Source organism: Ambystoma mexicanum, chromosome 2q, assembly GCF_040938575.1.
Source record: "Ambystoma mexicanum isolate Mex_15411 chromosome 2q, UKY_AmexF1_1, whole genome shotgun sequence".
Lineage (NCBI taxonomy): Eukaryota > Metazoa > Chordata > Amphibia > Caudata > Ambystomatidae > Ambystoma > Ambystoma mexicanum.
Window position 1 is genome coordinate 1465764520 of NC_090924.1, and position 144179 is coordinate 1465908698.

The following is a 144179-nucleotide window of genomic DNA, read 5'->3' on the forward strand; positions in this document are numbered from 1 at the left end:
ACTTTATTATTTGTTCCAGGTAAGTAGGTGATAAGAAAGTTGTATTGGGCAAAGAAATATGCCCATCGGGCTTGTTGTGAGTTAACATAGTCCATGTTCTGTAGGACTCATAAATTCTTATGATCTGTGCGAATGAGAAACTGATGACGTGCTCCCAAAAGTAGATGTCGCCATTCTTAACAAGCCTGTTTAATAGCAAGTAGCTCCTTCTCTAGTACTGAATAATTCAGTTGACTAGAGGACAGTGTTTTCGAGAGGTACACGACATGATGTTCCACTCTGTAGTGAGTTTGAAGCAGAACCGCTCCTATGGCAGAAGCCGAAGCATCAGTCTCGACTATAAATTGTAGTTCTTGATTAGGGTGTCGAAGAATGGGAGCTGAACAGAACATCTGTTTTAAATTAACAAAACTGTTTTCTGCTTCCGGTGACCATTTGAATGGGCCTGAACTCTTTTTAAGTAGTCTGGTGATGGGAAGAACAATCTCAGAAAAGTTTTGAATGAATCTCCTGTAAAAATTTGACAAACCCAGAAATCGTTGGACTTCCTTGATATTTGTGGGTGAAGGCCATTCAATAATAGCCGAAATCTTGCTAGGATCCGTAGAAATACCATCCTTTGAGAGAATGTAACCTAAATAAGGTACCGAGGATACCACAAACTTACATCTTTCTGGTTTGACAAGGAGCTGATATCTTTGGAGACGTTCCAGTACTTGCAGGACATGTCGAGTATGATCAGTTACATCGGATGAGAATATCAAGATGTCATCTAGATAGACAATGACTGAAACCAAAAGTAGATCTGAAAACACTCGGTCCATAAACCGCTGAAACACAGCCGGTGCATTAACGAGCCCAAACGGCATGACCCGGTACTCGTATAACCCGAATGGGGTACGGAAAGCCGTTTTCCACTCATCGCCTTCAGCAATGCGAATTAAGTGATAAGCATTACAAAGATTAAGTTTAGTGAATATGTTGGCTCCTTGCACAGCTTCTATGATTTCGGTTATCAGCGGCATAGGGTAATGGTCCCTGATTGTTACTTTATTTAGACCCCTATAGTCGATGCAGGGAAGGAGCTCTGAGGAATCTCTCTTTTTTATGAAGAATAATGAAGCCCCAGCAGGAGACCATGAGGGTTGGAGGAGACCGTTTTGCATGTTTTTCTCCAAATAGTCTTTGAGGACCTGTCTTTCCGCCTGAGTAAGAGAAAACATTCGACCGAATGGAACTAAAGCATTTGGCTCTAGGTCAATCTTGCAATCTTCCGGCCTATGTGGAGGCAAAGTAGCAGGCATTCTTTCCTTGAAGACTTCCTGGTAGGGTGTACAAAACTGAGGTAGAGCATGTATGCCCACAAGATTGCCTGAGTATTTTGTCATGGTATAAACTTTGTCTTTAGCTGTAACAGGAAAGCAATGAAGTTGGCAGTATGAAGAGCTAAAACTTAGCTGATTGTTGGTCCAGTTTATCTGAGGATTATGCTTCCGTAGCCGTAGCTTCCTACCCTCGCCCTTCTCTTCTCCCTCCCTCATCTCTGACTGTCTCTCTGCTATCCAGGAATGGTGTGCCGCCAACGACCTCTGCCTTAATGCCAGTAAGACTGAGATTCTACTCATCGGCACACCCACTCCCTCCTTCCCTGCAGCTCTCTGGCCGGCCTCTCTTGGCCCTCCTCCTGTTCCTACCTGCAAGGCAAAAAACCTCAGGGTCCTCTTTGACTCCACACTCTCCTTCTCTCCTCACATTTCTGACGTTTCTAAGAAGTCACACTACCAGCTGCACCTCCTCAGAGGTATCCTTCCTTTCCTCTCCTTCCCCCAGAAGCTCACTGTCTCCAGAGCCCTGGTTCTCTCGAAGCTGGACTACTGTAACAGCCTCTATCTAAATCTGCCTGCCTCTACTCTCCGCCCTCTGCAACTTATCCAGAACAGGACTGCGAGACTTGTCCTTGGCCTCAAGCCCAGGGACTGTATCACTCCCGGACTGAAAGCGCTACACTGGCTCCCTGTGGCTGCGAGGATTAAGTTCAAAACCCTCTGCATTGTCCACAAGGCCTTCTGGGCCTGGGGCCAAAATACCTTCAACTCTCCCTTCCTAAATATCTTCCTTCTCGAGCACTTCGCTCTTCCGCCTCCAACTCCCTCAGGGTCAGCCGCTTCTCCAAGCAACGAGTTGGGGGGAGATCTCTCTCCGCAGCAGGGGCCTCCCTCTGGAACAGCCTTCCTGCCTCCCTGAAACTTGAGGAGAACCATCTCCGGTTCCGGAAGCACCTCAAAACCTTCCTCTTTGCTTCTGCTTTCTCTCCCCCTCTCCCCTGCTAAACCACTGATACTGCACTGAATCAGCAACTGGGCCACTCACTAACCCTGGTCCTTGGCCCAGCCACTCTCCCCTGCACTGCCTTCCTGGCTACCCCTGCACTGCGGGACTGTCTCTGTATCCCTACAGCCCCCCCCAGCACTTGTTCTGCACTTATCTTGCCACTAGCTGGCCCTCTTTCATTACTAACCCTGTATTGCACTTTTCCCTCTCCCTTCCCCCTTGCACTTTTCCCGTCCCCCCCACCCATGCACTTGTGCGGTCTGAATGACACCTGGCCTAATAGGATCGCTGTCTGTCTCCCCTTGTTCCCCCCTCCCTTCCTCGTCGCGCCTTGAAACACTTGTGTATAGGCGCGTTACAAATGCCATATCATATCATATCAAGTAATACCGAGGATAATGGGAAAATGGGCAGCTCGTATTATGTCAAACTTGATGGACTCCGAGTGTTGAAAAATGGTGATTGTGAGTTCTTCAGTAGGATGTGTTATGAGTCCCGACGAAAGGGGGGAACCATCCACACCTTCCAACTTCTGGTTATGATTGCGGACTAATCGGCGAAGACCCACCTTTTCTGCCCACAGTGTGTCCACAAAATTTCCCGCTGCTCCGCAATCCAGGAGAGCTAAAGTTTCCACGGTCTTTGCGGGTAGATTGATAAGGACAGGAATGACCATAAGCCTGGAGTCTTCTAGCGTGTTGGGAGCTGAAATAGAAAGTGAAACATAGGGACTGTGTGAATCATCGTGTCCCTCGGAACCCAGTACCTACTGGTACCGAGGATTCTCATTTCCCTGCCGCCTAGTAGGAACTTCCGGACAGTCTTTAAGGAGATGTTGCTCCGAACCACAATATGCACAATGTCCGTTTTCCCTTCTTTGTCTCCTTTCTGCTGATGACAACGGGCCTCTGGTGGCTCCTATCTACATTGGTTCTTCGTGTGAGTGGGAGGAAGAGGGCAAAGACGTGGCAGCTGTACTGGAATCCGGAACTTGAGTCGTTGTACGGTGTCTGCGGCGTTCCGAGCGCCGCTCTTGTAATCGGTATTCTATTTGTAAGACAGAAGAGAGTAAATCAGAAAATGTTGGAGGTCTAATAGACCTAGCAAGCTCGTCTTTGATCTCCTCCTTTAAGCCTCTTCTGAATATGGCATACTGCGCTTGTTCTGGCCAACAGCACCGGCGGCCAGTGTCTTGAAACAGGATATATAAGTAAGGACGTCAGTAGCCTCTTGGCGTACGTCCAATAGATCTTCGCAGGCTGTAAACGTTAATTCTGGTCGCTCAAAAGTCTGTTTCAATAGTGTCTGAAACCCTGTGAAGTCACGCAAGATAGGGTTAGCACTGGTCACAAGAGAGGTAGCCCATGCCAGTGCATTGCCTGTCATATTTGAGATCAAGAAACCAACCTTAGCTTGGTCAGTTGCAAATCAACGGGGTCTAAAAGTGAAGTACACAATGCAAGCTTCCAAGAATTCCTTCACCTTTTTTGGGGATCCATCAAATTTTCCGGAGTAGAGAAACATAGCTGGCAATCCACTGGGGAGGCTTCCCGTGAGGTAGCCATCTGTTTAAGGGTGGCATTTTTGCCTTTAACAGTCTGTAGTTCTTGGGATAGGCCTTGAATGGCCTTCCATAGTTCCTGGATCTGTTCTTCCACCTACATCTTGTCTTGGCGTTACAATCTGTCCTGACTAGGACGTTCTCGCCCTCCTTCCTCTCGCCCTCCTTCCACTCTCCTCACCTGATGATAGGTTATCCAAATCTTCTGGGTTGAAGTTCCTTCGATGAACGTAATCCTTTTCCTTTTTATGTGGAGAGGGCCTGCCGTGAGAGGAAGCCACAGTGACCGCTAGCTATAACAGCAGTCCTGTGGCCTTGTTCCCGCGAGCAGCCAGGAAGTAAAGGGAAAAAGCCGAACAGCAGAAAAAACCCTTTTTGTCCGTAGTGTAGTTCCACTCGAAGTTGATCCAGAAATGGAAAGCGGTCCGGAGATGGTAGAAGTAACAGGTAGGTGGAAGATGGTGGAGAGGCTGGCAATCCTTGCGGAAGATGTAGGCTAACCACAAAGAAAGAGTGGGAAGGAAAGCCACTGAAGAGAGCGCCGGCCAAGTGGAAAGCGAAGTAAAAGTTGAAAGGCAGCGAGGAAGAGATAGGGGAGGAAAGGACGCCAGAAAAGCGTACGAGAGGAGTCGGCTAAAGAAAATCCGAAAGAGGAAAAACAGCGTCTGACCCAAAGAAGAGCGAAGCGCTAATCTAAGGGGGTTGCACGCAACGGTAACCCGGAAATAAACATAATTTATACTTCCTGGCGGCGGTCAGGACACAGCAACTAGACCTGCACAGAGAGGAAACTAACCCCGCACTCTACCGTGACGGAGCTGCCAACACGGAAGTAAACCTCATCCGGCACGGCGGATGACAGTAAACCATTAACTTAAATTCCTTGAGCAGATCTGTGTTGTCCCCAGAGGAGCCCTGATGTTTTTCACTGACCAAAGCCTCCTATGTAGGTATAAATATCTTAAATGCCATCAAAAGTGTGAGGGAGAAAAGTGGCAGCCTCAATCTTCTTCTCTCATAGCGGATAGGGCAGTGGTACTGGGAAGGCATATTGTATTAAATCCAATTCAAATTAATTCTACTATAGAAAATCACCCTATCCATTTAAATTGCATTGTGTTGGGAACAGCCTGCCTTAATCCTTTCCATTAAATTGTGGGGTAGGTGGAAACTGTGTACATCCTTAGCGCATTGAATTAAAATTAAATCAATTCATTCCCATATAGAAAATCAAGGGATGAGTGTTGTTAGAATTCGAAACTAACAAAGTGCACGCCCAGTGTCTAAGAACAGGTATAGACCATAAAGACTTGGATGACTGTCCTTCTGAAACCCCTGACTCCTGTCCCAAAGGGGGGGTGTCCATAATCCCAAAATAGGTAATCCTGAGCACTACCTTTCAAGTGAATGTAGAGGGTACAAAACAAAACCTCCCATGTATTCCTAGTGATTCCAAAGTCAAAATTACAAAGGCTTACATTTAATTTGTATGTGTGATGCAAAACGAAATTTCCCATTTATTTCCCTGTAGCTCAAACCAGAATTACCAAGCATTGCTTCTCATTTGAATGTGTGTTGAAAAACGATTTCCCGTTGAGTTTCTTTTCCCAAACCTGCGTTTTAAATAAAAGTTGAAAAATGATTTCCCCATTTGCGTTCCTTTTCCCAATGGTGCCTTTCAAATGATAGCCTAAAAACGATGTTTCACATTGATTCCCTCGCCTCCCAAACCAGAATCCCAAAGCACTTCTTGTCCTTTGAATATGTGTTGGGAAATTATTTTTCCATTGTATTGTGAATGTGTACTATTGGTTAAAATGAAATTAAATCTGTTGTAAGTTGTGACTGTATGTTTCAAAATTTTACCTGCGTTGTTTTAATAACGGATAGAAATTCGGAGCTGTAATATTGGGTGTTGTCAAAGCATTGGTGGTATATGCTAGTCTTCTTTTTCAAACCTTAAATAAATATATATTCCTACTATACACGGCCTGGTTCATAGTCCATTGGTGACACAGGGTTTTTGGTGGGGTGGGTGAGAGGAGAGTTGGAGGCCTCACCAAAGTGATTCTGTACTAGCGCTTTGGGTGTGCACAACGATGCTTTGTGGGGTAAGGAACTCCCTGAGTTGAATGTGACCACATAAAAAACTGTGACAAGAGGGATGGTGGCTGGGCGATCTAAGGACCCCTCAAATTGTCCATCTCCCCCACAGTGATGGTGGGTGGATGATCAAGAATCCCTCAGAGCTTGTATTCCAACCCCCCAGGAGAGATGGAACTGGGAGATATCTCTATCAGGGGTATGGCGGCTAGGTGTTCGAGAAACCTCAAGAGCATGCATCTCCCTCCTAGAGAGATGTTGTCTGGGAGATCTAGTACCTCTCAGAGTGTCTATCTCGCTCAGAGGTATTGTTCCTGGGTGATCGATCACCCCTAAGAGTGTCCCTTTCCAACCGGTGGCATGGTGGCCCTGGGATGGATAAGCCCTAAGAGCATCCATTTCCTCCTGACGGATGGTGGCTGGGGGATTGAGCCCCCTTAAGAGCATCCATTTCCTCCTGAGGGATGGTGGCTGGGGGATCGAGTGCCCTTAAGAGCATCCATTTCCTCCTGAGGGATGGTGGCTGGGGGATCGAGCGCCCAAAAGAGCATCAATTTTTACCTGAGGGATGGTGGCTGGGGGATTGAGCGCCCTTAAGAGCATCCATTTCCTCCTGAGGGATGGTGGCTGGGGGATCGAGCGCCCTTAAGAGCATCCATTTCCTCCTGAGGGATGGTGGCTGGGGGATCGAGCGCCCTTAAGAGCATCCATTTCCTCCTGAGGGATGGTGGCTGGGGGATCGAGCGCCCTTAAGAGCATCAATTTTCACCTGAGGGATGGTGGCTGGGGGATTGAGTGCCCTTAAGTGCATCCATTTCCACCTGACGGATGGTGGCTGGGGGATTGAGCGCCCTTAAGAGCATCCAATTCCTCCTGACGGATGGTGGCTGGGGGATCGAGTGCCCTTAAGAGCATCAATTTCCACCTGAGGGATGGTGGCTGGGGAATTGAGCCCCCTTAAGAGCATCCATTTCCTCCTGACGGATGGTGGATGGGGGATCGAGCACCCTTAAGAGCATCCATTTCCTCCTGAGGGATGGTGGCTGGGGGATCGAGCACCCTTAAAAGCATCCATTTCCTCCTGAGGGATGGTGGCTGGGGGATCGAGCGCCCTTAAGAGCATCCATTTCCTTCAGGGGGATGGTGGCTGGGGGATCAAGCACCCCTAAGAGGGTCCATTTCCTCCAGAGGCATGTTGGATGGGGGAACGAGCACCCCTGAGAGCATCCATTTCCTCCTGAGGCATGGTGGCTGGGGAATCGGGCAACCCTAAGAGCGTCCATTTCCTCCTGAGGCTTGGTGGATGGGGGAACAAGCACCCCTAAGAGTGTCTATTTCCTCCAGAGGCATGTTGGATGGGAGAACGAGCACCCCTGAGAGAGTCCATTTCTTCCTAAGACATGGTGGCTGGGGAATCGGGCAACCCTAAGAGGGTCCATTTCCTCCAGAGGCATGTTGGCTGGGGGAATGAGCACCCCTGAGAGTGTCTATTTCCTCCAGAGGCATGGTGGCTGGGGGAACAAGCACCCCTGAGAGCAGCCATTTCCTCCAGAGACATGGTGGCTGGGGGAACGAGCACCCCTAAGAGCTTCCATTTCCATGAGAGGCATGGTGGCTGGGGGATCGAGCACCCCCAAGAGGGCCCATTTCCTCCAGAGTCATGGTGGCAGGGGATCAAGCACCCCTAAGCGCGTCCAATTCCTCCAGAGGCATGGTGGCTGGGGATCGAGCACCCCTAAGAGGGTGCATTTCCTCCAGAGGCATGGGGGGTGGGGATCGAGTATCCCTAAGAGCATCCATTTCCTCCAGAGGCATGGTGGCTGGGGATTGAGCACCCCTAAGAGGGTCCATTTCCTCCAGAGGCATGGTTGCAGGGGATTGAGCACCCCCAAGAGTGTCCATTTTCTCCAGAGGCATGAAGGCTGGGGATTGAGCACCCCTAAGAGGGTCCATTTCCTCCAGAGGCATGATGGTTGGGGATTGAGCACCCCTAAGAGGGTCCATTTCCTCCAGAGGCATGGTGGCTGGGGATCGAGCACCCCTAAGAGCGTCCATTTCCTCAAGAAGTGTGGTGGCTTGAGGATCGAGCACCCCAGAGAGCGTCCATTTCCTCCAGAGGCATGGTGGCTCGGGGATCGAGCACCTCTGAGAGCGTCCATTTCCTCCAGAGGCATGGTGGCTGGGGATCGAGCACCCCTAAGAGCGTCCATTTCCTCCAGAGGCATGGTGGCTGGGGATCGAGCACCCCTAAGAGGGTGCATTTCTTCCAGAGGCATGGGGGCGGGGGATCGAGCACCGCTAAGAGCGTCCATTTCCTCCAGAGGCATGGTGGCTGGGGATCGAGCACCCCTAAGAGGATGCTTTTCCTCCAGAGGCATGGTGGCAGGAGATCGAACAACCCTAAAAGCGTCCATTTCCTCCAAAGACATAGTGGCTGGGGATCGAGAACCCCTAAGAGCATCCATTTCCTCCAGAGGCATGGTGGCTGGGGATCAAGCACCCCCAAGAGTGTCCATTTACTCCAGAGGCATGAAGGCTGGGGATTGAGCACCCCTAAGAGGGTTCATTTCCTCCAGAGGCATGAAGGCTGGGGATTGAGCACCCCTAAGAGGGTCCATTTCCTCCAGAGGCATGGTGGCTGGGGATCGAGCACCCCTAAGAGCGTCCATTTCCTCAAGAGGCGTGGTGGCTTGAGGATCGAGCACCCCAGAGAGCGTCCATTTCCTCCAGAGGCATGGTGGCTCGGGGATCGAGCACCTCTGAGAGCGTCCATTTCCTCCAGAGGCATGGTGGCTGGGGATCGAGCACCCCTAAGAGCGTCCATTTCCTCCAGAGGCATGGTGGCTGGGGATCGAGCACCCCTAAGAGGGTGCATTTCCTCCAGAGGCATGGGGGCGGGGGATCGAGCACCCCTAAGAGCGTCCATTTCCTCCAGAGGCATGGTGGCTGGGGATCGAGCACCCCTAAGAGGATGCTTTTCCTCCAGAGGCATGGTGGCAGGAGATCGAGCAACCCTAACAGCGTCCATTTCTTCCAGAGACATAGTGGCTGGGGATCGAGAACCCCTAAGAGCATCCATTTCCTCCAGAGGCATGGTGGCTGGGGTTCAAGCACCCCCAAGAGGGTCCATTTCCTCCAGAGGCGTGGTGGCTTGAGGATCGAGCACCCCCGAGAGCATCCATTTCCTCCAGAGGCATAGTGGCTGGGGATCGAGCACACCCGAGAGGGTGCATTTCCTCCAGAGGCATGGTGGTGGTGGATCGAGCACCCCTAAGAGTGTCCATTTCCTCCAGAGGCATGGTGGCTGGGGATCGAGTATCCCTAAGAGCATCCATTTCCTCCAGAGGCATGGTGGCTGGGGATCGAGCACCCCTAAGAGGGTCCATTTCCTCCAGAGGCATGGTTGCGGGGGATTGAGCACCCCCAAGAGTGTCCATTTCCTCCAGAGGCATGAAGGCTGGGGATCGAGCACCCCTAAGAGGGTCCATTTCCTCCAGAGGCGTGGTGGCTAGAGGATCGAGCACCCCAGAGAGCATCCATTTCCTCCAGAGGCATGGTGGCTCGGGGATCGAGCACCTCTGAGAGAGTCCATTTCCTCCAGAGGCATGGTGGTGGGGGATCGAGCACCCCTAAGAGCGTCCATTTCCTCCAAAGGCATGGTGGCTAGGGATCGAGCACTCCTATGAGGATTCTTTTCCTCCAGAGGCATGGTGGTTCCATTTCCTCCAGAGGCATGGTGGCAGGGGATCGAGCACCCCTAAGAGGATTATTTTCCTCCAGAGGCATGGTGGCAGGGGATCGAGCACCCCTAAGAGCATCCATTTCCTCCAGAGGCATAGTGGCTGGGGATCGAGCACCCCTAAGAGCGTTCATTTCCTCCAGAGGCATGGTGGCTGGGGATCGAGCACCCCCAAGAGGTTCCATTTCCTCCAGAGGCATGGTGGCTGGGGATGTAGCAACCCCAAGAGGGTCCATTTTCTCCAGAGGCATGGTGGCTGGGGATGGAGCACCCCCAAGAGGGCCCATTTCCTCCAGAGTCATGGTGGCGGGGGATCAAGCACCCCTAAGCGCGTCCAATTCCTCCAGAGGCATGGTGGCTGGGGATCGAGCACCCCTAAGAGGGTACATTTCCTCCAGAGGCATGGTGGTGGGGGATTGAGCACCCCTAAGAGTGTCCATTTCCTCCAGAGGCATGGGGGGTGGGGATCGAGTATCCCTAAGAGCATCCATTTCCTCCAGAGGCATGGTGGCTGGGGATTGAGCACCCCTAAGAGGGTCCATTTCCTCCAGAGGCATGGTTGCAGGGGATTGAGCAACCCCAAGAGTGTAAATTTCCTCCAGAGGCATGAAGGCTGTGGATTGAGCTGTTCTAAGAGGGTCCATTTCCTTCAGTGGCGTGGTGACTTGAGGATCGAGCACCCCAGAGAGCGTCCATTTCCTCCAGAGTCATGGTGGCTCAGGGATCGAGCACCTCTGAGAGCGTCCATTTCCTCCAGAGGCATGGTGGCTGGGGTTCGAGCACCCCTAAGAGCGTCCATTTCCTCCAGAGGCATGGTGGCTGGGGATCGAGCACCCCTAAGAGGGTGCATTTCCTCCAGAGGCATGGGGGCGGGGGATCGAGCACCCCTAAGAGCGTCCATTTCCTCCAGAGGCATGGTCGCTGGGGATCGAGCACCCCTAAGAGGATGCTTTTCCTCCAGAGGCATGGTGGCAGGGGATCGAGCAACCATAAGAGCGTCCATTTCCTCCAGAGGCATAGTGGCTGGGGATCGAGAACCCCTAAGAGCATCCATTTCCTCCAGAGGCATGGTGGCTGGGGATCGAGCACCCCCAAGAGGGTCCATTTCCTCCAGGGCATGGTGGTGGGGGATCAAGCACCCCTAAGCGTGTCCGATTCCTCCAGAGGCATGGTGGCTGGGGATCGAGCACCCCTAAGAGGGTGCATTTCCTCCAGAGGCATGGTGGTGGGGGATCGAGCACCCATAAGAGTGTCCATTTCCTCCAGAGGCATGGTGGCTGGGGATCGAGTATCCCTAAGAGCATCCATTACCTCCAGAGGCATGGTGGCTGGGGATCGAGCACCCCAAGAGGGTCCATTTCCTCCAGAGGCATGGTGGCGGGGGATCGAGCACCCCTAAGAGTGTCCATTTCCTCCAGAGGCATGAAGGCTGGGGATCGGCCACCCCTAAGAGGGTCCATTTCCTCCAGAGGCATGGTGGCTTGAGGATCGAGCACCCCAGAGCGCGTCCATTTCCTCCAGAGGCATGGTGGCTCGGGGATCGAGCACCTCTGAGAGCGTACATTTCCTCCCGAGGCATGGTGGCTGGGGATCGAGCACCCCTAAGAGGGTCCATTTCCTCCAGAGGCGTGGTGGCTTGAGGATCGAGCACCCCCGAGAGCATCCATTTCCTCCAGAGGCATGGTGGCTGGGGATCGAGCACACCCGAGAGGGTGCATTTCCTCCAGAGGCATGGTGGTGGGGGATCGAGCACCCCTAAGAGTGTCCATTTCCTCCAGAGGCATGGTGGCTGGGGATCGAGTATCCCTAAGAGCATCCATTTCCTCCAGAGGCATGGTGGCTGGGGATCGAGCACCCCTAAGAGGGTCCATTTCCTCCAGAGGCACGGTTGCGGGGGATTGAACACACCCAAGAGTGTCCATTTCCTCCAGAGGCATGAAGGCTGGGGATCGAGCAACCCTAAGAGGGTCCATTTCCTCCAGAGGCGTGGTGGCTTGAGGATCGAGCACCCCAGAGAGCATCCATTTCCTCCAGAGGCATGGTGGCTCGGGGATCGAGCACCTCTGAGAGAGTCCATTTCCTCCAGAGACATGGTGGCTGGGGATCGAGCACCCCTAAGAGGGTCCATTTCCTCCAGAGGCATGGTGGCTGGGGATCGAGCACCCCTAAGAGGGTGTATTTCCTCCAGAGGCATGGTGGTGGGGGATCGAGCACCCCTAAGAGCCTCCATTTCCTCCAGAGGCATGGTGACTGGGGATCGAGCACCACTATGAGGATTCTTTTCCTCCAGAGGCATGGTGGCTCCATTTCCTCCAGAGGCATGGTGGCGGGGGATCGAGCACCCCTAAGAGGATTCTTTTCCTCCAGAGGCATGGTGGCAGGGGATCGAGCACCCCTAAGAGCGTACATTTCCTCCAGAGGCATAGTGGCTGGGGATCGAGCACCCCTAAGAGCGTCCATTTCCTCCAGAGGCATGATGGCTGGGGATCGAGCACCCCCAAGAGGGTCCATTTCCTCCAGAGGCATGGTGGCAGGGGATCAACTACCCCTAAGCGTGTCCAATTCCTCCAGAGGCATGGTGGCTGGGGATCAAGCACCCCTAAGAGGGTGCATTTCCTCCAGAGGCATGGTGGTGGGGGATCGAGCGCCCATAAGAGTGTCCATTTCCTCCAGAGGCATGGTGGCTGGAGATCGAGTATCCCTAAGAGCATCCATTTCCTCCAGAGGCATGGTGGCTGGGGATCGAGCACCCCTACGAGGGTCCATTTCCTCCAGAGGCATGGTGGCGGGGGATCGAGCACCCCTAAGAGTGTCCATTTCCTCCAGAGGCATGAAGGCTGGAGATCGACCACCCCTAAGAGGGTCCATTTCCTCCAGAGGCGTGGTGGCTTGAGGATCGAGCACCCCAGAGCGCGTCCATTTCCTCCAGAGGCATGGTGACTCTGGATCGAGCACCTCTGAGAGCGTCCATTTCCTCCCGAGGCATGGTGGCTGGGGATCGAGCACCCCTAAGAGGGTCCATTTCCTCCAGAGGCGTGGTGGCCTGAGGATCGAGCACCCCCGAGAGCATCCATTTCCTCCAGAGACATGGTGGCTGGGAATCGAGCGCCCCTAAGAGGGTCCATTTCCTCCAGAGGCATGGTGGCGGGGATCGAGCACCCCTAAGAGCGTCCATTTCCTCCAGAGGCATGGTGGCGAGGGATCGAGCACCCCTAAGAGCGTCCATTTCCTCCAGAGGCATGGTGGCTGGGGATCGAGCACCCCTAAGAGGGTCCATTTCCTCCAGTGGCATGGTGGCTGGGGATCGAGCACCCCTAAGAGGGTGCATTTCCTCCAGAGGCATGGTGGCGGGGGTTGGAGCACCCCTAAGAGCGTCCATTTCCTCCAGAAGCATGGTGGCTGGGGATCGAGCACCCCTAAGAGCGTCCATTTCCTCCAGAGGCTTGGTGGCGGGGGATCGAGCACCCCTAAGAGGGTCTATTTCCTCCAGAGGCATGGTGGCGGGGCATCGAGCACCCCTAAGAGCGTCCATTTCCTCCAGAGGCATGGTGGCTGAGGATCGAGCACCCCTAAGAGTGTCCATTTCGTCCAGAGGCATGGTTGCAGGGGATCGAGCACCCCTAAGAGCATCCATTTCCTCCAGAGGCATGCTGGCGGCGGATCGAACACCCGTAAGAGGGTCCATTTCCTCCAGAGGCCTGGTGGCTGGGGATCGAGCACCCCTAAGAGCGTCCATTTCCTCCAGAGGCATGGTGGCTGGGGATCGAGCACCCCTAAGAGCGTCCATTTCCTCCAGAGGCATGGTGGCTGGGGATTGAGCACCCCTAAGAGGGTCCATTTCCTCCAGAGGCATGGTGGCTGTGGATCGAGCACCCCTAAGAAGGTGCATTTCCTCCAGAGGGATGGTGGCGGGAGATCGAGCACCCCTCAGAGTGTCCATCTCCCCAGAGGGATGGTGGCTGGGGGATTGTGTACCCCTCAGAGTGTCCATCTCCCCAGAGGGATGGTGGCTGGGGGATTGTGTACCCCTCAGAGTGTCCATCTCCCCAGACTGATTGTGGCTGGAGGATTGTGCACCCCTCAGAGTGTCCATCTCCCCAGAGGGATGGCGGCGGGGGGATTGTGCACCCCTCAGAGTGTTCATCTCTCCAGAGGGATGGTGGCCGAGTACCCCTCAGTGTTCATCTCCTCAGAGGGATGGTGGCTGGGGGATCGAGTACCCCTCAGATTTTTCATCTCACCAGAGGGATGATGGCTGGGGGATCGAGTACCCCTCTGAGTGTCCATCTCCCCAGAGGGATGGTGGCTGGGGGATCGAGCACCCCTCAGAGTGTCCATATCCCCAGAGGGATGGTGGCTGGGGGATCGTGCACCTCTCATAGTGTCCATCTCCCCAGAGGGATGGTGGCTGGGGGATCGAGCACCCCTCAGAGTGTCCATCTCCCCAGAGGGATGGTGGCTTGGGTATTGTGCACCCCTCAGAGTGTCCATCTCCCACAGGGATGTTGGCTGGGGCATTGTGCACCCCTCAGAGTGTTCATTTTGTGCACCCCTCAGAGTGTCCATCTCCCCAGAGGGATGGTGGCTGGGGTTTTGTGCACCCCTCAGAGTGTGCATCTCCCCAGAGAGATGGTGGCTGGGGGATTGTGCACCCCTTAGAGTGTCCATCTCCCCAGAGGCATGGTGGCTGGGGGATTGGGGGATCGAGCACCCCTCAGAGTGTCCATCTCCCCAGAGGGATATGATATGATATGATATGATATGATATGATATGATATGGCATTTGTAACGCGCCTATACACAAGTGTTTCAAGGCGCGACGAGGCGGGGGGGGGGAAACAAGGGGAGAACAGACAACGATCCTACTAGGCCAGGTGTCATTCAAATGGCGCAAGTGCAAGGGTAGGGAGACTGGGAAAAGTGCAAGGGGAAGGGGAGAGAGGAAGTGCAGTACATGGTTAGTAGAATACAAGATAAGTAATAGGGCCAGCTGGTGGCAAGTGCAAGGAGAGTGCAGTACATGGTTACTAGAATACAAGATAAATAATAGGGCCAGCTGGTGGCAAGTGCAAGGTATGTGTCGGGAGAAGGGGCTGTAGGATACAGAGACAGCTCCGTAGTGCAGGTAGGCAGTGCAGGGAAGAGTGGCAGGGCCAAGGACCGAGATCGGTGAGTGGCCAGTTGCAGATTCAGTGCAGGTTCAGTGATTTTAGCAGGGGAGAGAAAGCGGAGGCAAAGAGGAAGGTTTTGAGGTGCTTCCGGAACCGGAGATGGTTCTCCTCAAGTTTCAGGGAGGCAGGAAGGCTGTTCCAGAGGGAGGCCCCTGCTGCGGAGAGAGATCTACCCCCAGCTCGTTGCTTGGAGAAGCGGCTGACCCTGAGGTAGTTGGAGGTGGATGAGCGAAGAGCTCGAGAAGGAAGATATTTAGGAAGAGAGAGTTGAAGGTATTTTGGCCCAAGGCCCCAGAAGGCCTTGTGGACAATGCAGAGGATTTTGAACTTAATCCTCGCGGCCACTGGGTGCCAGTGTAGCGATTTCAGTCCTGGAGAGATACGATCCCTGGGCTTGAGGCCAAGGACAAGTCTCGCAGTCCTGTTCTGGATGAGTTGCAAAGGGCGGAGAGTAGAGGCAGGAAGATTTAGATAGAGGCTGTACAGTAGTCCAGCTTCGAGAGAACCAGGGCTCTGGAGACAGTGAGCTTCTGGGTGAAGGAGAGGAAAGGAAGGATACCTCTGAGGAGGTGTAGCTGGTAGTGTGACTTCTTAGAGACGTCAGATATGTGAGGAGAGAAAGAGAGTGTGGAGTCGAAGATGACCCCGAGGTTTTTTGCCTTGCAGGTAGGAGCAGGAAGAGGGCCAAGGAAGGCCGGCCAGAGAGCTGCAGGGAAGGAGGGAGTGGGTGTGCCGATAAGTAGAATCTCAGTCTTACTGGCATTAAGGAAGAGGTTGTTGGCGGCACACCATTCCTGGATAGCAGAAAGACAGTCGGAGATGAGGGAAGGGGAAGAGAAGGCCGAGGGTAGCCTGAAAATGAGCTGGGTATCATCCGCATAGCACTGAAAGTTGGGACAGAGAGCGGCGATGTGGTGAGCACGAAGTGCCAGGTACTGGTTGAACAGCCAGGGGGAGAGGTTAGATCCCTGTGGGACACTGTTAGGAAAGATTTCGTAATTGTAGGTAATTTTCCTTCCATGTGGCAACCCCTAAACTTTTTGCTGTTGTTTTTCACCTTGTTCTTGACTTTGCCAGAGAAGTGCAGCCTTCTGCCGCACTCCTCTGGGCTTTCGCTCCTTTCTTACGGGGAAACTGACATGCCCTTAAGACAGTCAGTACCGGGGAACGCTGTTTCCCGTAGTTTCTTTTATCATGTTGCGGCTTTAGTGCAACATGACACAAGAGGGCACTGTAAGCTAAGTTACAGCTCTCTTGGGTCTCTAGCCTTCTACAGGCCCTAGATACTCTTTTAGGATGGTATTTTGATCGGTGCAAGTCATTCAGGGACTGGAATGGTGGCAGCGATCGATTTGTGTATTTTGAGCTCCTTCTGGCGTTCTGAGCGCGTTTTTCGCACTGAACCCAAAATGGTGGCCTGGCTCCCAATATGGCCAGACCACGAGGCTCCTTTGTCCTGTCCACTGACCGTCTTGCTCCCTTCACCTTCCCCAGGTCGAGCGACCCGGGGCCTTCCTTATTTGGGCATGTACTTTCGAGCGAAACGTGGTTGCTTTCGCGGGCTTCTACATGTCGTTTGTGTGCCTCCAGGGTGTGGGCTGGGATGTCTGGTCCCAATACACATCCTGGGTGCCAGAGAGTCTAGGGTGGTGTGAATGCCTGGGACCACCGTGGTCCGTGATTGGTCCACGTATGGTATGTGTGTTGATGAGCGGATCTCCCATTGGCTCCCCTCCGTTTTGGCGCAAGGGAACCGTGGATAAGAGGGGGCTGGAAACACCACTACCATGTCGATCTCCTGAGTTCTCACGAACGAAGGAATACAGGAGCCAAGTATCCTGCAACCACGAGGCTGGACCGAGGAATCGCTGGTGACCCGCTGAAGGAATCCTCCTTTGCACTGCTGTCGTCCTGTGAAACCCTTTCCTCCTTTGATCGAACCAGAAGGCCTGTACTGGTGCTTCGACCTTTGGAATAGCAGGAACAGCTATTCCCGGCGACTTCATCATCTCCTGCCAAGTAAGCCTTCGGAAGTGTCTCTGGGCCATCCAGTTGACTGACCAGCTTACAAGGGAGTCCTGCTCTGTAACAGCCGCCAGGTTGTGTTGTATTTCGAGTCCTTGTCACTCTCTCACGCTTCGTACACTTGGCGTTCCCAAGTCTGAAGGGAGGAGTGTACATTTGGCTCGGATACACACGGCCGCTCCGTTGCCCTGCTGTGGTGACAAAACTGTGCAGGTTTCTTCAATTGGGACGTCTTTTTGCTCTACACGACGACGAGGCATTTCCCGACTCTTCTGAACCTGCCAGCTGCTGAAACTAACGTGGAGAAGCCTGGGTCTGCTTGCATCGGGGACCGGTGAGTAGTATAGCTAGGATCTGGTCGCCCTCCTGCAGTAGCCCATTGCTTTTCCCCGCTGTGTAAAAACAGCACCCTTTTGTCCGTACTCGCGCTCTGCTTCTGCTCGCTGTGGAGGCTGCGCTTGAGTCGCGGAACCTGTTCTTCTTCTGTTGTGCACTAACCCGAACTGCCTGACTTCCTCCGAAGAGCTTCTCCTTTTGCCCGTTGGCACCAGCGTGTGCAGGTACTTTGAGCACAAGGCTCCACTCTTCGCAGGGCTCGGACTTCCATCTAGTTAGGTGCCTCTGAAGGCGAACTGAGTCTAAAGCATTATCGCACTGCCTGTTTTCCTTCCCTTTCAGGTGGACTACACATTTCGTGCCTCTAATGCTTGAGACTGTCGTATTTGTATATATATTGTGTTGATATGGTATGTGTTGGTTTAATATTGTGATACTGTGATTTTCTCGCTACGGTCATTATTTTAAAGGCCTTAAAATAAATGTGTATATATGTTTGATATAACAACTGTTTGGAGTAGTTTGTAAGCGCTCTTGCTTTGTGTGCTCATTGTGGGCTTTCAGTCACCCTCACCCCTCTTGAGACCTAGTCTTGACCGCCGCGATCGCTACCTTGATTGGTCTGGCTCGTCCAGAGGTTACCCTGTTCCAAGTAATTAGGTTGGCCTTCTGAACTTCTGCGCCACCAGGACAGAGTTCAGAAATCCGTCTTAACAAATTGGTGTACAGCGGTGGGATACGACTGAAGGTATCCAGTGTTGCGCACGAACTAAGGCATTTCAGGTTATTCCCACCAGTACACGTAGTGAATTGTTGTAGTATAACTTTAAAAAGGCCATAGTCCTATCAAACAGTATGGAAACAAATACCTTGTTAACTTTAAATGCTTCCAAATCAGAAACATTGAAGAAGATGTGTGCGGAGAGAGGGGTTTCCTCTCAAGGCACTAAATTGGAAATGATCCAAAGAATCGTGGCGTGGCAAGAAGCGCAGCTTGACGCTATAACTTCCGAGGACAGTGCAGAAGGTGGTGGGGCTGCTCTCACTGGTAGAACCGACGGTTCTGCCGCTGCACTGATCCACCGCGACCACGAGGACAGGGAGGACGAGATGTCTAATGTTTCCTCTGCCAGTGTTGATGGGGATGCTATGCTTGAATTCAAGAAGCAAGAGCTGCGGTTTAGGCAGCAGGAGCTTGAATTCAGCATAGCCAAACTAAAAATCGAACAGGCAGAAAAACAGAAAGACAGGGATCACCAGTTGGAACTGGCCAAGCTTCAGGTTGCAAATGGGTCCAAGGGTCCTGGACATGGGTCTGGGGCCTCCTCTCATCCACGGTTTCCGAAAGATCTGCTCAGTGTGTATGAAGAAAGGAATGACATTATGGACTGGCTGAATGCGTTTGAGTATGCATGCGAAGTTCAAGAAGTTGACAATGCTGATAAGATTGCGTGGTTGCTCAGTAGACTGCCCCATTCTGGCTGTAGTGCCATCATGGAAATGTCGAAGGCTGAGCGAGCTGATTTCGCAATGTTAAAGCAAACTCTCATTTTAAAGTTTGGGAAGACTCCGACCCAATATTTAAAGCGTTTTCGAGAGTATAAGAAAAAGGAAGGTGGTACTTGGGTATCTTATGTCGCTGAATCTTTGAAAAATTTAACTGGCTGGGTCGAAGGTTATAAGGTTTCTACCTTCGAAGGCATGATTAATCTTGTCATGCTGGAACACATTTTTGCTTCTTCTTCCCCGGAGCTTAAGCAGCATTTGGCCGATTCAAAGGAGATAGATCCTAAGAAGCTGGCCATTGCAGCAGACTTATGGGTGTCACATCGAGTGTCCCATAAGGACAAAACTCATCCTGGTAAGCAGGAGGAAGGGAAAAAGTCCAAAGATATGGAGGGTGGGGAATCTGCTAAACCTTCTTCCCATAAGGGCCACAAAAAGAAAAACAAGGGTAAGACACAAGAGAACTCACAGGGTAATGGAGGTCAGCCTCCGAAACAGAACTCTGGTTACAATAAGCCTCCCTATGTAAACAGACCCAATGGGGCTTGTTTTTCTTGTGGAGCAACTGACCACGTGAAGGGGGATCCCCATTGTAAGGTTAGACCTTTGGGGGTCCACTCCGCTAATCTGGCCTTCTCCTCCTACAAGGAAGAAGAGTTTACAGGAGCATCCTTCTCCTCAGACTCATTTCCCAGCGGAATAGAGGCTGAGGTAGTTTTAGTGTCCCTGGGTTCCTGGGAGCCTAAATTCGCAGAGACTTATGCTAGGATTCCGGATAATACCAAGCACTACTTTAAAGACAGTGGGCCTCATTACGACCCTGGCGGAAAGTGACTGACCGGACCGCAACAGCGTAAATAGCGTTTCCGCCATTGCACGAAGGAACAAAGTGCAGCCCATTCCGACCCATCGGGCACGAGCACCACGGCATGGCGGAAGTGCAAAGTCCGCGATGGCGGAAATGACCCCAAAACGGCCCACACCGCCGCCGTACGTCGCCCTAGGTGCAATACCGCCACCCATCACAGCGGACACCGCAGAGTGCGCCTACCGGAAAGTACGGTGACCGGAAATATACGGAAACGGAAGTAAAAACATGGGCCCGGAACGGGAAACATTCCGCCGTACACCTATAAAACCACAAAAACCACACAACCACTAAGAACACTACCCCGAGACACACCCCAACCCGTCATCCACCCTAGCGAAACCAAGAAAATTGGGAAAAGTAGCGAAGAAAGCGTGCGACCGCAAGCGGCAGGTCCACTTCTCCCGTGAGGAACTCACCGTGCTAACAGAGACCCTCCAGGAGAATGCTGCCGTCGTCTTCTCCACGCAAATGACCAGGACGGCACTTGCGAACAAGAAGGCCATATGGGCTCTGGTGGCACAGCGGGTAAGTGCGGTGGGGACCGCACCCCGCACCCCACAGCAATGCCGAAAGCGATGGGACGACCTGCGGATACGCGTCCGCAGCATACTCTCTGCCAACCGCAACATTGCCACAGCCACCGGGGGAGGCCCAGAATCACCCATCAAGTTGACCCCCTGGGAAGAAATCTGTGCCTCCACCATCGGAATGGAGAGCATAGAGGGAGTCGGAGGGATGGAGAAAGGAGTGCCGACATCCGAAGATTCAGGTAGGTGGGCCAGATAAAACAATGCTAAATCCACAATGTCCAATCATGTGAACTACCATGTGTCCACATAGTGCAACAGAAACACATGTCCAGGAGAACGTCCACACACATCGCCCTGATAGTGCACTTTAAAACTCACAATAAATACATAAATAATTAAAAACCCCTAAAACACCCACTACACGTGCAGCAGGCACACCCTAACTGCAGGCTGCCAAACAACTGCACCCTCACTCCACACACAAATGAAAGCACCTCCAAGGCCCCGACCCAAATCACCCTCAGGTACCACCCCAATGCATGTGATACAATGCCATTCCAATACCCATAGACCCATTATTAACCCTCGCCCTCCTTTACTCCACCACAGGGTCTGATCCAAACGACGAGCATCAGGACACCCCTACCAGCGCACCTGCAAAGAGGGCCAAGACCAACGGCCAAAGACCCTCCACCTCAGCTGCACGCATCAAGACACGGCAGCAGCACACATCAGGTGGCAGCACAGAGGAGGGAACATCAACAGGCACCCCAGCAGCCAGCATGCCCACAACACCACCACCACAGGTCCCCCCAACGGATGCCACAGAAGGCACTGCCTCTGGTGGCAGCAGCACCATAGGTGACACCCCAATGATGGCAGCATGCTCCGACACAGAAGACGGGGATGTCAAAGTCAGATCCATCCATGACCTGTCCCATTCCCCCTGTCTGTCCCATCCCATACAACATGAGGATACCACGCAGGGGCACCCACAAGACGACGACTGGCCATCCCCCACAAGCCCTGTGGCAAGGCAACATGAGGTCAACAGCCCCTCTGTGACATTCCCGCAAATGGCCATGGCCCAGCAGAGGCAACAGTCCCTCGACCAGTTAATCGTGCAACAGCAGCAACTGGCCACTCTCCTCAAGGACCATGCCGATGAATGTGGGCGCACTAAGGCAGACATAGAAACATCAACTGAGACACTCAGGGCAGAAATGGAGAGAAGTACAGAGACACTAAGGGCACAAATGGAGAGTAGCACCGAGAGCCTGAGGGGGGAACTGCATGCGACGTCCAAAGACGTATGTGCCGAACTTGCCGCAGTGCGCCGTGTGCTCACTGAGCTCTCACAAACCCTTAGGGACATGCATGGACGTGAGCAGGCAGAGACATCATCCGTTGCAAGTTCCGTCCAGGGCAGCCCCCAACGTAGATCTGGGAGGAACCTGCGCTCCACAGGCAGGGGTGCCCCTGACACCCGCAGAGGGGGCTTGCAATAGCGACAGCCCACTGACAATGAGCATCTTTGGACACTGGTGTTCGGGGGGGAGGTAGGAGGGTGGAGGGGGTGTGTTGGGCTCACTAGGGTGGCGGGTCGATAGGGTGTTCAACATGATATCACATATGCCATAAACAGTGCACGATCAACCAATGAGATGTGTGGACAATGATCTTTGTGTATTAGGCCATCATAGGCGTACAGTCCATATTGTGCATGTACCAGACACACACAGTGCCACGAGTCCCGTGTCCATGTATCAGCCACCAGGCGTGAGTGCTAGAAGCATGCATCAATGAGATGCTGACGAATGTCACGGCCCTCCGGTGCCTCGCAGACTCCTTGGGGTGCTGCCACATCCCCACCCTCATCATGACCATCATCAGGTGCTTGCAGTTCTGCGTCAGGGGGCATGGGCACATTTCTACGTACGCACATGTTGTGGAGCATGACACATGCCATGACCATCTTAGCAACCTTCTCATGGCGGTACAGGAGTGCCCCGCCAGACCTGCTGAGGCAGCGGAAACGAGTCTTCAGTAGGCCGAATGCCTGTTCAATGACTACACGGGTACGTGAGTGGGCATGGTTGTAGTCCTCCTCTTGCTGGTCCCGTGGGTTCCGGACTGGTGTGAGGAGCCATCTCTTCAGTGGATACCCAGCATCACCTGTATGTGGACGATAAACGTATGATGTGGAATGCCATTGCTACGTACGCACACCCCCCCCCCTTCCTGCCAGGTCATTGCCGCATCACATACCCCACATCATCATGCATGAAAAGAGACTCACCGAGTAGCCAGGATCTGTTCCCTGCGTGTCGCTCCATGTAGCGTGGTATACTAGAGTTCCTCAAGACCATAGAATCATGGGTTGATCCAGGGAATCTGGCACAACAATGTGTAATGATCCTGTTGGAGTCACACACCATCTGTACATTAAGGGAATGAAATTGTTTTCGGTTGCGGTACTGGGCCTCCATGGCATGTGGGACGACCAATTCCACATGGGTGCAGTCGATGGCACCAATGCAACCCGGTATGCCGGCAAGTGCATGGAATCCCACTTTTGTGTTGGTAATTTCCTGCTCCGAGCGTGGTAGAGAGATGTAGTCGTCTGCGTGCTGCAGGAGGGCATCGAGCACTTGCAATAGTGTCCGTGAGAACAGTGGCTGAGAAATGCCATGCAACTGTCCGACTGTGTGCTGGTAGGTGCCTGTGGCCAGGAAGTGGAGTACAGACACCACCTTCAGTAGGGGTGGGATGGCGGTTGGGCTATCTATCATGCTGACAAGGTCAGCCTGTGTCATGTCCACTATTGTGGCTATGGTGTCCCGGTCCAAACGGTAGAGGGTGTGGATCTGCTCATCAGTGAGGTTGAACGGATGTGCTCGGAGGCGTGGGATTGCGGGCTGCCTGCGTGGTGGTAGTGGCTGTGCTGGCGGCCCTTGCTGGCCCTGCCTTGGCCTCCTCCTCCTCCTGCGTCTCCTCCGTGCGGCCGGTTGTAGTTGGTGTTCGTCTTCTTCTTGGAGTTGCAGTACTTGCAGTGCTATCAAGTCCCCCAGGGCCAACATCGCGAGTCCTGCCGGTAGCATTTCGGAGTGGGTGTGGTTGTGGGAGGAGACTGGGTGTGCATTTTATGTGTTTTCAGGCTGTATGGCCTCCACCTGTGGTGATTCATTCCACCTGTGCAAGCTGCTCTCCCCTTTGGGCGAGCACGTCCCGCACACAACGCTGCGAATCGAGGAATGGCATCTTGCTATTGCAATCATGTATTTGTACCCGATGGCCGTGTAACATTTGTTGATATGTACATTCGGCTATGGTCCCATTGTTTCACATACAATCTTTGCAGTCGCGACCAGACTTGTGATGGGTCAGTGGAACGTAGTACTCGAGTAACGGTGGGCCCTCATGCATCACTGTACCGAGTTGCAACGACGGGCGGGGCGTCCCATTAGTGGGTGATGGCAGTTGCCATTTTCACACACAGCCGCCCTAGCTGGATTAATTTGTGATTTCAAACGGCCACAGATGCCTTTTCGACGTGATGTTGCAAATGAGGAATTCGAAGGCCGGCGCTTTCGGTATTCAGCTAGCGGAGAGGAGATGCCCACAGGTCTGACTGCAAATATAACGTTCTATTGTTCAATGTCCTTGAGACAGAGGCCATGGGGAGGAGCAATGATTGATATGAATAGTTTGGGGTGCGCAATAGTGACGTGGCCGATGAGGCCGGACGTTCCCAAATACATGTAACTCCACAACACTGGAATTACGGGCTGGTGCACTGTGGATTTTGCAGGCTGCATAACGCACAGACTCAATGGAAATTTCGAATGTTTTGTGAGTAAATATTCTGGCGTTTTTATGACAGGATGAGGGAATGATGAATGGATGCTTGGGCAGGTGATTTGATACAGGGTTTGCCATGTACAGGGCTTCTTGGAATCTATCCGCCTCCCCTGCGCTATGTGATGCAGGGCTGCCATAGTGGGACCATCGTCTATCTGGCCTTGTTGAGCCCTCCCTGTCTCGACGCGCCTTCAGACACTTGTGTCCATGCACGTTAACATTCCCATCTGATGGAATCTGTTTTGACAGACGCATGCACAGGTACACTCGTTTGTGATGGTGTTTACACCTCGATATGGATAGTTATGAGTCGCAAGTGGTTTTGGGGTGGTGATGATCCTTTGGAGTGGGCTAGCATGCATATGGCTGTGGATTTAGTGTGATCATTGAAGTGATTTGTTCGAATGTAGTTCTGATGGCCATTCTGTTCTTTTTCTTTTCTTTTGGTTGACAGGTATCTCCTCCCCTTTTGCCACTGCCATCTGTATGCCACTCCTGCAGATGGCGTTTACTCCCGACACCTGCTGCTTCGTGTTAATCAGTGGAGCAGCATTACGATCTTATGGGACGATCGCCAATGGGCCACATGCCCTTACGCAGTACTAGTGGCTCGGAGCAACATTTCGGCCTTTCAGCTGGACTAGTGCCTCCCCATTGGGACGGGCCTGCGGTTCTGTGCGCTTCCATGTTGCCTTTTCGTACGTGAATGTGGCTCTGTGTGCCATGATGGAAGAGGGCGTCACACAAGTAGTAGCTGGTCATTCCTTGCGGATGCAGCCCACGATGGTGATATGTGTTTTGGAGTTCATGGACTAATGGCTGTATGAGCTTGGTGATTTAGTTGTGCATTAAATTTCTAATCTGATATGGGCCGTGTAGCGTTCTTCTTTGCGAGTGATGTGGCATATTCCTATTTGGGGAGCGATGTATTGTGAGGAGATCTGCATTGGGTTCCGGCTTCGGAGTATAGTCGCGTGGTACAGTGCTGGGCGCGTTTGCCTACGGAGCCCAGTGAGGTCAGGGATGGGGGCTGCCAATATGACTGTTTGAATGTTGTCATGCTCAGGGGCGGGGGATTGGGTTTTGTGTAACAGACGCCGGTCAGCCAGGTGGACTGGTGGAATGTTGTGATTTTCGGAATATTGCTGGTCACAGGTGCCTGTGTTTGCGTGCATTTCGGGGGGGGGGACTGTGGTCATGTCCATTGGAATGGCTTCTGTATTCGTGCCATCTGTGCCCTGCAGCTCCCATTGGCCCCTCTTGTGAATCTTTTGTTCGTTGGCATGCATGGGTGACTTGTACATTTCACTGATTGCATTGTGACTTCATTGCACCTACGGGGAGTTGTACTTTGTGGGCAGGGAGCGGTGTACAGGCACTCAGTGGGGCCGTTTACGGTTGAATCGCGATGCCGTACTTCTCACCATGGCGGAATGGTGCTTTCCGCCATGCTTGATGGCGTTAGGTACATGTCCGCTAGGGTCGGAATTCGCGTACCCTTGCGCCATGGTGGTATTTACGGTTTGGCATGGCGCGCGCGCGCGTACTTGGTGCAGTTAGCGTTGGCGTTCACTACGGTGTCGCTAATGGCTTCGTACTTTGCGGTGACGGGTCATAGTCGCACCGAGCGCTATTCGATGGCGGTATTGCATTTCCGCCATCGTTTTCCGATTTCCGCCAGGGTCGTAATGAGGGCCAGTGTGCTGATCAATGGAGTGGATACTCCAGCTCTTAGGGATAGTGGGTGCAGTCGCACTGTAGTGGATTCTACCTTGGTAGACTCAGAGGAAGTTGCCAGAGCTACTCTGATGCCCACTAAGTTGGCTGACGGCCCCCTCCGTATGTTTCCAGTAATACCTGTAAATCTTACTTTAAATGGCACAGCAGTCAGGATTCCAGTGAGCATTCAGAGAAACGTCCCGGGAAAGGTCTTGTTGGGTAATGATCTCAGAGCTTTAGGGCTCGTAGGAGACACTGCCGAAAGACCCTACACACGGTCTCAAACACAGGCAGCATTGGCCAAGTCCAATACGCCGCCCCAGCCGAAGGGGAAACCCAAGGCGAAAGGAGTCGACAAGTCAAGACGAGGGAAAGAGAATATTCCCCCGAGCTCGCCTACCACTGCGGTGGAGGAGTTGGTCAATCGTCCGGGCCTGACGAAGAGGTGGCGATGCCTGAAGTATTCGACCCCAACGATCATCCTGAACTAAAAGACTTGTTAGTTGAAGGAGGTCCTGATAGGGACGAATTCAGTAAAGGCCAACGTGAGTGCCCATCTCTGGAAGGCCTAAGGAGACAGGCCTGCTCCCAGCTTGAGGATGAACCTCCTGGGAAGCATAGGATTTATTGGGAAGGTGGACTCCTGTATAGTGAGCCCACAGAGTCTACAGAAGGAGACCATAGGAGGTTGGTGGTTCCCCTTGCTGTTAGGCCCTTCCTCCTGCAGTTGGCGCATGAAGTTCCCCTTGCTGGTCACCTTGGTATGAAGAGGACCAAGCAAAGGTTATCCATGCACTTCTACTGGCCCAAGATGGGGGTGCAAGTAGAAAGTCACTGCAGGAGTTGTGCCTCCTGCCAGTTGTCTGGTAAGGTTGGCGCGACAATCCAAGCTCCGTTGGTACCGCTTCCAGTTGTGGGGGTACCATTTGAAAGGGTAGGGATCGACATCGTTGGTCCCCTTGACCCGCAAACATCCTCAGGCAATAGGTTTATCCTGGTGCTGGTCGACCATGCAACCAGGTATCCTGAGGCCATCCCATTGAAGACTGTAACTGCCAAGTCAGTTGCAAAAGCTTTACTCGGCATATTTACTAGGGTTGGCTTCCCTAAAGAAGTTGTGTCAGATCGTGGCAGCAACTTTATGTCGAAGTATATGCAGGCTATTTGGAAAGAATGTGGGGTCACCTACAAGTTCTCTTCTGCATACCACCCCCAGACCAATGGTCTGGTGGAACGTTTCAACAGAACGTTAAAGAGCATGATTGGGGCTCTGGAGGAACCTCAGAGAAGAAAATGGGATCTTCTTTTACATGCTTACTATTTGCCTACCGAGAGGTACCACATGAGGGTGTTGGCTTCAGCCCCTTCGAACTTCTGTTCGGTCATCCCGTACGGGGACCCTTAGCCATCGTCAAAGAGGGATGGGAGATGCCCACTCCCCCTGTTACTACCAATGTAGTTGATTATGTGCTAGGGCTCAGAAAACGGATGGTACTTCTGATGGGCTTGGCTAGTGATAAATTGAAGGCAGGGCAAGCGCTGGTGAAACATTGGTACGACCAGAAAGCGTCCCTCATCAACTTTACACCTGGTCAGCAAGTGCTGATCATGAATCCCATAAGGCCTCGAGCTTTACAGGACAAATGGTCAGGCCCTTACACAGTGGTGGAGCCCCTGGGTGAGGTGAACTATTTAGTGGACCTTGGAAGGCCTGGACAGGCTCCAAAAGTGTTTCACGTGAATAGGCTGAAGGCTTTCGTCCCAAGAGTCGAAATCGCAGCACTGCTACTGGCTTCAGACGTTGAGGAAGAGGAGTCTGAACCTCTTCCCGACCTGTTCCAAAGCGGTCCTTCAGATAGCTCCTTTGAGGGTGTCCGAGTGGCCCCCTCACCTGACTTCTGATCAGCAGGCGGAGGTGAAAAGTTTGCTTAGGCGGTTTTCCCCCCTGTTTTCACAGTCCCCTGGTTTGACACCTTGGTGCAAACATAACATTGACACAGGAGACAGTGTACCTACCAAAAGTAGGGGATACAGGATGTCAGACAAAGTACGGTCTTATATTAAGACAGAGGTCAACAAAATGTTAGATCTTGGGGTGATTGAACCCTCTAGTAGTCCTTGGTCCAGCCCTGTGGTGTTGGTTCCAAAGGCAGGCACTTCTGAATTGAGGTTCTGCGTGGATTACAGGGCTCTGAATGCTGTCACCAAGACAGATGCACACCCCTTGCCTCGAACAGATGAGCTGGTGGATACTTTGGGTGCCTCCAAGTACCTCAGCACGTTTGACCTCACTGCTGGCTATTGGCAAATAGCTTTAGCAGAACATGCCAAGGAGAAGACAGCATTTTCTACTCCAGACAGCCTTTACCAATTCCGGGTAATGCCGTTCGGGTTGAAGACCACTTTCCAGAGGCTTGTGAATCATGTGTTGAATGGGTTGAACGAATTCTGTCTTGCATATTTGGACGATATAGCAGTTTTCAGTGCCACCTGGGAAGACCATGTGAAACACCTCGGGATTGTGCTCCAGGCTCTTCAGAAAGCCCACTTGACCATAAAGGCTAGTAAATGCCAGATTGGACAAGGCTCAGTGGTTTACCTTGGACATGAAGTAGGTGGAGGGAGGATACAGCCTCTACCCAGTAAAGTACAAGCAGTACAAGACTGGCCTACCCCCACTACGCAAACCCAAGTGAGAGCCTTCTTAGGACTCACGGGGTATTACCGCAATTTTGTGGCAGACTATGGCACCATAGCTGCTCCTCTGACTGCCCTCACAACTCCGAAGAAACCCAAGAAGGTAACTTGGACCGACGAGTGTGAGAAGGCCTTCAATGGCTTAAAAGACTCCTTGTGCCAGGCCACTGTCCTTAGGGCCCCGGATTATCAAAGACCTTTTATCGTGCAGACGGACGCCTCTGACACTGGGATAGGAGCTGTACTATCACAAGTAGATGAGAAGGGTAAGGAACACCCTATCGGTTTTATTAGTCGCCAGCTTAAGGACAGAGAGCTCAGATGGTCCACGGTAGAGAAAGAATGTTTCTCTGTTGTGTGGGCCCTAAGGAAGCTGAGGCCCTACGTCTATGGGACCCACTTCACTGTGCAAACTGACCATAAGCCGTTAAAAAGTGGCTAATGAACATGAAGGGGGAGAATCCAAAGTTGCTTAGGTGGTCCATAAGTCTACAAGGCTTCGACTTCACTATTGAGCATAGGCCAGGTGTCCCACATAGCAATGCTGATGGGTTGTCCAGAATGTTTAACCGACCTGAACAAGAGACTCATCCAGGGGTGGATTAGTTCCCCCTGTCCATAGTCTGGGAAGGGCGAGTGTTAGGAAAGATTTCGTAATTGTAGGTAATTTTCCTTCCATGTGGCAACCCCTAAACTTTTTGCTGTTGTTTTTCACCTTGTTCTTGACTTTGCCAGAGAAGTGCAGCCTTCTGCCGCACTCCTCTGGGCTTTCGCTCCTTTCTTACGGGGAAACTGACATGCCCTTAAAACAGTCAGTACCGGGGAACGCTGTTTCCCGTAGTTTCTTTTATCATGTTGCGGCTTTAGTGCAACATGACACAAGAGGGCACTGTAAGCTAAGTTACAGCTCCCTTGGGTCTCTAGCCTTCTACAGGCCCTAGATACTCTTTTAGGATGGTATTTTGATCGGTGCAAGTCATTCAGGGACTGGAATGGTGGCAGCGATCGATTTGTGTATTTTGAGCTCCTTTTGGCGTTCTGAGCGCGTTTTTCGCACTGAACCCAAAATGGTGGCCTGGCTCCCAATATGGCCAGACCACGAGGCTCCTTTGTCCTGTCCACTGACCGTCTTGCTCCCTTCACCATCCCCAGGTCGAGCGACCCGGGGCCTTCCTTATTTGGGCATGTACTTTCCCGCGTAACGTGGTTGCTTTTGCGGGCTTCTACATGTCGTTTGTGTGCCTCCAGGGTGTGGGCTGGGATGTCTGGTCCCAATACACATCCTGGGTGCCAGAGAGTCTAGGGTGGTGTGAATGCCTGGGACCACCGTGGTCCGTGATTGGTCCACGTATGGTATGTGTGTTGATGAGCGGATCTCCCATTGGCTCCCCTCCGTTTTGGCGCGAAGGGAACCATGGATAAGAGGGGGCTGGAAACACCACTACCATGTCGATCTCCTGAGTTCTCACGAACGAAGGAATACAGGAGCCAAGTATCCTGCAACCACGAGGCTGGACCGAGGAATCGCTGGTGACCCGCTGAAGGAATCCTCCTTTGCACTGCTGTCGTCCTGTGAAACCCTTTCCTCCTTTGATCGAACCAGAAGGCCTGTACTGGTGCTTCGACCTTTGGAATAGCAGGAACAGCTATTCCCGGCGACTTCATCATCTCCTGCCAAGTAAGCCTTCGGAAGTGTCTCTGGGCCATCCAGTTGACTGACCAGCTTACAAGGGAGCCCTGCTCTGTAACCGCCGCCAGGTTGTGTTGTATTTCGAGTCCTTGTCACTCTCCCACGCTTCGTACACTTGGCGTTCCCAAGTCTGAAGGGAGGAGTGTACATTTGGCTCGGATACACACGGCCGCTCCGTTGCCCTGCTGTGGTGACAAAACTGTGCAGGTTTCTTCGATTGGGACGTCTTTTTGCTCTACACGACGACGAGGCATTTCCCGACTCTTCTGAACCTGCCAGCTGCTGAAACTAACGTGGAGAAGCCTGGGTCTGCTTGCATCGGGGACCGTTGAGTAGTATAGCTAGGATCTGGTCGCCCTCCTGCAGTAGCCCATTGCTTTTCCCCGCTGTGTAAAAACAGCACCCTTTTGTCCGTACTCGCGCTCTGCTTCTGCTCGCTGTGGAGGCTGCGCTTGAGTAGCGGTACCTGTTCTTCTTCTGTTGTGCACTAACCCGAACTGCCTGACTTCCTCCGAAGAGCTTCTCCTTTTGCCCGTTGGCACCAGCGTGTGCAGGTACTTTGAGCACAAGGCTCCACTCTTCGCAGGGCTCGGACTTCCATCTAGTTAGGTGCCTCTGAAGGCGAACTGAGTCTAAAGCATTATCGCACTGCCTGTTTTCCTTCCCTTGCAGGTGGACTACACATTTCGTGCCTCTAATGCTTGAGACTGTCGTATTTGTATATATATTGTGTTGATATGGTATGTGTTGGTTTAATATTGTGATACTGTGATTTTCTCGCTACGGTCATTATTTTAAAGGCCTTAAAATAAATGTGTATATATTTTTGATATAACAACTGTTTGGAGTAGTTTGTAAGCGCTCTTGCTTTGTGTGCTCATTGTGGGCTTTCAGTCACCCTCACCCCTCTTGAGACCTAGTCTTGACCGCCGCGATCGCTACCTTGATTGGTCTGGCTCGTCCAGAGGTTACCCTGTTCCAAGTAATTAGGTTGGCCTTCTGAACTTCTGCGCCACCAGGACAGAGTTCAGAAATCCGTCTTAACAGACACCACAGGTAGAGAAAAAGATTTCAGAGTGTAAGGAACCCAGTTTGACCTGGGAGGGTCGATTAGAGAGGAATGGGGTCAGCCACGCCAGAGCCTGACCAGTGATACCCAGGTTATCACAGAGACGGTTGAGCAGGATGGTGTGGATGACAGTGTCAAAGGCAGAAGAGAGATCGAGCAAAATGAGAACACAAGGGGTGTTAGAGTCAAGGTTTGAGAGCAGGTCTTCACGGATGTTCAGGAGAGCAGTTTCTGTGCTTCTGGCAGCTCTGAAGCCAGACTGATGGTGGCTGGGGGATTGTGCACCCCTCAGAGTGTCCATCTCCCCAGAGGGATGGTGGCTGGGTGATTGTGCACCCCTCAGAGTGTCCATCTCCCCAGAGGGATGGTGGCTGGGGGATTGTGCACCCCTCAGAGTGTCCATCTCCCCAGAGGGATGGTGGCTGGGGGATTGTGCACCCCTCAGAGTGTTCATCTCCCCAGAGTGGTTGTGGTTGGGGGATCGCGTACCCCTGAGAGTGTTCATCTCCCCAGAGGGATGGTGGCTGGGGAATTGTGCACCCCTCAGAGTGTTCATCTCCCCAGAGGGGTTGTGGTTGGGGGATCGCGTACCCCTGAGAGTGTTCATCTCCCCAGAGGGATGGTGGCTGGGGTATTGAGCACCCCTCAGAGTGTGTCCATCTCCCCAGAGGGATGATGGCTGGGGGATTGTGCACCCCTCAGAGTGTCCATCTCCCCAGAGGGATGGTGGCTGGGGGATTGTGCACCCCTCAGAGTGTCCATCTCCCCAGAGGGATGGTGGCTGGGGGATTGTGCACCCCTCAGAGTGTTCATCTCCCCAGAGTGGTTGTGGTTGGGGGATCGCGTACCCCTGAGAGTGTTCATCTCCCCAGAGGGATGGTGGCTGGGGAATTGTGCACCCCTCAGAGTGTTCATCTCCCCAGAGGGGTTGTGGTTGGGGGATCGCGTACCCCTGAGAGTGTTCATCTCCCCAGAGGGATGGTGGCTGGGGGATTGTGCACCCCTCAGAGTGTTCATCTCCCCAGAGGGATGATGGCTGGGGTATTGAGAACCCCTCAGAGTGTCCATCTCCCCAGAGGGATGGTGGATGGGGGATTGAGCACTCCTCAGAGTGTCCATCTCCCCAGAGGGATGGTGGCTGGGGGATCGTGCACCCCTCATATTGTCCATCTCCACAGAGGGATGATGGCTGGGGGATTAAGCACCCCTCAGAGTGTCCATCTCCCCAGAGGGATGGTGGCTGTGGGATTGAGCACCCCTCAGAGTGTGTCCATCTCCCCAGATGGATGGTGGCTGGGGGATTGTGCACCCCTCAGAGTGTGTCCATCTCCCCAGAGGGATGGTGGCTGGGGGATTGAGTACCCCTCTGAGTGTCCATCTCCCCAGAGGAATGGTGGCTGGGGGATTGTGCACCCCTCAGAGTGTTCATCTCCCCAGAGGGGTTGTGGTTGGGGCATTGCGTACCCCTGAGAGTGTTCATCTCCCCAGAGGGATGGTGGCTGGGGGATTGAGCACCCCTCAGAGTGTCCATCTCCCCAGAGGGATGATGGCTGGGGGATTGAGCACCCCTCAGAGTGTGTCCATCTCCCCAGAGGGATGGTGGCTGGGGGATTGTGCACCCCTCAGAGTGTGTCCATCTCCCCAGAGGGATGGTGGCTGGGGGATTGAGTACCCCTCTGAGTGTCCATCTCCCCAGAGGGATGATGGCTGGGGGATTGAGCACCCCTCAGAGTGTGTCCATCTCCCCAGAGGGATGATGGCTGGGGTATTGAGCACCCCTCAGAGTGTCCATCTCCCCAGAGGGATGGTGGTTGGGGGATCGTGCACCCCTCAGAGTGTCCATCTCCCCAGAGGGATGGTGGCTGGGGGATTGTGCACCCCTCAGAGTGTTCATCTCCCCAGAGTGGTTGTGGTTGGGGGATCGCGTACCCCTGAGAGTGTTCATCTCCCCAGAGGGATGGTGGCTGGGGAATTGTGCACCCCTCAGAGTGTTCATCTCCCCAGAGGGGTTGTGGTTGGGGGGATCGCGTACCCCTGAGAGTGTTCATCTCCCCAGAGGGATGGTGGCTGGGGTATTGAGCACCCCTCAGAGTGTGTCCATCGCCCCAGAGGGATGATGGCTGGGGTATTGTGCACCCCTCAGAGTGTGTCCATCTCCCCAGAGGGATTGTGGCTGGGGGATTGAGCACCCCTCAGAGTGTGTCCATCTCCCCAGAGGGATGGTGGCTGGGGTATTGAGCACCCCTCAGAGTGTTCGTCTGCCCAGAGGGATGGTGGCTGGGGATCGAGCACCCCTCAGAGTGTCCATCTCCCCAGAGGGATGGTGGCTGGGGGATTGTGCACCCCTCAGAGTGTTCATCTCCCCAGAGGGATGATGGCTGGGGTATTGAGAACCCCTCAGAGTGTCCATCTCCCCAGAGGGATGGTGGATGGGGGATTGAGCACTCCTCAGAGTGTCCATCTCCCCAGAGGGATGGTGGCTGGGGGATCGTGCACCCCTCAGAGTGTTCATCTCCCCAGAGGGGTTGTGGTTGGGGCATTGCGTACCCCTGAGAGTGTTCATCTCCCCAGAGGGATGGTGGCTGGGGGATTGAGCACCCCTCAGAGTGTCCATCTCCCCAGACGGATGATGGCTGGGGGATTGAGCACCCCTCAGAGTGTGTCCATCTCCCCAGAGGGATGGTGGCTGGCGGATTGTGCACCCCTCAGAGTGTGTCCATCTCCCCAGAGGGATGGTGGCTGGGGGATTGAGTACCCCTCTGAGTGTCCATCTCCCCAGAGGGATGATGGCTGGGGGATTGAGCACCCCTCAGAGTGTTTCCATCTCCCCAGAGGGATGATGGCTGGTGTATTGAGCACCCCTCAGAGTGTCCATCTCCCCAGAGGGATGGTGGCTGGGGGATCGTGCACCCCTCATAGTGTCCATCTCCCCAGAGGGATGGTGGCTGGGGGATTGAGCACCCCTCAGAGTGTGTCCATCTCCCCAGAGGGATGGTGGCTGGGGGATTGTGCACCCCTCAGAGTGTGTCCATCTCCCCAGAGGGATGGTGGCTGGGGGATTGAGTTCCCCTCAGAGTGTCCATCTCCCCAGAGGGATGGTGGCTGGGGGATCGTGCACCCCTCAGAGTGTCCATCTCCCCAGAGGGATGGTGGCTGGGGGATCGAGCACCCCTCAGAGTGTCCATCTCCCCAGAGGGATTGTGGCTGGGGGATCGAGCACCCCTCAGAGTGTGTCCATCTCCCCAGAGGGATGGTGGCTGGGGGATTGTGCACCCCTCAGAGTGTGTCCATCTCCCCAGAGAGATGGTGGCTGGGGGATTGAGCACCCCTCAGAGTCTCCATCTCCCCAGAGGGATGGTGGCTGGGGTATTGAGCACCCCTCAGAGTGTGTCCATCTCCCCAGAGGGATGGTGGCTGGGGGATTGTGCACCCCTCAGAGTGTGTCCATCTCCCCAGAGGGATGGTGGCTGGGGGATTGAGCACCCCTCAGAGTGTGTCCATCTCCCCAGAGGGATGGTGGCTGGGGGGTTGTGCACCCCTCAGAGTGTGTCCATCTCCCCAGAGGGATGGTGGCAGGGGGATTGAGTACCCCTCAGAGTGTCCATCTCCCCAGAGGGATGGTGGCTGGGGGATCGAGCAACCCTCAGAGTGTCCATCTCCCCAGAGGGATGGTGGCTGGGGGATCATGCACCCCTCAGAGTGTCCATCTCCCCAGAGGGATGGTGGCTGGGGGATCGAGCACCCCTCAGAGTGTCCATCTCCCCAGAGGGATGATGGCTGGGGGATTGAGCACCCCTCAGAGTGTGTCCATCTCCCCAGAGGGATGATGGCTGGGGGATTGAGACCCCCTCTCAGAGAAGAGATGTATTTTTTTTGTTTTTTTTGTTTTTTGCATTTAATTGTTTTACAATTTTTACAAAAACTTTCTGTTGGCTAGTGTTTTTCGGACGTTTCCATTATGAGTCCATAATTTGGTGAAATTAAAGTTCTCCCCTTTTCTGTGTTTCTTTCTTTAAAATCCATGTTTTTTTTTTTTTCTTTGTTTACTCTCGGCTTAGTTTTTCTTCCAGTTTTAGACATTCAAAGAATTTGGCTGTTGCTACTGTCAATGTTGTGGATTCTCTGCTCATTAGCATGTTCCACCAATCTTCGTCACTGGTGGTAAGATGTTTAATTTTGTGTGATCGTAAGTAGGTCGTTCTGAGACTGTTTGTACCCAGACAGTGAAGAAGTAAGTGTCGCACTGTTTCGATTTCTAGGGTGTCACAGTACCGACAGTTTTTATCTTGAACCTGTTTTCTGAGGTATAAGATTTCTTTCGTCTTTAGAATGTTCAGACGTGCTCTCAGGAAGATTATACGCAGAGGTTTGTCTGGGAATTGTTTTAAGTAATTCCTTGTCTCGTCTATCCTTTGTATGTTGATTGTATGATGACTCTGTGATGTGTGCTTCTCTGCTTTTTCCAAGGTCTCGATCCAATCATGGATTTTTAATTTTTTCTTGATTTTCTCTGGGGTGCGTTCTATCTCCCATTCCGAAAATCTGATTTTTTCTGACTGATCTAGTAGGTTTTTGTACCATTTTGTCATCATGTTGTTTTTTTGGTTCGTCATTTCTTGGTAGATGATGTCCAGAGTAGTAGGCCGTGGAGTTCTTAGAATTTTTCCCAGGAACAGGAGACCGTTTCTGACTACTACTGATTCCAGTGATTGAAGACATAGTTCTCTTCGGATTACTGCTGTTGGGGTTGAATTGGGTAGTCGTAAGACTTTGCGCCAAAAAGCGCCTTCCAATTTTTTCCACAGTGTAGGAGGAAGATGAGGCATTGCTTCAGCCCCGTAAGTTAGTGCTGGAGTGACTTTTGCTTTGAAAAATTTTAGTACTGGGAGGATGGTGAATTTTCCAAATTTCCTTTCCAAGAGTGTTGCTTGTGCAGCCAATGTTTTCATCTTTAAGATAAGGTGTTCTTGCATCGATAGTTCTATTTGGCTGCGAGATATTTTCACTCTTAAGTATGTGAAGGTTTTCACTGTCTCCAGCTTCTCTGAGTTAGCAAACCATTGTGATCTTTTAGTTGGCCTAGATGATTTTTCCAAGATCATAATTTTAGTTTTTGCAGTGTTCAGATCTAAATCATTCTTCTTCAAATAGCTTACAAGACTGTCTAGTTGGCGCTGCAGTCCGATTGGTGTTTGATCCAGCAGAAGGATATCGTCCGCATAGAGCAGTCTTGTCACTTTCGACTCTCCTATTTTTGGCGGGAAGGAGCGTGTGTCGATTTCTGCATCCACTATGTCAGCCATGTACGCCTTATAGAGGGCCGGAGCTAGAGGGTGTATTTTAGTGCATGAATTGCAGACTGGTCTCAAATCTCAGCTTCTCCACGTAACCAAAGTGTGTGCTCCTGGGCAGATTCTTTTATCCCGCTGTGCTTGTCCTGGCAACATTAAAAGCCCATACAAGGTACTCAGCCTGCACTGCCTGACATCGCCACGTAGGTCAATATCACCAGTGACCATTCACATGCTGGACGTCACAGTGTGTTGGTCTCTTGCTTTTCTCCTGCTTCACTCTTGGCAACTTGCTTTTAATGCAACTTCCCATGGTACCTTTGCATAGTAAAGGCTCACTCGGTGATCTAATTTTCTGAAATTTCACTGATGTCACTGTGTATGCAAAGAAGGGGGCCCCACGCATCTTTTGCCCCTCAGGCCCCACAAATCCTAGCGCTGACCCTGCCTAGAGGCCATTTGTTTTTCAGAGGCGCTATAAAGTGTAACCAATCACCAACTCACTGCAGAGGCTGGTGGTTTGCCCCCCGCCCCTAGAAAATTAAACAGACAAAGAAAGGAGGGGTGGGTGAAACAACATGCACACATATAGAAGTGAGAGCGACACCCCGGAAAATAGTCCATTACCCTCCCACAGCCAATGAAACATTCCTGATCGGATGCAGGCGAGTCTGATGTCCGACTGTCGCAACCCCAGCCCTACCGGCCTCACAGAGAGTTCAGTCTGATGAAGGAGGCCGACTGTTCTGGGAGGCCTGTCAGCAGCCCGTGAAGAGACAGGCCTCACCCTTCTCTGCCGAGGCCGGGCTAGAGTGGGGGCCACACTGCTCCTGCAGGTCTCACCCTTCTCAGCCGAGGCCGGGCTAGAGTGGGGGCCACACTGCTCCTGCAGGCCTCACCCTTCTCAGCCGGGCTAGAGTGGGGGCCACACTGCTCCTGCAGGTCTCACCCTTCTCAGCCGAGGCCGGGCTAGAGTGGGGGCCACACTGCTCCTGCAGGTCTCACCCTTCTCAGCCGAGGCCGGGCTAGAGGGGGGGCCACACTGCTCCTGCAGGTCTCACCCTTCTCAGCCGAGGCCGGGCTAGAGTGGGGGCCACACTGCTCCTGCAGGTCTCACCCTTCTCTGCCGAGGCCGGGCTAGAGTGGGGGCCACACTGCTCCTGCAGGCCTCACCCTTCTCAGCCGGGCTAGAGTGGGGGCCACACTGCTCCTGCAGGCCTCACCCTTCTCAGCCGGGCTAGAGTTGGGGCCACACTGCTCCTGCAGGTCTCACCCTTCTCTGCCGAGGCCGGGCTAGAGTGGGGGCCACACTGCTCCTGCAGGTCTCACCCTTTTCAGCCGAGGCCGGGCTAGAGTGGGGGCCACACTGCTCCTGCAGGCCTCACCCTTCTCAGCCGGGCTAGAGTGGGGGCCACACTGCTCCTGTAGGTCTCACCCTTCTCAGCCGAGGCCGGGCTAGAGTGGGGGCCACACTGCTCCTGCAGGCCTCACCCTTCTCAGCCGGGCTAGAGTGGGGGCCACACTGCTCCTGTAGGTCTCACCCTTCTCAGCCGAGGCCGGGCTAGAGTGGGGGCCACACTGCTCCTGCAGGCCTCACCCTTCTCAGCCGGGCTAGAGTGGGGGCCACCCTGCTCCTGCAGGTCTCACCCTTCTCAGCCGAGGCCGGGCTAGAGTGGGGGCCACACTGCTCCTGCAGGTCTCACCCTTCTCAGCCGAGGCCGGGCTAGAGTGGGGGCCACACTGCTCCTGCAGGTCTCACCCTTCTCTGCCGAGGCCGGGCTAGAGTGGGGGCCACACTGCTCCTGCAGGCCTCACCCTTCTCAGCCGGGCTAGAGTGGGGGCCACACTGCTCCTGCAGGTCTCACCCTTCTCAGCCGAGGCTGGGCTAGAGTGGGGGCCACACTGCTCCTGCAGGCCTCACCCTTCTCAGCCGGGCTAGAGTGGGGGCCACACTGCTCCTGCAGGTCTCACCCTTCTCTGCCGAGGCCGGGCTAGAGTGGGGGCCACACTGCTCCTGCAGGTCTCACCCTTTTCAGCCGAGGCCGGGCTAGAGTGGGGGCCACACTGCTCCTGCAGGCCTCACCCTTCTCAGCCGGGCTAGAGTGGGGGCCACACTACTCCTGCAGGTCTCACCCTTCTCAGCCGAGGCCGGGCTAGAGTGGGGGCCACACTGCTCCTGCAGGTCTCACCCTTCTCAGCCGAGGCCGGGCTAGAGTGGGGACCACACTGCTCCTGCAGGTCTCACCCTTCTCAGCCGAGGCCGGGCTAGAGTGGGGGCCACACTGCTCCTGCAGGTCTCACCCTTCTCAGCCGAGGCCGGGCTAGAGTGGGGGCCACACTGCTCCTGCAGGTCTCACCCTTCTCAGCCGAGGCCGGGCTAGAGAGGGGAGCCACACTGCTCCTGCAGGCCTCACCCTTCTCAGCCGGGCTAGAGTGGGGGCCACACTGCTCCTGCAGGTCTCACCCTTCTCAGCCGAGGCCGGGCTAGAGTGGGGAGCCACACTGCTCCTGCAGGCCTCACCCTTCTCAGCCGGGCTAGAGTGGGGGCCACACTGCTCCTGCAGGTCTCACCCTTCTCAGCCGAGGCCGGGCTAGAGTAGGGGCCACACTGCTCCTGCAGGCCTCACCCTTCTCTGCCGAGGCCGGGCTAGAGTGGGGGCCACACTGCACCTGCAGGTCTCACCCTTCTCAGCCGAGGCCGGGCTAGAGTGGGGGCCACACTGCTCCTGCAGGCCTCACCCTTCTCAGCCGGGCTAGAGTGTGGGCCACACTGCTCCTGCAGGTCTCACCCTTCTCAGCCGAGGCCGGGCTAGAGTGGGGGCCACACTGCTCCTGCAGGTCTCACCCTTCTCAGCCGAGGCCGGGCTAGAGTGGGGGCCACACTGCTCCTGCAGGCCTCACCCTTCTCTGCCGAGGCCGGGCTAGAGTGGGGGCCACACTGCTCCTGCAGGTCTCACCCTTCTCAGCCGAGGCCGGGCTAGAGTGGGGGCCACACTGCTCCTGCAGGCCTTACCCTTCTCAGCCGGGCTAGAGTGGGGGCCACACTGCTCCTGCAGGCCTCACCCTTCTCAGCCGAGGCCGGGCTAGAGTGAGGGCCACACTGCTCCTGCAGGCCTCACCCTTCTCAGCCGAGGCCGGGCTAGAGTGAGGGCCACACTGCTCCTGCAGGCCTCACCCTTCTCTGCCGAGGCCGGGCTAGAGTGGGGGCCACACTGCTCCTGCAGGCCTCACCCTTCTCAGCCGGGCTAGTGTGGGGCCCACTGCTCCTGCAGGTCTCACCCTTCTCAGCCGAGGCCGGGCTAGAGTGGGGGCCACACTGCTGCTCCTGCAGGCCTCGCCCTTCTCAGCCGAGGCCGGGCTAGAGTGGGGGCCACACTGCTCCTGCAGGCCTCACCCTTCTCAGCCGAGGCCGGGCTAGAGTGGGGGCCACACTGCTCCTGCAGGTCTCACCCTTCTCTGCCGAGGCCGGGCTAGAGTGGGGGCCACACTGCTCCTGCAGGCCTCACCCTTCTCTGCCGAGGCCGGGCTAGAGTGGGGGCCACACTGCTCCTGCAGGTCTCACCCTTCTCAGCCGGGCTAGAGTGGGGGCCACACTGCTCCTGCAGGTCTCACCCTTCTCAGCCGAGGCCGGGCTAGAGTAGGGGCCACACTGCTCCTGCAGGCCTCACCCTTCTCAGCCGAGTCCGGGCTAGAGTGGGGGCCACACTGCTCCTGCAGGTCTCACCCTTCTCAGCCGGGCTAGAGTGGGGGCCACACTGCTCCTGCAGGTCTCACCCTTCTCAGCCGAGGCCGGGCTAGAGTAGGGGCCACACTGCTCCTGCAGGCCTCACCCTTCTCAGCCGAGGCCGGGCTAGTGTGGGGGCCACACTGCTCCTGCAGCCCTCACCCTTCTCTGCCGAGGCGGGGCTAGAGTGGGGGCCACACTGCTCCTGCAGGCCTCACCCTTCTCAGCCGAGGCCGGGCTAGAGTGGGGGCCACACTGCTCTTGCATGCCTCACCCTTCTCAGCCGAGGCCGGGCAAGACTGAGGGCCACACTGCTCCTGCAGGCCGTACCCTTCTCAGCCGAGGCCGGGCTAGAGTGGGGGCCACACTGCTCCTGCAGGTCTCACCCTTCTCAGCCGAGGCCGGGCTAGAGTGGGGGCCACACTGCTCCTGCAGGCCTCACCCCACTGCTCCTGCAGGCCTCACCCTTCTCAGTCGAGGCCGGGCTAGAGTGGGGGCCACACTGCCCCTGCAGGCCTCACCCTTCTCAGCCGAGGCCGGGCTAGAGTGGGGGCCACACTGCTCCTGCAGGCCTCACCCTTCTCTGCCGAGGCTGGGCTAGAGTGGGGGCCACACTGCTCCTGCAGGCCTCACCCTTCTCAGCCGAGGCTGGGCTAGAGTGGGGGGCCACACTGCTCCTGCAGGCCTCACCCTTCTCAGCCGAGACTCGGTGGCCTGGCGGTGCCCCCACCGGGCTAGGGTGGGGGCCACACTGCTCCTGTCACCAGGACAGATGGAGGCCTGAGAAGATATTACCGGCTGCTGATGGCTTATCGATCTTGCCAAGAAACCCATCTTGGGAGGATATAAAAGGGGCCCGGCCCCCGGGGGTGCGCGGGGTGCGGCGAGTGCAAGGCGGGAGCACCATGTACCTGCAGGCGCTGCTGGGCACCCTGGCCGTGCTGTCAGCCACCTGCCACCTCAACAGCTTCCCGGCCTTCCCCGAGCAGAGCGACGAAGTGCAAGGTAAGGGCGTGCCCGTCAGGGTAGCGAGCAATGTAGTGGGCTGCCAGCCTGGGCAAAGTGCAAGGCAATGGGCTGCCAGCCTGGGCAAAGTGCAAGGCAATGGGGTCCCAGCCTGGGAAAAGTGCACGCTAAGGGGGTCCCAGCCTGGGCAAAGTGCAAGGTAAGGGGGCTGCCTGCCTGGGCAAAGTGCCAGGTGAGTGGATGCCAGCGTGTAGAAAGGGCAGGGGAAGGGGATCGTAGCCTGGGGAAAGTGCCAGGTGAGTGGATGCCAGCGTATAGAAAGTGCAGGGGAAAGGGATCGTAGCCTGGGGAAAGTGCACGCTAAGGGGGCCCCAGCCTGGGCAAAGTGCACGCCAAGGGGGTCCCAGCCTGGGCAAAGTGCAAGGTAAGGGGATGCCAGCGTGTAGAAAGGGCAGGGGAAGGGGATCGTAGCCTGGGGAAAGTGCCAGGCAATGGGGCTGCCAGCCTGGGCAAAGTGCAAGGCAATGGGGCTGCCAGCCTGGGCAAAGTGCACGCTAAGGGGGTCCCAGCCTGGGCAAAGTGCAAGCTAAGGGCGTCCTAGCCTGGGCAAGTGCACGCTAAGAGGGTCCCAGCCTGGGCAAAGTGCAAGGCAATGGGGTCCCAGCCTGGGCAAAGTGCACGCTAAGGGGGCCCCAGCCTGGGCAAAGTGCAAGCTAAGGGCGTCCTAGCCTGGGCAAGTGCGCGCTAAGAGGGTCCCAGCCTGGGCAAAGTGCAAGGCAATGGGGTCCCAGCCTGGGCAAAGTGCACGCTAAGGGGGCCCCAGCCTGGGCAAAGTGCAAGCTAAGGGCGTCCTAGCCTGGGCAAGTGCACGCTAAGAGGGTCCCAGCCTGGGCAAAGTGCACGCCAAGGGGGTCCCAGCCTGGGCAAAGTGCAAGGTAAGGGGATGCCAGCGTGTAGAAAGGGCAGGGGAAGGGGGTCGTAGCCTGGGAAAGTGCCAGGTGAGTGGATGCCAGCCTGGCCGGATGACAATAGTCTAAATGAACTCTGTGCTAAGGGGACAAAAGTCCGGGTAACGTGCAAAGCCTGGTGCAAAGTGTACGGGCTTATCTCCATGGTAAAGTGAAAGGGACGGGGATGGGGCAGCATGGGTAGGGGGTAGGGTCAGAGCATGGGAGCAAGGAGGTGGGTGTCACTCTCGATGCAGGGCAGAGGTGTCAGGAAAGGTGATCCCAGGCACGACAATGGGCATGAAGAAGTGGGGGAGGGGGCGGTCTGGAGGTAAAATGATGCCCGTGTGAGAAGTTATGGGCATCGGGTCTGTGTCTCACTCTTTCCCTCGCTCCGTCCTAAGGCCATCAAGGGCCACCCTGCACCACCTGGGCACGGCCATACGCCATGGGGCGGTGTCAACAATGACGCGATCACTGCCCCCCTGTGCCCGCGTTCTCTCTGGCATGGCACCGTACCGTGGACAGGGCAGTGCCAGCTCTGATTAAATTCTCAGAGAATAAACAAACAATGACAAAGCCAAAGGGAAGCCACTGGCCGGCAGACCACCTCCCAGGCCGGGAGTCGACCCGTGTGACTGAGAGAGGACGTGTCTGGCCCACCGCCACTGCTTTTCAGTGTGCAATATCTAGGGCAGGCCTCGCCCCTATACCTCTAGCAATATCCCTGGCAGTGCCCACCCAGGAACTAAAATAAATGCTGAACCTGTGGCCCCAAAGCACCACGTCTGAGCTCTAAAGGCGGGGCTATCAGCCAAAACTAACGGTGGCACTAAAGTGTCGGGAGGATAGCTCAGCAGGAACGCGCTCGCCTTGGAAGCAAGACGAATCGGAGCAACACAGGTTGGATCCCCGGGTCTGCCCTTAGAAACCTCTGGGTAGAAAGCGCGTTATAAATAACCAATCATAATATATCATAACATATCATAACATATCATTGGCAAATCTAAGCCTCTTGACACCATCAGTACCAATGTCTTGGCAGCCAGGCCAGGCTCACCCTAACAGAACTCGTGGACTGAGTGGCCAACAGTAAAGCTGGCACCTGTGCACATGCAGTGCCCAGGGAGAAATTACATCCTGTACCCACCACCACTGAGAAGGCATAGCATGTGAAGAGTGAAGAGTGCCATCCTGGTAGCCTGCACCCACCACCAGCAGAGCATGTGTAGAGTGGGTCGTGGCATCCTGGTAGCTTGCACCCACCACCGCTGAGAAGGCAGAGCATGTGTAGAGTGAGTCCTGGCATCCTGGTAGCCTGCACCCACCACCACTGACAAGGCAGAGCATGCCAAGAGTGAAGAGTGCCATCCTGGTAGCCTGCACCCACCACCACTTAGAAGGCATAGCATGTGTAGAGTGAGTCCCGGCATCCTGGTAGCCTGCACCCACCACCGCTGAGAAGGCAGAGCATGTGTAGAGTGAAGAGTGCCATCCTGGTAGCCTGCACCCACCACCAGCAGAGCATGTGTAGAGTGGGTCGTGGCATCCTGGTAGCTTGCACCCACCACCGCTGAGAAGGCAGAGCATGTGTAGAGTGAGTCCTGGCATCCTGGTAGCCTGCACCCACCACCACTGACAAGGCAGAGCATGCCAAGAGTGAAGAGTGCCATCCTGGTAGCCTGCACCCACCACCACTTAGAAGGCATAGCATGTGTAGAGTGAGTCCCGGCATCCTGGTAGCCTGCACCCACCACCGCTGAGAAGGCAGAGCATGTGTAGAGTGGGTCGTGGCATCCTGGTAGCTTGCACCCACCACCGCTGAGAAGGCAGAGCATGTGTAGAGTGAATCCTGGCATCCTGGTAGCCTGCACCCACCACCACTTAGAAGGCATAGCATGTGTAGAGTGAGTCCTGGCATCCTGGTAGCCTGTACCCACCACCGCTGAGAAGGCAGAGCATGTGTAGAGTGGGTCCCGGCATCCTGGTAGCTTGCACCCACCACCGCTGAGAAGGCAGAGCATGTGAAGAGTGAGTCGTGGCATCCTGGTAGCCTGCACCCACCACCGCTGAGAAGGCAGAGCATGTGTAGAGTGAAGAGTGCCATCCTGGTAGCCTGCACCCACCACCAGCAGAGCATGTGTAGAGTGAGTCGTGGCATCCTGGTAGCCTGCACCCACCACCACTGACAAGGCAGAGCATGTGTAGAGTGAGTCCTGGCATCCTGGTAGCCTGCACCCACCACCACTGAGAAGGCAGAGCATGTGTAGAGTGAGTCCTGGCATCCTGGTAGCCTGCACCCACCACCACTGACAAGGCAGAGCATGCCAAGAGTGAAGAGTGCCATCCTGGTAGCCTGCACCCACCACCACTTAGAAGGCATAGCATGTGTAGAGTGAGTCCCGGCATCCTGGTAGCCTGCACCCACCACCGCTGAGAAGGCAGAGCATGTGTAGAGTGGGTCGTGGCATCCTGGTAGCTTGCACCCACCACCGCTGAGAAGGCAGAGCATGTGTAGAGTGAATCCTGGCATCCTGGTAGCCTGCACCCACCACCACTTAGAAGGCATAGCATGTGTAGAGTGAGTCCTGGCATCCTGGTAGCCTGCACCCACCACCGCTGAGAAGGCAGAGCATGTGTAGAGTGAGTCCTGGCATCCTGGTAGCCTGCACCCACCACCGCTGAGAAGGCAGAGCATGTGTAGAGTGGGTCCCGGCATCCTGGTAGCCTGCCCCCACCACCACTGAGAAGGCAGGGCATGTGTAGAGTGAGTCGTGGCATCCTGGTAGCCTGTACCCACCACCACTGACAAGGCATAGCATGTGTAGAGTGAGTCGTGGTTCCTGGTAGCTTGCACCCACCACTACTGAGAAGGCATAGCATGTGAAGAGTGAGTCCTGGCATCCTGGTAGCCTGCACCCACCACCACTGAGAATGCAGGGCATGCGTAGAGTGAGTCGTGGTTCCTAGTAGCCTACACCCACCACCACTGAGAAGGCAGAGCATGTGAAGAGTGAGTCCTGGCATCCTGGTAGCCTGCACCCACCACCGCAGAGAAGGCAGAGCATGTGTAGAGTGGGTCGTGGCATCCTGGTAGCCTGTACCCACCACCGCTGAGAAGGCAGAGCATGTGTAGAGTGAGTCCTGGCATCCTGGTAGCCTGCACCCACCACCACTGAGAAGGCATATAATGTGAAGAGTGAGTCGTGGCATCCTGGTAGCCTGCACCCACCACCACTCAGAAGAGTGAAGAGTGCCATCCTGGTAGCCTGCCCCCACCACCACTGAGAAGGCAGGGCATGTGTAGAGTGAGTCGTGGCATCCTGGTAGCCTGTACCCACCACCACTGACAAGGCATAGCATGTGTAGAGTGAGTCGTGGTTCCTGGTAGCTTGCACCCACCACTACTGAGAAGGCATAGCATGTGAAGAGTGAGTCCTGGCATCCTGGTAGCCTGCACCCACCACCACTGAGAATGCAGGGCATGCGTAGAGTGAGTCGTGGTTCCTGGTAGCCTGCACCCACCACCACTGAGAAGGCAGAGCATGTGAAGAGTGAGTCCTGGCATCCTGGTAGCCTGCACCCACCACTGCTGAGAAGGCAGAGCATGTGTAGAGTGGGTCGTGGCATCCTGGTAGCCTGTACCCACCACCACTGAGAAGGCAGGGCATGTGTAGAGTGAGTCCTGGCATCGTGGTAGCCTGCACCCACCACCACTGAGAAGGCATAGCATGTGAAGAGTGAGTCGTGGCATCCTGGTAGCCTGCACCCACCACCACTTAGAAGAGTGAAGAGTGCCATCCTGGTAGCCTGCCCCCACCACCACTGAGAAGGCAGGGCATGTGTAGAGTGAGTCGTGGCATCCTGGTAGCCTGTACCCACCACCACTGACAAGGCATAGCATGTGTAGAGTGAGTCGTGGTTCCTGGTAGCTTGCACCCACCACTACTGAGAAGGCATAGCATGTGAAGAGTGAGTCCTGGCATCCTGGTAGCCTGCACCCACCACCACTGAGAAGGCAGAGCATGTGAAGAGTGAGTCCTGGCATCCTGGTAGCCTGCACCCACCACCACTGAGAAGGCAGAGCATGTGAAGTGTGAAGAGTGGCATCCTGGTAGCCTGCACCCACCACCACTGAGAAGGCATAGCATGTGTAGAGTGAGTCGTGGTTCCTGGTAGCCTGCACCCACCACCACTGAGAAGGCATAGCATGTGAAGAGTGAGCCCTGGCATCCTGGTAGCCTGCACCCACCACCACTGAGAAGGCGTAGCATGTGAAGAGTGAGTCCAGGCATCCTGGTAGCCTGCACCCACCACCACTGAGAAGTCAGGGCATGTGTAGAGTGAGTCCTGGCGTCCTGCTAACCTGCACCCACCACCACTGAGAAGTCAGGGCATGTGAAGAGTGAGTCGTGGCATCCTGATAGCCCGTACCTGTTATACTTCCTGGAGGCGTCTCACCTGTGTATACCCTGCAGCTCTGTGCACCTGTGTTGTATAGGGCACTTTGCTTCCTGGGGGGCATCTCACCCCTTCATAGCCCTGCAGCACTGTGCACCTGTGTGGTGTGGGGCACTATGCTTCCTGGGGGCCATATCACCCCTTTATAGCCCTGCAGCACTGTGCACCTGTGTGGTGTGGGGCACTTTGCTTCCTGGGGGGCATCTCACCCCTTCATAGCCCTGCAGCACTGTGCACCTGTGTGGTGTGGGGCACTATGCTTCCTGGGGGGCATCTCACCCCTTCATAGCCCTGCAGCACTGTGCACCTGTGTGGTGTGGGGCACTAGGCTTCCTGCGGGGCATCTCACCCCTTTATAGCCCTGCAGCACTACGCACCTGTGTGGTGTGGGGCACTTTGCTTCCTGGGGGCCATATCACCTCTTCATAGCCCTGCAGCACTGTGCACCTGTGTGGTGTGGGGCACTATGCTTCCTGGGGGCCATATCACCTCTTTATAGCCCTGCAGCTCTGTGCACCGGTGTTGTACAGGGCACTTTGCTTCCTGGGGGGCATCTCACCCCTTCATAGCCCTGCAGCACTGCGCACCTGTGTGGTGTGGGGCACTAGGCTTCCTGCGGGGCATCTCACCCCTTTATAGCCCTGCAGCACTGCGCACCTGTGTGGTGTGGGGCACTAGGCTTCCTGCGGGGCATCTCACCTCTTTATAGCCCTGCAGCACTACGCACCTGTGTGGTGTGGGGCACTAGGCTTCCTGCGGGGCATCTCACCCCTTCATAGCCCTGCAGCACTGCGCACCTGTGTGGTGTGGGGCACTAGGCTTCCTGGGGGGCATCTCACCCCTTCATAGCCCTGCAGCTCTGTGCACCTGTGTGGTGTGGGGCACTATGCTTCCTGGGGGCCATCTCACCCCTTCATAGCCCTGCAGCACTGTGCACCTGTGTGGTGTGGGGCACTAGGCTTCCTGCGGGGCATCTCACCCCTTCATAGCCCTGCAGCACTGCGCACCTGTGTGGTGTGGGGCACTAGGCTTCCTGCGGGGCATCTCACCCCTTCATAGCCCTGCAGCACTGTGCACCTGTGTGGTGTGGGGCACTTTGCTTCCTGCGGGGCATCTCACCCCTTCATAGCCCTGCAGCACTGCGCACCTGTGTGGTGTGGGGCACTAGGCTTCCTGCGGGGCATCTCACCCCTTCATAGCCCTGCAGCTCTGTGCACCTGTGTGGTGTGGGGCACTATGCTTCCTGGGGTCCATATCACCTCTTTATAGCCCTGCAGCTCTGTGCACCTGTGTGGTGTGGGGCACTATGCTTCCTGGGGGCCATATCACCCCTTTATAGCCCTGCAGCACTGTGCACCTGTGTGGTGTGGGGCACTATGCTTCCTGGGGGCCATATCACCCCTTCATAGCCCTGCAGCACTACGCACCGCTGTTGTATAGGGCACTTTGCTTCCTGGGGGGCATCTCACCTCTTTATAGCCCTGCATCACTGTGCACCTGTGTGGTGTGGGGCACTATGCTTCCTGGGGGCCATATCACCCCTTTATAGCCCTGCAGCACTGTGCACCTGTGTTGTATAGGGCACTTTGCTTCCTGGGGGGCATCTCACCCCTTCATAGCCCTGCAGCACTGTGCACCTGTGTGGTGTGGGGCACTAGGCTTCCTGGGGGCCATCTCACCCCTTTATAGCCCTGCAGCACTACGCACCTGTGTTGTATAGGGCACTTTGCTTCCTGGGGGGCATCTCACCCCTTCATAGTCCTGCAGCACTGTGCACCTGTGTGGTGTGGGGCACTAGGCTTCCTGCGGGGCATCTCACCCCTTCATAGCCCTGCAGCTCTGTGCACCTGTGTGGTGTGGGGCACTTTGCTTCCTGGGGGCCATATCACCCCTTTATAGCCCTGCAGCACTGCGCACCTGTGTGGTGTGGGGCACTAGGCTTCCTGCGGGGCATCTCACCCCTTCATAGCCCTGCAGCACTGCGCACCTGTGTGGTGTGGGGCACTAGGCTTCCTGCGGGGCATCTCACCCCTTCATAGCCCTGCAGCACTGCGCACCTGTGTGGTGTGGGGCACTTTGCTTCCTGCGGGGCATCTCACCCCTTCATAGCCCTGCAGCACTGCGCACCTGTGTGGTGTGGGGCACTAGGCTTCCTGGGGGGCATCTCACCCCTTCATAGCCCTGCAGCACTGCGCACCTGTGTGGTGTGGGGCACTTTGCTTCCTGGGGGGCATCTCACCCCTTCATAGCCCTGCAGCACTGTGCACCTGTGTGGTGTGGGGCACTAGGCTTCCTGCGGGGCATCTCACCCCTTCATAGCCCTGCAGCTCTGTGCACCTGTGTGGTGTGGGGCACTATGCTTCCTGGGGGCCATCTCACCCCTTCATAGCCCTGCAGCTCTGTGCACCTGTGTGGTGTGGGGCACTAGGCTTCCTGCGGGGCATCTCACCCCTTCATAGCCCTGCAGCACTGCGCACCTGTGTGGTGTGGGGCACTAGGCTTCCTGCGGGGCATCTCACCCCTTCATAGCCCTGCAGCACTGCGCACCTGTGTGGTGTGGGGCACTAGGCTTCCTGCGGGGCATCTCACCCCTTCATAGCCCTGCAGCTCTGTGCACCTGTGTGGTGTGGGGCACTATGCTTCCTGGGGGCCATCTCACCCCTTCATAGCCCTGCAGCACTGTGCACCTGTGTGGTGTGGGGCACTAGGCTTCCTGGGGGGCATCTCACCCCTTCATAGCCCTGCAGCACTGCGCACCTGTGTGGTGTGGGGCACTAGGCTTCCTGGGGGGCATCTCACCCCTTCATAGCCCTGCAGTACTGTGCACCTGTGTTGTATAGGGCACTTTGCTTCCTGGGGGGCATCTCACCCCTTCATAGCCCTGCAGCACTGCGCACCTGTGTTGTATAGGGCACTTTGCTTCCTGGGGGGCATCTCACCCCTTCATAGCCCTGCAGCACTGCGCACCTGTGTTGTATAGGGCACTTTGCTTCAGGGGGGGCATCTCACCCCTTCATAGCCCTGCAGCACTGTGCACCTGTGTGGTGTGGGGCACTATGCTTCCTGCGGGGCATCTCACCCCTTTATAGCCCTGCAGCACTACGCACCTGTGTGGTGTGGGGCACTAGGCTTCCTGGGGGGCATCTCACCCCTTCATAGCCCTGCAGCACTGCGCACCTGTGTGGTGTGGGGCACTAGGCTTCCTGCGGGGCATCTCACCTCTTTATAGCCCTGCATCACTGTGCACCTGTGTGGTGTGGGGCACTATGCTTCCTGGGGGGCATCTCACCTCTTTATAGCCCTGCAGCTCTGTGCACCTGTGTGGTGTGGGGCACTATGCTTCCTGGGGGCCATATCACCCCTTTATAGCCCTGCAGCACTGTGCACCTGTGTGGTGTGGGGCACTATGCTTCCTGGGGGGCATCTCACCCCTTCATAGCCCTGCAGCACTGCGCACCTGTGTGGTGTGGGGCACTAGGCTTCCTGGGGGGCATCTCACCCCTTCATAGCCCTGCAGCACTGTGCACCTGTGTGGTGTGGGGCACTAGGCTTCCTGGAGGCATCTCACCTGTGTATACCCTGCAGCTCTGTGCACCTGTGTTGTATAGGGCACTTTGCTTCCTGGGGGGCATCTCACCCCTTCATAGCCCTGCAGCACTGTGCACCTGTGTGGTGTGGGGCACTATGCTTCCTGGGGGGCATCTCACCCCTTCATAGCCCTGCAGCACTGCGCACCTGTGTGGTGTGGGGCACTAGGCTTCCTGGGGGGCATCTCACCCCTTCATAGCCCTGCAGCACTGTGCACCTGTGTGGTGTGGGGCACTAGGCTTCCTGGGGGCCATCTCACCCCTTCATAGCCCTGCAGCTCTGTGCACCTGTGTGGTGTGGGGCACTAGGCTTCCTGGAGGCATCTCACCTGTGTATACCCTGCAGCTCTGTGCACCTGTGTTGTATAGGGCACTTTGCTTCCTGGGGGGCATCTCACCCCTTCATAGCCCTGCAGCACTGTGCACCTGTGTGGTGTGGGGCACTATGCTTCCTGGGGGCCATATCACCCCTTTATAGCCCTGCAGCACTGTGCACCTGTGTGGTGTGGGGCACTAGGCTTCCTGCGGGGCATCTCACCCCTTTATAGCCCTGCAGCACTACGCACCTGTGTGGTGTGGGGCACTTTGCTTCCTGGGGGGCATCTCACCCCTTCATAGCCCTGCAGCACTGTGCACCTGTGTGGTGTGGGGCACTAGGCTTCCTGCGGGGCATCTCACCCCTTTATAGCCCTGCAGCTCTGTGCACCTGTGTGGTGTGGGGCACTATGCTTCCTGGGGGCCATCTCACCCCTTCATAGCCCTGCAGCACTGTGCACCTGTGTGGTGTGGGGCACTAGGCTTCCTGCGGGGCATCTCACCCCTTCATAGCCCTGCAGCACTGCGCACCTGTGTGGTGTGGGGCACTAGGCTTCCTGCGGGGCATCTCACCCCTTCATAGCCCTGCAGCACTGCGCACCTGTGTGGTGTGGGGCACTAGGCTTCCTGCGGGGCATCTCACCCCTTCATAGCCCTGCAGCTCTGTGCACCTGTGTGGTGTGGGGCACTAGGCTTCCTGGGGGCCATCTCACCCCTTCATAGCCCTGCAGCACTGTGCACCTGTGTGGTGTGGGGCACTAGGCTTCCTGCGGGGCATCTCACCCCTTCATAGCCCTGCAGCACTGCGCACCTGTGTGGTGTGGGGCACTAGGCTTCCTGGGGGGCATCTCACCCCTTCATAGCCCTGCAGTACTGTGCACCTGTGTTGTATAGGGCACTTTGCTTCCTGGGGGGCATCTCACCCCTTCATAGCCCTGCAGCACTGCGCACCTGTGTGGTGTGGGGCACTATGCTTCCTGGGGGCCATATCACCCCTTCATAGCCCTGCAGCTCTGTGCACCTGTGTGGTGTGGGGCACTATGCTTCCTGGGGGCCATATCACCCCTTCATAGCCCTGCAGCTCTGTGCACCTGTGTGGTGTGGGGCACTATGCTTCCTGGGGGCCATATCACCCCTTTATAGCCCTGCAGCACTGTGCACCTGTGTGGTGTGGGGCACTAGGCTTCCTGCGGGGCATCTCACCCCTTCATAGCCCTGCAGCACTGTGCACCTGTGTGGTGTGGGGCACTATGCTTCCTGCGGGGCATCTCACCCCTTTATAGCCCTGCAGCACTACGCACCTGTGTTGTATAGGGCACTTTGCTTCCTGCGGGGCATCTCACCCCTTCATAGCCCTGCAGCACTGTGCACCTGTGTGGTGTGGGGCACTAGGCTTCCTGCGGGGCATCTCACCCCTTCATAGCCCTGCAGCACTGTGCACCTGTGTGGTGTGGGGCACTAGGCTTCCTGCGGGGCATCTCACCCCTTCATAGCCCTGCAGCACTGCGCACCTGTGTGGTGTGGGGCACTAGGCTTCCTGCGGGGCATCTCACCCCTTCATAGCCCTGCAGCTCTGTGCACCTGTGTGGTGTGGGGCACTAGGCTTCCTGGGGGCCATCTCACCCCTTCATAGCCCTGCAGCACTGTGCACTTGTGTGGTGTGGGGCACTAGGCTTCCTGCGGGGCATCTCACCCCTTCATAGCCCTGCAGCACTGCGCACCTGTGTGGTGTGGGGCACTAGGCTTCCTGGGGGGCATCTCACCCCTTCATAGCCCTGCAGTACTGTGCACCTGTGTTGTATAGGGCACTTTGCTTCCTGGGGGGCATCTCACCCCTTCATAGCCCTGCAGCACTGCGCACCTGTGTGGTGTGGGGCACTATGCTTCCTGGGGGCCATATCACCCCTTCATAGCCCTGCAGCTCTGTGCACCTGTGTGGTGTGGGGCACTATGCTTCCTGGGGGCCATATCACCCCTTCATAGCCCTGCAGCTCTGTGCACCTGTGTGGTGTGGGGCACTATGCTTCCTGGGGGCCATATCACCCCTTTATAGCCCTGCAGCACTGTGCACCTGTGTGGTGTGGGGCACTAGGCTTCCTGCGGGGCATCTCACCCCTTCATAGCCCTGCAGCACTGTGCACCTGTGTGGTGTGGGGCACTATGCTTCCTGCGGGGCATCTCACCCCTTTATAGCCCTGCAGCACTACGCACCTGTGTTGTATAGGGCACTTTGCTTCCTGCGGGGCATCTCACCCCTTCATAGCCCTGCAGCACTGTGCACCTGTGTGGTGTGGGGCACTAGGCTTCCTGCGGGGCATCTCACCCCTTCATAGCCCTGCAGCACTGTGCACCTGTGTGGTGTGGGGCACTATGCTTCCTGCGGGGCATCTCACCCCTTTATAGCCCTGCAGCACTACGCACCTGTGTTGTATAGGGCACTTTGCTTCCTGCGGGGCATCTCACCCCTTCATAGCCCTGCAGCACTGTGCACCTGTGTGGTGTGGGGCACTAGGCTTCCTGGGGGGCATCTCACCCCTTCATAGCCCTGCAGCACTGTGCACCTGTGTGGTGTGGGGCACTAGGCTTCCTGCGGGGCATCTCACCCCTTCATAGCCCTGCAGCTCTGTGCACCTGTGTTGTATAGGGCACTTTGCTTCCTGGGGGGCATCTCACCCCTTCATAGCCCTGCAGCACTGTGCACCTGTGTGGTGTGGGGCACTAGGCTTCCTGGGGGGCATCTCACCCCTTCATAGCCCTGCAGCACTGTGCACCTGTGTGGTGTGGGGCACTAGGCTTCCTGCGGGGCATCTCACCCCTTCATAGCCCTGCAGCTCTGTGCACCTGTGTTGTATAGGGCACTTTGCTTCCTGGGGGGCATCTCACCCCTTCATAGCCCTGCAGCACTGTGCACCTGTGTGGTGTGGGGCACTAGGCTTCCTGGGGGGCATCTCACCCCTTCATAGCCCTGCAGCACTGTGCACCTGTGTGGTGTGGGGCACTAGGCTTCCTGCGGGGCATCTCACCCCTTCATAGCCCTGCAGCACTGCGCACCTGTGTGGTGTGGGGCACTAAGCCTCCTGGAGGCATCTCACCTGTGTATACCCTGCAGCTCTGTGCACCTGTGTGGTGTGGGGCACTTTGCTTCCTGGGGGGCATCTCACCCCTTCATAGCCCTGCAGCACTGCGCACCTGTGTTGTATAGGGCACTATGCTTCCTGGGGGCCATATCACCTCTTTATAGCCCTGCAGCTCTGCGCACCTGTGTTCTCCTGGGCAGGATGTCCCTGTGCTGTGGCTGCCTCTCTTGGTAAGAGCCGCACTCATCTTGAGTACATGAGGAGCCTCGCCCCTTGCTGGTGCTTCACCTGGCGCTGCCACACTGCTGCCCATACTGTCCATGCGTATATAGCCTATAGGGCCCCTGTGGCTCCTCGCTTGCTACTGTCTATGTATTGTGGGGCCCCCCTGGTGATAGACACCAGGTTCCCAGAGGGGGCGATGCTTGGCAATGCCCACACCTCTCCTTGGTGTATACTAGCCGCCTTTTAGAAGCCTTCTATGGATGGAAGGGTTGGTGAAGCAATGAATCGTGCCATTACCTGCCATGTGGTGGGAGCACCATGGCATATGACAGCAATGCCTGGCATATTATTAAAGTCCTAGGTCTAGGCCACGTGAAGGCCCCGCTGCATATGCTCGGAGTATCTGGGCGAGATGTGGGCATACCTAACATGCTTTGGCAATACCTGACCATACGATGTCACTGCTTGGCATATGGAGTGAGTGACTGGGCATTGCATGGCTGTATGTCTCGGGCTATGATACTTTGACCTGGGATGGAATTGTAACTTCTGACATTAGGCGTTAGTAAAGGGGCACTGCAGTGCCATCATACTAAAGGACAAGTGTGTCTGGCATATCAAGGGAGTCCTTAGGCATTGCATTGCTCTACATGGCCCTGTGATTGCAAAACAGGGTGTGTGTGTATGTGTGTGTGCATGAGTCTGAGGGTGCCCGTGCATGTGTGTGCGTGTGTGCATGTGTGTATGCGTGAGTGGGTATGCGTATGCATGCGTGCGGCTGTGTGCATGCATGTGGGTGTGTTTAGGCAAGCTTGCGCATGGGTATTTCAGAGTGCCTGGCCATGTGCCACCCTACTGGTAAGCCCCTCTGTATCGTCCACAAAGCTTTCTGGTGCCCGGGACCACTCTACCGCCAGCTTTCTCTTCCAAACTATCTTCCTTATCGAGCTCTTCACTCATCCACCTCCAACTCTCTGAGGGGCAGATGCTTCTCCAAGCAGAGAGTTTGGGGCAGATCTCTGTCTACAGCTGGTGCCTCCCTCTGGAACAGCCTCCCTGCCTCTCTCAAACTTGAGCAGAACCACCTCTGGTTTCGTAAGCAGCTCAAGACCTTCCTTTTGGCTTCCACTTTCACTCTTCCTCGCCCATGCTGATGCACCCGACTGCTCCGCGCACTGGTCACCTGGTCACGCTCTGACTTCGTTGTTTGCCGCTGACACCCCTGTCTCCCTGCAATGCAAGTTCCTTCCACCTACATGGACAGGAGCCTGAGCCGCAGGGCCCTTTCATTATTTATTTATTTCTAAACTTTATTGTTTAGAACCCGGGGGACCCCCCTCCCCTGCAGTCATTATAGCGAACAACGGTGCATGAGACACCTCTGTAACCTCTGGTCCCCTTGTTCGCTTTAATGCTGCCGCATGGTGCAATTGTTCGGAATTTTCGGATGCATGTAATTTTTATACAGCTGAAATTGAAACAATTCTACAGTACGTATTTTTTTAATCATTTTCTACGAATTCCAGGAATACAAGGGATGTGGTGGCATATGAGAGGACTACCGTGGCATGTGGTGTACGGTGACCACCCCTGGCATGTGGTGGCATATGAGAAGACTACTGTGGCATGTGGTGTATGGTGACCACCCCTGGCATGTGGTGCATATGAGAGGACTATCGTGGCATGTGGTGTATGGTGACTACCCCTGGCATGTGGTGGCATATGAGAGGACTATCGTGGCATGTGGTGTATGGTGACCACCCCTGGCATGTGGTGGCATGTGAGAGGACTACCGTGGCATGTGGTGTATGGTGACCACCCCTGGCATGTGGTGGCATATGAGAGGACTACCGTGGCATGTGGTGTATGGTGACCACCCCTGGCATATGGTGGCATATGAGAGGACTACCGTGGCATGTGGTGTATGGTGACCACCCCTGGCATGTGGTGCCATATGAGAGGACTACCGTGGCATGTGGTGTATGGTGACCACCCCTGACATGTGGTGGCATATGAAAGGACTACTGTGGCATGTGGTGTATGGTGACCACCCCTGGCATGTGGTGCATATGAGAGGACTATCGTGGCATGTGGTGTATGGTGACCACCCCTGGCACGTGGTGGCATATGAGAGGACTACCGTGGCATGTGGTGTGTGGTGACCACCCCTGGCATGTAGTGGCATTGTGATGCCACACCCTGGTCATGTACAACTGCACTCAAATGCTTACACACTTCTTTAAACACATATGCTTTAATAATTCAGTGAAACAATCCCTCGCTCCTGACATGTGTTAGCTGCCAGTGCAGAGGCTGACAATCCCGGCAGCATTTAATGGGGTGATGCTAATGGGGTGCATAAAAGTGGGAGGAATCTGCATGAAGTGCTATATAAAAGAGAGGCGTATTATGAAAGCACTTTGTCCCATCAGCCTGCACCATGCTTGCTTTATTGTCTCTTGACTAGGGTTCCCAGATGTGTATAACGTAGTTAAAAGACAAATCTACCTCTGTTGCCAGGCTGCCGCATGCAGGGCTGCCTGTGTGGGTGTGTCCATGCATGCAAGGTTGCCTGTGAGGGTGGGTCCATGCATGCAGGGCTGTCTGTGTGGTTGCATCCATGCATGCAGGGCTGTATGTGGGTGTGCCCATGCATGCATGACTCTGTGAGGGTTGGTCCATGCATGCAGGGCTGTCTGTGGGTGTCCATGCATGCAGGGCTGCCTGTGTGGCTGTGTCCATGCATGCAGAACTGTCTGTGGGTGTGTCAATGCCTGCAGGGCTGCCTGTGTGGGTGTGTCCATGCCTGCAGGGATGCCGATGGGCGTGTCCTTGCATGCATGGCTACCTGTGTGGGTATGTCCATGCATGCATGGCTGCCTGTGTGGGTGTGCCCATGCATGAAGGGCTGTCTGTAGGTGTGTCCAGGCATCCACGTCTGCCTGTGAGGGTGGGTCTATGCATGCAGAGCTGTCTGTGGGTGTCCATGTATGCAGGGCTGCCTGTGTGGGTGACTCCATGCATGCAGAACTGCCTGCGGGTGTGTCAATGCCTGCAGGGCTGCCTGTGTGGGTGTGGCCATGCCTGCAGGTCTGCTGATGGACGTGTCCTTGCATGCAGGGCTGCCTGTGGGTGTGTCCATACATGCATGATTGCCTGTGAGGGTGGATCCATGCATGTAGGGCTCTCTGTGGGTGTCCATGCATGCTGGGCTGCCTGTGTGGGTGTGTCCATGCATACATAACTGCCTGTGGTGTGTCAATGCCTGTAGGTTTACCTGTGTGGTTGTGTCCATGCATGCAGGGCTGTCTGTGTGGTTGCATCCATGCATGCAGGGCTGTCTGTGGGTGTGCCCATGCATGCAGCGCTGTCTGTGGGTGTGTCCATGCATGCACAATTGCCTGTGAGGGTGGGTCCATGCATGCAGGGCTGTCTGTGGGTGTCCATACATGCAGGGCTGCCTGTGTGGGTGTGTCCATGCATGCAGAACTGCCTGTGGGTGTGTCAATGCCTGCAGGGCTGCCTGTGTGGGTGTGTCCATGCCTGCAGGGCTACTGACGGGAGTGTCCTTGCATGCAGGGCTGTCTGTGGGTGTCCATGCATGCAGGGCTGCCTGTGTGGACATGTCCATGCATGCAGAACTGCCTGTGGGTGTGTCAATGCCTGCAGGGCTGCCTGTGTGGGTGTGTCCATGCATGCAGAACTGCCTCTAGGTGTGTCAATGCCTGCAGGGCTGCCTGTGTGGGTGTGCCCATGCCTGCAGGTTTGCTGATGGACGTGTCCTTGCATGCAGGGCTGCCTGTGGGTGTGTCCATGCATGCATGATTGCCTGTGAGGGTGGATCCATGCATGCAGGGCTCTATGTGGGTGTCCATGCATGCAGGGCTTCCTGTGTGGGTTTGTCCATGCATGCATAACTGCCTGTGGGTGTGTCAATGCCTGTACGGCTACCTGTGTGGTTGTGTCCATGCATGCAGGGCTGTCCTTGTGGTTGCATTCATGCATGCAGGGCTGTCTGTGGGTGTGTCCATGCATGCAGCACTGTCTGTGGTTGTGTCCATGCATGCACAACTGCCTGTGAGGGTGGGCCCATGCATGCAGGGCTGTCTGTGGGTGTCCATACATGCAGGGCTGCCTGTGTGGGTGTGTCAATGCATGTAGAACTGCCTGTGGGTGTGTCAATGCCTGCAGGGCTGCCTGTGTGGGTGTGTCCATGCCTGCAGGGCTACTGACGGGAGTGTCCTTGCATGCAGGGCTGTCTGTGGGTGTCCATGCATGCAGGGCTGCCTGTGTGGGCATGTCCATGCATGCAGAACTGCCTGTGGGTGTGTCAATGCCTGCAGGGCTGCCTGTGTTGGTGTGTCCATGCATGCAGAACTGCCTGTAGGTGTGTCAATGCCTGCAGGGCTGCCTGTGTGGGTGTGCCCATGCCTGCAGGTTTGCTGATGGACGTGTCCTTGCATGCAGGGCTGCCTGTGGGTGCGTCCATGCATGCATGATTGCCTGTGAGGGTGGATCCATGCATGCAGGGTTCTCTGTGGGTGTCCATGCATGCAGGGCTGCCTGTGTGGGTGTGTCCATGCATGCATAACTGCCTGTGGGTGTGTCAATGCCTGTACGGCTACCTGTGTGGTTGTGTCCATGCATGCAGGGCTGTCCATGTGGTTGCATCCATGCATGCAGGGCTGTCTGTGGGTGTGTCCATGCATGCAGCGCTGCCTGTGGGTTTGTCCATGCATGTTCAACTGCCTGTGAGGGTGGGTCCATGCATGCAGGGCTGTCTGTGGGTGTCCATACATGCAGGGCTGCCTGTATGGGTGTGTCCATGCATGTAGAACTGCCTGTGGGTGTGTCAATGCCTGCAGGGCTGCCTGTGTGGGTGTGTCCATGCCTGCAGGGCTACTGACGGGAGTGTCCTTGCATGCAGGGCTGTCTGTGGGTGTCCATGCTTGCAGGGCTGCCTGTGTGGGTGTGTCCATGCATGCAGAACTGCCTGTGGGTGTGTCAATGCCTGCAGGGCTGCCAGCGTAGGTGTGTCCATGCCTGCAGGGCTGCTGATGGGCGTGTCCTTGCATGCAGGGCTGCTTGTGTGGGTGTGTCCATGCATGCATGGCTGCCTGTGTGGGTGTGCCCATGAATGCAGAACTGCCTGTGGGTGTGTCAATGTCTGCAGGGCTACCTGTGTGGTTGTGCCCATGCATGCAGGGCTGTCTGTGTGGTTGCATCCATGCATGCAGGGCTGTCTGTGGGTGTGTCCATGCATGCAGCACTGTCTGTGGGTGTATCCATGCATGCACAACTGCCTGTGAGGGTGGGTCCATGCATGCAGGGCTGTCTGTGGGTGTCCATACATGCAGGGCTGCCTGTGTGGGTGTGTCCATGCATGTAGAACTGCCTGTGGGTGTGTCAATGCCTGCAGGGCTGCCTGCGTGGGTGTGTCCATGCCTGCAGGGCTACTGACGGGAGTGTCCTTGCATGCAGAACTGTCTGTGGGTGTCCATGCTTGCAGGGCTGCCTGTGTGGGTGTGCCCATGCATGCAGAACTGCCTGTGGGTGTGTCAATGCCTGCAGGGCTGCCAGTGTAGGTGTGTCCATGCCTGCAGGGCTGCTGATGGGCGTGTCCTTGCATGCAGGGCTGCTTGTGTGGGTGTGTCCATGCATGCATGGTTGCCTGTGTGGGTGTTCCCATGAATGCAGAACTGCCTGTGGGTGTGTCAATACCTGCAGGGCTACCTGTGTGGTTGTGCCCATGCATGCAGGGCTGTCTGTGTGGTTGCATCCATGCATGCAGGGCTGTCTGTGGGTGTGTCCATGCATGCAGGGGTGTTTGTGGGTGTGCCCATGCATGCATGACTGCCGGTGAGGGTGGGTCCATGCATGCAGGCTGTCTGTGGGGGTCCATGCATGCAGGGCTGCCTGTGTGGGTGTGTCCATGCATGCATAACTGCCTGTGGGTGTGTCAATGCCTGTACGGCTACCTGTGTGGTTGTGTCCATGCATGCAGGGCTGTCTGTGTGGTTGCATCCATGCATGCAGGGCTGTCTGTGGGTGTGTCCATGCATGCAGCACTGTCTGTGGGTGTATCCATGCATGCACAACTGCCTGTGAGGGTGGGTCCATGCATGCAGGGCTGTCTGTGGGTGTCCATACATGCAGGGCTGCCTGTGTGGGTGTGTCCATGCATGTAGAACTGCCTGTGGGTGTGTCAATGCCTGCAGGGCTGCCTGCGTGGGTGTGTCCATGCCTGCAGGGCTACTGACGGGAGCGTCCTTGCATGCAGAGCTGTCTGTGGGTGTCCATGCTTGCAGGGCTGCCTGTGTGGGTGTGCCCATGCATGCAGAACTGCCTGTGGGTGTGTCAATGCCTGCAGGGCTGCCAGTGTAGGTGTGTCCATGCCTGCAGGGCTGCTGATGGACGTGTCCTTGCATGCAGGGCTGCTTGTGTGGGTGTGTCCATGCATGCATGGCTGCCTGTGTGGGTGTGCCCATGCATGTAGGACTGACTGGGTGTGAATGTTCACACACTTGCCTGGCTGGTACTATGATAAGGCAATTATAAGAAGATGCATAGGACATCATTGGAAGAGAGTCATCAACAGTTGCCGAATGGGCCCATTGTAATGGGGGCTCCACACTGGCACTTCACCTGGTGAGATTTAAAGCTTAGCTCTGTGGTATTTAAATGAGTGAGGACAGAAGAGCCAAAGGACTCTTGCAATGAGCACGTTTGGCAAACAGAAGACACTTTTGAATTTCAACTTCATGAATTAAACTTGGACTAATGTTATCTTCTTTCGGGCGTGGGTACTATATAGCTTTCACGCTTCTGCTCGGGGGTGTACATGGGCTTCAACGGACCACGAGCCTATGCATTGGTAGGCTCGAGCGAAGCGTGGGCCTAAGCCCGGGCTGCAGGCTGTTAAAGCCCATGTATGCCCCCTAGCCGGGGCGTGAAAACTATTTGCACCCTGGGATTTACCAGGATGTGGATAGTTCTTTTTTTCATTTGACGGAGCTCAGCTCTGCGCGAGACTCAGAGAAAAAAAAGTAAATAAAATGCCCACCGCCATTGACGTGGAAAAGGGACTGGGTCCCTTTTCGGTTGATGGCGCCCATTGAACATTTTTTCCAAAATGGGCACCGCCATCTGGAAAAGAAACCTAGTCCCTTTTCTATATTGACGGCAGTGGCCAGACGAGAGGAGCAATGGGTACCGGTCCCCAATGCTCCTCCCGCAGGTAAATTGTGGTGGGGAAGGGGAATTTGGGTTTTCTAACGTGGGGAGGCAACAGGGGGAGCCTCCCTGTTGCCTCCCCACGTTAGAAAAAAAAGGAAAAAATGGGGACACCCAGGGGCGTTGCTAGGGGGGGGCTAAGGGGGCTGTAGCCCCTGATCTTTTGGTTGTAGCCCCGGATAGAATCTCAGGAGCTACAGCCAAAAGACTAGCTAGCCCCCAGTCCCAACAGTTCCGACATCAACTTAGCCCTGGGTCTTTTCCAGACCTAGCAACTCCCCTGGGGACACCACCAGGGATGGGCCTCGGGTGGCTAAAACAGCGGGTGGGAATTGTGTGTTCTCGCCCGCTGTTCCAGCCTCCTGAATGGCTGAGCGCCCTTCCCCGCTTGTGAATACACCTTGCACAAGTATCTGGCACTTTGAAAATACTATGGCAGTGATTCGGCACAGTACAAATGCATAGTAATGTAACATAATACACAATTGTAAACAGAAGGTTCTCAAACAGGGATGTATCCAGCATTGCAAGAGTGGGGGGGAGGAGGGGGGTGAGCCATGAAAACATTACTGCTACTTTCTTGCCTGAATGCACCTTGGAAAATGAACGCTAAACTGACACACAATTGGTCCTGCTCCGCATATGATGACTTCACTCTGTACCCTCTCCCTGCAACATTCGGACAAGAGCGGGTCATGAAGCTGTGCACTCCTGCTCTGCAACTGGCTCTGCCCCTTGTTGGGTCTGCAGTGCAGTCAACGGCTTGGAGTGGGACACAGAGTGTGCTCCTGCTATGCCCCCCATTGTCCATGTAGGGTGCAAAGCAGGAGCATAGAGCCACATTGATGTTCGTGTCCTGCTCAAGACCTCTGCTCTACAGGCAGCCAGGCCAAGCATGAGCACTTGGCAACATTGCTGTCCCGGACTGGATGCCCAGACAAAAAGGCATGCCACAGTAAGAAAGGGTATTAACACATACTAAACATGCAAACCTCCTAATTTGCATATGGATTGCACCAACAGATGTAATTTCAGAGAAAAGGACATTGCCAGGAGCATCATCAGTCTTAGCCTCATCAGGAGTTGGGCGGAGCGGTAAAAACACTATTACCGCCGGCCATTACAATCCCGAGTTTGGGGGTGACTCGGAGCATTCACATCCAGCTCTGAGTTGGAGGTGAATGCGCCGACTTTCCATTCCTTTTTGGTGCAATTACCTCAGTGCAATTAGCGCTGCGGTAATTGCATCGATACAATGCCCAAATGAGTCCTATAGGCTCAAAATAAATGGGGAGTTATACCCTCATGCAACTTGTGATCCAGTGCTAATAGCACTGGACCAAGTTGCAGTAACGCTTATTGCGTTGGGTGGTATCCCAGCGGTAAATCCGCCCGGATACCGCCCAACTCGTGATGAGGCCGAAGATACTTGGAGATTCCATGGAAGTGACTTTAGACTAAGTCGCCATAAGTAAGGCACGTGGCAAATAACTCTGTGGTGCAAAATACCTAACTTGCACTATTATTATATATATATATATTATTATATAAATAATAGCCTGACATATTAACATAAGCTATAGAGTACATCACTTACGGAGCTGCAGATAAGACGCAGTGTGATTAAATGATTTGCCCAGGATCACACATTTTGGTGGAATGGGTTGTGAACAATGTAAGCACCTGAACACATCTTCGCAGCTTTAGTTGATATAGATATTTATTAAGCTTTTGCTTTGCCTTTCATGTTCTTGAATAATACTTTATGTATAGCCATGCCTTGGAAGCAAACCACATTACATAATACATCGGCCTTTCATAATAAACTAACTTTACACTCAATACATTGTCTTGGAAATATGTTGAGCAATAAGAGTATGGCTTTAGTTTTATTCTCCCCATCCTGCCTGCAAAGTCGTAATAACATCATGCAGATTAATGTGAGCCCAACAAATCCCCCTTGGGTTTTAAAGCCATAGTCATTATTTCATAAAGCCTGCAGCATTATGCAACCTTCTCACTTCTGATCACCCCCATTCAAATTTCTTAAGGGACACAAGTCCCTGATAATAGTCCCCCTCCCTTCCATCAGTGCCTAATGGCTCCCATTGTAATGCTATGTTGCCACAGATCTAGGGGTGGTGCTAGGTCTGGATAGGATCCTGTGCTACCCTAATGGCGGGACTGCCAGGACTCGGGGCTAGCTAGCCTTATAGTTGTAGCCCCTGAGCTTCTATCTGGGGCCACAACCAAAAGATCTGGACTATAGACCCACCAACCCAAGTTTATAGCAATGCCTCTGCACAGAGCAACGTGACAGTTCGATGAGAGAACTGTTCTGATGCCCGGAGCTCGAACTGTCACGCGAATGGGAAAGGTGTCCTGCTGTCAGGACAAAGGGGATGCCCGAGCAGAAACACCGTGCTCCTGCTCGGTACCCTCCTTGGCCCTTTATGGCTCTTAAAAGAGACACTGCGGAGCCAAGCTGTCCTCTCCAACCCCGCACTTGGTACACCACTGGTGCCGACAAGCGGAAGCTGCATTTTAATTTGTGCAGCTTCAGAGTCCTCATTCACGGACCCTACAGGCGTAGTGCGGTTGTGAATGTCGTTTAGTGGCTTAATGGTAGACTGTGAAATCAGGAGAGTTGTGTTCTACTCTTGTGTTCTCAATGAGTGACCCTTTGAAACAGAGCTGGTTCGAGGGGTGATCAAGTGGTGCGGTCACACAGGGGTGCGTCAACTAAAAGGCGCCACCAGCTCACACAATGTAAAGTGTCAGTCAATGACTTTCTATTATATAGAGACAGAGGCGGGATGCCAGAGCCTATTCAAGAATCACGCTGTGCTAAACACACTATCAATAACAGCAGGGGGCTTGCGCAAATTCGGTAATTCAACTTGTTCTTGATAGGCTGTCTTTATTGACAAGAGGCAGCGTTCAGCGAGGCTCCGACACCGGTGACCCTCTTTTCTTTTCTCTTTAGCAATGCTTTAATTCCGATCGCCATGCTTTGTTAGATGAAATGTATTATATATTGGTTACTAATTGACATTCCATTTTACAGTAGGATGGAAACGGCACATACCTGCTGCTACCTGTCCCCACCAGTGCTGTCAGAATGTAGGGAGGGTACACCATAACTCTCACACAGGGTGCTGGTAGACCTGCGGCTGGCACTGCTTGGAAATCATGTCACCTTCCTGAGCCATGTTCAGCCAACATTGGGCATGCTTAGAAGCTGGTAGCTTTCTGGTGTAAAGCGTGGTACTGTTAGAAAAGATTTCTCTTGACACAACGTTTCCTCCATGGTCCATGGACCCCCACACGTTTTGCATTTGTTTCTGTATCCTAAACTGACATTTTACAGTGGAGCACAGTCTTCGGCTGCTCTCCACTGTGCTTTGGCTCATTGTTACGTGGAAACTGGCACGTCCTTCAGGCTGTCAGTAGTGAGAAACATTTTTACGAAAATTGAAGATTCAAAGAAATACACGGAAATCTGCACCGCTCACTCCACCTTTCAGTGCCACATCACCACAATGACTCCAATAAATACACTGAAGGCAATCTAGAAATACAACATTCACAGAAAGACAGGGCAATCTACACCGCTCGCTCCACTTTCCGTGCTGCATCCCCCGTGAATTGCAATAACTACGCTGAAGGCAATCTAGAAATAGAACATTCACAGAAAGACCCAGAAATCTGCAGCGCTCGCTCCACTTTTCAGTGCCGTATCCCCACATGGATGGGAAATCTGCAATTTTCTGATGTGGCCCAAGTATTTTTTAAAACTACTTTGCCCTATTGCTAATTGTGAGAAACCTGAAGGTGTCTCCCTGGCTAGTCCCCGGGGGATCTATCATCCAGGTGGCCAGGACACAGCCATCGCTATTGGATCCAGTTCCTGGGGCTGGACCAGTGAGAGTAGAATCACCTGGATGGGGGTCCTCGGGGAGTGGAAGTGGGACACCGAAAGGTGAGACACGGTCTCTCCCTTCTTCCAACACCTTTTTCCCATCCTACCACATAGGATATTCTGAAACACTGCCCCCCCCTTTCCACACTAACACTTTCGCACACCATGACAGACAACGGACTAACACCAGAGTCGTTTACCTGACATGTCCCAATACAAGGGTCAGGCAAAGTCAGACAATTGGCCAGAATCACACAAACCTCACGGCCCTTTCCCTTCCCACAGTGATAAAAGGTGGAGCATGAGAGCAGAGTACGAGCAAGGCAGACCGCACGACGACTCAGCTATCCAACTATGGTAGTTCAGCACGAGAAAGGCAGTGAGAACTGAAAGGATGACAAGGAGAGAAGCGACCTTGCCCTTTCCGAACCAAGCCCGCAAAGCCTCAGCGGAAGGAATGGTAAGACCGGAAACAATAGCCAGCATGTGTTGCAGCAGATGTCAATGGTACACTGGCCCTCCTCTGCTGATAACCAAGCCAGGGAGGGACGTTTGCCACTGTGGTACTGTCCTTGATTCCAGAGACAAGAAAAGCCAAGCGGTTCATCACAGCCGGTGAGTTGAGGGGAGAGCTGATAAGAAACCAAACTGCGTTGAACAAAAGTAGCAAATGGATAATTGAAGAAAAGTACAAAGAACTGTTATTACGAGAGGGGAAAACAGTTGTAGAGGAGTCTGGAACCACATGGGTGCTCACTCGAGAAACTCTGGGTGGTTACCCTCTTGTTGAAACTACAGTTACCAGAAGGCCTTCGGAAGGGGACAAGCAAAGGGTCAAAGTGGTCATACAGGGGTCTAGCAAAATCCTCTGTGCAGTCGAAAGTATTTGACCAGCAGAAAAGTGTGTAGAGCAGGAGCCAAATGCCTCTACTAGAAGTCCCGCACCTATTCTGCCTATATTTTGGAGGCTGGAAATTGCGACATGCACAACGCTGGTAATGATACCAATACCTCGAAGAATCTTTGAGACAACGTATCCATTGAGAAGACGCTATAATATGTACCCCCGGTGAGATGACGGTCTCTTGAGGGAGATACCTGAAGACGTGTGAAGATGAGTGAAAGAGAAGATTGGTGACGTCACATGAATTGAAGACGACGCACCAAGAAGAGATATGAAACGAGAGAGCAACTGAAGGACAAGGCAAAGGGTGTTACATCAAATCATCAATTTCTTTTATTATAAATTGTGATAAAAAATCATCTTGAACATCTTTTAATTCATTATTTTTTATAAAGAACATCCTATATCGCAAACATTCATACATTCTTTCAACTAATGCAACTCTAAAAATAATACATTTAGATTTTTTTATGGAAATGTAAGACAAGTGCAACAACGGTTCCATTATTTAGATAAAAGTTATACATTCAAAAGGACAATTAATATTATCAAAAAACATTTGGTTTGCGTTTTTACAAATACAATCTCTGTAGAGAGAGAATGCGAATGCACTTCCAGTATTTTAAAGATAGTGTTTCACTCCAGACAAAAAGTATCAACTATTAGTGCCCAGACTATTAATGCCATTACAAATGAGTCTTCTTAATCAAACAGGCTTCTTGGTGAATAGTTTCAACTTGGTTGGTTATTTATGTCTTCATCAGGATAGGGATGAACCTAACAACACTTCTGAAAACCATACAGGAAATGATTAACTGATCTTTACTTGACCAGCCTCTCATCTATATTAGAGATACTGGGTCAAATACAGGTTTGCGTCATTAAACGGCACGATCCAGGGATACTGTGAACATGAATGATCCCTCAGTGTCAAATGGGTAACTCTCCTTGGCTTTGTTTACATAGATTACAGACGCAATCTGTCTCTATTGAAGCCGGAAAATATGGAAGAGCTGAGCTTTATTCATTGGAGAAAGATTGTGTCTGTTTTCCGATTTCAACGAAGCCGATGACATATTTTTCGAAGTCGAAGCTTGGGTAATCTTGAGGCCGCAGAGCAAACAACATTGGGCGAAAGTTGAAATCCCGGTCGTATGTGGACTAGGAGTCAGGGAGCGTAGCAGGGAGGCAGAAAGGGCATGCCCGAGGTTAGCCTTAGCATAGTTCTGGCTATGGGTTTAGAGATGCTAGGTTGGAGAGAATTGGTCTTCTGAGTCACAGTTTCAAGGGAAGGGATAGACCGGTTATTGGTCGGTTCGTTATATTAGGTGTTATACGGTAGAAGGGAGGGAGTAGCGGCATGGACAGTATAGTGCACAGGAGTTGCACGTAGAAAAGATTAATTGCAAGTTGAAAATATAGCGGGGGTGCAGGCCAGTAAATAACTCCTGAGATCGGGATTACAGTTGCACTTCGCCCAGTGTGCCGATTGTAACAATCAAGGGTATATCTCACAACTGTTTTCTGGGCTTGAGCTGGGTTGATGGAACAGACGGAAGGGGGGTTGAACAATGCACTACGGAGTAGCGGCACCGCAACACAGCAACACAGCGCCACAGCGGACAGCCGACAGTACTTGAGTGTACTTGCTGTGGTGCGTGCACATTGGTCCACGCGAGGGTCTCAAAATAAGGACACGTGACGAAGTAGGCGTGGCTAAGGAAGAAAACAGAAACACAAAAAGGGTTTAGTGTTAAAAATGCTTAAATAAAGTAGAGAAAAAAGTCCAATAGGAAGTCCAATAGTGGATGGAGCACGTTGATGAGAAGGTAGGTACCCAAGCAGTTCCAAAAGTTAACATGGATAATGTGGAGTCTGGAAGCGTGGCAGCAGCGTTTTCAGCCGAGCAGCCGACAGTACTTGAGTGTACTTGCTGTGGTGCAGGCCCCAATTAGCAAATCAGAGTAGACATTTTTCTATGCCGAGGACCACGCCCACTGCCCATGCACCAAACTTATATCACTATTTTTTGTACTTACATTTTCACACTTTCCAAAAAGTAAAACACAGAACACATCTGTAAAAGCATGCTTGCATGTACTTGCTGATGCTCCTCACACAGGTTTGCAGCAATCCCGTCCAGCACTTCAGGCTGCTTCTGCTGCCGCAAGCAGAATTTATTTTCCCATTCAAACCTATGGCTTCGGCCATGCCACATGCCCAACAAGCAAATCAGAGTAGACATTTCTCCTTGCCACGGGCCAGGCCCACTGCCCAGACACCAAAGTCATATCGCTAGTTTTTATACTTAAATGTTGACACTTTGGAAAAAATAAAACACAGGACAGATTTGCAAAAGCATGATTTCAGGTTCTTGCTGTTACTACTCACGCAAGTTGGCTGCAATCCCGTACAGCACATCGGGCTGTATCCGCGAGCTTTGGCCATGCTGCATGCCTCAACAAGCTAATTAGAGTAGGCATTTGCCGTTGCCGAGAACCAGGCCCAATGCCCAGGCATCAAAGTCATATCACTATTCATGTACTTACATTTTGACACTATGGAAAGAATAAAGCACAGGACAGATTTGCAAAACCATACTTTCAGATCCTTGCTGATGCTCCTCGCGAATGTTTGCTGAAAGCCCATCCACCACTTCAGCTGTAGCCACAAGCAGAATTTGTTTTCCCATTCAAACCTATCCCAAATTCCAAAAACCTTACCACATACCTTACCTTACCCTGCTGGTCATGCCCACTTTAAGCCCATTACCAGTATGTACAAACAATAGTGATATACCTTAGCCCCCACTTGACAAAATCCATTCAAACTTTGCACACACATTCAAGATTGGGTCTATAATGTATGTGCAGACTCATCAAACAGCACCAAAGTTATAAACCATCTAAAAATGTTGAAACCCCCCTCTAATTTTGCCCCCTTCTGACCAAATCCAACAAACATTGCACAACCATTCAAAGTAGGGACTAAAACCTTTTTGCAAATGTATACGCAGATCAGTTAAATGGCACAAAATGTATAAGCTATTCAAACATTTTGAGACCCCTCCTCTAATTTTGCACCCTCTTGATGAAACAGTGCTAATCTCTGCAGATATTGATAATGATATTGCAAATTCTCATACAGTTTCATTGAATGGTGCCAAAGTTATAAGCCTTCCAAAAACTTTCACTGACTCTATAATACAGAAATACACATGGATGCCCTTGAACTTTTGTCAAGTCCGCGAACATCACGAGTTCCCCTGAACATTTGAGATGTTTGTAGACTTTGGTGAAGAAAAACACCTGATTTTTTGGCCTTCCATGGCCATATCTCATCCCATTCTCATCACCGCTCACCTCCCCAGAGATTGTTTTCAATAGTTTGACAAGTGTAATGTTGTGTTTTTTAATATGTTTTTACTGCGACATTCACGGAATACGGGCGCAGTACGTGAATCCAACATGGGATCCATTAAACGTTTTGACGCACCTCACATTTTTAATTGACCAATCAGTATGCGCATTTGATGTCCGGGAACACCACACTGTCTTCTGATTGGTTCCGAGGAATCCGCAGACATCGAACCAGGAAATGAGCCCGGGGACCAGACCCAGATATCACTAATTTCTGTTGACTTCATTTTTGGTCATTGGTAAATTTGAAGTAGGGCTGCTGCATCTTGGTCATAGTCACCAGTGAGAGGGAGGAGTACTTGAGTATCGTCGACATAGTTTATGTATGCTATGCTGAGTGAAACCAGTTTGTCAAAGAGTGGCTTCGTAAATAGGTTGTAAAGGGTAGGTGCAGTACATGATCCCTGGGGCACACCACAGTGGATGGTGTTGGGAGCTGCATTGGCCTGATTGGAGTAGACCTTCATGGCTCTGCCCTCCAAGAAGGAGGTTATCCATGAGGTTGCTTTTTTCTAAAAGTGGACTGTGTTGGTAAGATGGGAGGTCAAAATGTTAAGGTCAACAAGATCAAAGGCAGCAGAGAGATCTAGGAGAAGCAGGTTTGCCCTTGTCCATTATGTTAGTGATTTGGATTTTGAGATCTAGGAGAGCGGTTTCTGTGCCGTGACCTTTGTGTAAGCCTGATTGTCTTTTGGCCAGGATGGCGTTTGATTCTAGGTAATGTTGGATTTGGGTGTGGGCAGGTTTGTCTAAAATTCTGAGGAGTAACGGGACTGTGGTGAAAGGACGGTAGTAGTCGGGGCACATGGGATCTAGGAAGGGTTTCTTTATGAGGGGACGGACCCAGGCTTCTTTTAGGCCTTGAGGTACAATTTCTGAGGAGAAGGAGGCATGATAAATGCAGTGATAATTGGGGTCAGCACGTCGGCGCACTCTTTGATGATGGTCGGTGGGCAAATGTCTCTTTTACAAGTGGAAGGTTTGATGTGTTGGAGAGGATCTGCAACTTCTTTTTCTGTGACATCTCTAAATGAGAAGAGTGGGGTATCGGGATGAAGAGTGGGGGAGATGGGCGGGGGCAGTGTGTCCTGTTTGGGTAGTGCTTTGCGCTGTGATTTAAATGTTTCTTGTCGAAGCTTGATTTTGTTAAGGAGGGCTGCTTGAATGCTAGAGCACCAAGCTTTGTCTTTGGATATTTCATCTGGACTTGGAGATGGGGTGATGAGATCTTTGAAGATCGAGAACACTTCCTTAGATTTGGATTTGGCTATGGAGATTCTAAGGTTGAAGGATTCAGATTTGGCTTTCAAAATAGCTTTTTTGTAGGTTGATGAGATATTTTTAAATTCTGTCAGTGTGGAATGGTTGGGCGTGGATTGCCACTTAGCTAGGGCCAGGCGTTTGTTGGTACGTAGGGCTGATAGCTCTTCCGTGAACCTGGAGTTGGTGTGCATAGAGTTTCTCCTTTCCTCCAAAGGGGCTACGGACTCAATGGCTTTGGTGAGGGTGTGGGAGTAGATGTTGGCAAGAGAAGAGGGGTTGTTGGCAAAGGGAGGTTTAAGTTCTGGAATGTCAAGGAAACGGAGGAGGTTCACTTTGGTTCGTTTTATGGAGCTTCTGACTTTAGCTGGGGGGGCATAAGAAAGCATTTTGGCTGGAGGTCTAGTAGGAAGAGTGAATTGGATGTAGTGGTGGTCCGTCCATGGGTGGGCCAAGATGTTGGGGATGGAGGATGAGCATTTGTGGTCTGCAATCCAGTCAGTGGATCAACCTTTGCAGTGAGTAGGCTCTGTGACTCTATGGAGGTACCCTAGGTCAGTGAGCTCTTTGGCAAATGAGGAGGCTGCTTTGTCCTTTGGGTCATGCAGGCCTAGGTTGAGGTCTCCAAGTAGGATAGTTTTTGTGGAGTTCTTTAGGTTGTTTCCTATGATTTGAAGGAGGTGCCTTTGGTAATCTGGGGCTGTTCCAGGTGGTCTGTATGTGATCAGAATATTTATGGTACAGTTGGGAGATAGCGTTTGTTTGGCATTGAGGAGGTCAGCGTTATTTTCCCAGGATTGGTTGCAGAGTATAATGGGAAGTGTCTCCTTAGAGATGAGGGCTACGCCTTCGCCTTTGGATGTCTTGCGGTTCTGTCTCAGGATGGTGTATCCTTGGGGCAGAGCGAGAGAGATGGCTGGGCCTGATGCTTCATGGAGCCAGGTTTCCGTGATGGCCAGTAGATCGAGGTCAAGGGAGGTGATGACGTCATTAATGTCTAGTGCGTGCGCAGGGAGAGAGTGGGCGTTGACAAGGGAACATTTGAGGGCAGGGTTGGAGGTGAGCTATTTGAGGGTAGGAGTGGGTAGAGAGTTGGTGGCAGGGCAGGTGGGAGAGGTAAGTTGTGTCTGTGTGGAAGGGTGAGGTTAGTGCTGAAGGTGGTGAGCAGAGTAGGGGACTGGGGGGGTGAGCCAGGAGGGCTGGTGAGCAGGCTGGTTTCTTTTTTCGGTGAGACGATATGAAGGGGGCGCAGGAGCGAGTGCTGAGAGGGATGCAGGGATGCAAGTTAGGCTCCGAGCATGCCCTGAGCCTAGAGAGCCTGGAGTGTAGAAGGATCTGACCTTCAGGTTTGGCAGTGTGGTGGCTAGGCAGGGTGGCCTTATTGGAGGATGTGAATGTTTGGTGCTAGAGAGTTAGTGGCGATACGTGTGTGTAAGTGGGAGGCATGGTGTAGGTGAGCCAGGGGGCGGCTAGGATGAGTGTTATGGAGAAGAAGAGGAAATGAATGGTGGTAGTGGCAGGTGTGAGTTGGCAGGAGTGTGTATGAGCTGGTCTGCGGGTCGAGAAGGTAAGCATGTGTGTAGGAGGGAAAAGTGCAGGGGTATGGATTAGGATTGGGTGCACAGTGGGCTGAGAGTGTGGGGCTGGGAGCTCAGCGCAATCACAGTCTATATGTTTAACAGTGCAAGCAGGGTGGCAATATTTGGACATATGCAATCAATAATAGTACAGTCTGGGCAGATGCAGTCAGTTTTGTAGCAGTGCAAGCAGTGTGGCACAATTTGAGCAGAGACAAACAGTGGGGCAGCACAACTAGGCAGATGCAACCAGAATTAGAGTACAGTGCGAGCAGGGCAGCACAACTAGGCAGATGCAACCAGAATTAGAGTACAGTGCGAGCGGCGCGGCACAACTAGGCAGATGCAACCAGAATTAGAGTACAGCGCGAGCAGGGCAGCACAACTAGGCAGATGCAACCAGAATTAGAGTACAGTGCGAGCGGCGCGGCACAACTAGGAGTTGTGGCTAAGCCCGTGCCACGGGCCGCCTCACTCACACGCATGCATGCACTCATTCACATACGGAGACACATCTTGTGTTTACAAGGTCCCGGCAGCAACTGTCGTACAGGACGCCTTTATTACTCAAGCGCATGCTGTTATATACCGCAAGTCCGGGTGAAGTTCCAGCTGGTGATACCCGGACCGCAAGTCGAGCTTCGAAAAAACTTTGGCTCCCTGCAGCTTTCTCACAATGTCATCCAGCGTTGGCGTGATATGGCGCTCCCGTTTGATGGCAGCGTTCGGGAGTCGCATGTCCGCACAGATGTGGACGGCACCAGGTTGTTTCGGCTTTGGTGCTGCAACAATGGGTGAGACCCAGGTAGTTAGCCCCTCAACTCTCTCGATTATGTCCATCTCGATGAGCGATTGGAGCTCCTTTTCGACTTGAGATCAGAGGTGGAAGGGAATTCTTCGGTGTTTGAGCACCGTGGGCCTAATTGTCTCATCAATATGTAAGCATACTGGGGCTGCCTTCATTTTGCCCACACCCTAGAAAATGCTTGAGAACCTGTCGAGGAGTTGATCAACATCTGCTTGGTATACAGCCAGTGCAAAGTGAACAATGTTCAGAGCTTCCGATGCGGCGCAGCTCAACAGCGAGTGCGGACTGACGTCAGTGACGTAGAATCTCACCTTGATTGCACTGGTTCCATGTGACACAGGCGCAACAAACACACCCTGAATGGGCAGTGGTGTGTCGCCCTCGAAAGTATACATTTTGGCTTTTGATTTGTCCAGCGGCAGTGGGCCTGGGATGGCTTTATAGTGTTCTGTGGCCAGCACACACACGGATGCCCCAGTGTCGATTAGCACTGGTGTGGGAACGCCCTGAATGTCAACGACACATGTCGGCTGCCTCCTTTTCTTGGTTCCAGTGGCCAGGTTCGAAATGCAAAAGATTTCCTCATCGTCTTCCTCCTCCTCTGCAATGTTTAGACTCTGGGCTTCCTTTTCTAGCTTTGTGATATTTCGCTGTCTCCTGAAACCGCTTCGACTTGCCCTTGCGGGCCCTCGATGCGTGGTCACTTGAGCGGCTGCACGACACATCCTCGTGTAGTGCCCCAGTGTGCTGCACCTCCCACAGACTCTTCGCCGGACAATCCTCCGCATGGGGTAAACCGTACCCACAGTATTGGCACATAGCAGGCGAGCCCTGCGTAGGTGATGCGTCTTGGCGTTTTTGGCTCCAGCGTGATTTGGACGGGGTCGATTTCCCCACAGCAAATGCTTCCTCCCCTTTGCATGGAAGTATAGCAGTGCTCATTTTCGCGCCACTGCTCTCAGCGAGCTCATACACCCTGCCATTGTCCGGAATCTGTTGCAAAGTCATACCTGGTTCTCACAGAATCTGTCTTTGCAGTTTGCTGGAGCTGCATCCCTGTATAAATTGGTTTCGAATCATTACCTCCTCATCGTTCCACCTGCAGGTGCTTGACAACTGACGCAGACGTGCGCAAAACTGGTCCAAGGACTCATCATCAGTCTGTTTCTCCCCACACATTATGAACCTGTCGAAATCGACATTTGACAGCGGGATAAAGTGGTTATGGAGTGCAGTTTTGACGGCTGCATAAGTCACTCCTTGCAGCTTCAAAGATTCATATATCTGCAGAACTTCCGTAACTGCCGAGTATAACAGCGTCGCCACCTTCGCATCATCATCGTCCTCCTCTGTCACCCTGAAAAACATGTCTAATTTCTTTATCCACAGGAGCCATTTGGGGCCCAGCTTGGAGGGCGAACTGGAGGAGTCAAATTCTTGCATGGGTGGTAGAGAACCATGGTGTCGTCGTGCTACTCTTGCCGGTGTAGGTGCTTCGCCATCGCTATCGGCCATGCTCACAGGTCGCACAGGCACCACCCTTCACGAAGGAGGCCGCAAACCTGATCTTCCTGAGAGCAGACGTATATGGGTGTGTGGACAGTGGTGCTGTTGAGGACCCCACCTCAGAATCGTCTACTGGCTGTAGTAATGGGCCTTGTCAGTCTCTTTGTCACCATGCCATGCAGGAGTGATCCTCACGGATCAAGTAAATGCGGCCCTCCAGACTGGAGGACCACAAGGGTTCCAAAAATTGAGAAGAATAATTCTCCAGCATGTGTGCAGCACGCGAGCACCCTTGCGGGCCGCTACTGCATCACACGCCGAAAATTAAAGATGGCCACCACCACTTGTGTCGGGTCCGGACTTTGTTGGAGGAAAAATGTGTGATTGACACGCTCGCGCGCAACAATTAATTCCCTCGTGGCAGCCATCCTCGTCGCAAATGTTGTGGCTAAGCCCGGGCCGGCTCACTCACACGCATGCACACACTCATTCACAGAGATACAGAGACATGTCTTGTGTTCGCAAAGGTCCCAGCGGCAACGCCTGTATGGGACGTCTTTATTATTCAAGCGCATGCGTGGCCGTGAACGAGGCTCGCACATGCGTACCTATACTTCACGACGTAACATCAGGCAGATGTAAACAGAATTAGAGTACAGTGCGAGCGGGGCGGCACAACTAGGCAGATGCAAACAGAATTAGAGTACAGTGCATGTGGGGCAGTACAACTAGGCAGATGCAACCAGAATTAGAGTACAGTGCGAGCGGAGCCGCACAACTAGACAGATGCAAACAGAATTAGAGTACAGTGCGAGCGGGGTGGCACAACTAGGCAGATGCAAATAGAATTAGAGCACAGTGTGAGCAGGGCCTTTTTCGCTGCCCTTTTTGGCAAGGGCCGGCTTCCGCCTGCCGGCGGCAGAGGTTGGCCTAAGAGAGAACTTGTTGCTAGGCAATGGGCAGGCCCGCCATTTTGAGGTCAGACGGCCTCAGAAAAAGGAAGAGTCGTGAGCGAGGAGCGCTCGGATTATGCAGGATTCTGTGGTGCAAAAGGGGGGTGTGCAGGTCAGTTAATTCACTGAATGTTGGATCTCACCATGTCGGTTGAAGTTGATGTATCAGCTGTTCGGCCTTCTCCGAATCAGGTGCATTGGGAATAGCGCGTGTGCTGCATGGGTGATGATGGCAATCCTAACTGCTCCTGCAGCTGAGGAGGAGGTGGGGAAAGGGCTCCTGCCCTCTCCACTTCAAAGATATAAGCTGTGGGCCAGTGTACACTGTGCACACATTCTTCCCTTACATTGATGTGGGAGGTGTGCTTACCACAAACTGCCATCTACTAGGTCCAATCTCCTCTGCTGATGGGGAAAGAAAGCAGGACACATCCCACCCCACTGCCAGGGACATACCTTAGCCAGAAACTCTAGGGGTGTGAATCTGTTGCCTAAAATATACCTCCTGAGGAAGAACACTTTGAAGGCCAGCACACTTCATTCCTTAATTTACACTCTTATTTCAAGTGCATGCTATTTAGTTTTTCCACAGCCCCTAGTATAAACACTCTTCTAGAGGTAGCAGAGGCCCAGGGTGAAGCAGGCCCAGAGACCATGACTGGTGGAACATCCTCTAACACTTGCTGTCAGGCCACCCGATACATCTCAATCCTCTCAACTCACCCACTCTGCACTCTGTTCACACACAGGGCAAGCCCCATACTCCCCCGTTCACACTCAAGTAAGCCCCATACTCCCCTGTTCACATGCAGGGCAAGCCCCATACTCCCCTGTGCACACTCAGGGAAGCTCCAAACTCCCCTGTTCACACTCAGGGAAGCCTCGTACTCCCCCGTTCACACTCAGGGAAGCCCCATACTCTCCCGTTCACAACCCATGCTCCCCTGTTCACACTCAGGGAAGCCCCATGTTCCCCTGTTCACACGCAGGGCAAGCCCCATGCTCCCCTGTTCATACGCAGGGCAAGTCACATGCTCCCCTGTTCACACTCAGGGCAAGCCCGTGCTCCCCTGTTCACACACAGGGCAAGCCTGATGCTCCCCTGTTCATAAGCAGGGCAAGCCCCATACTCCACTGTTCACACGCAGGGCAAGCACCATGCTCCCTGTTCACACTCAGCGCAAGCTGTGCTCCCTTCTTCATACACAGGGCAAGCCCCATGCTCCCCTGTTCACACGCAGGGCAAGCCCAATACTCCCCTGTTCACATGCAGGGCAAGCACCAGGCTCCCCTGTTCACACGCAGGGCAAGTCCCATGCTCCCCTGTTCACAGGGCAAGCACCATGCTCCCCTATTCACATGCAGGGCAAGCCCCATGCTCCCCAGTTCACGCACAGGACAAGCCCCATGCTCCCCTGTCCACACTCAGGGCAAGCCCCATGCTCCCTTGTTGACACACAGGGCAAGCCCCATGCTCACCTGTTCACACTCAGGGAAGCCATATGCCACCCTGTTCACACTCATGGAAGTCCCATGCTCCCCTGTCCACAATCACGGCAAGCCCCATGCTCCCCTGTTCACACTCAGGCCAAGCCCCATGCTCCCCTGTTCACACGCAGGGCAAGCCCCATGCTCCCCTGTTCACACACAGGGCAAGCCCCATGCTCCCCTTTTCACACTCAGGGAAGTCCCATACTCCCCTGTTCACACTCAAGGAAGCCCCATTATCCCCTGGTCACACTCAGGGTAGCCCCATGCTCCCCTGTTCACACTCAGGGAAGCCCCATGCTCCCCTGTTCACACTCAAGGAAGCCCCATACTCCACTGTTCACACGCAGGGCAAGCCCCATGCTCCCCTGTTCACACTCAGGGAAGCCCCATACTCCCCTGTTCATACGCAGGGAAAGCCCCATGCTCCCCTGTTCACACTCAGGGCAAGCCCCATGCTCCCCTGTTCACACTCAGGGAAGCCCCATGCTCCTCTGTTCACACTCAGGGAAGCCCCATGCTCCCCTGTTCACACTCCGGGAAGCCCCATGATCCTCTGTTCACACTCAAGGAAACCCCATGCTCACCTGTTCACACTCAGGGAAGCCCCGTGCTCCCCTGATCACACGCAGGGCAAGGCCCATGCTCCCCTGAACACACGCAGGGCAAGCGCCATACTCTCCTATTCACACGCAGGGCAAGCCCCATGCTCCCCAGTTCACATTCAGGGCAAGCCTGTGCTCCCCTGTTCACACTCAGGGCAAGCTCCATGCTCTCCTGTTCACACGGATGGCAAGCCCAATACTCCCCTGTTAACACACAGGGAAAGCCCCATGCTCCCATGTTCACACGCAGGACAAACCCCATGCTCCCCTGTTCACACTCAGGGCAACCCCTATGCTCCCCTGTCCACACTCAGGGAAGTCCCATGATACCCTGTTCACACTCAGGGAAGCCCCATGCTCCTCTGTTCACACTCAGGGAAGCCCCATGCTCCCCTGTTCACACTCAAGGAAGCCACATGCTCCCCTGTTCACACGCAGGGCAAGCCCCATGCTCCCCTGTTCATACGCAGGGCAAGCCCCATGCTCCCCTGGTCACACTCAGGGCAAGCCTATGCTCCCCTGTTCACACACAGGGCAAGCCCCATGCTCCCCTGTTCACACGCAGGGCAAGCCCCATACTCCCCTGTTCACATGCAGGGCAAGCCCCATGCTCCCCTCTTCACACTCAGGGCAAACCCATGCTCCCCTGTTCACACACAGGGCAAGCCCCATGCTCCCCTGTTCACACACAGGGCAAGCCCAATACTCCCCTGTTCACATGCAGGACAAGTCCCATGCTCCCCTGTTCACACTCAGGGCAAGCCCCATGCTCCCCTGTCCACACTCAGGGAAGCCCAATGCTCCCCTGTTCACACTCAAGGAAGCCCCATACTCCCCTGTTTGCAGGGCAAGCCCCGTGCTCCCCTGTTCACACGCAGGGCAAGCCCTATGCTCCCCTGTTCACACGCAGGTCAAGCCCCATGCTCTCCCGTTCACACACAGGGCGAGCCCCATGCTCCCCTGTTCACACTCAGGGAAGCCCCATGCCACCCTGTTCACACTCAGGGAAGCCCCATGCTCCCCTGTTCACACTCAGGGCAAGCCCCATGCTCCCCTGTTCACACGCAGGGCAAGCCCCATGCTCCGATGTTCACACTCAGGGAATCCCCATGCTCCCCTGTTCACACTCAGGGAAGCCCCATGCTCCCCCTGTTCACACGCAAGGAAGCCCTATACTCCCCTGTTCACACGCAGGGCAACCCTATGCTCCCCTGTTCACTCTCAGGGAAGCCCTATGCTCCCCTGTTCACACTCAGGGAAGCCGCATACTCCTCCATAGGCTTCAGTGGGCTCTCACAAGCCAAGAACAATGCATCCGGTCAGAAAGCACAGTGAGTAGAGCGCTCGCTTTGACATCTGTGCAGAGCCTGCTGTTAGGCAGAAACCTGTTCAGTTTGCTTAGGGACCACTGCAAAAGGCTTAAGACTACAGGTGTTGGCAGTAAACCCAATTGGTAGCAGTCTGTACCACCCAGATTTACCTGGTAGCTGTGGCTGAGCAGCTAGACGTCTCTCAAGAAGAGTTAGACAGTATATAGAGTATACAAGATAGGTACCAAAATACAGTAGCACAAGCAACCACTGACCAGAGCTTTGGTATCAAAGTATATAATTATTTATTTAAAGACACACTTATAGAAACACTCCAGCACTATTATTGTAAGCAGGTTCAAAACACAGTCACTATTAATATATATACATCCCTTATTCCTTATTAGACAAGTCTTAGTTAACACCACATATTTTCAGACAGAGGTGAGCGCTTAACTGAAGATGGTACTCCAATAAGTTATCAAAGAAGGGAGGGAAAAGGCAGAAATTAGAAAAGCACACAACACTAATACTTTAGAAGCACCCAGCAAGGCAGGAAAGTCAAAGTCTACTTGTGAGCAAAAAGTTAAGAGGCCAGGCTCCCTCTTAGAGAGAGCAGAGCACCAATGCACCCAAGATCACACAGTTTAAGAGGCTCGAAAAAGTCTTGCAGGGAGTTCAAAAAGGAATTAGTTCAGCTCAGAAAAGTTCAGTTAGCCAGCCTAGGGTCTGCCCAGGTAGTAAGTTGAGGATTTAATAGACACCTCGTACAGACCGTTGCAAGGGAGGCTAGGTAGACACAGTACCTTTAAAATGGAGAGGATCCACCAGCGGGGCAGTTGCTCCTGGCAGCGGGTGCAAGTTGCGGCGTCGTCCAGAGGAAGAGAAGATCTCGACGTGGAGGAAAGCTGACGGTCGTTGCTACTGCCAGGGAAGAAACCAGCCGCAGAGTTCTCCGGTTAAATGGTACTACCCTTTTATTTGCGGTAGTGGTAAATTGTGGTATCCCGGTTGCCAGGGTGCTTGGCACAGGCAAGGCAGCCACAAGATGATCTGGGAAGGCTAAAAGGCGGGCAAACTGGTTATCCCTACCGGTCAAAGGAAGAAGACTCTCCGGGCTGGAGATCTTCTATGTCGTCAGAAGAAGTGGTGAGGCGGTTCAACAGGGCTCCACTGGTGGTGTCGTCGTTGCAGGTTGGCTCAGCTTCTCCCTCCTTGGATACTTTAGGTCCTGTGGCGACATCTGAAGTTCCAGTCCCCAAAGCCCTGCTTTTATGCAGAAAACCCCCATTCATCAGTCCTAGCTGTCACTCAAACATGCTAAGTGGTGAGCCGGGCGGCTCACCACTGGGCCAATCATACAAGAGTGTGACTTGAGTTGCCGAGGCAACTCAGTCCAGGGTGCCTAAACCCCCCTCCCACACATCCTGTAGACCCAGACAGAGTGGTACCACTTTTGGAGGCGTCTGTGTAGAAGCCCGCCAAAAAGTGGAAGAAAGGGCTCGACTTGGGTTGGAGTTACAGAGGCGAACACAAACACCATTTTAAAACCGAGTTCTGGCAAAAAAGACCCAACCGGGGAATAAATATTAAATAAATAACCCGTCGGTATCTTTAACATTGCACCAAAAAGTGGTGCATTTAAAATGAATGGGAAAATCCCATAGACAATATTCCGGTGGAATATTTTGCGTGGTAACCACTGCCACCAGCCAGAAACTTAACGAGGGGGGACTGCACAGTGCCCCCTCGAAAAACAGATCTAGGGACAATCTAATTACCCCTACCAGTACTTCCACAGTATGATGGTTTATACTGGTTCTGTTCCCAATTTAAGACTAGTAAAGTCAATGGTGACTTTACATGCCCTGGGAGACAGTAGTCAGTCCCAGGGTATGGAGTCTATGTTTGGGGGTGACTATGACACCCCTGTGTTACTGCAATGAGGGTGCTGTGTAACACACTTACCAAAAACCACATGAAACCCTATGGAGTAAAAGACCCCATAGCCAATAAAACACACTACAAAGTCAAAGGATATCTCAAATCATGTCTAAGAGCAGGAGAAAAAGAGTCTCACTCTTAGCAGGAGAAAAAATAAACCCCAAAAATCCAGCAAAGCTGCTGGGGGACTCACTAAGGTTTGGGAAATTAGCCTTAACCGAGAATTCTCCCTAACGCCGACATAGGCTTGAATCCCGGCAAGGCCAAACTCAGCCTTTCATCCTTCCGATGTCGATACGTGGGTAATAAGAAGCAGCGCTCAGATACCTGAGGGTTCGTAGCGCTATATAAATGCTAAAGTATTATTATTTCATCTGCCCTGGACTGGGAGTGTGTTGAGAAGTATGAGATCTACAGAGAGGAGGCTGGATTTAGTATTGCTAAGTGGCTCCATGGCACGTGGCCCCCATGTAGCTACGACTGTTCAGTCAGCAGCAGTGTGGCTTCTCACACTTGGAGTGACTGTCCCACCACTGTTCACTTATTCTACTCCCCACACCATAACCCTGGCTTCTTTTTTTGGTTGGCTTGTCCACTATACACCCAGAACCACAGGTACCAGAATGCAAAGAGAACCACAAATCTGGCCACTATGGACTGCTCGCATGTGGCCCTGGACAGATTGAGTGGTGTGTAGTATTTACAGAACAAGGTGCAGAAGACAGTTAAGCCGGTTTGTGTGCACGCGTGCATGTGCGTAGGCGCGTGTGTGTATAGGTGGGTGTATGTGTGCGTGTGGGTGCGTGTGTATGCGTGTGTGCGTGTGTGTGCACGTGTGTGTGTGCGTGTGTATGCGTGTGTGCGTGTGTGCGTGTGTATGCGTGTGTGCGTGTGTGCGTGTGTGTGCACGTGTGTGCGTGCGCCGCAGTTTGGTTGATTTATTTGATCTGATGTGTAAGGCGCTACATGCAACACTTGCTCCACAGCGCCTAGAGGTCTGGAGCAGTGCTACACAGATGCTTCATGCCAGTGCGAGTGGCGCCTCCTCTGCTGTGTGCCCATCTGCATTCTGGAGCAGCAAGTGACAGGCGGCAAGAAATGACGGGGGGGGCTCTGGGGCGCTGTTGGCATGTGCCACTGGGGCCAGTGCCGTCCGCTGGGCATTGGCGTCCTTTGCTTCTGGCTTTATTCGGCACAGGCGGGCACCGTGTTGTTTGCAGCATGAGGATCAAAAGTACAGTTTTGTTAAAACGTCCTGATGTTCGGGTTTGTGCATGGGCCCACGGGTGATGGGCTCTGCCCCTTTTCCTTTGCCCTGGGGCTCCTCTGTTTCGCGACGATGGCCCCCTTTTCAGATGGTAGAGGCGACCAGCGCAGGCACCCAGCCTCCGGTGCCCAGGGCATTCGCCATGCTGCCGACGCCGCTTCTGCAATGAGCATGGCCGCGGGCTCCGACCCCCCCCCCCCCAACCGCCCTCCCACGAGAGGCAAACAAAGGAAAACAACTTCCGGGAGTCCCTCACACGGGCATGAGAGGGGGGCGGGACCGCCACGTCGCCAATGTGGTGCACAGATCGTGTTGGGGCACAGACAAAGCTCACAGATGCTGCGCTCTCACAGAGGATTGCAGGCAGGGATCACCCTGCAACATCAGCCTAGGCTCACCCAGGCAAGGCCGGCAAGAGGACCCCAAATGAACACAAAGACACGAGTTGCACCTTCCAGGGGCTCTGCTGCACTGCCTTGTGCGCGCGCTTGCTCTTCGTCTTGCTGATAGATTTTTTTCCCTCAGCGGTCATTTTTTGGATACCGAGGCTTGAGCCTCATTACTCCATCTTCTCAGGTCTTGAGCCTCATTACTCCATCTTCTCGGGTCTTGAGCCTCATTACTCCATCTTCTCAGGTCTTGAGCCTCATTACTCCATCTTCTCAGGTCTTGAGCCTCATTACTCCATCTTCTCGGGGTGAGTGTGTAGTCCTGGGTTAGGATTTCCTCTTGGTCTGTGTGGTCTTGTCACAGTAGGGCTGGTTTCACAGGGTCTTCGCCGTGATGGGCCGCGGGTAGTGGTCGAAGGGGTTTGCAGTGGTGGCAGTGAGTCTTCTGATCAGAGGGTTCGGGTTCTGATCCAGTCCTTGACAGAAGTTCTTACTCAGCTTCGCTAGATGTTCATTCAACATCTCGATGTCCAGGTCTCTGTGAAGGTCTGCTATCCCTGTCAAGATTGGAGCTCCAGACGATATCCGCAGGGCCTTGTTCTGGACTCTCTGAAGACTCTTCCGGTGTCGCTCATGGCAGGTCATCCATGCTGGGGAGGCATACGTCAGGGTTGGTCTGATGATCGCCTTGTAGACGTTGATCTTTGTCCGGAGGGGCATGGACTTGCTCTTCAGGAGTGGGTACAGCGCTGCCATCTTTCCTGATGCCTTCTGCTCTCCCATTTGATGGTCTCCCCGTTGAGGCTGATATGTGGGTGCTCCTTGATCTTCTTTCTGGTGAGTTCTATCCGCCAGTCGCTGTACCACTTCGCAATGGTATCCAATGAAGCTTGCAGGTTCTTCGCCACTTCCTTTTCGCTGAATGACTGGGAGATGACTGCAACATCGTCTGCATACAGCGCCGGGTCGGTCTTGTGGAGATCTGTCGGGATGTCGTTGGTGAAGAGGTTGCCTTGTGAGTGCAGCAAAGCCCCTTTTATTAGAGAGGCGTCATGGCGATGTCATGACGCTCTCTCACATGAGAACCACTAGACCCCTACACATAACAGTCATCACCATTTGAAGTCCTTAGACACTGGAAGAAGTGCCTCTGTGATGGTAAACATGAAAAAAGTTCATCTTATGACAAAGTGAGTCATAAGTACTTCTGCCCGTGCACGCTGCATTGCATTCACACTTTCTTTTCGATTTTCGGTGTATCACTCACTCATATGTGGTTTGTGCCTCCTCCGAGATTAGTGCACTCTTTAGCCCACAGGCTGTGAAATACAAAGTAATTTAAACAAGCATTGGCGATGCCTACAGTTTGGCCTTTTGTGTAGGCATGGAATTGGCACTTGCCAGGCATTGCCATAGTGGTATTAACTGGCCATTGATGGTAGAGTACCTGCAAAATGGTGTGAGTACCTGGGCATCTAATACCAGTGCCTGGCAAATACCAAATACCTATACACAAGCCAAAACGTTTGGCTTTGCCAATGCTTGTTTTTAACATGACTTCAGTGAAGGACCTGCAAAGTGGCTGAAGGCAGACCTGGTTAAGACATTTGTATTACACCATTTAGCCTTTAGAGCTCCAATTAAGTCATTAAGTCTGAGAAGATTGCTCTGAAAAAACACTGGCAGGCTCTTTGCTCCCAGGAGGAGGGGTTTTGGGTGGGGAGGTGTGGGATGGGCCACGTTCCTTGATGTGCACATGACTCTATGGAATGACACCCGTATCAAGTTCATCGCACCCCTTCTTTGTACAGTCCCTACAGATTACAACCCGTTGATCGACTCTGCAGGGTTTGGACCCAATGACACCCCCGCGCTGGGGCTCCGGCAGTCCAGGCCCTTGAGCTCAGCCTTCTCGGCCCCCGGTGAGGGAGGAGCAGACCCTGTCAAGGGCAGCTGGTGGAAAGGTAAGAAGATATCAGCACCCTGCATGCAGGCCATCACCTCACTGAGGAGGCCGGATATATGCATGACTTGTGCTATGCATGCGGGCCATCACCTCACTGAGGAGGCCGGGGATATGCATGACCTGTGCTATGTATGTGGGACATCACGTAACTGGGGAGGCCGGGGATATGCATGACCTGTGCTATGCATGTGGGCCATCACCTCACTGAGGTGGCTGGGGATATGCATGACCTGTGCTATGCATGCGGGCCATCACCTCCTGAGGAGGCCGGGGATATGCATGACCTGTGCTATGCATGTGGGACATCACCTCATTGAGGAGGCCGGGGATATGCATGACCTGTGCTATGCATGACCTGTGGTATGCATGTGGGCCATCACCTCACTGAGGAGGCCGGGGATATGCATGACCTGTGCTATGTATGCGGGACATCACCTCACTGAGGAGGCCGGGGATATGCATGACCTGTGCTATGCATGCAGGCCATCACCTCACTGAGGAGGAGAGGGCTATGCCTGGACCTTGCTATGCATGCAGGCCATCACATCACGAGGAGGTCGAGCATATGCATGACCTGTGCTATGAATGTGGGAAATCATTTCACCGAGGAGGCCGAGGATATGCATGACCTGTGCTATGCATGCGGGAAATCATCTCACTGAGGAGGCAGAGGATATGCATGACCTGTGCTATGTATGCAGGCCATCACCTCACAAGGAGGCAAGGGATATGCATGACCTGTGCTATGCATGCAGGCCATCACCTCACCAAGGAGGCCGAGGATATGCATGAACTGTGCTATGCATGCAGGCCATCATCTCACGAGAAGGCAGGTGATATGCATGACCTGTGCTATGCAGCAGGCCATCACCTCACCAAGTAGGCTGAGGATATGCATGACCTGTGCTATGCATGCAGGCCATCACCTCCTCGAGGAGGCCGAGGATATGCATGATCTGTGCTATGCATGCTGTCCATCACCTGACGAGGAGGCCGGGGATAGTCCTGGACCTTGGTATGCATGCAGTCCATCACCTGACGGGGAGGCCGGAGATATGCCTGGACCTTGCTATGAATGCAGGCCATCACCTCACCAGGAGGCAGAAGATATGCATGACCTGTGCTATGAATGCAGGACATCACTTCACCGAAGAGGCCGAGGATATGCATGACCTGTGCTATGCATGCGGGAAATCATCTCACTGAGGAGTCCGAGGATATGCATGACCTGTGCTATGCATGCGGGAAATCATCTCACTGAGGAGGCAGAGGATATGCATGAACTGTGCTATGCATGCAGGCCATCATCTCACGAGGAGGCAGGTGATATGCATGACCTGTGCTATGCAGCAGGCCATCACCTCCTCGAGGGGGCCGAGGATATGCATGATCTGTGCTATGCATGCTGTCCATCACCTGACGAGGAGGCCGGGGATAGGCCTGGACCTTGGTATGCATGCAGTCCATCACCTGACGAGGAGGCCGGAGATATGCCTGGACCTTGCTATGCATGCAGGCCATCACCTCACAAGGAGGCAACGGATATGCATGACCTGTGGTATGCATGCAGGCCATCACCTCCCCGAGGAGTCCAGGAATATGCCTAGACCTTGCTATGCATGCAGGCCATCACCTCCCTGAAGAGGCCAGGGATATGCCTAGACCTTGCTATGCATGCAGGCCATCACCTCCCTGAGGAGGCCAAGGATATTCATGACCTGTGCTATGCATGCAGGCCATCACCTCACTGAGGAGGCCATGGAAGTGCCTGGAGCTTGCTATGCCTGCAGGCCATCACCTCAGCGAGGAGGCCGGGATATGCATAACCTGTGCTATGCAGGCCATCACCTCCCTGAGAAGGCCGGGGATATGCCTAGACCTTGCTATGTATGCAGGCCATCACCTCACTGAGGAGGCCGGGGATGTGCCAGGAACTTGCTATGCCTGCAGGCCATCACCTCAGCGAGGAGGCCGTGATATGCATAACCTGCGCTATGCATGCAGGCCATCCCCTCACATAGGAGGCCGAGGATATGCATGTCCTGTGCTATGCCTGCAGGCCATCACCTCACTGGGGATATGCATGACCTGTGCTATGCATGCAGGCCATCACCTCCCCAAGGAGGCCAGGGATGTGCCTGGACCTCACTATGAATGCTGGCCATCACCTCACAGAGGAGGCCGGGGATATGCCTGGATCTCGATATGCATGCAGGCCATCACCTCAACGAGGAGGCAGGGGATATGCCTAGACCTTGCTATGCATGCAGGCCATCACCTCCCTGAGGAGGCCGGTGATATGACTAGACCTTGCTATGCATGCAGGTCATCACCTCCCTGAGGAGTGCAGGGATATGCATACCATTTGCTATGCATGGAGTTCATCACCTCACCGAGGAGGCCGGTAATATGCATGACCTGTGCCATGCATACAGGCCATCACTTCCCTGAGGAGGCAGGCGATATGTATGACCTGTGCTATTCATGAGGGACATCACGTCACTGAGGAGACCGGGGATATGCACGACCTGTGCTATGCATGTGGGCCATCGCCTCACTGAGGAGGCTGGGGATATGCATGACCTGTGCTATGCATGCGGCCATCACGTCACCGGGGAGGCCGGGGATATTCATAACCCATGCTATGCATGCGGGACATCATCTCACTGAGGAGGCAGAGGATATGCATGACCTGTGCTATGCATGCAGGCCCTCACCTCACAAGGAGGCAACGGATATGCATGACCTGTGGTATGCATGCAGGCCATCACCTCACCAAGAAGGCCGAGGATATGCATGAACTGTGCTTTGCATGCAGGCCATCATCTCACAAGGAGGCAGGTGATATGCACGACCCGTGCTATGCATGCGGGCCATCATCTCACTGAGGAGGCAGAGGATATGTATGACCTGTGCTATGCCTGCAGGCCATCACCTCCCCAAGGAGGCCGGGGATATGCCTGGACCACACTATGCATGCTGGCCATCACCTCACAGAGGAGGCCGGGGATATGCCTGGATCTCGATATGCATGCAGGCCATCACCTCAACGAGGAGGCCGGGGATATGCCTAGACCTTGCTATGCATGCAGGCCATCACCTCCCAAGGAGGCCAGGGATATGCTTGGACCTTGCTACGCATGCAGGCCATCACCTCCCTGAGGAGGGCAGGGATATGCACGACATTTTCTATGCATGGAGCTCATCACTTCACCAAGGATGCCGGTAATATGCATGACCTGTGCTATGAATTCAGGCCATCACCTCACCAAGGAGGCCGGGGATATGCATGACCTGTGCCATGCATGCAGGCGATCACCTCCCTGAGGAGGCAGGGGATATGCATGACCTGTGCTATGCATGTCGGCCATCACCTCACTGAGGAGGCCGGGGATATGCAGGGCCTGTACTAAGCATGCAGGCCATCACCTCACCAAGGAGGCCGGGGATATGCATGACCTGTGCCATGCATGCAGGCCATCACCTCCCTGAGGAGGCAGTGGATATGCATGACCTGTGCTATGCATGTCGGCCATCACCTCTCCGAAGAGGCGGGGATATGCATGACCTGTTCTATGCATGCAGGCCCTCATCTCACAAGGAGGCAACGGATATGCATGACCTGTGGTATGCATGCAGGCCATCTCCTCACCAAGAAGACCGAGGATATGCACGACCCGTGCTATGCATGCGGGCCATCATCTCACTGAGGAGGCAGAGGATATGCATGACCTGTGCTATGCCTGCAGGCCATCACCTCCCCAAGGAGGCCGGGGATATGCCTGGACCACACTATGCATGCTGGCCATCACCTCACAGAGGAGGCCGGGGATATGCCTGGATCTCGATATGCATGCAGGCCATCACCTCAACGAGGAGGCCGGGGATATGCCTAGACCTTGCTATGCATGCAGGCCATCACCTCCCAAGGAGGCCAGGGATATGCTTGGACCTTGCTATGCATGCAGGCCATCACCTCCCTGAGGAGGCCGGGGATATGACTAGACCTTTCTATGCATGCAGGCCATCACCTCCCTTAGGAGGGCAGGGATATGCATGACATTTTCTATGCATGGAGCTCATCCCTTCACCGAGGAGGCCGGTAATATGCATGACCTGTGCTATGAATTCAGGCCATCACCTCACCAAGGAGGCCGGGGATATGCATGACCTGTGCCATGCATGCAGGCGATCACCTCCCTGAGGAGGCAGGGGATATGCATGACCTGTGCTATGCATGTCGGCCATCACCTCACTGAGGAGGCCGGGGATATGCAGGGCCTGTACTAAGCATGCAGGCCATCACCTCAGCAAGGAGGCCGGGGATATGCATGACCTGTGCCATGCATGCAGGCCATCACCTCCCTGAGGAGGCAGGGGATATGCATGACCTGTGCTATGCATGTCGGCCATCACCTCCCCGAAGAGGCGGGGATATGCATGACCTGTACTATGCATGCAGGCCACTTCAGAAACTGGGTGGAACTCAATTGGAGGCTCCACCCCCTCTGTTCTACCCAAAGGGTTATCTCGCCTGGGGTCCAAGTATCAAATGGTAGCAGCCCAGCATTACACATAAGCGCACACACACACATACAATTACACATCCACTCACTCATTTGAACATCCCATTGGCCATATACTCACTCATTCACCCATACATCATACACCCATTCACACATTCATTCCCTGCACACTCCTTTCACACATGCATACATACATAAAAAGCTAACATGCAATACCCTTTCACATGGCTAGTTTCAGAAAGGCCTCCCTTGCCTTTCTGCCTAACAACAAAAAGCAAGTGCGCCCATCAGCCCCTTCCCCTCGGATGTGAAAGAACATACACCATTGGTATATGATCCCTCACATCTATATGGAGGCAGCGATGCAATGGAAGCCTTTCTTGAAACTAGCTGCTTCAAAGTTTTGCTACGTTTGTGCAAATGCGTTTTTCTGCATGAACACAGTAACACTTTAAAGCCAGGGTTTCAGGAAAGGCTTCTCTCTCCTCTCTGACTAACTAAAAGCTATGTGCTGAAGCCCCGCCCCTCAGCGCACACTTTGGGGGTAGCTGAAGCCTGGTTAGCTCAATGGCGTTGCACTGACGGGGCACCCAGATGCACAGGCATTTGTTATCATGTGATCGATGTATCCTTCCCCACCAGAAAAGAGGCCCTATGTGCTTGAGGCCTGCTGGGGAAACTCCTGGTGCCCTGGTGGGCCAGTCCAGCCCTGATCGTAAGAAGCTCATTACCTCCACGTCCACTCTTCCTCGTCCCAGTACTTACTTCATGAGGCACCCGCCTCCGACACAGGACCTTCTTCTATTTCTTTAAATCCCTATAACTCCTCCCCCACATCCATGTCACTCAGTTTAAATTTTTCCTGCCTCCGGCAGGTTGGACTTTTTCTTCCCGGTGCGGGGCACCAGGGAGCACCGATTGCTGGCCCCCTGTGGGGGGCTGTGTGGCGGGGCCCTCGGCTCCCTCAGGTGCGGCACTGCTCCTGGGCCCCCTGTGGGGCTTGGGGTCACAGTTGAGCTGGATTGCCTCACTCGGTTCTTTGCTGGGCTCCGGACCGCAGCGTGAGCATTGTGTCCCGGGTCCTGCACGGCCCGGGGGAAGGTAAGGAGAGGGGAGGACTGGGCTTGATGTTTTTCCCCTCTCCTCCTGTTTTGGCCATCTTGATTCGACTTGGCAGTATGGGCTAGCCTTCCCTTTTGTTGTGAGGCCTCTCTGCTTCTTGTCGTGGGGTGACAGTGGCAGAGAGTCTTTGGGAGTGCGGGGGCTCTGTTCTGTCGCAGGCATGTCACATAACACCCGCTCCTCAGACACACACAGCACAGGATGCACCGGATGTTAGCTGCATTATCTGGGGGAAGGTAAGGAGAGGGGAGGACTGTGCTTGATGTTTTCCCCTCTCTTGCTGGTATGGCCATTTTGACTCCTTCAACATGCCGTTTTCCTCGTGCTTTGTGTGCACATCTTTATTGGAAATGATGGCAAGCACTTGGCAGTATGGGCTAAGCCTTCCCTTTTGTTGTGAGGCCTCTCTGCTTCTTGCCGTGGGGTGACTGTGACAGAGTATTTGAAAGTGCAGGGGCTCTGTTCTGTCGCAGGCATGCCACATACCACCCGCTCCTCAGAGACACACGGTCCAGGATGCACCGGATGTCAGCTGCATTCTCTGGGGGAAGGTAAGGAGAGGGGAGGACTGTGCTTGATGTTTTCCCCTCTCTTGCTGGTATGGCCATCTTGACTCCTTTGAAAGGCCGTTACCTCGTGCTCTGTGTACACATCTTTATTGGAAATGATGGCAAGCACTTGGCAGTATGGGCTAGCCTTCCTTTTTTGTTGTGAGGACTCTCTGCTTCTTGTCGTGGGGTGACTGTGACAGAGTATTTGAACGTGCGGGGCTCTGTTCTGTCACAGACATGTCACATACCACCAGCTCCTCAGACACACACAGCCCAGTATGCACCGGATGTTGGCTGCATTCCTTGCGTGCTGCCTGTGAATACGGCGCAGATTTTGGACACATCTGCAAGCGACCGGAAGGGTACCGGCCTGGCATAGTCTACACTTCGGGTTCGAGTCTCAGCGGTGCTGACTCGGTCCTTCATCCTTCCTAGACCGATGCATTGGAACGATTTAGAGCATGGGGCTACCAGCTACTGGATACAGGGCTCAAGCCACCTCTCAGTCATGTGGTGTGTTAGTGGTGTGTTTGGGTCTGTGCTAGCTATGGACGCAGACTCCTTGTCCTGTCCTCTTCCTCTAAACTGCGCAAGGGAAAGTCAAAGGAGTTGATTTGCTTTTCCCTTGTCCGGCATGGGATTATGGAAAAGGATCATGGAAGTAACGGCCATGCAGGGGGTTCCCAGTGTCTCTTCTTTTAGGCCCTAGGTCCTCCGGTGCTGACGTGTTGCTTTCACGCCTCCTCTCAGACTTGTGGGAAGTGATAGGGCACATGGTGGCACATGTCTGTGCTTAGAGGGGTTCTCAGAGCCCCTGGTGCCGGTGGAGGGGGATGTCACTTCAGTGGGTTTTCCAGTATAGGCATACCTCAGGTAGGGGGTTGCCTTTGATGTCGGCTATCCGGGATGGATTGCTTTGCCCCGCTTTGTGACAGTACTCTGCCCTTTTGACGCCAGCCTGGTGGCTCCTCTGTCGGCTGAGGGGGCCATAGTCTGCTGGACTTCTGGGCTGTCCAGTATCTTCCTTTTGATAGGTCAAATCTTTTTGTGGGCTGACAAGCATGCTGTTATATTGTGGCGCAGGCCTGTTTCAACGTCCTGTGATTTCCCTCTGGTGCAAGTGCAGTGACTGGCGGTTTTCCCTGGCTCCTCGTCTCTATCTTCTCGGAGGTGTATGGGACTGGTGGGGTTCGGCTTCCTGGGTAATGGGCTCCTTCTGGAGGGGGTATCAGTTGCCGTTCCTGTCTCCTCCTGTCCAGGTTTGCATGGTTAGGACTTTGGTACCCAGCTCACGGTCCAAGTAGTTGGCCATGGGATCCGTTCTCTCCGAACGGTTGTTGTGGGTTACCGTCTTGCCCGTTCCTCTCCCTGTTCAGGGTCAAGTTTTCTACTTGCGGGTGTTCCTGGTCCCTATGCCTTCTAGGATGTGTCACCTGCTTATGGGTCTCAAGACCCTGCACTGCTTGTCCGGACGTCTGGGGAGAGCGTACTCTGGATGTTGTGCAGGGGGGGCGCTTGCTGGCTGTTCTGGGCTGGGTTCTCAGAAGGCAGTATGTCTCGACTCACCTGTTGCTGAAGTTACGGGGCACGTGGCGTCTTGCATGTTTTCCAGTTCCTTAAGCCTGTCTTCGGTTACGTCTCCTGGTGTCTTATACTCTCTCCCACTGGCTCCCGACATCTCGGCTTTCGTAGTTTTGTTTTCAGTGTCCCCAGCGCTGCGAGTGTCCCTGCTATGGTGGCGGGGGGTTTCAGGTCTACAGGCTGAGGTGTGCCTGGTCCTTCCTCCTGTGACCTCTCCTACTACCAACACCAGCAGAAAGGGTATACATTGGGGGTCCTCTCAGCTCAAGGGTTGTGAGATCTGGGGAGAGCCGGTGATCATCCAATTGGCAAGAGTTGTGCCATTGTGCAAGCTCTGGTGTACTTCGAGGAGTTGCTGGACGGTCGGCGGTTTTTGGTCCGATCGGACAATACGACGGCCTTGGCATATGTGAACTGCAAAAGGGGTTCCGGCTGTTCCTTGAATGCTCTGGCAGCGCTGATAGGCACCTAGGAGGAATCTCATCTGGTGTATCTGCTGGCCTCACGTATCAGAAGGGTGGACAAATTCAAGCGGATCTTCTCAGACGCCGGTTTTCACTCCTCTGCAGAACTGGTCCTGTTGGCCCAGGTCTTTGCGGTGACCTGTGTCAGATTAGGGTCCTTGGTTCTAGACCTGTTTGCATCCCCGGCCTCAGCAGAAGTTCCCCTCTTCTGCTCTCGGTTTCAGGTTGAGGGGATTGGGGGATGGACGCCCTCTCTGTACAGTGGCCTTGGGGTTTTCCTTTATGCCTTTCCGCCTATTCCCCTTCTGCCCCGGGTGGTTTGGCGCATCAGAGTGTCCAGGGTGACTGTGTTGTTGTTAGCTCTGTTCTGGTGCCGCCGGAGTTGGCTCCCCTCTCTGTTGGAGCTTCGTTCCTAGGAACCTTGGCTGGTTCCGAGGTGGCCGTGTCCCCTTCAAGGGGATCTGCGGTTAGAATTCCATCTGATGCAATGGGCGGTGTGGCTATTGCTCAGTCTAGGTTGATATCTCAGGGGTTCTCAGATCCTGTAGTTGAGTCCAAATGGATGCTCTTAGACCCTCCACTCTGAAGGTGTTAGGCAGACATTGGGGCCATTTCCGAGACTGGTATGGGCAGTCTGGGATCCCTACCCTGCGTTCTGGCCTCTGCTATCCTTCGGTTCCTCCAGGAGGGGTTTTGACAGGGGCCTGTCAGTTTTTCCAGGCTTCGCTCTCAGCGGGCCTCCATGAAATTCCTTTTGGGGGACTCTGACGGTCACTTGGATGGGGAGGTGTTAGTGGGGAAGTTGATCCAGGGTTTTTCTTCTTCCCCTCCTTGTGCTGATAAAGGGCTTTCCTTTTGGGATCTCCCTCTTGTATTACGGTTCCTTCATGGGCCTCCTTTTGAGCCCATTTCCGAGATTGATATCAAACATCTTACACTGAAATCTGCTTTTCTTATTGCCCTCACTTCTGCCCGTAGGCTTGGGGAGATTGGGGCTCTCTTATGTCACGCTCCTTTCCTGAGGGTGCTGCCAGACTCGGTGGTGCCGGGGTGTGGTCCGAAGTTTCTCCCTTCAGTTGTCTCTCGGGTTTCACACCTCTCAGGGTCTGGTTCTCCCTGACTTCTTTCATGATCCAAGAACGTCTGAGGAGGTGGCTCGGCTTAACATTGATGTCCGGCGGGACGCGTTGGAGTATTTGGCTTGGTTTGCCTTTTCCACCAATCTGATAGTCTTCTGATTGCTTGTGGTCTGGCTGGGGCTGGGCATAACGCATCTGTGGTTTCCATTTTCCGGTGGTTCCGGGTTGTGATCTCTAGGGCCTATGTGGCTTCTGGCCTGCCTGTGCCTGCGCACAATCGGGGGCGGTCTACCAGGGGTTTTGCGGCTTCCTGGCCCGATGTAAGGAGGGTTTTTCTCTGCAAGAGATTTGTATGGCTGCCGCCTTGGCTGGTCTAGGCATTTTCATCAACCACTATGGGTTGAGTTTCTCCCACTCGGCGGTTGGTTCCTTCGTGGTTGGAGTTTTTGTCTGTGGGGATGTGATTTAAGAGTTATTGTGGGTGTGTTTTGCTGCACTGTTTTTGGCTCTGTCTCATTGGGACCTTTTCCCCGTTGATGCTTTGGTATACCTCATGAAGTAAGTACTGGGACGAGGAAGAGTGGACGTGGAGGTAATGCTCTGATTACTTACCGGTAATCTTCATTACTCCTAGTCCTACTCTTCCTCGTCACAGTACTGACGACCCTCCTCACCCTCCCTGCGGGGAAGGTCCCATGCTCCGGCTTGGTAATATGAAACTGAGTGACATGGATGTGGGGGAGGAGTTATAGGGATTTAAAGAAATAGAAGAAGGTCCTGTGTCGGAGGCGGGTGCCTCATGAAGTAAGTACTGTGACGAGGAAGAGTAGGACTAGGAGTAATGAAGATTACCGGTAAGTAATCAGAGCATTCCTTCCCATCAAATCTGTTATCTTATCTACTGTACGTTCTTTGGCGATCGACATATATAACTGTGGGAATTAGCATTTTGTTGTATATGTATACACTTTATTTATATATACAGGGAAGAACAACGGTTCTTCCCTGTATATACAATGCTAGGAAATCACAGGGCAGACCTCCCTGATTTGCACTTAGTAGCATTTCCATGGAGGAGGATGAGCACCAGATAGTATACTTAGCTGCCACGATGAGCAGCATATCACTCTCTGTATGAATTGCCCTTTACAACATGGCTGCCTCCTTGGAACAGTCAGTCCAGTTGTGCGAAGGAGTCTGAAGCTAAAGGTTCCAGCAACTTCCTGTTCCCTCGTGAGTGTGTGCAATGACTCCTCTTTTATCAGTCATCAACCCAGGACGCCAGCCGCCCGCCTGCACTGGGTCATGACTCAGAAATAGTCTCTGCATTGCTTAGAGAGGGGAAGACCAAGTTTCACAACACTTAAGCATTAGATGTCGGAACTCTAAGACACAGAGGACAAGGGAAGCATACAGATAGCCTTCTTTTGCGAGTTCAAAATCTAATTCTCTTTTTGTTTTGTCAATCTTAATTTTAGGTCTAAAAGTAGCTCTTTCAGACGATTCCTCAGAAAACCAGGTACGTGTGGTGTAAGTCATTGTTGTTTTTGGGTCATTTAATGGATTATAATACAAATTATAATACAAATTAACCCCCGGGGTGCGGAAGCAGCCAATCGGGTTTCTTGGATCGCGGGCTTATCTCAGCCCGGCATTCCATGGAACCTGGAGGCTGCTGCCCCCGCTGTGTCATCTTATCCCCACCCACTCTTATCTTTTTTTTCTCGGTTTACTCCACGCCTACGGCCCCACTTACCTCTTTTGTTTGGCGGCAGCCCCTCTGCTACTGCCTCGCTTCTTCTGCCGTATGGAGCGCCGCCTTCCATATCCATGGTGGCCATTTCTTCTTTGAATGAAATACAATTTTGTTAGCCCCCTAGACTACCGGATTGGTATCCCGCGGTGCTAATAGCATTATCCACCCGTTCCAAGATGGGTGTCCCGGGGCCCTTGTTAAATGCCCTCGTGACGCTTGTGCATTTAACTCGGGGCCGGGCCGTAACCACCTGTTCCAACCCTTCATTTCTTCCCATGTTGCCTAGGGTAACATTCTCTGGGGGCCTGCAATCTGGTCGAATTTAAGAACTTCAATGTGGCAAAAAAATAGAGAGGCCAAACTTCCTCTGCCCCTTGCCCCCTGGCCTTATCAGCCACTGACATAGAGTACATGCTGGCACAGGCAGAGGTGCACCTATGCAGTACTGGATGAGGAACAAATGCACCCTGGAAACCCCCACCCTCTGGTTGTTGTGCAGGTGGAGCCCCAGTCCAAGGGCCTCCTTACGCCTCTGATGGTAATTCGGTAGGTAAATCCACCAAATTACTGCCAACATGGATTACTATTATGGTCACATGATGCTGTGGAGTTCCCATGAGATTACAAGTGGCGGTAATTCCCCATTTAGGGAGTCCATAAGACTACTTGGGGATTTTTGGTCAATTAACTGCCGGAGGGATCAATGCAAAGGTAAATCTGCTAATTTTCAGCAGTTTTTTGCTGAGGTGAATATTCCTCCCTACCGTAAACTCGTAGTATGGCAGTGCAGTAATGGGGCGGAGCAGTGGCGGTGCCAGAATACCCACCTCCTTACTGTCATTTTCACCCACCGTACTTGTAAACCAAGAGCATCCCATCTCTTCAAGAAACCCAAATCCTGGGATTTGCATAACATCAAAGAGCATTTTGGGAACATGAGAATTACCAGATTTTACATCTGAAATATGTTTGTGATCATGATTCAGCATGAAACTGTTGTGATGCAGTCATGCAAATTGGACATGCTGCTCTTTTAATTTGTCTCAATGCTCTCCCTACCAGAATAATGTCTGTAAATCCCAAAACAATGAAGATTGCACAGGTTTGCAGCTCAGGGAGGCTTGATTCTATTAAAGATACAGTGGCGAGCATTACGCTTAAACTTCTCAATCTTTACTCTACAGCAGTTTCAAACGTAAAACATTTTCATATTCAAAATATCTGTTGGTTGCTTTTTTGTTTTTCTTTAACATCTGGGAACTACAAATCCACATCAGACCTTTCAGTCTTGTAGTTCTCACCTCTGATTCCCTTCCTCCTGGACCATGCGCCTCACTTTCTGCCTCTATGATGCTCAGACGCAAGATTCCGCGAACCGATATCAGAGAGAATGCAGCAGTCTACTTGGTCCTTCACCTGTGTTTGGTCACAAAAGACCCAGCTAAAAGTTCTAGACAATTGATATGAAGGTCTAGCTCATCTGGGGTCCACTTCCCTCCTGACTCTAAGGTTTTGCATCTGGCGTCCAATTCTATGATTAATTCTGTCACGTCTCCGAAAATGGCTCGTCCCTTCCATGCCTCCCTTTTCCGTAGCCACCAATCTAGCTCTGTCCTCCCCTCTTGGCCCAGGGAAATCCTTTATTACAGCTCTTATATTTTTTGCTGAAGGCTCCAGAGTCCCTTTCCTGGTATATTTCACGAACCCGAGGAAATCCATCCTCTTGCTGGGTTACATGGCCGACTTCTCCTGATTGGTAACGGACCAAAGTCAGCAGATCCTTCACCCAGAGGCTCTGAACTACCAGTGCGTCCCTATTTTCTGCTCGGATCAGAATGTCTAAATGATCATTCTGATCCCTCTCTCTCTCTCTCTCTCTCTCTCTCTCTCTGATAGTTGCTGTCACCAGTCTCATTAACTTAATGGAAGCCCATGGCCGAATGGAGAGTATTGAAGTGCCAAATCTTTTTCCCCACCGGAAACCTTGGAAAGGTCTGTCTTCCCTCGCTATTGATACAATCAGATATTGAAGTGCCTCTGCACTATCCACCCATCAAGCACTTTTAGGGTTATAACATGTCTCCCTTTCCTGTGGACTAGGAGCATGTTGCTGATAAATAATAAGGTAACCAGCTCGCTTTGCTCTATGGCTCCATTCACGTAGAGTTATTCTCTAATAGACGTGCCTTCTGCTGTGAGCTCTGTAAGCAGGGTGGGTGTTTCCTGCCATGGGATGCTTTTAAATTCTAACCGTGAGCCCGCTGCTGTCTGTAATATCCAGGCATCGCTGGATAGCTTGTGCCACTTGTTTATAAACAATCTTGTCCTACGCCTACTGGGGGATAGGTCACAGCTGTGGGATTCACCCGATTGTGTTGTTTCAAATCTGCTGTTTCCATGCCCTCTGTGTCCTCTGGTATTTCTACCTCTTGCTGGTAAAAATTAATCTTGCTGACGCAATTTCCAGTATTGGGTTCTGGTGCCTTCAAGTCTTTCATGCGAGGTGTGCCGAGCGGCAGAGCAACCAATGTAGCCACCAGTCCCAGCAAAGATCTTCTTTATAAAGGATTGGGTATTCTCTGGGCTATTGGAAGTGCCAACAAATGTACCAATCTCCTTGGCAAATGCTTCACTGAATAGAAACCGCTGATCAGCTTCTCCTGCTTTATAGGATCTCTGAGATTGGTGTCACTTTTGAGCAGCAAACTCTTCCCTCTCTCAGAGGAAAGTGAGTAGTTTGCGTTCCCCAAGAGGCAGACTGCTCTCTGTGCCCAGCTGCCTAGAATATCCAGTCGACCGGGTCTCTCGATTAGGACCATGATATTGGCTATTGGACCTGTGAAATCTTAAAAGATTCTGCTGGCAGCTTTTACATGATCTGTCCATCCCCTTTCGCAAGTCATTTGAAGCCTTGATGACGAAAGTGATCATGTGGCAGTTGAGCTCTGGTGCCTTTGCTACTTTGCTTCGTAATTCAGGGCCGGACATTCTGACCGCATGCAGAGGCTCATCTTCTTTTCACATGGTTGTCTCAGCCTCTGTGCCATGTACAGGGCCACTATAGGGGATAGTTGCCAGTCAGTGGACTTTGAGGGCCTGATACTGCCCTGATTGAACATGTCGACCATATTGAGAAGGAGGCTGCAAGACTTATCCTTGGCCTCAAGCCCATGGACCGCATCTCTCAGCCCTAAAATCTCTCCACGGGCTCCCAATTGCTGCAAGGATCACATTCAATTCTCTCTGCATCATCCATAAGGCTGTCTGGGTCCGGGGACCATGCGATCTACAACTTACTTTCACTAAATACTGTCCCTTCAGATCCTTTCGTTTCTCCAGCACCAACTCTCTGTTTGTCTATCACTTCACTAAACAGCGAGCTGGTAGCCAATCTCTTTCCTCGGCTGGCCCCCTCCTATTGAACAGCCTCTCCCTTCCTCTTTGTCTTCAGATGGATCTCCTCAAATTCTGGAAGCTCCTCAAGACCTTGCTTTTCACCACCTCCTTCCGTTCCTTCCTCCTCTGCTAAATCCTACACTTACTGAGATTGGTGACTATGGCCCCTATGTGTCCACCCGGGTCCTGGACTCACACACCACATCGTCTTCAGCCCCCGCCCACTCCTAGCACTTGCCTTGGCTCCCACTGCCCCATACTATCCCAGGCCTGCACCTACTTATTTATTAGCAGTGGACTCCTAGCATTTACTCCCTCCTCCCTCATAATTTCTCTCTCTCTCTGCACTTGATCGTTCTGAATGCTCACAAGGCCTAATAGGCTAATAGGACCGCCTCTATCTTTCATTGTTATATTTACATTTCATTCCCATGTTCCCTGCCTGTTGCCCTGTGAAACACAATTTACTTGCTGGATAAGTGCCTTACAAATGCACATTGAATAAAAAGAATAATTATATTAGTCTCTGATGCCTCAACTTTCTTTCTTCTCTGATCGGGGTCTGGCTCTGGCTTAGCAGCAGGCTCATCTCCTTCTGACTATATGTCGGTGGCTGCGCTATCGTCTGTATCACCCATATTATCGTCCACTAAGGAAGGGGATACGAGGAGAATTCAGGAGGAGTAATGCATCCTGCAATTAACCAAAAGCATCCGGAATAAGGAAGTCGACAAGCAGGGGCAAAAGCCTGAAAAGCAATAAAAGGCAAGGGGAGGTGAGCTGTCTGTCCCTCTTATTATTTGGAATCCGAGCCTGGCCGAGGGAGATCCCGGGGTGGAAAGTTGCCCAAAGTTCGTTAAGAAAGGCACTGTTTTGATTGTTGAACACAATTTATGAATGGTCTGCGCCCAGAAGAGGGGGACCAAGGGGTCTAGCCATCACCCAACATGTTCGTAGAATGAGAACTTTGTGTTTATTTGATGAGAGTATCAGGCAAGAGACTTTTTTATTTCAACCAACAAAGACAATGATAGCTGCTGCGGAACTGTTAGCTCGTGCTGGGAAGGCTCGAGCTGTGCTGTGCTCCAATGTCCCACCTTGTCCCGTGATAAAAAACATGGGGAAGGGAGACCTCGAGGCAATCACACCTTGACTTATTATTTTGAGAACACATCTTTCTTTCCTTGATAACTATTCCACACTCTTTTGTATTTAGCGTAAGGAATTGCCAATAGGTTTTTATAAGTATAGGCCCTTTATTTTGCCACACCGCCGCGAGGATTGCCTTATTTTCATTTGATGGTCGACGCTGGCTCCCATCTTTCATTTAGGTTTAGTTTAGGCGTTTTTCCACCAGGCATTAACAGTTTAATTAACTGTCTTTACTGTTGCAACCATGAGTTCCTTACATCCACCGTTCCACTCTACATATCCCTTTACAGCATCATTGTCACGATCACAATGTCTAAATTAAGCGTGTTATGCACTGCTGCTTAGAGAGTGTACTTATCTTGCTGAAGAGCAGAAAAGGAAGAGGAAGGGACAGAGGCAGGAAGTGAGAGGTAGGGTTCAGGCGGAAGGACATGTTGTATATGAAAAGGTTTTTAGTTTGAAACTGCTGAAGAGTCTTGACATAGAATTATACCCATTTGGACAGCTTGTGCATGGGATGTGAGGCATTGGTTGTTTCTGCTTGGAGCTAAGAAGTTAAACATTCAGTCTTATGCGTCTTCTGAAACCTGCTGGGGGAGGGGGGAGCTACCAACCTCCAGCTTGGGTGCAGGATTTGGGAATTCTGGGCTAGCCTAGCCCTGCGGTTGTTTTTTGACATTGCAATGGAATGGTGCTCTGGCAAAAAAACTTTGCCAGAGCATCCTGTTCTGCCCATTTCCTATCCTGCTTCTTTTCGACGTCACACACTAGCACAGAGTGGGGCACAGCTCTAATGAGCTTTTCAGGAACATACTCTGGCATAGAGTGAAATAGAGCTGTATGGCCCTGTGCTGTACACACATTGGCACACAGAGAGATACAGTCCTGGCATTCTGTGGTGGGTGCACACTAGCATATAGTGAGATACAAGTCTGAGGATCTGTTCTGGGTGCACACTGGCATAAAGTGGGATATAGCTTTGAGGATTTGTGTGGGACACACATTGGCACAGAGTGAGATATAGCCCTGAGGGTTCTGTGCAGGGCACACACTGGCATACAGCAAGATACATATCTGGGGATCTGTGAAGGGTGTACACTGGCACAGAGTGAGATACACCTTTTTTATATTATCATTTTAAAGTGCCTAGATTAGGAGCAACAGAGTGCAGCACTGTCATAGAGCAAAATATTAGTACTGAGAATTTAAAAAGACATCAAGTAAACCTTAGTAATAATGATCATAGTACAATATATGAAGGTGGCCGGTATCTAGGCTGCAGCAGGGTGTTGTTCGAAGAGCTAGATCATCATTTATTTCCTAGACTGAAAGAGATTTGGGGCATAATATGCCATGATTTGCATTCTGCAGAAGCTAGTGAAATGGAATGGATTCAGAATTTGGTATGGATACATATATAAATCGTTCATAAGGGATGTGGTCTTGTGAAACATGGTTTCAGAGAGTGCATGTATGTTTCCACGTATATGAAACCTGGAAGATTTCATTCATGGTGTGTTTTTGGTTTCCAGTAATTGTAGTAAGTACATTAGGAATTCTTTTGGATGTTCCTGTGTGTTTATGGTAAAGTTTACCATTCCTGCTCAGTAGACCAATTCTTGCCTATATCTGAGACACTGTACGTTTTGTCAGGTTTATTTGTGACATTTCTGTAAAGGACGAGCGTTTGCAAGCACAACTGGTATGAGCCGGATAAGTAAATGTTGTGAACAATCAGTGGCTTTTGAAAGAGAAGATTCATTTTCACATTAGCATAACATTTACTCCAGTTGTTTTGCTGAATTTAAATGGATCAGAGAGTTCTGTTTGTGGATCGTTTGATGGATGTGCAGATCTTTCTGGAGAAGAGACATTTGTGTCTTTCTTTTTTGATGGATGTGCAGTTGACTTTGTACTAGACAGTTTTGTGGTTGTATTGTTTAATGCAGAAGGAGTTGGTCATTGTTTTTTAGCAGTATTGTTGGGAGATCTGCTATAGCTTCTGTTTATATTATTTGTCTTTTAAAATGCTTCTTTTATTTGAGGTACAGGGTACATATCTAGATGGGGGTGTATAGTGCCTGTAGCCTGTTTATTCCAGGATGCATGGAATGTCAGCTTTGACTTTGTTTGCATCAAAGTTAACTAGGAATAGACCATTGAGTGTACGCAGATGTGAAAGTGCTACGTAACTCCTACCTTCTTTAAAGACTGTACTCCCAATATCAATCAATGCTCGATCTAGGCTTAGACATTCTGATTTGTGAATAGAGACAGCATATGCAAGAGATAGAGAAAATTTCTCTCTGCGTACATACATGTCTTTGAAAAGAAGGAAACGTGCTATTGTCCGGCCAATTATTTTAACTTCTGCAAGTTGTTGTCATGTGGATTATTTTGGAAGCCAACAACTGATCCAATTGCTCCATTGACTAAACTTTGTTCTAAGTCAAGGTTACGTTTTAGAATTACTCTGCAGTTTATACACAAAGTCAATATTTTCTCCAATCCAGCTGTGTTAGAGACACATTTTTCTAAGCTATTTCATTGTTGCTTGTTGACACATAGGAAATGGCATGCCATGCACCTCTAGTTTATCTTTGGAGTTGATATGCAGTATGGGTGCATTTCTTTTTTCAACATTGTCTCATTTAATTGACTACAGCCTGCAAGGTTTGGCATTAAGGACATACAGTTTAGATTTTGTTGAGTTAATTGTTCCATGACATCAGGAGCAGATGTGTTTCATCCACATAGCTCATGGATTAGTCTACTATTTAAGATGGATTTTGCATCTTTAGTAAGCACACCAGTTCTAATGCTTTTTAAAATGTTAGCATAGGTGAGGTCTGCAGACTGGTGCATGTTTTGAGTTAGATCTATATAGTGAAAATGTTTGCAGAGATTCACATTTCCAATGCTGCCAAGGGTATTGCAGCATTGTTTGTGACCTAATGTTGTGAAAATACGTTGAACTTTCACTGGTGTTAAGTGTAGAAGGTCTCCAAAAACAATAACATTTTTTCCTCCAATGAGTTCTTCATTGTTGGTTTTTAGGACTTCTTGCATTCTGAGATGAATTAAAGCCAACATGAGGTTGGAAACCATGTTTACTTCATCTATCAGGAGCAATTTCATTTGTTTTAGAATTCTGCATACTTCAGTAGCAGCTTCTGCTGTTAATGTGTAGTATTCTAAATTATTTTGGTGTTCTATGGGGAGGAGCAGTAGTTGGTGTAAAGTAACACCTCCTATGTTGTAGGCAGCTTAACCTGTGGGGGCTTTTACTACAGCCAAAAGGTTTGTTAAGTTTTGTAGAAATGTGCTGATTATTTTAATTAAGAATGTTTTGCCAGAACCAGCTTTACCACTTACATATAGGAGCAGAGGTTTATCATTTTTACAGTTACAAGTTTTAGTTTCATGTTTAAAACCATCTTCAATTTCTTGAGTGACTTCTAGATAAATGGTGATATTTGATGTTTTATATGAATTACAGTAAGAATATTCAGATTAACAGTTTTTTATGTTTACTATGTGAATACAAATTGAATATATGCTTGTTTCCTTGTAACCTTGCCTACTTTTCTACCATCCATTAGAAGTCGATTATAGACTATGAACTAAAAGTATTTGTATAGTTCAGCGAGACATAACCCTTTCTATATTCATATATGACCTCACTTCAAATAACTGCGTCTCGTCTGCTTGCATTGACTTGCCTGTAGCTGAGATTGAACTGTGCAATAAAGCAGCCATAACAAATAGCACAAGCTGCATTTCCAAGCAGTGGGAGAACACGCAGGTTGAGGCTTTAGAACTCCCATCTAAGAAATCCAACTTGAACACGAAAATACCAGCTGGTCCTAACCTGCTCTCAAATGAATTAGCAGCACGTGAACTCCGTGAACTCCGGTCAACAGAGCGATTAAAAACGGACTTTGAAGCAATGAAGGAAAGGCTAGATGAGAGTTTTGCAAAAAACTTTCCATCTCCCTCCATCTCACAGTCTCAGAGACATGGAAAGCTAAAGGAATTGCAATCAACGGGAAACACAAATGACGTTCACTTTAACAACCCGAAAGAACGCACAAGTACACCATATAGGAAACCAGATACGCCATTGTTTCCAAAGAGCATACTAACAATATCAAAAATCTGGAAGAGAACTTAACAGAAAATAACAGTGCAGCATTGCCGAATCTAAGGAGTGCAGTGGGTCAGGTTTCCTCAGGTACTGGTACAAAAACACAGCTAGAGATGGAAAATGGAAATAGCCTCGAACGTAATCTTTCCACTGCGGCAACTTTACAAATACATAATAATGTATTGGCGGCCACAACAATAGCCCTTACACCATTCACAAAATTATATGAAGCCTTGTATGAAGCAATAAAGGAACAAGGCGCGATGATCGGAAATCTGGTAACAAAACTAACGACAATGGAATCTGTTAATCAGCATCTTCAACATCGATTAGACATAGAAGCAGAAGCATCCCTAAAATGGCAAAATCGCTTGAGTGACATTGCAATTAAAGAACTGACGGATAAATCCGAACTGATAGAGGCAGTATTAGAATGCACAAAGTGGATCCGTCATAATGCAAGAAAATCTACTGCAACAGAGCTGCTAGCGTGCAAGCACAATACTAAGTGTGAGATGAACCATGTCCCAGTATTACTCACTTCAGAGAAAGAGTCCTCACAGACTACGGAAAAAAAGACTAGTCAGCTGACTGCAACGAGTAACTCGCTACAGGGCTCTTTAGAGACTATTCAGCAGGCCTCTGAGATAGCAATGTCAAACAAACTCCAAGATTTACAAGAGATGGCAAAAGTACCACCTGCGACTGCTTCTCCTCTCCAGCAAGAAAAGTCTCTAACGCTAAGTGCTTCACAGTCTGGTAACGAACCAGCTCAAAGACTATTAGAAACTGATAATTCTCAAGTAGCTGGTGTTAACAATGAGCAAGTTCCTAGTTCAACTTTGGACGCAAAAAAAAAAAGCAGATTTCCTATGGCATATTTACCGGTCCTGCCAAAACCTTGGTGTCTGATGAGAAGGTAGTCCCACAAGTGCAACAAAAGAAGATAGTAAAAACTAAGCCAACTAAATCGAATGGCATCCAAATGAGAAAGTCCAACAGCTCTAAGAAATTTATAAGGAACTTATCAACACCTCCGAAGGTGGGACTCTTTGAACGCAATGGAAAGGCTCCATCACAAACTTTATCAAATTTTAATAGCGAAACGAAGACTAGCAATCATGAGTACCACACAGATGCACAAAAGAAAAATCCCAATAAACGTCCAAGAGTTGAATTGGAAGATGGAATAGACTCTCTATCAAATGAGTCTGTTGAGCTATGCGATCTATCAACTTATTCAGTAGAAGAAGGAGAAGAGTCAAAGTTAGCTGACTGTATTGAAGACCAGTCAATTATATCTAGAAGACAATCATTGGGGATTGTGAGTAATCCAAATTCACGATCAAATGAAGGAAAAAATGATTACAAGCTATGTACGTTAAACCCAAAATTGACGCAAGCTCAGCAAAAGAAACTAGTTAAAAACTCTGCAAGTGAGGTGCATCAGAATAAGAACGAATGTCAGACATCTGTTTGGAAATTAGATCTTGAAAACATATTGAGTAATAAAAATGAAGTAAATCTCAATCGAAGAAATGTAATGAAACTCCTACACTGTATTCCCTCACTTAGGACAATAACCTCGGAAGACATCTTGATTGTCGAATATGTGACTGAAAAACGCTCTGATTGGGTGAGACTGCACATACAGTCTCAAATAATTAAAAAAACGTTATTGGCAGCAAAGGATGAATTACTCTTCTTTGGATTTGAGCTGTCATCTGAGATTGAAATGGAATTAACTGACAATGAAAAGGTAACTCATGAACATGATAATGTCCATTGGAAAGGAGAGAGACGAACAATTGAACAGAATTCAAGAAAATCAAAGTCACCAATAAAAAAATCTACAAGAATGGACGTCATGCACAAGAGAAGATCAGAGAACTCTAAATCGAGGCAACTCAATCATCATTAGCAGCAAATAAAACAGAAGGAGGTCCGTTCATCTCTGATTTCATGGAATACAAGGGGTTTCATACATTTATTTAATGAATTGCCCTTTACACTTCGAGAAAATCTGGCAATTTGTTTGCAGGAAACATGGTTACGAGAAGTGCCTGTCAGAGATGGATATGAAATCTTGTTAAATCCTGCCGGAAAAAACTCTAAAGGCCGTCCGTACTCGGGGCTAGTGACGATGATAAAAATCAATAACGCATGGAAGGTGATCAGAAGTGAAAATCCAAACTTATTCGTGCAGAGCACACTATTACAAAGCACGCAAAAGAAAGATATGAAGATCTCTCGACTATTGATCATAAACACATACTGGAATCCGGCCATGATCTCGACCAAAGCATTTATAACATCAGTAACAGCAATAATTGATATCTGTATGGCTGACCCAATAGATCTGACAGTCATTATTTGTGGAGACCTGAATTTTTCATGGCTTGAAAACTCAGAATGGCCATCGCCCCACACGTCTAATTCAAAGTCACAGAAGATAGCCCGTGGGCAACGTTGGAAAACCGAACTTGAACTAAGAAATTGTCAAATGTTAAATGGAAATGTTAGAGGAGACATCCCCCCGAGTTATAGTTGGCACCGGAATAATTCATTTAAAACATTAGACTACATTTGGTCTACAAAAAATTTATTATGCAAAATTGATCAGCTGAGAATTATAAGAACGGAAAATAGCGATCATGATGCTCTTAAGCTAACCTGGAGGATGCCCACCGAAACCTTGGCAGCATCACAAACAGGGAACCTGGAGATTAACAATGGGGCGAACAGATTAAGAATCAGCAATCAACAAATAAATATTCTAAAGAAAACCTTTATGTCTGATGTGAGAACGACAAGAAGTAAAATAAATTATGCGCCTTTGCTTCAGCAATTTAAAATCAAGACACAAGGGAATAAAATCATCTCGCGATCGAATAAACATGTCTACAGTGCAACAATTAGTGCAGCAAAAAAAGCACTGCACAGGGACATCAGAAGCCTGAAAAAAAAGCTAGGCACGCAATCATTCAATGCTATTAAAAAAAGAAAACAAAAATATCGAAATTGGCTGAAGTCCTTTGCTCTAATTCGTGATCAAGAAAGAGCGGAAACGATACTAAACCTCATTAAGAAACACAACACCAGAGAGATATGGACAATTCTAAATCAAGGATTGCTAAATCAAAACGCTATGATGGCAAATGGAATTAACTCAAAGATGTGGGAGATCCACTTTAGACTGGTCTTCAAAAAATCATCTAAAAATGTGATGCCAATAATACCAATGAAGAAGACTAAATGGAATGTGTGTGAATCAGCGGAAGATATCCTGTTGGCAATTGAAAGATTAAACAACTCGAGAGCAGCCGGCCCAGACGGCCTAACTAATATCATGCTTAAAGAGAACAAGGAAGCATGGTCTCAATTCATCGAAGAAATCTTCGCAAGAATTGCCAATATAGGAGAATTGCCAAATTCATGGAGATCTGCGATTGTGGTTCCGATCTTTAAGAAGGGTAATCGGGACGATCCTGCTAACTATCGCCCGATTGCCCTTCTAGATACTATCGGAAAGATTTTCGCAACCTTTCTACAAAAAAAACTGTCTAAATGGGCTTCTAATGTTGGGATAGTGGACCCCCGTCAGACGGGTTTTACACAAGATGTTGGTACAGAATTAAATCTAACCCTACTAAACATACTAAAATTGGAAGCCTTACAAAAATCAAAAAATGTATTCCTTGCTTTTGTGGACTTACGACAAGCATTCAATAGTATTAATCGGAACCTACTGTGGGACAAACTTCAGAAATGGTTGTGCCCAGCCGAATTACTCGATCCTATAATGGCTTTACACGAGAACACAAGAATCAGCGTTCGTATCAACACACAAGGAGGTCTCACAAATGAAATTGAAACTGAGAAAGGTGTAAAGCAGGGATGTCCTTTAGCAGCCACGCTCTTCAAACTATTTATGGCAGACCTACCTATATCATTACAGGAAACAAAATGCTTTCCCCCGAAAATAAACGGCCAACAGATCAGCTGGACCATCTATGCTGACGATTTGGTGCTGATAGATTCAACTCCGATCGGAATGCAAAGACTACTAAACTCGCTTCAATCGTATCTCCAAAAAAATGATCTTGAAGTAAATGTAGCGAAAACAAAAATCATCGTATTGGGCCCTCAGCAAGGACACCGAAATAAAAATTTCAAATGGTTAATTGACGGTGAACAAATTGAAATTACTTCCACCATTCGATATCTAGGAGTCCTATTCAATAAATCCATTCGTGAATGGGACTGGGCTCAACAACTAATTGATCGTATGCGAAAACTGTCTCTCCAAGGAGCAAAGATACACGCCGAATATGGAAAATTCTCACTGATTCCAGTTTTGACCTTCTATCAACAAAAAGTGGTGCCGACGATAACTTTTGGGAGTGAATCCGCCTGGAATTTGAATCAAGACATTTGGCCACGATTGGAAGGAATATTTTGGAGAAAAATACTAAAATTACCGTCAAACATTTCTGTGTTGGCTATCCGTTATGAGCTGTCAATAGAATCCTTATACGGAATAGTTCTGTGGAGATCGGCAGCACTATTGAGAAAAATGTATCTACCTACATCCGCTATTCCATATCATATCTTGGCTCCAACCAAAGAATTCCCTCACGATGGTCTGGTTAAGAGCTGGGCAGATAAAGTAAGAGCGATTTTGCATCACGCCGGCATTAAGTTAGAAATACTTTTAAAGCTACCGCAGATTGCTAAGAAAAAGCTAAGATTGTGGATCTGGATTCAAGATGAAGAAAAACGAAATTGCCTCGCTTCTTCTTTATATAATGGTCCAGTAACTCATGGTATTGATTTAACATCAAAATATCTAAAACTATTCCCATCACGATACCATCGTGATCAGTTTTTAAGATTAAAACTAAATCTCTATAAAACAAAGGAGATGCTATGGCTGAAACGTGATAAAGAAACTGTTTCCAACTCATGCAGATTCTGTAAGACACACATTGAATCCTCCAAACATTTGATAATTGAATGCACGGAATTAAAAGACATAAGATCTCTCTTCCTAAATAACTTCATCCCGAAAACCGGAAATATGGAAGAGTGGTGGTGGACACTGTTATCTGGAAATAATACCCATTTAATTTGTGCGGCAATTAACTTTATGGATAAGATTCTAATAATGCCCTAATATGTAGCAGCTAAGGATTTGAACTGCACAAAGACCGAGGCTCTATGATTGTATTGTCTTGTTTTGTTGGAATCAATATCGTTTTATATAGATTTAAGAATGAATGTGGTAAAAAAAAGAATGTTTCTACTAAGGGAAAACGTGTTTGATGTAAATTGTGATAAAAGTTTAGTTAAACTATATGTTACAATAAAAAAAAAAAAAAAATATATATTCATATATTCATTGTTTTCTTTTAGATATTGTAGGGCTTGTCTAACTTTGTTTAAATTGACTAGTTGTTGTCAAATTCTTTTGTCTTTTGTTGGCACACCATTAACTAGTAAAATCAAAGATTTATCTATTGGCCATTGTGATCCTAGAGATTGTACATTTTATTTAGATCTAATGGAAAAAATACTACTTTGCCACGGATGCCCTTTAGTAACTCGGATGAAGGTAATTTGGCTGATTTTGGTTGAAGGCATATTATGGCATGAATTAGGTGCACTGTTTGTATTATAATGCTCTCAGACAAGTCAAGCTGTTGGAGAGCTTTTGGAAGTGTGAATATTTCAGAGTTATTCATGATAGCAAAATGGCATTTGGTTATTGTCATGCTTTGTGTTGCAGTACGTGCAAACTGTTGAGGGGTTAGTTATTTTGTGTTTAATTTCTGCTGGTAGATATAAAGCTTATTGGAACAAACCATTGGGATTCTTCATTGTTTTCTATTTTGTAAGCTAGATCTACTATTTCTGTGCTCTTTTTATAAAAACGTTCTGCGACAACAGATACATATTTGGTCTGGCGTTTCAATAGATGTGTTTTGAAACTTAGCTATTTCTTTTTTGTATGTATTTATTAGGACGTTGGTGTTTATGATGATTTTGGTAATCTTTTCTAAGGGTTCAGAATGTTCTATGTCACCTTCAGTTCCAAAGTATTCATGATGTATGTGCTCTATTTCTTGAAGGAGTTATTTGGCAATTCCATGTAGGAGAATGTTATTTACAATTTGCAGTTCCAGAGCAGGACTTTTTGCATAGTATAGTCGATACACAAGATTCTGTATAGTAGTAAAGTGTGTTGCTAACATTTTGTTGTGGTGGACAGGAGTCTGTGGTTTGTAAAGTGTTCATTTTACTTTTGTCTTTTAGTTTGATGTAGTGATTGAGGAATTGTTGTAAAGATTTAAAGGATTGTTGGCATACATTACACAGTTAGCTGCATGTCCATTTGTACAGTAGACCGTTTGTCTGGAGAATTTGGTTAAAAGTTTGTTGGGGACTTTTTTCTCTAAGGGTTTCCTTTGCCATTATAATGTGTACCACAATTTCATACCCTCAACCATTATTGGTTATGACAATTGTTTTTTGTTGTTCTTGTTTAAAAGCTTCTTCATTGAAGTATGGTTCTGTCCAGCTTGTGTGATTCCATTCACCATCACAGAAGTTTGAAAAGGTACTTTTTGTAATGTATTAATTAATTTAGTTAGTGGTTTCATTCTGTTTGAAATCAATATAAACAATGTTCTCTTTAGTAGAAAGTGCTGTCAATTAGAGCTTGCAGGATTAGTCTCCTACAGTAGATTTTAAGGGTAGATTGTGACTTTTCAGAGGTTTTGATAAGATTGTCAAGAACTCTATGGTGGAACATTTTCGGAAACATTTTTTTGGGATTGCTTTACTGTGACTACGTTAACACTGGTAGATAGAGGGTTGGATTTGTTAGCAGGTCTGTTTTTCTTTGTACATCATTTTTTACTTTTTGTTTTTGCAAGAGGGGCCTTACCCTTTTTAGTCAGTGCTAGTTTAGTTTTGTTGAGTGGGATTACTAGCTCTTTTGTTTTAATATTTTCTATAAATTCTTTAGAGGTGGATCACTATATGGTGTAGTATTAGTCTGATCAGCTCAATTTTTTCTTTCTTTTCTACCGAGTTGCTTTTTGTATTTGTATTTATTAGGTTTATATAGCGCTTTAATCCAAAGCGCTTTACAATATAACAACAGGATACAAGAATAATGAAAGACTCATATTTACAATCATGAAACAAACCAGCAAAACAATATGTAGAACAATGTACCTAGGTGGAAGAAGGTGCGGGAAGGGGCGAGGAATAGGGGGAGGGGAGGGAGGTGGGTAGGGGGGAGAATAGGGAATTAGGAGAGGAGTGAGTGATGTAGGGAGGGGGGTCAGGGGGAATGGAGAAGAAGAGATTTCAGAGAAGTGCGGAAGGAGGAGTAGGTGGAAAAGGAGCAGATAGACTGAGGTAAAGAGTTCCAATGTAGGGGGTCCAAGAGCTGAAAGGAACAGAAACATGATGAGGTGCATGGGGACGGGGGAACAGTGAGTAAGACGAGATCAGCAGAGCGGAGAGACTGGGAGGGAGTGTAGAATGAGAGGAGAGAAGAAAGATAGGGGGGCAAAATTGTGGAGAGATTTGAAAACAAGACAGAGGAATTGGAATTTAAGTTGTGAGTCAAAGGGAAGCCAGCCAAGGTAAGAGAGCAAGGAGGAGTTTGAGTCGTGAGGAGCAAGGAGGCAAAGTATATGGATAGAGGAGTGGTTGAGGGATTTGAGGGGGGCTCGATGAGATGCAGGGAGACCAAAAAGAAGGGAAGAGCAGTAGAACAGACGAGAGAAGATGAGGGAAGAGATTAAGAGTTTAGAGGCATGGAAGGTGAGGGAGGAGCGGATCTTGCGAATATTGAAGAGAGGGTAGCGAGAGGAGCAAGAGGTGAGAGAAATATGGTGGGAAAAGGAGAGGGAGGAGTCAAAGTGGACACCTAGATTGCGAGTGTGATCAGAGATGGGGAGATTGGAAGGGGGAAAGTGGATGGGGGAGAGGGAAGTGTGTGAGAGGGAAATAAAAGGACTTCTATTTTTCAGTGTTGAGGGAGAGAAAGTGGTATGACATCCCGTTTTTGATAGCTGTGAGGCAGGAAGATAAATTGCAATGTAGGTCGGGAGTGAAAGAAGAGAAGGAGAGGAAAAGCTGGGTGTCATCTGCGTAGAAATGGTGAGAGATACTGAATGAAGTGATAACGGGGGCAAGAAGAGAGGTGCAAAGTGAGAAGAGAAAAGGGCCATGTACAGAGCCTTGGGGGACACCGTAGTCCAAGGGGATGTTGGAGGAAGTGCGGCCACCCCAGGAGACAGCAAAAGAATGATTGCAGAGGTAAGAGGAGAGCCAATTGAGGACAGAGCCTTTGAAGCCAAAGAAGGAAAAAGTGTTGAGGAGTAAGGGTTGATCAACGGTATCAAAGGCAACAGAAAGGTCGAGGAGGATAAGGACAGATGATTGCTTAGCGTAGCGAGCGGTAAGGAGGGAGTTGAGAACATAAGTGAGAGCAGTCTCAATGTAGTGTTAAGGGCGGAATCCAGATTGAGAAGGGGGAAGGCGAGAATGAGTGGATACAAAAGCTGAGAGTTGAGAGTAGACTAGTCGTTCAAGAAGTTTAGAGACGAATGGAAGGAGCGAGATAGGATGGAAGTTAGAAGAAAGGAGAGGGTTAGCAGAAGGTTTCTTCAGGATGGGGATGCTAGTAGCTTGTTTGAAGGCTTTTTAGCAGGCATTTTGTTGTGCCTATTGGGAAAAGAGAAAGTTTGCGTTGGAAAGTTGTGCAATGTATATGCATGTATGGTGCATGGATTTGTGGGTGTGATTTGTAGAGATGAATAGAGGTCTGTTTGACTGTGAGGTGGTATATTAGGTGTGGTTGGGAAGGTTGTTAGAGTAAGAGTCTGCAGTGGTGTGATGGTGTTGGTTTAGTAAATAAAGGAGTGGTATTGTTTGGAATCTGTAGGCTGATTGTACTGTTTTGAGCAACAGAGTGGGTGTTGCAATGGTGGTGTGTAGGTGGGAATAGTAATAGTGTGAATGGTGGAATATAATGGGCTGGAGTGAAAGAAATGTTGGTTTGAGAAGAGTAGTCTGGGGTAATATATACTGGAACTGTGCCGCTGTAATTACATACATATACATGGTACATTAATGTACTTACTTTGTGGATGCGAAGGGTATTGGTTTTTTTTGGTGTTTTATTCAGTAATGTGCTTCTTTCCTGTAATTGTAAAAGAAAGTTAGTGGGGATATGTGGTAATGGCCATGTACTTTTTTATTAAGCAAGGTTCATATTTATAAAGGAAGGAGAAGTGGTGGGGAAAAACAGTGAATAATATTGGTGGACAGTAAAACATTTTTGCTTTTTTTTCTTTCTTTTTTTCTTTTTTTTATTTTGTTCCTCATTCTTTTTGTAAAAATTGTAAATCAATTAAATCAAATTAAAAAAAGGTTGCTTTTAGGAGCATTTTCATGAAAGTTCAGAAATGCGTATGTGTGTTTGTAGCAGCTCCATAACATTTTGTAAAAGAGAAGAAAAGTAATTGGAAAAGATTTTGACTACACTTTTAAATTGCAGTTGGTGTGTGGAAGGTTAATATGTTAGGAGTATATGCATAATTGCCAACATGATGCATTCTAATTTGTAGGTGTAGTCCTTGATTATTTTGCTTGCCTTCTGGGACTTGTAGTTCCACTTTTCCCATTGTGAAAGTTTGAGTACAAGTCACAGAATGTAGAGAAAAAAGTACGACTGCATAAACAGCTGAAGATTGGAATGGGTTATGTTAGGAAGTATACATGTACTGGCACTTTATTAACTGGCACACACTGAGTGCCAATTACAAATGGTGAATGAATCTATTTTACCAGCTCTTACTCCCTTTTTTAAAAAAAAATGGACACATTGGTGTTTTCCATAGGTAATCTGCATTGCTCCTGGAGGCATCTTCCTCTTCTCAGTATTTTGTGAACTCTCATGAGAAATAACCGGACATGACCCACCCTCGATTACCTGGGAGGGATTTCTAAAGAGTCTAAATGGGAGAAAGCCCTCAGAAGTCTCACACAACCCTCAAATAATCTTTACATGTTGTGTGCTATGCATTTACCCACAACATACATATATTCTTGCACAGAATGTCTATTTTTATTTTACGACCTGGATTAGATACAATACACTAGAATACACTGGCAAGCTGTGACCATTTTGGTCCAGCATTGCTTTGAATGTTAGCAGAGAACATTGCAAATCGATTTGAAAGTTTTTATTTGCTTACTTTCCAAGAAATGCCATGTAACTCTTGCTGCTATGAATTCACCCACATTCAAAATATGGCAACTTGCAAGTAGTGTGTTTTCCCAATATAACAACTATTTATTCATGCATAAGTAGTGGAAAATGGAAAGAGAGACAAGGTAGACAGTTTACACGGTATTTCAGTGCTTTCATTTGAAATGTGTGTGTATTCCAAGGCTGTCTGGGAATGTTTATTTGCCATGCCCGGCACTTGCAGCTGGATCCTTCAATGATCTTAACTTCTAGATCAAGCACGGACTCAGGTGAAAACCTCAGACCTGCTTTGGCACTTGAAAAAAGTGAAAGCTGTAGAGTTAACTGTTTGGCCCTATGGCTGAGTTATTTGATGCTGCTGCTGTAGATTAGAGAGGCACAGTTCCACCCTACTGATGAGGTCCAACCAGACCGAAATACGTGTCTGGGGATGCTGTTGGTACTCTTGTTCAGAGGAGAACTGCCTAGCATTTCGGTTGTGGAGTGCCCCAGGGCAGGACAAAGACTGATATGATTTGGATATTTCTCCTCTGTGAAAGATCGTGAGCTAAAAACTCTGGGTAAGGGTCTCGTAACCAGGACTAATGTCTTGCAGAGCGACTCCCAGAGCCCCTTGTTAATTTGCTGCTGTGGATCCAGACATTCCATTCTCCACCCCCCATTTCACTATTCAGACACTCCTTTATTGGAAATTATAATGTCACCTTGTTCTCAAAGCTGATCCTCGCATTTCCAGGGGGCTGTGCTGCAAGACAAATGATGCACACTTGCAACACCATCCTACTACAGGCTTCCAGGATCCACATGCGGTTTGGGAGTGCATGTCACAATGACAGGCCCTTATAGAGCTTGTTATTGTGCAATGTCAGCAAAAAGACAAAAACCTTCCCATCCTTGTGTGTAGGATAGAAAGGAAAATATGACCGCAGTGTGTCATAGATGGGTCAGTAAATATTCCGATGTCCTGATGCAGTGCGAAGGTTTTTATCAATAATTCAATTGGGCCTATGGCAATAAATGTCCTTGCTGCATTCATGGCATATGGTACTAAGGAACAGACATAACAGCTTTCATCTGAGGATCTCTCTCCCACCTCCTTCATGTGCTGATACCATAGGTTTAAAAGAGCCAAATTATCAAACTATGTATTTATAGCTTCATGATCTTCCCCCACATCCCCTTTAAATCGAACTACATGCCTCGAAAGATTGTAAAGGATACTATTTGCGGTATCATTAGGGACAATAATAACTGTCTCATTTTTCCCCATCATGTCTGCATTAATTCTTTTGTAACATGTCGAAATGCCATAGTGATCAGGAGGTAAACACAAATCATAACACAAAATGATATCACAATTATTATTCCATGAAATCTCATCGATTTTCTTGATGCTAATGAGCCTCTTATATTTTGGAACCTCCCCATCTTGTTTTGATATATATATATATATATGTAAGTTTGCTATTCCTTATGGGGCACACTTTTAGATCATAAACTGCAAGATGATTCCTATAATTATTCTGAAGATAATATAATTATTCTTAGGATTGCCAGAAAGCGTTACTATACTGACAAATCTTCTTATGAAAGCAGGATAGGATTGTAATATGTAAGTTAAAACAGGAAATAAGAATGTGTGTATTGTTATTATAATGGGCAAAATGAGAAGAAATGTGATTCCTCTTTGTTCCTCTTTATGTTAGAACCATTGTTCCTTTAGCCTATCTAAAAGGTTCCGGGATGACAGCAAACCTATTTATTCCTTATCAAATGTTGAAAAGTATCGGTCTCTACTTTAAAATGCTGCTGCACTCTTCATTTTTGTTATCTTCGCTCTTGGCCACCGAACGAGTCTGCATGCGTGGAACTTCTTCTCTTGCTTCACTGTCGGTAGTTGCAGGAGGGATCAAGGTTTTTCCCTTATATGGTTTGATATCATGCAAATGCAGCCAAGCTCTTCTTCCTTTTAACTTGGCAGCTATGGGAGTAACTTCTTCCACCTCATAAAGTCCTTCAAAGTGGGGCGTCCTCCAAGTGCATCCAAACTTTCGCACCAGCACCTGGTCCCCTGGGTATAATCTGGATTGTTTTAACAAATCTTCAACTTCAATGGATTAACTGCCTTTGTCTCTTCCCTTTGGCCCCTCCCTTTGATTCCTCCTGCGTCCTACTCTCTGCTTTCTTCTTATTTTTCTTCTGCATTAATTAGTTGTGATGAACGATCGTCAATAGTATTTCTGCCCATGGTTTTGCTTCAATTCCCACCCATTTCCTCATCTACTGTTGCACTGGCTTGGCAATCCATGACATAAAATGTGGTAAAATAATGCCACTTTTTTAGCCCATGGTTTGCGTGTCTCATGGCACCATCCCTCTTGAATATCTTGAATATAGGTGACAGGGTCCTCGTCCATCCTCCATTTTCCAGGACATAATTGCACCCATGTCTGATGCATTGGGATAGTGCACTCTGAGCACCAGCCATACATCTACTCTTCTATTATTAAATGGTGCTCCATCATGTATCATGTTCTGTGCAGTCACACCTGCGTATCCTGTTCGCTTCTAAATGTCATCAGCTCTCACTCCTATGATGGCTGCTAGCAATCCTTTTATGTCACCCATGGCTAACATCATTCCTGATGTTATTCTCTCTAATTCATGAATCCATTACCCAGCTCTGGAAATTAAACTCAGTAATTTATATCTTAAATTGTCTTTATCCATTTGTGACCATGGAAAATATAGTGGTCACCACCTTTATCTAATAATGGGAATTGTGAAAATCATGGTCCATAATCATACCTGCATACACTACTTGTTTTGCAGATGTCCTCCCTTCGTGCCTCTCATTTTCTTCCCTTTCTTCGTCTGACAACATTATGCCCCAGTTGGTATGGCTGCTATCCTTTTCTGCATCATCAAGTCTAGTCTACTTAAAGACAGCATTCTGTGCTCGTCTGTTACGTCATCTGCCCTACCTGCCATTTCTCTCCTTCTATTTTTTATACACTTCTTTATCTCTCATTTAGCTATATAGATCGCCAGGTCTTTTCTCTAAGCCTTCTGTATCTCGCACATAGGCCCATGTTGATATTATGTGTATCCCTTGCTGCTCCCTGCAGAGCTGTTGTGACCCTTTCTCTTCTTCAAGTCGTTCTTGTGCTTCAATCGGCACTATGCTTCTATGACATAGATATTCTATCTCATCATCTTTTAGTCCCCTGCTTCTGTTCATTTCTTTTTCCCTTCTTCTCATCTCCTTTAATTCATCTTTCTCTCGCCTTCTTTGCAACTTGCATACTTTCATTCTTTGCACTTCTACCTTCTTTCATCTCTTCTAGCCTTTTGAAGTATACTGGAGCTCGGCAAGGTTCACAAACTTTAGTTTATTTTTCATGTATCATCTGAAGTTCCATGAGCAGCACAGCGTCCCTCCTTTCAGTAGGTTCTCTATCTGCCCCACCAGCAGCACAGCAACCCTCCTTTCAGTAGGCTCTCTTTCTGTCCCACCAGCACCACAGTGTCCCTCCTTTCAGTAGGCTCTCTATCTGTCCCACCAGCAGCACAGCCTCCCTCCTTTCAGTAGGCTCTCTATCTGACCCGCCAGCAGCACAGCGTCCCTCCTTTCAGTAGGCTCTCTATCTGTCCCGCTAGCAGCACAGCATCCCTCCTTTCAGTAGGCTCTCTATCTGACCCGCCAGCAGCACAGCGTCCCTCCTTTCAGTAGGCTCTCCATCTATCCCACCAGCAGCACAGCGTCCCTCCTTTCAGTAGGCTCTCTATCAATCCCACCAGCAGCACAGCATCCCTCCTTTCAGTAGGCTCTCTATCTGCCCCACCAGCAGCACAGCAACCCTCCTTTCAGTAGGCTCTCTTTCTGTCCCACCAGCACCACAGCGTCCCTCCTTTCAGTAGGCTCTCTATCTGTCCCACCAGCAGCACAGCCTCCCTCCTTTCAGTAGGCTCTCTATCTGTCACACCACCAGCACAGCATCCCTCCCTTCAGTAGGCTCTCTATCAATCCCACCAGCAGCACAGCATCCCTCCTTTCAGTAGGCTCTCCATCTGACCCGCCAGCAGCACAGCGTCCCTCCTTTCAGTAGGCTCTCTATCTGTCACACCACCAGCACAGCGTCCCTCCTTTCAGTAGGCTCTCTATCAATCCCACCAGCAGCACAGCATCCCTCCTTTCAGTAGGCTCTCTATCTGACCCGCCAGCAGCACAGCGTCCCTCCTTTCAGTAGGCTCTCTATCTGTCCCGCTAGCAGCACAGTATCCCTCCTTTTTCAGTAGGCTCTCTATCTGACCCGCCAGCAGCACAGCGTCCCTCCTTTCAGTAGGCTCTCTATCTATCCCACCAGCAGCACAGAATTCTGCCCTTCCAGTAGGCTCTCTATCAATCCCACCAGCAGCACAGCGTCCCTCCTTTCAGTAGGCTCTCTATCTGTCCCACCAGCAGCACAGCATCCCTCCTTTCAGTAGGCTCTCTATCGGTCCCACCAGCAGCACAGCGCCCCTCCTTTCAGTAGGCTCTCTATCTATCCCAGCAGCACAGAGTCCCTCCTTTCAGTAGGCTCTCTATCTGTCCCACCAGCAGCACAGCGTCCCTTCTTTCAGTAGGCTCTCTATCTATCCCACCAGCAGCACAGCATCCCGCCCTTTCAGTAGGCTCTCAATCTGTCCCACCAGCAGCACAGTGTCCATCCTTTCAGTAGGCTCTCTATCTATCCCAGCAGCACAGCGTCCCTCCTTTCAGTAGGCTCTCTATCTGTCCCACCAGCAGCACAGTGTCCCTCCTTTCAGTAGGCTCTCTATCTGTCCCACCAGCAGCACAGCGTCCCTCCTTTCAGTAGGCTCTCTATCGTTCCCACCAGCAGCACAGCACCCCTCCTTTCAGTAGGCTCTCTATCTATCCCAGCAGCACAGCGTCCCTCCTTTCAGTAGGCTCTCTATCTGTCCCACCAGCAGCACAGCGTCCCTTCTTTCAGTAGGCTCTCAATCTGTCCCGCCAGCAGCACAGAGTCCCTCCTTTCAGTAGGCTCTCTGTCCTACCAGCAGCCCAGTGTCCCTCCTTTAAGTAGGCTCTCTATCTATCAGTCATCCTTCCAATCTAGATCTCGGACTACCCAACATTCCCTACATTACATCATAGGCACTGTGCTCGCTGGGAACAAGATACTACACACCTCCCTCCTATTAACACAATATGAATACAACATAAAGTGTTTGAATCTCTCAGGCTGGCTGATCAACCTGTGTGGCCTTTCAGCACCACCTCTCAGACCATTGTCACTTGTGAAATCCTTTTTCACGTCCACTTACTCATTCACAGTTACCATCCTCTTTTTTGTCACATTTACAACTCTGTTCATGTTCCAAAATCTACCAAAATCTACCATAATCTTTTCTCACTGAATTATGCAAACCTGTCACTACCTCACATGGCGAGGACCACTTCATAGGACCTTGCTTCAATGAACCAGGCATTTTAATCCTGACATGGTCTCCTTCTTTTATCTCATTTTCTTTCACTGACTTCCTCTCATTATACCTCCATTTTTTCTTCATGTGATATTATCTCATTCTCTCCCTCACCTGCTGCACACTCTCCCATATCCATCTTGCTCACCCCATCCATAGAGGACTCAATTTGTAGTTGTGTTTTCTCCCTCTACAAAACTCAAATGGTGAACTACTCCAGTCGAGGTGTGGGGATAGAATCTGTGTTCCACCATCCTGATCATCACAACAACCTCCCACTCTTCACCATTCACCCATGCCAACCTAATACAGTCTTTGATCACATTATTGAAGAGTTCTTCCAGCCATTAGTTTGAGGATGAATAATCGTGGTCACCTTATGTTGTATAATATTTCTCATGAGATAATCGCTAATATCTTACATTTAAATTGAACGCCATTGTCAGTCATCAGTTCCATCTGGTACCCGTCTCTCCTAAACACATCTTCCATGAAAGTGATGACATCTCTAGTCATAATAGACGTAGTGATCTTCACCTCTACACATTTGGATAATATGTCAATCAACACAATGGAACTACTGACTTCCTCTCATCGTACCTCCATTTGTTCTTCATTTGCTTTTCTCTCCTTCTCTCCCTCACCTGCTGCACACTGTCCCACACCCATCTTGCTTGCGCCATCCACGGAGAACTCAATTTGTAGTTGGGTTTTCTCCCTCTATGCAATTTATTGCTAAAGGTTTCACTAGCACACACAGGCAGAGATTAGTGCTGTAAGGATTTCTCTTTTGTAATTAAGCTTTGGTTTTTTAGCCTTTTAAAGCGCTTGGGTCCCGCAGCTCTAACATGCATTATTTATATGAAGGGAATGCTGCGCTCTTACTTTTTTTCTTTTCGGATGAAACCGCAGGATTCTTTATGCTTTCTTCATACTTGGGTGCCTCGTGGACGAATCATCGCCAACATTTAAGTTTACAGGAGCCAGGCAGGTTTCACAAACCTTCGTTTATTCTTCAAGTATCATCTGAAGTCCCACCACAGCACAGCATCCCTCCTTTCAGCAGGCTCTCCTTCCAATCTAGATCCCTCACTACTCAACATTCCCTACATGTCATCACAGGCACTGTGCAGGCTGGGACCAAGATACTACACCTTTCCTTTTCCTTCTTTGCCTCATACCTTCTTTGTTCTTCCCTTTACTTGCATTCTCTTTCTTTCATTTCTTTATATGCTCTCTCTTCCTCCTTTGCTTTCTTTTCCCGCTCTTCTCTCTCTTCTCTTTCTCAAACCCCATCAATGCCCTTGTCGTCCAGCTTGAGTAATATTTGTCCTCCAATCCATTCAATGTATACTATTGTTATTCCCTTAGCTTTGTCTTTTATCTCTTTCTATTTCCTTGCGTCTTCCTCTATCTCCATCTGTCTATCTTGTCTGTCCTTCCTCTCCATTCCCTCAAGGGATAACATTCCTTCTCCTCTGTGACTTCCCAGTAGGCATTGCATCCTTCCCTTTATGCTGATTAAGCATTCACTCCTCAGCTGGTTCTTCCTCGTTCTCACTCTGATACACCTTCCATAACTCTAAAATAGCCAAACTTTCCTGTAGTTTCTTTCCCTCGGATGTGGCATGCGAATACGTCCTCGTGTGCCGTAATGCTGTTTTTGACAAAGAACCCTCCCGAGTACCACGGCATGAGTATCTTCTTAGTTGTACCTTGAACCCATTCTGAATAATGCTTCCTTATGTTAGCTGTGTATCTACGTAATGTCCTACATAGGTGTAGAAGTGGGGTATCCCCCATAGTGACAAGTCGATCTTGACTGTTTATAATTTACCTGATTTTTTATTTTGTTATGTATTTTATCAAATAGATCACACTGATCAATTTCAGCGGGCACCATCAATTGCAGCTTATTTGTCTGAAAAATCAAAATATTGTATCCTATTTGAAAACCTCTAGACAATGAGGTTCTTTTTGTTCTTTCGTTTACACTTTCTATGAATTTTTAGTATCTCATTGTTCTATCATTCATATTTTAAGAATTCTTCAACACAACATAAGCTTTACACTGACATATTTATAATCCCACCCATGTGCACTTCTTTAGTAAATGTATTCTTATCTCATTTCTACTCCATCTTGGATTTTGATCTGCACTCTTCTTGTTGGCTTAACACTACTATTTACCTTTCTGTCCCGTTTGAACCAGGAATTGAGGTATCTTCTTCTCTTCTTTATAATCCGCAAACTATCCTGTTACCTCTACATATAAACTATCCTGTTACCTCTACATATAAACTATCCTGTTACCTCTACATATAAACTATCCTGTTACCTCTACATATAAACTATCCTGTTACCTCTACATATAAACTATCCTGTTACCTCTACATATATATATTACTTCCAAAACAGTCCCTCCTCCTATTTTTGCCACTTCCAATGTTATATTTACATCCGTGACTCAGCTTGAGTCTCTCGGCATCAACTCTCCCTCAACCGATCAGTTCCATTTCCGTTCACGGGGCACCTGCTAGGACCGGACACGAATTTCATCAAAGGTAGACCTGTCAAACATATCTTCTTGCACGTGCTTCTGCGTGCTGCTGTCCACAGAAAGCTCTGCAGTCTTCTGGCTAATGCTGCGAGCAATCCTTCTCCCGGGGGCCTCAATCTGGGCCTAGGTGCATTAGACTTAAACCATCCGCACTGCTAAGACATATGTCTATATGTTACATTGCTCTGTGCTCTTGCACCTTGAAGCGTCTCTTGTGCTAGATGCAATAATGATCTCAGACCAAATAACCGGACAGACTCAAAGAATATGGCAAAGCACTACTTTATTCTCCGATTAATAAAGCAGGGTCCACTGGCAGACATCAGACTAATGCTTGCACACACACACAAACCTGATTACTCAGAGGTCGTATACCCCGATATACATAATCTATGACATCATCCTACGTGGTAAACTGTAAAACCTATTGACGGTAGGGACTGGTTAGAGGAACATATCTACTTATAGAATGTATATGTGTTAGCACTTCATTGGCTGTCTCTTATCTGTAAAACACACCTCGAATTACCTCTAAATAGATATGATACTGATTATAGCTGACAAAATGGTAGCGGATTGGTCTATGCAACATTGTATAGCAGGTTTCTCCATAAACCCACTGATTGGTTGGCACTCCCACCCAACCTTGGACTTTGGGCTAGGCGAGCAGCACATAAGGAAACTGGAACCCAGGTGCTTGAGTCATGTCATATTACTTCCCACTTTCCCAATTATTCCATCATCTCTCATCCGTTGGCACATAGCCAAAGTGCCCCGTCTGTAGTTGACCTTGCAGTTGTTCTTTTTCTGGGACACTCAAGGGAGTATGAGCACATCACTATCTCCAACCGAGGCTTAATGAATAGCCCTTGTTTTTGACTTCTGCATCACGTGTGGGAAGACCGCAAATGTGTCAATTTCAACCTCCTATTTACTGCTATTTGATTCAATTATGCTGGGTGTTATTACTCCTTTCGCCTCTACAGACTTGCTCACTCCATCTTGTATGAGCCTTATTCAATGTTAATTGCCCAATACTTGGCTCTTGCAAATGTCTTTGTCTTTTTTAATCTAAGAGAAATATGTCTCACATTCATGGCTTTTCCGTCTGCCTCCCTTTGTGCTTTGCAGCTATTCATTGAAATAGCATCCTTGATCTCAGGCCAATATAGACTCCTCGTTGTTTGCACACAAAGCTGTTTCCAGCGTCGCCTGACTCTGCAGCCCTAGTCTGTTTCTGAGGTAGCTGGAATGAATCTTTGGATGAGCTGGCGTCCATTTCGAATCATGGCCATGCTAGCCATGTTGTATATTCCTCCATAGCAAGCTTCTATATGTCTCATCTACCTGGCCTTACTGCATATTTACACATATTGGTCACCAAGTTACTTTATTTCATTATGCATACATGATTACTTTATCATTTCGTACATGTTTCTCTTGTTGCTTCAGTTACATTGTTACTCTTAAATGTTTTCATATTGTTTCAGTATGTCCTCGTATATCTTCTTCATGGCATCACTCAGCCCTTATCAGATGTCACTAGCCGTTACATAATATCCAATGGTGCGTGCAGGCATCCTTGCACTCTCTCTTTGCAAGTGTACATTCGGTATGGCTGTCTGAGTGCATATCCTCTCTCGTACACTCAATGCAGGATACGGACAACACAGGAGGTCTCACATGCAGCTCTTCTCCTGCTGTTTCATTATGACGGCGTAGAGGGGGCGGGAGTTAGGGTATATGCGTCAACCTGTTCCTCTACAGCTCTCTCTTTGTGATTCTCAAAGGTGGCGAGTCAGTCCATCTTTCCAGTAATCACTTTTGCAAATATGTCGATTGTGTCTGCCTGAAGGACTTCAGGGTGTGATATGTCCTTTGTAGATCCTTAATAGTTGTTCAACCCTTCTGGATCAGCCTGTTCCATGCAATTTCCCTCCCCTGGACAAGTTGGTGTTTTTCCGCTGTGGGCAGTCTTCACTTGCACTTTGCATTTTTCTGGCTGTTGTTCGGGGCATCCGTCTGAAGATATCTGATGCGCCTGAACGTTTCTGGAGCAGGAGCAGCATTACCTTCACATCAAGCTTCACTGACGCAGCTGAGTGCAGTTTAGGGCCTCATCTCTGGTTTTCTTGATGCTTGTGGGATGATCACGCTGGTGTGGTGCTCTTTCCAACACAGCAGGACGCGCCACCTTTGTGAGGCAGCGTTGAAGTCTTTGTAAGAACAGCTTGCTTTCCTCGTTTTTCCAAAGGAAACTTATCCCAATTTTGAAACGTCCTCGAAATGATTTTTTGGGAAAAAAATTGTGTGAACCCTGGGCGGTACCATCGTTTTCACCACATTGTTTTTTTCCCAGGAGACCCAGCTCTAGAATTGTCCAACTTTAATATCTTGTGTTGTACCGCACAGCAGTGGGTCTGTGATCGGAGGGTTAATTTTTGGGGGCAAAATTCAAAGATATTTGAACAAGTCTTTTGCATTGTTTACGTTTACTCCTCATTGGCCAGTGAGGTGGGTGACAGGCAGTGGCATGTGGCGCAATGCGTATCATGGAGTGTTTGAATATTTGAAGCACCACAGGGAGGGCTTGTTTCAGCATTTCCAGAGCTAAAAGCAGGGCATTGATGTTCCGTATGGAATTCAGCAGCCCAGGGCAGTTGTTCTTAGTTGTGTACCCGTACTTCTAGGGCTGGATCAAATAGGAGTGGGGGTGGAGGGTCCCTGATCATAATTTATCTGATTGGAAATGATAAATCTTAGTTTGACTTCAGTTCAGCTGCACATGCTTTGTATTATTCTTATGAATATCTCACCAAAGTTTTATTTTCTAAGTACTTGAAAAAGGGAAACCCTCCTATTTTATCAGAAGCTTCCTTGGTGTCGACACTGAGGTGGCCACCTGGTATGGTCTGTGGCTTGCAGTAGAGCCGAATGTCCACCAGGTATCTTGTGTGGTGTTTGAATTTTCTTCCTCAAGTGCACACCGCCTACATCCTTGTAATCCTCTGGATGGTTGCTGTTTTGCTATCCCTGTCAATCAGATAGATAGGTCTCGAATTCCCTGATATCCCTGTCGATCAGAGATAGGTCTAAAATCCCCTGATATCCCTGTCCATCAGGTAGATTGGAGTGTAACTCCCTGATATTGTAAGTAATTAAATTGGTGTGGGTAATTCCGTCTCTGAAATGGAAATCTGCTAATCAGCTTTCCCTTTCATAAGCTCCATGCCAAAATCATTGTGTGTACTTGTGCCCTGTTGATTCAGTATCCTGATTCACAGCACCTGCTCTGCCAGTGGCACAGAGCAGGTTCAGAGATCAAATGAGCCGTCTTGACAGCTGCAGTAACATTCATGCCTAAGCAGCACAAGGGCTGCATTTAAAATATGCATCCCTGTTCCAAAAAACATATAATTATGGGTCTTTCTCCTAGTGGAAGAATAATCTTTGAGAAAAAGCCATACCTGAGTTAAGGTATGGTGGATGGTATTCTCATAATTATTACAGACACATCCAATTTCATTTCACATATGCGTAAACCCTATGCACCAGGTCAACTGTGGAAGGATCATGTGTATTCCTCCCAGACAATGCCCACCCATGTTCACTGGCAGGACTGTAGCCTTGGGGAATTGCTTGTCTTTGTTTCTCTGTAAAGGGCAGGTGACACCCTTTCCCCCAGGACAGCCACTCCACAGGACGCTGGCCTGGAATTATAAACCAAGAGGCACACCCAATCACAGGGAGCCGAGCTTCACAACAGGGGGCTGAATTTCTAAAGACTGTTGGTCTTTTTGAGAAGGGAGGGGCAGAGTTAGTGTAACCAGAGAGGGAACTGTACAGATTTGGGAGTGTTCTGCCACCTTGATTCTTTCTGCCTCTCTTTCTATTTCCTTTCCCCTCCACTTACTCTAGAGCAAAGCACTTTGGGCGTGACATCATAAGGGTAAAATCCACACATTTCAAGACCAGGGAGCCTACCCCTAAGAAGGCTAGCTTTAGTCCAATCACCTGGGGTCCTTTGCCCAATAAAGAAGGGGTCCCCACCAGTTCTTTGGCTCATCTTGGCAATTATCTTGGAGCATCTTCGGATCATCAATTGAGAAGATTTAACCGGACCCTGCTGAGAGAGAGCAGTCCTTTCTAAAGCCCTCCAGTTAATAGGTGAAGCCAGGTGTTCCAAGGCAGAGAAGAGTGCTGTTCCCTAACTATCCACAGGGACAATTTGGGGTGATCTGGTGCTGGAACAGGACCTGTCAGCCACAGGCGTACCAAGGACCTTGCCGTGTTGGAGGACCCCCTGCAATTGCGTGGCACCCTCCCTCATGTATAGGAGCACAAAAAAAGGCTCACCTTGCCCCGGATTGGGACTCACAGCACCCTGAGCGACAAGACTGCCGGGATCGTAGTGTTTTCATCATTGAATTGATTTGCGCATGTTTCAAGAACTGTTCAACACATTTGAAACAGCAGCACCCTCTGTTGCTGTCTTTTGCTGTCTCCCGATCTTCTCACAGCACCAAGAAGTCAGGTTCGGTGCTGCTGAACTGCCAAGAACTGCACAAAAGGTACTATTGACTGCTAACTGCCCCATTGGTCCATTTATGGGCCCCAGAGACTGGTTAGGTCACTTTGAAACCTTTTTGCTCACACATACATCTCCTTTTTCAAGAACATTTTTGCTTTTGCTTGCCTTTCACCCCAATTCCATTATCCAGACTGGTGCATCTTCTATCTTGTTGTTTTTTTCTAGTTCCCTGTTATTGTACATGGTGTGTCTAATTAAAGTGTATAAAACCTTTATAGGACCTTGATTGGATATGCCTTTATTTTGGACTGTTATACTTTGCTGTTTGTGTTGCTACTGACCACATTCATACCCCTCTTAAGAGTATAGCCTTCCCTCGGGTCACATTACCAAAAAAGGCAAAGGAGGTATGTCTCTCGACTGTTCCTGTTTTACCTTTATGATTGTGTTGGCCTTTGGTTTGTAGAAGTGTGATGGCTGAGTGGGAATTTTACCATCATTGTATTCCTGCAGAGCAAAAATCATTTTGTCACAGATATCAGTGTCGATCAGATAGCTCGTTCTGTATCTCTTTGATAACCCTGATGATCAGATAGGTTGATCACTAACTCCCTGATATCCTAATCGCTCAGACAGATTGGTCCATGAGGATAGCTCAGGATCAAACCGTTTGTCTTGGGAGCAAGACAACACAAAGCAATACAGGTTTGAATCCTGGTCCCTCACTTAGAGACTGGTCTTAAGTATTAAACATATAATGAAAGAGTATTTAATTGATTGGCCTGTGACTCCCTATATCCCTGTAAATCAGATAGATTGGTATTTAACTCGCTGATATCTCTATCAATCATATAGCTCGATCTGTACCTCACTGATATCCCTGTGGATCAGACGGATTGTCCTATAATTCCATGATATCCCTGTTTATGGGATATATTTGTCTATAACTCCCAGATATCCTTGTGGACCAGTTAGATTGGTCTTTAACTCCCAGATATCTCTGTAAGTAAGAATGATTAGCCTGTAAAGCCTTGATGTCCTGCGTCCCTTCCCTTTTAGTTGAACAGTGTTGATGATGGATTCATTGTATGCACAGCAATGTTCTTCCGCCAGGCTCAGAGGATTGTCCCTGGTCACGTGACCAGAGCTACCTCCTTCAAGTTGGCCCACCAAACAATGACTCCTGAAGTCCTGCTTTTCGCCTCTCTTCCAGTGACTTTCCCTGAGAATCAGAGGTGTGGTCCTGGTCGTCTGACCGACTCGGCCTACTCCAGTTCACCAGCTGCTCAGGAGTGATCTGCTCTTCCTCATATCCAGGCTTCCCTAGGCGTCCACTTCCCTGGAATCTTTAGCTACGGACAAAGACAAGCACATTGCCTGTTTGCCTCCTTGTGCCCGTTAGGGCCTGTACAGAGCCAAAGTACAGAACACCTGCCTTTCATAAACATTAGGGAGACATGTCAATGTGTTGCATACAGTCACACACCCTTCCCCTGCTCTCAAGGGCCCGGGTCACCCTTTTATCGTCACCCAACCCTCACCACCACTTCTGCCGTGCGCCCTCCATGCTGCCAACATCTCTGACAGTATTTCCACACAAGCTTAGTGCCACCTTTATCACCAGAAACAGCTGTGTCCCACCTCCTACGACGTTTTTGACCTCCTTATCACACCCTGATGCAGTATTCAGCATGCCGACAGCACAGGCGATGCAGGGCAACGTGGGTCAGTCATCCACAAATCCAATGCGGGCTGCACCAGGCTCAACTCGGTGCCCATGAACTCCATGGGGCTCCTCACTTTACACTTCCCACGTTGCATCTTATCTATCCCCAACCTCACAGCTGTGAGTCACCCCTTGATGATACTCAAGACACCTCTTCCTTAGTGATCATAACTTACCAAGACCCCAAAGCACCGCAAGCACCCGAGATGTTCTCTATCATGCCATGGAATCCATGTACATAGAACTACATGGACAGACCCCACCCACATCAGCGGAAACATACTCAACTCTGCACCTCCACATGCTGACATTCCTGTCTTCCTTATGCATGACCAGTAATAAGGGACCGGGAAAGGCCACTGTGTCTGCACAGTAGTGCAGTGCTAGCCATCCCAAGCAACCGCTAAGTCGACCCCTTATTCTTAACCTTCAACCAAACCATGAAGGAACTGGTAGACAGGTATGCCTCCCTGGAACAACATTGCACCGGAGTTAAACGCTCTACCCTCTTGCATACCGAAGAACTTACCAGGAAAGAAAACAGACTAAACACACGAAACACGCTGGTAAAAACCACATAAGCACAAGGACCTCCTTACACAGTTCTCACCAGACACCTACTACTGAAGGTCAAGGTATGTATTACCCGGCGACTATCTTGGCAGTCGCTAACAGAGGCCTCTTTTTGGCAGTCACACCCTGCTCCCCAAGTGCACAGGAATATGCAAAGCAATTCACTTTTTATCACCAAATAGATAAAATCAAACAACATACCAATGAATCAAAATGCCCCAGCCCTCCACCCCTGCCAAAAATCCCACCCTGGACAACCTGCACACAGATCACCTACAAGGACCGTTCTGCAACTCTCACATAACTAAAACTTCCTCGGCCAGGATGACACGCTTCTCTCCACCACCCTGAGGCATTCCTCAGGATCTGCTCCTTACCCCCACCTCCAGATACTTCTCTTGCAGAGGGGGTCTTCCCAATCCCCTTCACAACAGAAGTTCTCCAGCCACCAATGAACACAATCCCCCCTAGAATGTGGCAGGTTAGAGGAAGCGCCCATCCTTTCATACGAGTAGGCCTAGTCACAGGGGATTGGCATGGTAAGGCTGCCACCAGAGGGAGGATGGAGCTGGATTGTGTGGAAGGCACACCACCCACAGCCATTAAAAAGGAACGCTTTGTGTACAAATAGGTTGCTGTGTCCGCATTTCCTGTCTGCAGGACACTGCAGCCTATTCGGACATGGAGTGTTTCCTCATGGCACTCATGGTACTCATGGTACAGCTCCGTCTACTTAGCATTTAGTGTTTGCTTAATATACTGCTGGCCAAAGCAACTGCATTGTGTGCAAGTTAAGTAAACATCAACATCAAGGTATGTAGGTCCCAGCGGCCCACAGGGTGAACCGAAAAGGGACCTGTGCCAAGGGGCCGCTCCAATATGGCTGGCGCCGAAAGGTGATGCCCAAACACGGCATACTGGCAAACCATGGGGTGGTGAGGTGGCTTTAGGTGCTGTCTCCTATATATCAGGAGTTTTTACAAAGAGCAAATGAAGAAAGTGAAATACATGAGTGGGCAATGGCGAGAACATTCTGTGTAATGGATGTTCCCATGACAGCAGGTAGTGCTGTCATTTGTTTATTTATTGTTCAGTTATAAGGCGCTAGATGTCTTGGGATATTCGGACCAGAATAACTCCAGATGGAGGGTAACATCAAAAAGAGCGGGAGGCCTGGCGGTGCAGTCACATACTTGCAGAGGATGGGCTGAAAATGAACACGAATGAAGGGGTGCGACTTGATCAGTAACCTCTTAGGCCTTCAAGGAGCTAACAGCTCGAAGAGTTCAAAGTCTGAGTGGGTTCCAAGCAACAGCTCCCGCGCCCCGGTTCGCCCCGATCCAGACCGCAGGTGCTCGGAGAAGCTCTCATCGAGCAACAAAATGGCAGCCTTGTAAGTCAACGACCTGCAACCCTAGGCTCTTTTCCCTGAAAGCCGACTTATAAATACTGAGGAAATGTACCACTCGATATTGTGCTTGAGGTACGTGGGGGGGTCACCTCTTGAGAAAGCCATATGTAAATATATTTATAATTGTTCTTTTACAATGCCCTTGAAACCAGCGAGTGGTTTCTAAGCACGGGATCGGGATTTGAACCTGTGGAACAATGTGTTGCTGCTGAGCTAACCTTCCTCCTGAAAGTACAATGCAAAGCACTTTAAAATCAGTCCTTTCCATCAGGGAGAGACTTCAGTGCCAGGGTGATGTGGGGTCACGACATCAGCAGGGACGTCATTTGGGGGTCACCAGGGGTCGGACCTGCAATCCCTAAACAAAAAAAAAACGTGTTTTTCTTTTTTAAAGTGAAGCTCCTGGGCTGTGGCTTTTCGTTTCTGGAGTGGCTGCTTTCTTGTTCAGGCCTCTTAAATTAAACGGGGGTCCACAAGTGTAACACTTTGAGCAGTGACTCTAAATAAGAACGAATAGGAGTAACAATTTGTCTTTCTGGAATTCTATACAATAATTGTTAGACTCATTCAAGGTTTATTTCAGGCACACTTCAGGGGGTGAGTCACTGATTTAGTCTGTTCTTAAAAACATTGAATTCACAATGCAGACTAAAACGTCCAAAAAGCATTTCGAGTAGAATAAGCATCGATTTTGGTCTATGTATTTTGCTTTTCGCAAGTTGTAGTTGAAGCATTTTTTTTTCTGCCGTTGTCTCTGTTACGATCATCACAAGACATTTAATCTCGGTGTCTTTGGTCACTTGACAAAATCCTTGGGGGTCATTACGAGGTAGGAGGTAACTATGCCGCTATTAGCCGTATGGCTACCCCCTTACCGGGTACCTGGTCCGGGTTCCTTGAATGAGGAATTACCGGGCCATTCCAAACTTGGAGGGTCCGGGAATTCCTCATTCAAGGAACCATTCCCCATTCCCATTCTATCGCCCATAGGGCTCAATGGGAATGGGGAGGATGCTAACAACGGACCCGTTAATAAAGGGGCCCGTTGTTAGCATCCTCGTCTGCTAGCAGGACCCGCTTAGCGGGGTCCCGCGAGCAGACTCGTAATGGGGCTCTAAGGGGTTGACGGCTCCGCCACCTTTACCGGCGCCGTTAACCCCTTACCACCTACCTCGTAATGAACCCCCTTGTGTCTAAAAGCTTGTGTATGGTATAGAAATGTTTGACGATAGCACATAATGTGGACCTTGATTTCATTGTGCCACAATGAATGCTTTGTTGTGACGTGTCTATCTTTCCCATCTCCCTGGCATGCTGTTCAGGATGTTTGTATGAGTTAACGAGTGCCCGGAGAACGAGATGCTGTGTGAGTGCGCTGCTTTCCCTGTGCTACTCTAAATTCTTTAATACGCGGTTATTTTCCCTCTTAATGGTATGTATTTTGGCAAACTCTGAAACCTGAAAAGTAGATCCAGGCAGGCTTGACAAGTGGCTAACTTTGCACGAGACCTGCAGATGTACTGATCTTCTGTTAAGTCTCATTTATCAGTTTAATGGTATCCACTACAGAGTGTAATCTGCTTTCTGACTTTGAGAACATTCAGGCATGTAATAGCTAGAGCCGGTAAGATAGCTCAGTGGGTTGAGTGCTTACTGCAGCGATGTGGGTGTGATCGTCAGGTTGCAAGTTCGAATCCTGGCAAGGCCAACTCAGCCTTTCATCCTTCTGAGATTGACAAATGAGTACCAACACAGGTTGGGTGATATTGTATGTATATATATAAAGCGCTTAAGCGTAAGTGCTATATAACAACACATCATTATCATTTGGCCTTGGACGTCTTCTTGCATTCACAGTAATTTGGTAATATGGTCCTATACACACTGGTATTAACGATACATATGGTGATCCATTCTTATGAAATGTATATCACATTACAGTGATATAGTGTACTTAGGAACAATGCTATGTTATGCCACTTCCTGTTGGTCAAGGGGTGAAAGGTAGTGTTCCATCGCTTCCTGTGATGTCACTTTGTGGTGGGGTCAAATGACATTACCTCCAGTGATGTCATCAGAGGTTAAGGGTCGTGTGATGTCACGTCCACTTCTCTTGGCATTTCGGAGAAATGACATCCCTGCGACTTGCCAGGAAGCGCCTGACACTCAGTTCTGTCTCTTGCAGGCTGAAGACATCAAAGCAATGCTGTGGAAATTGGCAGCTGCGGAGCGACGTCGAACCCAAGGATTCATCAAAGTGAACCCTGCCTCGCCAAAACCCCACAAGAGAGGTCAGTGGGCAGGACTTCCTGTGGGAGCGGGGGAGAGAAAGGAAATGGGGAGCCATGTCAGATGCCCCTCACACCAAAATAGATAGGATACAATCGCTCTGATCAGTGATTGCAAATAAACAGGAAAGTAGGCTTTGCTATAAATGTTACTAGTGAGGTTCTGGGGACCACCAATCACATTGCTCGTTGAATAGGATGCCCCATTTTAAATCCCAGTACTGCATGAAGGTTTGCATGCTTCCAAAAATGAATCTTCACCACACTACTAATAACAACAAAAGGGGAAAGAAGGCACACTACTTAATTCACATGTTCTCATAAACTCTACAGGATCTTTAAATGATTTTCCAAATTATTAACAAGTTCTAGTCATTTTTAATAAATCAAATAGCAGGTTTCTGGGGTTGGATCCCATATTTACCCTAATTCTAGGATAAAGGGTGGCATGCGGGATCCTGCTCCATTCTGAAGTTCAGAAGCAATAATACATAGAGCGGCGCAGAAGAAACTGAGCTTTGCATGCATTTGGTGCAGGAATTCTAAGCTAACAGGGCCTGTTATGCCTGCACCTGCTGAGAAGTAATAGGAAGGAAACAGAGCTGAAAGGGAGGGGACTAGTGCTGAATGGATGAATGGATATGATATGTATAGCGTGTGCAGCGTCAACAATCTCCTGGAGCAAAAATGTAGTCCATTAGGAAAACATTGCTCTGTCACAGGGTTATAAAGAAACATTCAGACTCTCAGAGATGGGTCAAGTGTTTTCATTTGATTTTTCAGGTCCTTGGGGCTGCCCATCTCTCTCTCTCATCTAAAAAGTACCAATCCTTCCTACTGTCTAAGATCTGACTTATACTAGAGATAGAGACCTGAAGGCAGAATGCCTTATCTGTCTACTCCCACAAGGGCTTCCTAGACTGACCTTAAACTACCCCACGTTTAGTGATCTAACAGGAGGATCGGTTTATGCCTTTCGGACTCTCTGCCCGGTAGGATGTCCTGCCTGTCGCACCCACGTGTTCCTTTTCCTCTCACTTCTTGATGTTCTCCTCTTACTACTCTCCACCCTTCCAATACACACCTCTCCTCCTACTCTACTTAATAATTTCTTCTGCTGTCCCTCTCATGTATTCCACTCCTTCTAAGTCTTGCCTCCACATTGTGATGTTACAGCTCTCTCCCCACAGCACTGCAACACCCTCCTCCCAATACTGCTCCTGCCTATAAAACAGTACTCCCTCCTCCATACTACCACTGCTCTTGCTACACCCACCTTCTACAAAAACTTCGTTTCACTCAAATAAGCACTTCACACCCAGTCCCTGCACGTTCTCTGCAAACCATAATCGCCTCCCTTTCGGGCACACTAACAACGCAGTACCAATGGTACTGACCAACTGATGCCTCACCTGCTCTAAATACCACCTCCACACCCACTCCACCATCCTCCCTCCTGCTGCTCTCTTCTCTTCCACTTCCTCCTCTGACCTCATCCGGACAACCCACGCCTTCCTGTATCCGGGTCTTTCTTTTAATCCTCTCCCCTTTCTTTGGTTGGTCTTCTGTCTCAGGCCAATCTGGCCCTGTCTTTCCCACCCAAGAGTTATTACAAATAAGAAAATATATAGCCCGGAAGCCCTGCCCCCTTTCTCTGTGCAGGGCCACCATGGAGCAATGATGGTGTCTGTCTTATGCAATGTCTACGTTTGTGAAAAGGGGGACTCGTACCCTGCCCCTAAGGTACGTTTTATTTTCATTTGGTGCCCTGTTGACAGCTGCAGTGAGAGCCAAGTCTCTGCAGCGCAACGGCTGCTTTTAAGCTATGCCCCTGTACCAGAACTATGTTGATCATAAATAGCCCATGACGGTGGCAGGATAAACCCTAATAATAAAGCTATGCCTGAGTTAAGGCACAGTGCTTGTCACTACCTATGATCCTTGCAGCCCCATCCAATTTGATATCACACGTGTGTCAGCTCCTGTGAGCCAAGCACAGCTTATGAATGTGATATGTATTCGGACCAGACATAATTGAACTTTCAGGATGTCATACTAGCGACTCCATGGCTATCAATTCCAACTATCACAATCATATCAGAGAAAACTGAATTGCTCATCACCGCACTAGGCACAAGCTCAAGAATCTTGACCCTGACTATGATACGTTTATCATAGCCAATAATAAAATCAAGGTGATGAAATGAGTAAAGACCCTGGCCATAACTCTTGATGCAGAATTATCCAGGAAATCTCAGGTCTCACAGGTAAAATCTTCATGCAGTTACGTCTCAGAATTACTCAACCAAATCCATCCCTATATTTCACTGCAAAGTAGGGTGTCCAGTCAAATGATCTAAAACAAAAGGATTGAATACCTTATGTTCGACACCAAAAGGACCGAAAAAAAAGGGTTGAATGCTTTTTTATTTATTTATTTACATATTTTTTTAGTTTGGCATGCATAAAACAAATGTTAAAAAGAAAACGGGTGGTTGAGGGGGTCACCCCATTAAAAAAAAATAATAATAATTCGACCCTTTTTTTTTGGTCCTTTTGGTTTCGAAAAAAAAGGGCATTCGATCCTTTTTTTCGATCATTTCACCTACAACCACAAAATAGGTTTCTTCTTGCAGCTGCACTGGTGAACTCACACCTTGACTATGGCAATAGTCTCCTTGTGGGCACAGCTAAAGCTAACCTTCATGCACTAAAGACTACACAGAGCAATGCAGTCAGAGCCCGTAGAGACCACGTATCTGAGGCTCAACAGAAATTAAATTTGCTTCTCATAAAGCAGCGCATCACATATAAGATTATCACCCTTACCTTCAGGTCCTGCAATATGAGGCACCTATCTATCTTTAAAATCGACTGATTTCTCGCTGTGTAGAGTGCGATTTGCACTACCTTGATTCTACTAGCTCTCGGGTATGGAACAAAACTCCCATCCATCTATGACAGGCCGGGTCTATCATAGAGTTTAAAAAATGAATCAAGACTCATCTCTTCAACTTAGACCCAGATAAAAACCTTCCAGCCCCCACTGTAACTTGAGTTCCCCTCCTTCTTGTTTGTCGGTAATTGTTTTGCTCTTTGTGTGCTTCGAGGCCCATGGGCGATTTAGGGCTGTATAAAAATTAAAATCAAATCAGATGGATTAAGACTGTCCAATGATAGTCCAGTAACCTGCATTGCCATGCCTCCTCTTTGATCTCTTTGTGAGGGCAGGTAACACCCTCTGCCAGGGACAGCCACACAGAAGGCAGCTTCACTGGGCCCTGGCATCAGAGGACCACAGCCATTCAAAGGGAGAACCCTCACACCTGGGTGCTGCATATCTAAAGGCCTTTGATTCTATTGAGAAGGGCAGTGGGAGGGGCTAGTGTAGCCAGGGGGAGATCTATTCACGTTTGGAAAACATCTGCCATCTTATTTCTCTCTGCCACTCTTTCCTGTCCCCTGTACTTCTTTTAGCACAAAGCACTTTGGGAGTCATGTAAGAAGGGCAACGCTCACTCATTTAAAGAGCATGGACTGAACCCCTAAAGCAGGCTAGCTTTAGCCCAATCACCTGCTGACTTTTACCTTTAAAAGAAGGGGTCTCACACTACTTCTTTGAATCATCTTTTGGACTTCAATTCTTGAAGAAGATTTTGTTTGAAGTCTGCTGGGAGAGCAGCCCTTTCTAGAGTCCTCCAGTTGTGAAGTGAAGGCAGGCATTCCAAGGCAGAGTCAAAATCTCTCCCCTAACCACCGCCAAGGACCTTTGGGGGTGAATCTGCTGATGAGAAACAAGACTTCGCTCTCTGCCAGCCACAGCCGTACCAAGGATCTCACAGTGTTGAAGGACCCCTGCAGTTGTGGGGCAGCCTCCCGCATGTTTGGGATCCTGAGAACAATTACCCATCCTGTCCCTGAGTACCTGCAGTGGGGCTCATAGGAGCCTGAGAAATGACCAGCTGCTGAAGCAAGACATGTCTCTCTGCCAGCCACAGGGCTACCCAGGACCTCACTGTGTTGAAAGACACCTTCCATTGTGTTGCAGCCTCCACCGCATTTGGGAGCACAAGAAAATGACTAATTTTGTCCCTGAGTGCCTGGATTGAGACTCACAACAACCTGAGAGCCAAGACAGCCGGGATCCAAGTGTTTTTCATTATTGACCTGCTTGAAGACGTGTTTCCAGAACTGTTCTGTATATTAGAAGAACCTTGACACTCAGTTACTTCCTTCTGCACTCTCCCGATCTTCACGCAAGCTGCAAGATGTCTGATTTGGTGCTGCCGGGGTGACCAAGACTTGCAAAAAAGTGCCATTGACTTCTAACTCCCTTGGTCTATCTGTGCACCCTAGAGATTGGATAGGTTATTTGATACCCTTTTTGCAAGCACAACACATATATTGTGGTCTTTTATCTGCCTTTCTCCCTGGCCTCGTTACCCAGAGTGCTGCATGTTGCTGTCTTGCATAGTCTGCGTTCTTTCTACGGGGCCGGGCTCCTACAGTGTTTTCTAGTTAGTTATTATTCTACATGATGTGCTTGATTATAGGACCTTGATTGGACATCACCTTTATTTGGACTGTTATCCCTGGCTGTTTGGGTTACCTCTGAATCACATTCACATCCCTCTTGAGGGTATAGCCTTCCCAGGGTCCATGTAACCGCAGGTGAAGGAGGTACATCTCTTGACTGTGCCTGTTTTACTGTTAGGATTGCGTTGGCTCTCGGCTCATAGAAGTGTGAGGGCTGAGCTATTTAGCCTCTGCTCATCCTTGTAGTCCTGCAGGGCAGAAGTCCATGTGTCACAATTAGTGCACACTCTATGCTCTCATGTGTGCAGACAGGTTGTCCTTGACAAAGCCTGGTTGTAAGATGTCGATAATGAACCATTGGAAATAGTCGTCAGTGTGAGGTTGTTCTTGGGGGGCTTGCATAGTTTACATATCTGGTCTTTGATCTCCGTTCAGAATTGGGGTGGCTGCTGAGTGTGTGGTCGTCCCAATGTACCCTAACATTTGAGAGATAGGATCGACATTTCTTATTTATACGGTCCTCGTCCATGAGAGAAGTATTCAAGTTTTCTTTTACAGAAAAAGCTTTGTTTCTTTAAGAAGGTTCTCTCTTAATGTAGACCTTACACACCCCCGCAAGTCAGATGCATCAGAAAGTCCTGTGTCTGTAACAAACGTTTACGGACCCTGGAAATGAAATATTCTGTGAATTGTTCAAAATCGAGTAGGTGTAGAGCCACCACAAATGAATTGTCCTAACTAACTCATGGCATGCTCTACTCATCTGATGTCCAATTGCCCCCCATTACCCCAGGAGATGCGATTTCATGTTAAGTATGCTTTACTGCCGATTCCTGGGTAGACAGACAGGGGCCCAAATATTATCCCAGAGTTGTGAGCATAATCCTGGCAAGACTTCAGACGCGCCCTTATAAGCTACCGGGGATCAGCAGAGCTGAACTTCCTGCACCTCGGTATCATAACTTCCTGCACCTCGGTATCATAACTTCCTGCACCTCGGTATCATAACTTCCTGCAACTCGGTATCATAACTTCCTGCAACTCGGTATCATAACTTCCTGCAACTCGGTATCATAACTTCCTGCAACTCGGTATCATAACTTCCTGCAACTCGGTATCATAACTTCCTGCACCTCGGTATCATAACTTCCTGCACCTCGGTATCATAACTTCCTACACCTCGCTATCATAACTTCCTGCAACTTGGTATCATAACTTCCTGCAACTCGGTATCATAACTTCCTGCAACTCGGTATCATAACTTCCTGCACCTCGGTATCATAACTTCCTGCACCTCGGTATCATAACTTCCTGCAACTCGGTATCATAACTTCCTGCAACTCGGTATCATAACTTCCTGCAACTTGGTATCATAACTTCCTGCAACTCGGTATCATAACTTCCTGCACCTCGGTATCATAACTTCCTGCACCTCGGTATCATAACTTCCTGCAACTTGGTATCATAACTTCCTGCAACTCGGTATCATAACTTCCTGCAACTCGGTATCATAACTTCCTGCACCTCGGTATCATAACTTCCTGCAACTCGGTATCATTACTTCCTGCACCTCGGTATCATAACTTCCTGCACTTTGGTATCATAACTTCCTGCACCTCGGTATCATAACTTCCTGCACTTTGGTATCATAACTTCCTGCACCTCGGTATCATAACTTCCTGCACCTCGGTATCATAACTTCCTGCAACTTGGTATCATAACTTCCTGCACCTCGGTATCATAACTTCCTGCACCTCGGTATCATAACTTCCTGCAACTCGGTATCATAACTTCCTGCACCTCGGTATCATAACTTCCTGCAACTCGGTATCATTACTTCCTGCACCTCGGTATCATAACTTCCTGCACTTTGGTATCATAACTTCCTGCACCTCGGTATCATAACTTCCTGCACTTTGGTATCATAACTTCCTGCACCTCGGTATCATAACTTCCTGCACCTCGGTATCATAACTTCCTGCAACTTGGTATCATAACTTCCTGCACCTCGGTATCATAACTTCCTGCACCTCGGTATCATAACTTCCTGCAACTCGGTATCATAACTTCCTGCACCTCGGTATCATAACTTCCTGCAACTTGGTATCATAACTTCCTGCACCTCGGTATCATAACTTCCTGCACCTCGGTATCATAACTTCCTGCACTTTGGTATCATAACTTCCTGCACCTCGGTATCATAACTTCCTGCACTTTGGTATCATAACTTCCTGCACCTCGGTATCATAACATCCTGCACTTTGGTATCATAACTTCCTGCACCTTCGTATCATAACTTCCTGCACCTCGGTATCATAACTTCCTACACCTCGGTATCACAACTTCCTACACCTCGGTATCATAACTTCCTGCACCTCGGTATCATAACTTCCTACACCTCGGTATCATAACTTCCTACACCTCGGTATCATAACTTCCTGCACCTCGGTATCATAACTTCCTGCACCTCGGTATCATAACTTCCTGCACCTCGGTATCATAACTTCCTGCACTTTGGTATCATAACTTCCTGCACCTCGGTATCATAACTTCCTGCACTTTGGTATCATAACTTCCTGCACCTCGGTATCATAACTTCCTGCACCTCGGTATCATAACTTCCTGCACCTCGGTATCATAACTTCCTGCAACTCGGTATCATAACTTCCTACACCTCGGTATCATAACTTCCTGCAACTTGGTATCATAACTTCCTGCACCTCGGTATCATAACTTCCTGCACCTCGGTATCATAACTTCCTAATCCTCGGTATCATAACTTCCTACACCTCGGTATCATAACTTCCTACACATAGGTATCATAACTTCCTGCACTTTGGTATCATAACTTCCTGCACCTTGGTATCGTAACTTCCTGCACCTCGGTATCATAACTTCCTGCACCTTAGTATCATGCAACATCTAAATGATCTACTTGAGATCTTGGCCCACTAGCAGCAGGTGGAGTAGATGTTTCCTTCTATCCAGACCCTATACTGCTTCAGCCACCTATGACTGGAACCCTTTTGACTGCAGATAAAATTCAAGACACAGAGGTTCAGCGGCTGAACCGGCAGAAGATGTAGCCACATGTGCACTGCTCTAAAGACGCGTGCAGGTTTATCGATGGCGGCCATCTTTATCACACCAGTGCTGCCCATGAGGGATAATTGTGGCCTCGCGCATCCCTTTTAACACACTTTAACAGCTCCCTCAGCCCTGTCGGATGTCTTGAACCCCAGAACTGCTGGGACTTTGTTTAGAGTTTCTGCTAAGTATTCGTCCACCTCAACAGTCTAAAATGGTAGGTCTGAGGTTTTCTAAACCATATTTCCTGTTGCAATGCAATTCAAACAATACCAAGAATCCTTGCCCAGACAGGCAACCTGATGCAGAATGTGTGGGGTAACTGAAGATGGGTCGCTGAGAAAATAACAACACCGCATGTGTTTCCCCTCCCTCTCCACCACCCTGAAGGGACTGTTCTGTGTTCAATTATTGAGTTACTCAGAGGCTCAATAGAGTGACCAGTAACAGGTATAGCTGACATCCTTGCCATGTGCCTTTGTGAACTAATAAACTCTCTAATAGCTATCCCTTTGGATGTACTACTGATGTTAAGTCCGCATAATAGCACTGAACCCTGATTATACATGTACCTCCAAAACTGCCAATCGCTGCACAAAGGAAGTCCAATACTCCTCAAATAAATGCTGGGAACCCAGCTGGACAACAATATCAATCCACACCCAGATCAAGTTGCTAAGATTACAGTGCTACCCCCAGGGTTGCACCAAATAATCGTTTTAATGTTTGAACTGTGTGTACACTTAAAACAAAAGTTACATTTAATTTCAAATGGAGAATGAGCACCTTTGTGTAATCCAACCCCTGCTTTTTCAAAATCTGCAGGCTGACATTTTATAACACTTTCATGTGTTTGCATACTTCAATGCTCTGGAGACAACAATCAAACACCAGCCCCCTCCAGTGTGCTTGCAGACACTCGTTAGCAAGATGGAGCTTGCGTGTTAACACATTGAATTCTTAAGGCACACTGTATTGTTATAACCTTCATAAGACTGGTATGTCTTTGGAATTTAATTATAAAGACACGACAGTCTTATGAAAGTTCTAACAATGCTGTGTTTCAATTCAATTCTAAAGACACAGCAAAAACGTCCTGCATAGCTGAATGTAAGTATAAAATCAGCTATTTATTTATTTATTTATTTATTCGGATTTGGAAAGGGCGCAACAGCCCGGAGGCATCGTGGTGCTTGTTACAGACAATTCTTAATTACAGATAGGTTAACAGTTGTAGTTTACAGTACATACATGAGAGAGAGCAGAGCATTCAGTGGATTTGAGTAAAAAGGGAGATTTTTAGTTTTCTTCGGAAGGCAAGGAGCGAGTTTTCTGCTCTAATATCTGTGGGTAGTGCGTTCCATGATTTGGCGGCAATGAAGGGGAAGCCTAGCCCACCAGCTTTGGCCCTGTTGATTCCTGGGATGTGAAGTTGGTTGGTGTATTGAGTCCTAGTGGGTCGTGTAGAGGTGGATTTAGTTATTGTTTCTGATAGGTATGATGGCGCAGTGAGGGTGAGGCAATTATGGGTGAGGGTCAGGATTTTGAAAGTGATTCACTTTTTGACCGGGAGCCAGTGAGCTGCCTGTCTGGCCTGGGAAATATGCTCCCCTTTCGGGATGCTTAATGCTGCACGTAGAGCATTGTTCTGTGTGACTTGGAATCTGTTTATATTTTTTTCAGATGTACCTGCTAGCAGGGCATTGCAGTAGTCTAGTTTAGCACCAATAGTTTCTCTGGCTATTGATATACAGTTAGGCTTGGATAGGTATGGTTCTATGGCGTTTATAAGCTTAGTGGTGTGTGCGTAGGGGGATGTGATGGCGCTGACCTGTCTAGTCATGGATAGTGTGGAGTCTATGTAGACCCCTAGGGTCTTCACAGATGTAGACACAGGGATGATCATATTATCAATGGTGAAGTTGGAGTACAGCTTGTCAAGTTTAGCTAATGTAGTTTTTTGACCTAATATGATGATTTCAGCCGTATCGCCCTTCCTAAATATTAGGACATCCAAGACCTCCCTCCGCGACTCGGGCACTTGCCTATTCCTCATGACTTGGTTAAACAGGGTTGCTGCAGTCAGTCAACTATCAGCATTTGCCTTGAGGGCAAAGTTATAGATAGCGGTTTATAGTCATTACGTCGAATGTCATAAAGTCATAAAATCAAGAAAAAAAATGTCGTAAAAAAAAAATCGAATTTCTTTCTTACTATGTTTTTTATCCGAAATGGGGGGTTCCCCCCAAACCCCCCTTTTTTATTTTTATGTTTTACCCCTTTTTTTTATCGCAGAACCCAAAAAAAACATATAAATAAAGAAATAATATATTCGATTTTTTTTTTGACATTTTGTTTTCGATTTTATTGTAATTCGACTTTATTAATTCGACTTTATGACTGCACACCATAGATGCCATCTGGGCCCGCCGTTCTAGATGAGCTAAGCTTTGCTATCCTTAGTTTTGCCGCCATGATATCAAAATCAAAGGCCCAGCCCTTCGTCTCTAGAGTGTGATTATTTGGTTTCCGATCTTTCCCACTTGCAACTCTCCTCGGTAATACATCCCATCAGGTGAGATTTCCTGAAATGTCCCCCGTTATTAATGAGCTCCCACATATCCCTAGTGTTCTTCCTGCATTCTGTTAGTAGCATCTTTTCAGCGTCTTTCTGGCATCTTAGTGCTTCAGTTGCTTTAAGCCAATTTTTGTAAAGCTGTCCGCATTCTCTTATTCGCTCTTGAATATCAGGGCCCCTTCCCCGCATTATCCATTATCCTCATAACCCACAGGACCTACGGGCTCCCACCAAGTCGCTCTCATAGGCGTGGCCTGGAGTAAGAGTGGGAAACCCCCCTCTCTCATGATTTTCTTTAAAAGTATCCACTCATACTCAACAATCTTGGGGGTCATGGCGATACCTTGCGCATACCCAATCAACAGGTTAGGGATTTCTATGGCTGGAAACATTCACCTTTTTTTCACCCAGCTAAGATCTACCGGGGGCATTGATTTGTGACCATATGGAAGGTGAGGTTCCTGGAAGGTAATTGACAGCAAGTTGTGGTCACTGTGTGGCAAAAGCATTACCTCAAACCTTTTCACCTTATCTCCTGCATTAGCTGACACAAAGCAGTAGTCCAGGCATGCCGACTGGACTCCATTTCTCCCAGTGGATACACCCGGGCACTCGCCTTCCGTTTACCCATTTATTCCCTCACCCTGGATTCCCTCACCCTGGATTCCCTCACCCTGGATTCCCTCACCCTGGATTTCCTCACCCTGGATTCCCTCTCACCCTGGATTCCCTCTCACCCTGGATTCCCTCACCCTGGATTCACTCACCCTGGATTCCCTCACCCTGGATTCATGAGGCCACTTTCTAGCCACCCTCTCCAGACCTGGCAGTAGCAGTGGAATACCCTCCTTGGATAACAGATGGAAGTTGAAGTCCCCCAGAGTAATATCATTGGATTGACCCAATCGGTGAGCGCTTCATCCACCTTCGCCATAATTAACTCCACAAACTCGCCCACCTGCAATTAATTGACGCCATGAT